Here is a 144,179-nt window from a genome sequence, read left to right as displayed (position 1 = left end):
AACTCAGTCTCAGCTGATGCGACACGGTCAGGATCATCATATAATAGTCCCAAAGCAGAAAAAAAACTATCCACTGATCTGAAGCATGTATCACTAGGTTGCAAAGAAAAGGCCCACTCCTGAGGCTCTTTGCGCAAAAGTGACATAATGAACCCTATGCGCTGGGATTCATCCCCAGAGGACTTGGGTCTCAAACGAAAATACAATAAGCAAGCATTTTTAAATGAAAAAAATTCTCGGTGTTCACCAAAAAATAAATCCGGCAAACATACCTTAGGCTCCAAGAAATGTGCTCCAGGACAGTTACTCACGTGCTGACAGAGCTCGGCCACCTCCAGAGAGAGTCCCTGCAGGCGATGAGCCAAATCCTGAACCGACACCATGATGGAACAGAAAAATCTTTCCTTAGAGAATTTGCAGGCTGGACTTACTGTTATGTTCTGCTACCAGAGCTAAGGAAAGAGAGGAGATCTGTCCCTACGATAGAACTCAGCTGAATCCCTACGATGTAACAGGGAACCTGATCCTGCGATCAGACCTGCTAAAGTCCTAAGCTAGTCTGTACGGAGACCTATAGATGTGGGGAAGGAATCCCTACAAGTACTAAGGACTGGGAGGAAAATGGGACACCTCCTAACAGAAATAGTAGCAGACAGACGAACAAACAAAATATATAGAACATAGAGGTCCGTAGACCAAGCAAACTAACAGAGTTAGATACAGAGCACAGGCTAGCTAGAAAGTAGTTATACAATGAAGTCCAGCAAAGCCAGAAGGGCGGAGCAGGATTAAATAGGCCAACAAGGTCATGTGAACAGCAAAGGAAAAAACCTAAGAGCAAGGTTCTAACAGCAGGGTGACCAATATGCCCCTGAGATGTGCATGACAGTCCCTGTCCCTGGCTGGAGTGGGGGGAGGGAACACTGAGGAAGGGGAACCCTGTAGTGCAGGAGCAGGGAGGAAGCAGTTCCTGGGTGCATTGAGAAGGGTATAAAAGGTGGGCACCATCTTAGTTCAGTGCAGAGAAGTCTGAGCAGAAGTGACAGGGAGCAGGGGCTTTGCATGAGCTCTGCTCCAGAGGCGGGCCTAGTAACAGAGGCCCAGGCCTGGAAGAGGGAGAAGGAAGGAAGAGGAGCGGAGTAGGCTCCAGGAACGAGGAACGAAGGGATCCCAGGGGTGCGGACGGGCGAGTCGCCACTGCACGCCCGAATCCACCTGCGTGGAGGGGTCAGGCCAAAGGGGGAGACCGGTCCCCGAAACTAGAGGAGGCAGGAAACGACCCTCAGCTAGAAACCGGAGGCTGTGACATTTTATGTGGCGCAGCCCCTCGCTACACCCGCTAGGAAGGCACCACATAGGGTCAGGGAAAATGGCACCAAGTTTACCAAGAGGAGGCCGGAGGCAGCCGGACAGAAGGGTTGGTAAGAAAGGCCAGACAAAGGACACACAAAGGGAGTCCTGTGAAGCGCTCCAAAGTTATCTGGGAGTTGTCTGAGCCCCTCACCTGGTGAGCACAGTACGACGTAGGCAGCCGTTACCTGCAGACGTGGTCTGGATAATAAGAACTGTGAGTAAAGGCCCTGGACTGCATCACTGACTCCGTGTCGTTACTGCTGCTGCCCTGCACCATCACCACCATCCTCCGCATACACTGCCCTGAGGCTATACTCCTCCCGTGGGGAGTTATGCTACGCTCTGCTGCACCCACAACAGCAGCCTCAGCGGTCTGCCCTTCAGTGGCGATTCACTCTGACCGCAATCCACGGGTGGCGTAGTCGGACATTTAAACATCAAAACCACATAAATAGTTCCGCCACTTGTTTGACCGCCCTGAGTCACGGAACCGGGTTGCCGCCACGGAGACTACAACCACCAGCATCCACCAAAAAGGGTCCGGCTCCAGGTGTCCCAAGGCCCAGGGGGTGCATCAGAACATTTTCATCACCTTTCACAATCACCAATGGGACAAGGCAGGGATGTCCTCTGTCCCCTCTCTTATACATCCTAGTGACGGAGCACCTGCTCTCATCAATTCGCCATAACCCCAATATTAGGTGGATTGAGGTGGGAGGCACCGAGTACAAGTGCTCTCTATTTGCTGATGATGTCCTAGTATATATCACTCAATCACATATATTCATCCATGCTGTTATGGTTGAAATAGATCACTTTGTTACATGGTCAAATTTTAAAATCAATGCAGCGAAGTCTGAGGCCCTCGATGTCTCCCTCCCCAAATCCATATAAGATTCCATCCAGTCCAACTTTCCCTTTGCCTGGCCCTCACAGGGTATCAAATACTTAGGAATTCCTATTCATAGAGACCTCTCCCATCTATGTTATCTTAATTTTGGGCCCTTTATTGAACAATTCCATACAGACCACGGTTGGCAAGTTAGAACTGTAAGATTCACTACGTGAACCACTGGTGTTTTGTGGAAAAGCACATGTACACTGTGTTCCAAATTATTATGCAAAAAGTGTTTAGGAGTGATAAGGGAAGAATTTGTTTGTTTGTCAGTTAAACTCATTGATGGTGATGTGCGTCAGGGCTTTTTATATCACTGTAAGCAATTGCAGACACCTGTGCTAATTAGTTTGGCAGGTGTGTCCAATGAAAGGCAAGACTACTTAAGAAGGCTGTCTCACATTATTAAGCAGCCTACATTTTCTGCCAAAATGGGAAAGAAAAAGGATGTGTCGGCTGCTGAGAAGCAACAAATTGTGGAGTGTTTAGCTCAAGGCATGACTACAATCAACATTGTGTGATGATCAGGATGAAGTGTCTTGGCAATCAAGAAGTATGTAGCTGATTCACAGTACACACGTGTGCGTGCTGATAAGGGCAAATTGAGGACTCTTTCCTACAGGCAATTACGTCAGGTTGAAAGAGCAGCGGCAAAAAAGCCTTGTCATAGCAGCAGAAAAGTTTTTGAAGCTGCTGGTGCCTCCAACGTCCCCCGAACAACAAGATGCAGGGTCCTTCAGAGGTTTGCAGCTGTGCATACGCCATCCTGTCGACCTCCTCTATCCACTTCACACAAGCAGAAACAGCTCCAGTGGGCCAAACATTACATGAAGACTGATTTCAAAACTGTTTTGTTCACGGATGAGTGCCGTGCAGCGCTCGATGGTCCAGATGGATGGAGTGGAGGATGGCTGGTTGATGGACACCCCACGCAAACACGGCTACAGCGCCAACAAGGAGGAGGTGGAGTAATGTTTTGGGCTGGAATCATGGGGGGAGAGATTGTCGGCCCCTTTAGGATCCCTGAAGGCGCTAAAGATGAACTCCATAATGTATGTGGATTTTCTCAAACAGCACTTCCTGCCATGGTTCAAGAAGAAGAACCGTGTATTTCACAGTAGGATCATTTTTTTGCATGATAATGCACCATCTCATGCTGCACATAAAACATCTGCATCTCTGGCTGATATGGGCATAAAAGGGGACAAACTTATGGTGTGACCCCCATGCTCCCCTGACCTCTACCCCATTCAGAACCTTTGGAGCATCATTAAAAGGAGTGTCTATGATGGCGGGAGGCAGTTCACATCTAAGCAACAGCTCTGGGAGGGTATTCTGTCCTCATGCAAAACAATTGAAGCAGAAACCATCCAAAACCTGACAAATTCAATGGACGAGAGAGTTCAGAAGCTCCTTTCGAACAAGGGGTCCTATGTGAAAATGTAACATCACCTAGAATAAAGTTTTGAGTTGAAAACTGTTTGATTTCAGTTTCTAACAACCTGCTAATGCTTATAATTTCAAAAATGACCATTTTTTTGGTCTTTATTAAAATGAAAAGGTTGATCGACAAGTTTGGGGGATCTAAGAGTGTGGCAACCCAGTAGTTATGATTACTTCGAATTCTGACAATATGAGGGTCATGCTGCAGGTAGTGCAGCAAGAAGGCACTTATGTGTCTTGCGCATCTCGGAGCCCCAAAATTATTTTCCTGGCTAGATGCAGCTAAAAATTATTATTAATTTTAAATCTAGTGAAGCTTTAGTATAGATGGCCTAATAGGATCAGTGCTGCACACTGCTACAAAGCCCAAATTATTTTCCAGTCAAGATACAGATAAACATGATTAGACATTTTAAATCTGGTGGAGCTTATTATAGATGGCCTAATAGAATCAGTGCTGCACACTGCTACAAAGCACAAATTATTTTCCAGCCAAGATACAGATAAACATGATTAGTAATTTGAAAGCTTAAAACGGTTGGTAGGGTGATTTTAACCAATCATCAAACTTTTACTCTCCCCAGTATGACACAGGGGTAGAAAAGTCATTTCGGATCCATGATTTGTTCATCTTTATGAACGTGAGTCTGTCTACATTATCAGTGGAGAGCCGCGTGCGCTTATATGTCAGCACACCACCAGCAGCGCTGAACACACGTTCAGACAGAACGCTTGATGCGGGGCATGACAAGATCTCCAAGGCGTAAGTGGCTAGCTCCGGCCATTTATCCAGATTGGAAGCCCAAAAAGATCAAGGGTCCAGTGACACAGTCATGGCTTCAATGTTTACTTGGAGATACTCCTGTACCATCGTCTCTAGGCGTTGACTATGTGTCAGACTTCTTGTCTCCTGTGGCCTTGCAAAGGATGGGCTAAAAAAGTGGTGAAATGATTCCGCAAAATTGATGTTACCAGCAGATACTGTGGTTCTGTTACGGTTTGAGTGCTGAACACTTGACGGTCCCACGGTTGGCAAGTTGGAACTGTGAGATTCACTACGTGCACCACTGGTATTTTGTGGAAAAGCACATGTAAGATTCTGCAACAGTCTCTGCTGATACTCTTGCATGCGTGCATCCCTTTCTATGGCAGGAATAATTTCTGCAAATTTACTTTTGTACCGGGGATCTAACAGTGTGGCAACCCAGTAGTCAGGATTATTTCTAATTCTCACAATTCGAGGGTCATGTTGCAGGTAGTGCAGCAAGAAGGCACTCATGTGTGTTGCGCATCCAGGAGCACCAAGTCCCTGTTGTGTTGGTGGCGAGGTAACAATCATGCTTCCTTCCTCTGTCCTCTCCCCCCAACCTCGCACAACAGAAATGTGATCAAGGTCTCCCTCATCTGATGAGTCTTCCATCAGTTCGTCCTCCACTTCTTCCTGGGCTCCTGCAACTTCCTCACTAGTTTGACTGCTACCATGCGCCCTGGTAAAACCATCTCCCCCACCCTCACATGCCTGCCGCCTTGGTGCTGCCGACCGTCTGGACCTTGCAGATGTTAGCCCTTCCGCATACAACTCCTCCTCCTCTACTTCCTCCACCTCCTCTTGTGCCACCACCTGACTCCGAATTCTGTTTAACATGTGCTCCAGCATGTAAATCACCGGAATAGTCATGCTGATAATGGCATTGTCAGCACTAAACATCTTCGTCGCCATTTCAAAACTGTGCAGAAGGGTGCATAGGTCCCTGATCTGAGACCACTCCTCCAGCGTGATTTGCCCCACCTCTGGATCTCGTTGGCCCAGGCTATACGTCAGAACACATTGCACCAGGGCTTGTCGGTGCTGCCACAGTCACTGCAACATGTGCAGAGTTGAATTCCACCGGGTAGGCACAACGCATTTTAGCCGGTGAAGTGGCAGGCCCAACGACTTCTGTAGAGATGTAAGTCGCTGACCTGCGGGATGCGAACGGCGGAAGTGAGCACACAGCGACCGTGCCCTCTGCAGAAGGCCATCTAGTCTGGGATAGTGGGCTAAAAATTGCTGGACAACCAGGTTCAACACGTGAGCCACACAAGGCACGTGTGTGACATTGCCCCGGCGAAGGGCCGCACCCAGGTTTGCAGCATTGTCGCACACGGCCTTCCCTGGTTTCAGGTCCAGTGGAGACAACCATTCATGAAATTGGTTCTCCAGAGCTGACCACAACTCCTCAGCTCTGTGACTCACATTTCCCAGACATTTCAATGTAAAAACTGCCTGATGAAATTGAGCCCTACTGCCAGCATAGTAAGGAGGTGTGCAGGATCCCTTCTGCGCAGTTAGAAAGCTTGTGGCATGACCAGACAGGCTTTGGGTGCAGGTGGAAGACCGAGAGGAGGTTGAGGAGGCAGAAGCAGTGGAGGAACTTTGACATAAAGAGGATTGACGCACAACTCGTGGGGACGGCAAGACTTGGACAGCAGCCCCTTGTCCTGCTGTCACCATAGTTACCCAGTGCCCAGTCAGCGACATGTAACGCCCCTGTCCATGCCTACTCGTCCAAGTGTCTGTGGTGAAATGCACCCTGTCACACACAGAGTTTCTCAAAGAAGCGGTGATGTTGTGAGCGACATGCTGGTGGAGCGCAGGCACACCTTTCTTTGAGAAGTAGTGCCGACTGGGAATCTGGTACTGGGGCACTGCGACGGACATAAGGTCTCGAAAATCCTCTGTGTCCACCAGGCGGAAAGGCAGCATTTCTGCAGCCAAGAGCTTGCAGATGGTGAAATTCAACCTCTTAGCTTTCTCATGGCTAGGAGGAAATGGTCTTTTACTTGTCCACATCTGAGGGACCGAGGGCTGGCTATTGTGCTTAGACGGGGTTGATAAGGGTGTCCCCGACAAACTGCCGGTCTGTGAGGAAGATGCAGGCGGACATGTTAGGTTGCCTTGATCCAAAGGTGGTGCTATCGATGTCGGACAGCGCTCAACACCAGCTGGTGTTACCACCTCCAAAGAAAATGATGACCTGCCAATCACGCTGGCTGTTGCGGGTAAAGAGGTGGCAGGTCTGCGCCCCAAAACAGGTGTGACTGCTGTCCCCCCAGTCACAGAGGATGAAGAGGCCGCGGATGCACAAGATATGGCAGACGGTGGTTGGCCCGGCCGGCTAGGCCGCATTGTAGCACACTGAGCTTCCCACTGCAACTTATGCTTCATGTCCATGTGCCGGTTCATGCATGAAGTACTCAAACTATGTATTTTTTGGCCTCTACTTAGCTTTTGCTGACAAATGTTACAGATAACACGAGTTGGGTCATCTTTATTGATCTGAAAAAATGCCCAGGCTATGCAAGGCTTAACACCCATGCGACCTGAAGAGCCACCACGACTTGTGGTGAGAGGCAGAGTGTGTTTGAGGATGCAGTTGTTGACGTGCTTCCAGTACTACGTCTCTGTCCAGGAAGGCGCAACCTGACCTCGTCGTCACTAGCATCTTCCTCCACCTTCCTCTGCTGACCTCATCTCTTGGCTGACTGTGGGTTGACAGTAAGTGGGATCTCCAACCTCATCATCATCACCCTGTGCGTTATCACACCCGTCGTCCTCAGAGCCAACCTGTTCCTGCCCTGACAAAAAACTAAAGTTGTCGCTCCAATCAGGTATTTGAGTCTTATCATCGTCTTCCTCATTGTCTCCACCAACAGGAGTTACAGTTTGGGAATGAGGGTCTGCATTATGGTCAGAACCTTCTGCGTCTGGTCCTGGATCCGACTCATAAAGATTCTGGGCATCAGTGCAGATCATTTCCTCGTCTGGATTCACAGAAGCGCTGGAGTCGACCTCTGATTCCCAGGCTATAGTATGAGTAAACAGCTCTGCAGACTCAACCATCTGTTCTACCTCATACTCAGACGGGCAGCTGGAGATTTGGGAGCTGTGAGGAAGCAAGTGCGATTGGGGTGACACCTTTGAGGACTGGAGTATTTGTGATGTTGAAGTTGATGTGGAGGAGAGCCCACTTAAAGGAGCACTTGATATCCGTTGAAGCACCTGCTGTTTTTGTGCCTCATCTGGAATTTGTAGCGATTGGCGTGGCCGTAAGAAAGGGATCTTATCACATTGTCCGCTAAAAGAAGTAGACATTTTAGTTTGGCTGGAAGATGGTCTTTCTTCTGCAGATGTTACTGTTGCTTTAACAATTACCCCACGGACACAACCTTTTTTCCCCTTCCCAACACGCCTATTCCCTTTTCCACCAGCAGCAGGCCTTTTTCCACTCATTTTGGTGGTTAACTAATTCACAATTCTGGAGTTGTTTGCGCAAAAAAACCATGGATGGGAACCGAGCAGAGCTGAGTGGCCAAACTGTGGTATTAGGCCAAAACTATTGGCTGGGTTAGATGCAGAAAAAAATTATATTCAATTTGCAATCTGATGGAGGTCAGTATAGATGGACTAATAGAACAAGTCCCACACACAGCTAGAAGCCCAAATATTTTTTCAGAGGTAGATGCAGAAAAATTTTTTATTCAGTTTGCAACCTGATGGAGGTCTGTATAGATGGATTAATAGAACAAGTCCCACACACAGCTACAAGCCCAATATTTTTTCAGAGGTAGATGCAGAAAAAAAATATATTCAGTTTGCAACCTGATGGAGGTCAGTATAGATGGACTAATAGAGAAAGTCCCACACACTGATAGAAGGCCAAATATTTTTTCAGAGCTAGATGCAGACAAAAATTATATTCAATTTGCAACCTGATGGAGGTCAGTATAGATGGACTAATAGAACAAGTCCCACACACAGCTAGAAGCCCAAATATTTTTTCAGAGGTACTGTAGATGCAGATAAAAATTATTTTTAATTTGCAACCTGATGGAGGTCAGTATAGATGGACTAATAGAGAAAGTCCCACACACTGCTAGAAGGCCAAATATTTTTTCAGAGCTAGATGCAGAAAAAAAATATATTCAGTTTGCAACCTGATGGAGGTCTGTATAGATGGATTAATAGAACAAGTCCCACACACAGCTAGAAGCCCAAATATTTTTTCAGAGGTAGATGCAGATAAAAATTATTTTTAATTTGCAACCTGATGGAGGTCAGTATAGATGGACTAATAGAGAAAGTCCCACACACTGCTAGAAGGCCAAATAATTTTTCAGAGCTAGATGCAGATAAAAATTATATTCAATTTGCAACCTGATGGAGGTCAGTATAGATGGACTAATAGAACAAGTCCCACACACAGCTAGAAGCCCAAATATTTTTTCAGAGGTACTGTAGATGCAGATAAAAATTATTTTTAATTTGCAACCTGATTGAGGTCAGTATATATGGACTAATAGAGAAAGTCCCACACACTGCTAGAAGGCCAAATATTTTTTCAGAGCTAGATGCAGATAAAAATTATATTCAATTTGCAACCTGATGGAGGTCAGTATAGATGGACTAATAGAACAAGTCCCACACACAGCAAGAAGCCCAAATATTTTTTCAGAGGTACTGTAGATGCAGATAAAAATTATTTTTAATTTGCAACCTGATGGAGGTCAGCATACATGGACTAATACAACAAGTCCCACACACAGCTAGAAGCCCAATATTTTTTCAGAGGTAGATGCAGAAAAAAATATATTCAGTTTGCAACCTGATGGAGGTCTGTATAGATGGATTAATAGAACAAGTCCCACACACAGCTAGAAGCCCAATATTTTTTCAGAGGTAGATGCAGAAAAAAATATATTCAGTTTGCAACCTGATGGAAGTCAGTATAGATGGACTAATACAACAAGTCCCACACACAGCTAGGAGCCCAATATTTTTTCAGAGGTAGATGCAGAAAAAAATATATTCAGTTTGCAACCTCATGGAGGTCTGTATAGATGGATTAATAGAACAAGTCCCACATACAGCTAGAAGCCCAATATTTTTTCAGAGGTAGATGCAGAAAAAAATATATTCAGTTTGCAACCTGATGGAGGTCAGTATACATGGACTAATACAACAAGTCCCACACACAGCTAGAAGCCCAATATTTTTTCAGAGGTAGATGCAGAAAAAAATATATTCAGTTTGCAACCTGATGGAGGTCTGTATAGATGGATTAATAGAACAAGTCCCACACACAGCTAGAAGCCCAATATTTTTTCAGAGGTAGATGCAGAAAAAAATATATTCAGTTTGCAACCTGATGGAGGTCTGTATAGATGGATTAATAGAACAAGTCCCACACACAGCTAGAAGCCCAATATTTTTTCAGAGGTAGATGCAGAAAAAAATATATTCACTTTGCAACCTGATGGAGGTCAGTATAGATGGACTAATACAACAAGTCCCACACACAGCTAGAAGCCCAATATTTTTTCAGAGGTAGATGCAGAAAAAAATATATTCAGTTTGCAACCTGATGGAGGTCTGTATAGATGGATTAATAGAACAAGTCCCACACACAGCTAGAAGCCCAAGATTTTTTCAGAGGTAGATGCAGAAAAAAATATATTCAGTTTGCAACCTGATGGAGGTCAGTATAGATGGACTAATACAACAAGTCCCACACACAGCTAGAAGCCCAATATTTTTTCAGAGGTAGATGCAGAAAAAAAATATATTCAGTTTGCAACCTGATGGAGGTCTGTATAGATGGATTAATAGAACAAGTCCCACACACAGCTAGAAGCCAAATATGTTTTCAGAGGTAGATGCAGAAAAAAATATATTCAGTTTGCAACCTGATGGAGATCAGTATAGATGGACTAATACAACAAGTCCCACACACAGCTAGAAGCCCAATATTTTTTCAGAGCTAGATGCAGAAAAAAATTATATTCAATTTGCAACCTGATGGAGGTCAGTATAGATGGACTAATAGAATGATGCTATGCCCAAAAGATTTTACTTCACTAGGTGCAGTAAAAAAATTGGTATTCTATACACAGGTGGTATATCTTGCAACACAGATAGGCTACTCCACTGACTAACACACTCTGCAATAGGCCAAAAAGGATTAGCTTTGCTAGATTCAGCCAAATGCTGTGAAAAAAACTTGCACAGCACTGGCACAGACCTGCCTGGCAAAAACTGATAGGAACTGATGTAACCTAGTCCTGAAAAGGACTCCAATTACAATTAGTCTTTACTCCCACAATCTATCTATTTAAGAGCACAGACCTGCCTGATAAAAGTCGTATGAAATGCTGTAACCTAGTCCTTAAAAGGACTGCAATCACAACTATTCCCTACTCCCCAGCTATCTGTAGATTTGTGCGAAAATTGGCTTGAAATTAACAAGGTATAGCGCACACAGCAACAGCGGTGCCGTCTAACACGCAGCTGCAGCAGTGAGAAAACGGTGGCGACGGGGAAAATGGCTTGGTCTTATAGGGCAAGGACATGTGACATACACTGTCAATGACACATGCCCTTGCTTGTGTGAAAAAAAGCACTTCGCTCCGTGTGTGCGCTGCTGATAGGCTGACAGATTGCACCTCCCCACTGTAAATGCGGGAAAGAGAAAAAAAAAATGGAGTCTTCATTGTTCCTGCAGAGATCCATCCCCTACCCCTCCCCCCACCCCGCTGTACACTCAAACTGCGTATTAACATTAATTTTCATCATTACTGAGAAAAAATCCAGTTATGATTTTGGTGCACGAACAGTTATCGAACATAACCTCGAACAGCCGAATTTTTCTCAAATTGTTCGTGTACGCCGAACGGCTCGAACACCGCCCAAAACAGCTCGAATTTGAGATTGGCTAACAGTTCGAGTAGAACAACGCTCATCTCTAAAGTAGTTAATGGATCTCTTGCAGTACAGAATCAATTGATTATTGTCATAAACCAACATACCCTTGTACTAGATTATTTAACAGCAGCACAAGGAGGGATGTGCCAGATAATAGGGCCCACATGCTGCCATTACATAGACAAGTCTAGTGTACTGACTAGAGATGAGCGTTGTTCGACTCGAACTGTTCGCCAATCTCAAATTCGAGCTGTTTTGGGCGGTGTTCGAGCCGTTCGGCGAACACGAACGATTTGAGAAAAATTCGGCTGTTCGAGGTTATGTTCGATAACTGTTCGTGCACCAAAATCATAACTGGATTTTTTCTCAGTAATGATGAAAATTAATGTTAATACACAGTTTGAGTGTACAGCGGGGTGGGGGGAGGGGCAGGGGATGGATCTCTGCAGGAATAATGAAGATCTCCATTTTTTTTTCTCTTTCCCGCATTTACAGTGGGGAGGTGCAATCTGTCAGCCTATTAGCAGCGCACACACGGAGCGAAGTGCTTTTTTTCACACAAGCAAGGGCATGTGTCATTGGCAGTGTATGTCACATGTCCTTGCCCTATAAGACCAAGCCATTTTCCCCGTCGCCACCATTTTCTCACTGCTGCAGCTGCGTGTTAGACGGCACCGCTGTTGCTGTGTGCGCTAAACCTTGTTAATTTCAAGCCAATTTTCGCACAAATCTACAGATAGCTTGGGAGTAGGGAATAGTTGTGATTGCAGTCCTTTTAAGGACTAGGTTACAGCATTTCCTACGACTTTTATCAGTCAGGTCTGTGCTCTTAAATAGATAGATTGAGGGATTAAAGACTAATTGTAATTGCAGTCCTTTTCAGGACTAGGTTACATCAGTTCCTATCAGTTTTTGCCAGGCAGGTCTGTGCCAGTGCTGTGTAAGTTTTTTTCACAGCATTTGGCAGAATCTAGCAAAGCTAATCCTTTTTGGCCTATTGCAGAGTGTGTTAGTCAGTGGAGTAGCCTATCTGTGTTGCAAGATATACCACCTGTGTATAGAATACCAATTTTTTTACTGCACCTAGTGAAGTAAAACCTTTTGGGCATAGCATCATTCTATTAGTCCATCTATACTAACCTCCAATAGGTTGCAAATTGAATATAATTTTTTTCTGCATCTAGCTCTGAAAAAATATTTGGAGTTCTAGCAGTGTGTGGGACTTGTTCTATTAGTCCATCTATACTGACCTCCATCAGGTTGCAAATTAAAAATAATTTTTTGTCTGCATCTAGCTCTGAAAAAATATTTGGCTTTCTAGCAGTGTGTGGGACTTTCTCTATTAGTCCATCTATACTGACCTCCATCAGGTTGCAAATTCAAAATAATTTTTTGTCTGCATCTAGCTCTGAAAAAATATCTGGCCTTCTAGCAGTGTGTGGGACTTTCTCTATTAGTCCGTCTATACTGACCTCCATCAGGTTGCAAATTAAAAATAATTTATATCTGCATCTAGCTCTGAAAAAATATTTGGCCTTCTAGCAGTGTGTGGGAGTTTCTCTATTAGTCCATCTATACTGACCTCCATCAGGTTGCAAATTAAAAATAATTTTTTGTCTGCATCTAGCTCTGAAAAAATATTTGGCCTTCTAGCAGTGTGTGGGACTTTCTCTATTAGTCCATCTATACTGACCTCCATCAGGTTGCAAACTGAATATATTTTTTTTCTCCATCTACCTATGAAAAAATATTGGGCTTCTAGCTGTGTGTGGGACTTGTTCTATTAATCCATCTATACAGACTTCCATCAGGTTGCAAACTGAATATAATTTTTTTCTGCATCTACCTCTGAAAAAATATTTGGGCTTCTAGCTGTGTGTGGGACTTGTTCTATTAGTCCATCTATACTGACCTCCATCAGGTTGCAAACTGAATATAATTTTTTTCTGCATCTAGCTCTGAAAAAATATTTGGCCTTCTAGCAGTGTGTGGGACTTTCTCTATTAGTCCATCTATACTGACCTCCATCAGGTTGCAAATTAAAAATAATTTATATCTGCATCTAGCTCTGAAAAAATATTTGGCCTTCTAGCAGTGTGTGGGACTTTCTCTATTAGTCCATCAATACTGACCTCCATCAGGTTGCAAATTAAAAATAATTTTTTGTCTGCATCTAGCTCTGAAAAAATATTTGGGCTTCTAGCTGTGTGTGGGACTTGTTCTATTAGTCCATCTATACTGACCTCCATCAGGTTGCAAACTGAATATAATTTTTTTCTGCATCTAGCTCTGAAAAAATATTTGGCCTTCTAGCAGTGTGTGGGACTTTCTCTATTAGTCCATCTATACTGACCTCCATCAGGTTGCAAATTAAAAATAATTTTTATCTGCATCTAGCTCTGAAAAAATATTTGGCCTTCTAGCAGTGTGTGGGACTTTCTCTATTAGTCCATCTATACTGACCTCCATCAGGTTTCAAACTGAATATATTTTTTTTCTGCATCTACCTCTTAAAAAATATTGGGCTTCTAGCAGTGTCTGGGACTTTCTCTATTAGTCCATCTATACTGACCTCCATCAGGTTGCAAATTAAAAATAATTTTTATCTGCATCTACCTCTGAAAAAATAATTGGGCTTCTAGCTGTGTGTGGGACTTGTTCTATTAGTCCATCTATCCTGACCTCCATCAGGTTGCAAACTGAATATAATTTTTTTCTGCATCTAGCTCTGAAAAAATATTTGGCCTTCTAGCAGTGTGTGGGACTTTCTCTATTAGTCCATCTATACTGACCTCCATCAGGTTGCAAATTAAAAAGAATTTTTTTCTGCATCTAGCTCTGAAAAAATATTTGACCTTCTAGCAGTGTGTGGGACTTTCTCTATTAGTCCATCTATACTGACCTCCATCAGGTTGCAAACTGAATATATATTTTTTCTGCATCTACCTCTGAAAAAATATTGGGCTTCTACCAGTGTGTGGGACTTTCTCTATTAGTCCATCTATACTGACCTCCATCACGCAATTCAAAATAATTTTTTGTCTGCATCTAGCTCTGAAAAAATATTTGGCCTTCTAGCAGTGTGTGGGACTTTCTCTATTAGTCCATCTATACTGACCTTCCTCAGGTTGCAAATTAAAAATAATTTTTATCTGCATCTAGCTCTGAAAAAATATTTGGCCTTCTAGCAGTGTGTGGGACTATCTCTATTAGTCCATCTATACTGACCTCCATCAGGTTGCAAATTAAAAATATTTTTTTGTCTGCATCTAGCTCAGAAAAAATATTTGGGCTTATAGCTGTGTGTAGGACTTGTTCTATTAGTCCATCTATACTGACCTCCATCAGGTTGCAAACTGAATACAATTTTTTTCTGCATCTACCTCTGAAAAAATATTTGGGCTTCTAGCTGTGTGTGGGACTTGTTCTATTAGTCCATCTATACTGACCCCCATCAGGTTGCAAACTGAATATAATTTTTTTCTGCATCTAGCTCTGAAAAAATATTTGGCCTTCTAGCAGTGTGTGGGACTTTCTCTATTAGTCCATCTATACTGACCTCCATCAGGTTGCAAATTAAAAATAATTTTTTGTCTGCATCTAGCTCTGAAAAAATATTTGGCCTTCTAGCAGTGTGTGGGACTTTCTCTATTAGTCCATCTATACTGACCTCCATCAGGTTGCAAACTGAATATATTTTTTTTCTGCATCTACCTCTGAAAAAATATTTGGGCTTCTAGCTGTGTGTAGGACTTGTTCTATTAGTCCATCTATACTGACCTCCATCAGGTTGCAAACTGAATACAATTTTTTTCTGCATCTACCTCTGAAAAAATATTTGGGCTTCTAGCTGTGTGTAGGACTTGTTCTATTAGTCCATCTATACTGACCTCCATCAGGTTGCAAATTGAATATAATTTTTTTCTGCATCTAACCCAGCAAATAGTTTTGGCCTAATACCACAGTTTGGCCACTCAGCTCTGCTCGGTTCCCATCCACTGTTTTTTTGTGCAAACAACTCCAGAGTTGTGAATTAGTTAACCACCAAAATGAGTGGAAAAAGGCCTGCTGCTAGTGCAGAGGGGAATAGGCGTGTTGGGAAGGGGAAAAAAGGTTGTGTCCGTGGGGTAGGTGTTAAAGCAACAATAACATCTGCAGAAGAAAGACCATCTTCCAGCCAAACTAAAATGTCTACTTCTTTTAGCGGACAATGTGATAAGATCCCTTTCTTACGGCCATGCCAATCACTACAAATTCCAGATGAGGCACAAAAACAGCAGGTGCTTCAACGGATATCAAGTGCTCCTTTAATTGGGCTCTCCTCCACATCAACTTCAACATCACAAATACTCCAGTCCTCAAAGGTGTCACCCCAATTGCACTTGCTTCCTCACAGCTCCCAAATCTCCAGCTGCCCGTCTGAGTATGAGGTAGAACAGATGGTTGAGTCTGCAGAGCTGTTTACTCATACTATAGCCTGGGAATCAGAGGTCGACTCCAGCACTTCTGTGAATCCAGACGAGGAAATAATCTGCACTGATGCCCAGAATCTTTATGAGTCGGATCCAGGACCAGACGCAGAAGGTTCTGACCATAATGTAGACCCTCATTCCCAAACTGTAACTCCTGTTGGTGGAGACAATGAGGAAGACGATGATGAGACTCAAATACCTGATTGGAGCGACAACTTTAGTTTTTTGTCAGGGCAGGAACAGGTTGGCTCTGAGGACGACGGGTGTGATAATGCACAGGGTGATGATGATGAGGTTGGAGACCCACTTACTGTCAACCCACAGTCAGCCAAGAGATGAGGTCAGCAGAGGAGGTGGAGGAAGATGCTAGTGACGACGAGGTCAGGTTGCGCCTTCCTGGACAGAGACGTAGTACTGGAAGCACGTCAACAACTGCATCCTCAAACACAACTCTGCCTCTCACCACAAGTCATGGTGGCTCTTCAGGTCACATGGGTGCTAAGCCTTGCATAGCCTGGGCATTTTTTCAGATCAATAAAGATGACCCAACTCGTGTTATCTGTAACATTTGTCAGCAAAAGCTAAGTAGAGGCCAAAAAATACATAGTTTGAGTACTTCATGCATGAACCGGCACATGGACATGAAGCATAAGTTGCAGTGGGAAGCTCAGTGTGCTACAATGCGGCCTAGCCGGCCGGGCCAACCACCGTCTGCCATATCTTGTGCATCCGCGGCCTCTTCATCCTCTGTGACTGGGGGGACAGCAGTCACACCTGTTTTGGGGCGCAGACCTGCCACCTCTTTACCCGCAACAGCCAGCGTGATTGGCAGGTCATCATTTTCTTTGGAGGTGGTAACACCAGCTGGTGTTGAGCGCAGTCCGACATCGATAGCACCACCTTTGGATCAAGGCAACCTAACATGTCCGCCTGCATCTTCCTCACAGACCGGCAGTTTGCCGGGGACACCCTTATCAACCCCGTCTAAGCACAATAGCCAGACCTCGGTCCCTCAGATGTGGACAAGTAAAAGACCATTTCCTCCTAGCCATGAGAAAGCTAAGAGGTTGAATTTCACCATCTGCAAGCTCTTGGCTACAGAAATGCTGCCTTTCCGCCTGGTGGACACAGAGGATTTTCGAGACCTTATGTCCGTCGCAGTGCCCCAGTACCAGATGCCCAGTCGGCACTACTTCTCAAAGAAAGGTGTGCCTGCGCTCCACCAGCATGTCGCACACAACATCACCGCTTCTTTGAGAAACTCTGTGTGTGACAGGGTGCATTTCACCACAGACACTTGGATGAGTAGGCATGGACAGGGGCGTTACATGTCGCTGATTGGGCACTGGGTAACTATGGTGACAGCAGGACAAGGGGCTGCTGTCCAAGTCTTGCCGTCCCCACGAGTTGTGCGTCAATCCTCTTTATGTCAAAGTTCCTCCACTGCTTCTGCCTCCTCAACCTCCTCTCGGTCTTCCACCTGCACCCAAAGCCTGTCTGGTCATGCCACAAGCTTTCTAACTGCGCAGAAGGGATCCTGCACAACTCCTTACTATGCTGGCAGTAGGGCTCAACGTCATCAGGCGGTTTTTACTTTGAAATGTCTGGGAAATGTGAGTCACACAGCTGAGGAGTTGTGGTCAGCTCTGGAGAACCAATTTCATGAATGGTTGTCTCCACTGGACCTGAAACCAGGGAAGGCCGTGTGCGACAATGCTGCAAACCTGGGTGCGGCCCTTCGCCCGGGCAATGTCACACACGTGCCTTGTATGGCTCACGTGTTGAACCTGGTTGTCCAGCAATTTTTAGCCCACTATCCCAGACTAGATGGCCTTCTGCAGAGGGCACGGTCGCTGTGTGCTCACTTCCGCCGTTCGCATCCCGCAGCTCAGCGACTTACATCTCTACAGAAGTCGTTGGGCCTGCCACTTCACCGGCTAAAATGCGATGTGCCTACCCGGTGGAATTCAACTCTGCACATGTTGCAGCGACTGTGGCAGCACCAACAAGCCCTGGTGCAATACGTTCTGACGTATAGCCTGGGCCAACGAGATCCAGAGGTGGGGCAAATCACGCTGGAGGAGTGGTCTCAGATCAGGGACCTATGCACCCTTCTGCACAGTTTTGAAATGGCGACGAAGATGTTTAGTGCTGACGATGCCATTATCAGCATGACTATTCCGGTGATTTACATGCTGGAGCACATGTTAAACAGAATTCGGAGTCAGGTGGTGGCACAAGAGGAGGTGGAGGAAGTAGAGGAGGAGTTGTATGCGGAAGGGCTAACATCTGCAAGGTCCAGACGGTCGGCAGCACCAAGGCGGCAGGCATGTGAGGGTGGGGGAGATGGTTTTACCAGGGCGCATGGTAGCAGCCAAACTAGTGAGGAAGGTGCAGGAGCCCAGGAAGAAGTGGAGGACGAACTGATGGAAGACTCATCAGATGAGGGAGACCTTGATCACATTTCTGTTGTGCGAGGTTGGGGGGAGAGGACAGAGGAAGGAAGCATGATTGTTACCTCGCCACCAACACAACAGGGACTTGGTGCTCCTGGATGCGCAACACACATGAGTGCCTTCTTGCTGCACTACCTGCAACATGACCCTCGAATTGTGAAAATTAGAAATAATCCTGACTACTGGGTTGCCACACTGTTAGATCCCCGGTACAAAAGTAAATTTGCAGAAATTATTCCTGCCATAGAAAGGGATGCACGCATGCAGGAGTATCAGCAGAGACTGTTGCAGAATCTTACATGTGCCTTTCCACAAAACACCAGTGGTGCACGTAGTGAATCTCACAGTTCCAACTTGCCAACCATGGGACCGTCAAGTGTTCAGCACTCAAACCGTAACAGAACCACAGTATCTGCTGGTAACATCAATTTTGCGGAATCATTTCACCACTTTTTTAGCCCATCCTTTGCAAGGTCACAGGAGACAAGAAGTCTGACACATAGTCAACGCCTAGAGACGATGGTACAGGAGTATCTCCAAGTAAACTTTGAAGCCATGACTGTGTCACTGGACCCTTGCTCTTTTTGGGCTTCCAATCTGGATAAATGGCCGGAGCTAGCCACTTACGCCTTGGAGATCTTGTCATGCCCCGCAGCCAGCGTTCTGTCTGAACGTGTGTTCAGCGCTGCTGGTGGTGTGCTGACAGATAAGCGCACGCGGCTCTCCACTGATAATGTAGACAGACTCACGTTCATAAAGATGAACAAATCATGGATCCGAAACGACTTTTCTACCCCTGTGTCATCCTGGGGAGAGTAAAAGCTTGATGATTGGTTAAAATCACCCTACCAACCGTTTTAAGCTTTCAAATTACTAATCATGTTTATCTGTATCTTGGCTGGAAAATAATTTGGGCTTTATAGCAGTGTGCAGCACTGATTCTATTAGGCCATCTCTAATAAGCTCCACTAGATTTAAAATTACTAATCATGTTTATCTGTATCTTGACTGGAAAATAATTTGGGCTTTGTAGCAGTGTGCAGCACTGATCCTATTAGGCCATCTATACTAAGCTCCACCAGATTTAAAATGAATAATAATTTTTAGCTGCATCTAGCCCGGAAAATAATTTTGGGGCTCTGAGATGCGCAAGACACATAAGTGCCTTCTTGCTGCACTACCTGCAACATGACCCTCATATTGTCAGAATTCGAAGTAATCATGACTACTGGGTTGCCACACTGTTAGATCCCCCAAACTTTTCGATCAACCTTTTCATTTTAATAAAGACCAAAAAAATGGTCATTTTTGAAATTATAAGCATTAGCAGGTTATTAGAAACTGAAATCAAACAGTTTTCAACTCAAAACTTTATTCTAGGTGATGTTACATTTTCACATAGGACCTCTTGTTCGAAAGGAGCTTCTCAACTCTCTCGTCCATTGAATTTGTCAGGTTTTGGATGGTTTCTGCTTCAATTGTTTTGCATGAGGACAGAATACCCTCCCAGAGCTGTTGCTTAGATGTGAACTGTCTCCCGCCATCATAGACACTCCTTTTGATGATGCTCCAGAGGTTCTGAATGGGGTAGAGGTCAGGGGAGCATGGGGGTCACACCATAAGTTTGACCCTTTTATGCCCATATCAGCCAGAGATGCAGATGTTTTATGTGCAGCATGAGATGGTGCATTATCATGCAAAAAAATGATCTTGCTGTGAAATACACGGTTCTTCTTCTTGAACCATGGCAGGAAGTGCTGTTTGAGAAAATCCACATACATTATGGAGTTCATCTTTAGCGCCTTCAGGGATCCTAAAGGGGCCGACAATCTCTCTCCCCATGATTCCAGCCCAAAACATTACTCCACCTCCTCCTTGTTGGCGCTGTAGCCGTGTTTGCGTGGGGTGTCCATCAACCAGCCATCCTCCACTCCATCCATCTGGACCATCGAGCGCTGCACGGCACTCATCCGTGAACAAAACAGTTTTGAAATCAGTCTTCATGTAATGTTTGGCCCACTGGAGCCGTTTCTGCTTGTGTGAAGTGGATAGAGGAGGTCGACAGGATGGCGTATGCACAGCTGCAAACCTCTGAAGGACCCTGTATCTTGTTGTTCGGGGGACGTTGGAGGCACCAGCAGCTTCAAAAACTTGTCTGCTGCTATGACAAGGCTTTTTTGCCGCTGCTCTTTTAACCTGACGTAATTGCCTGTAGGAAAGAGTCCTCAATTTGCCCTTATCAGCACGCACACGTGTGTACTGTGAATCAGCTACATACTTCTTGATTGCCAAGACACTTCATCCTGATCATCGCACAATGTTGATCGTAGTCATGCCTTGACCTAAACACTCCACAATTTGTTGCTTCTCAGCAGCCGACACATCGTTTTTCTTTCCCATTTTGCCAGAAAATGTAGGCTGCTTAATAATGTGAGACAGCCTTCTTAAGTAGTCTTGCCTTTCATTGGACACACCTGCCAAACTAATTAGCACAGGTGTCTGCAATTGCTTACAGTGATATAAAGAGCCCTGACACAAATCACCATCAATGAGTTTAACTGACAAACAAACAAATTCTTCCCTTATCACTCCTAAACACTTTTTGCATAATAATTTGGAACACAGTGTACATGTGCTTTTCCACAAAACACCAGTGGTTCACGTAGTGAATCTTACAGTTCTAACTTGCCAACCGTGGTCTGTATGGAGTTGTTCAATAAAGGGCCCAAAATTAAGATAACATAGATGGGAGAGGTCTCTATGAATAGGAATCCCTAAGTATTTGATACCCTGTGAGGGACAGGCAAAGGGAAAGTTGGACTGGATGGAATCCTATATGGATTTGGGGAGGGAGACATCGAGGGCCTCAGACTTCGCTGCATTGATTTTAAAATTTGACCATCTAACAAAGTGATCAATTTCAGCCATAACAGCATGGATGGATATATGTGATTGAGTGATATATACTAGTACATCATCAGCAAATAGAGAGCACTTGTACTCGGTGCCTCCCACCTCAATCCACCTAATATTGGGGTTATGGCGAATTGATGAGAGCAGGTGCTCCGTCACTAGGATGTATAAGAAAGGGGACAGAGGACATCCCTGCCTTGTCCCATTGGTGATTGTGAAAGGTGATGAAAATGTTATGATGCACCCCCTGGGCCTTGGGACACCCGGAGCCGGACCCTTTTTGGTGGATGCTGGTGGTTGTAGTCTTCGTGGCGGCGACCCGGTTCCGTGGCTCAGGGTGGTCAAACCAGTGGCGGAACTATTTATGTGGTTTTGATGTTTAAATGTCCGACTACGCCACCCGTGGATTGCGGTCAGAGTGAACTGCCGCTGCAGGGCAGACCGCTGAGGCTGGTGTTGTGGGTGCAGCAGAGCGTAGCATAACTCCCCACGGGAGGAGTATAGCCTCAGGGCAGTGTATGCGGAGGATGGGGGTGATGGTGCAGGGCAGCAGCAGTAATGACACGGAGTCAGTGATGCAGTCCAGGGCCTTTACTCACAGTTCTTATTATCCAGACCACGTCTGCAGGTAACGGCTGCCCACGTCGTACTGTGCTCACCAGGTGAGGGGCTCAGACAACTCCCAGATAACTTTGGAGCGCTTCACAGGACCCCCTTTGTGTGTCCTTTGTCTTGGCTTTCTTACCAACCCTTCTGTCCGGCTGCCTCGGGCCTCCTCTTGGTAAACTTGGCGCCAGTTTCCCTGATCCTATGTGGTGCCTTCCTAGCGGGTGTAGCGAGGGGCTGCGCCAAATAAAATGTCACAGCCTCTGGTTTCTAGCTGAGGGTCGTTTCCTGCATCCACTAGTTTTGGGGACCGGTCTCCCCCTTTGGCCTGAACCCTCCACGCAGGTGGATTCGGGCGTGCGGTGGCGACTCGCCCGTCCGCACCCCTGGGATCCCTTCATTCCTCGTTCCTGGAGCCTTCTCCGCTCCTCTTCCTTCCTTCTCCCTCTTCCAGGCCTGGGCCTCTGTTACTAGGCCCACCTCCGGAGCAGAGCTCATGCAGAGCCCCTGCTCCCTGCCACTTCTGCTCAGACTTCTCTGCACTGAACTAAGATGGTGCCCACCTTTTATACTCCCTTCTCAATGCACCCAGGAACTGCTTCCTCCCTGCTCCTGCACTACAGGGTTCCTATTCCTCAGTGTTCCCTCCCCCCACTGCAGCCAGGGACAGGGACTGTCGTGCCCATCTCAGAGGCATATTGGTCGCCCTGCCCCACGGCAATGTGGTGTAATGCATGCAGGTGTCGGGTCCTGATCCACACTCCATCCTTACCTGAGAGTGAGATATCACACCTCTGGGTCAGGTGCAATACCTCTGTAGCAACCGAGCCCTCAGGGTGCTACAGTTCCATTTATCTTCAGCCTAGGTGACGTATTGTGATACAGGGCCGTGATTTGGGCAATAAAAGGGTCCCCTAGACCCCTACCCCAAGCTTTTTAAGAGAATCATATATGGCGTGACAGGAGACTCTATGTAATGCTTTCTCAGCATCCAACGAGAGTATCTAATTACAAATTTTTAAATGCATCTAGCCTAGGAAATACTTTGTGCCTAGTAGCAGTGTCTGCTAGTCAGCGGATTATCCCGGCTGTTAAGCAAGCTACACCACCTGTAGTTTGGACAATTAATTTTTTCAAAGGAAATGCTTCGGGACCACGGGATACTCAGTGAAGAGCATCAGGAGGCACCCCAAGGCATAGGGGCTGGGACTGGCAGTAGGATGCCTTGCGGTGGACAGCCGAGCTCGATCCTTATAAAAGCTTTCTAACTGCAGCAGCTTTAGTGGACGCTACTGGAGCTGGAATTATGCGGCTGCTGGCATGAGACTTGCCCTCCAATAGATCCTTGTAAATGGATTTAAAGTGTATTCATTCAAATTAGAGAGACAATTTAAATTAAAAAGCTTAGAGCTGCCTCCACCACAGGGGGGCTCGCTCGACCCACCAGCGTACAGGCACCAGTATTGGGAGAGGGGGGCTGGCCGTCAGGGTTCACCGCGGCTCTGGCACAAACCCGGCGACACGGAGGTGGCACGGGCAGGAGCGGACTGAACTTTTCGGTTTCTCACTTTTTGGATTTTAGAAGGGCATGACATGCCTATATCTGTGTCTCCCCCTCCTTTTACTCCTCCACCTCTTTTCTTTTCACATGACTATATGTACTTGTCACTTTTCCATGTGTTAGTTGTGTCTTCTGAGCAGTTTGTCAGCTTTTGGACACCTTTGAAGGTGTTTTCTATGTGTTTCTATGTGTTTTTGTTTGCCTGCCATTGGTTTTAACGGTGTTCGAAGGTGTTCGACGAACAGTTCGACGAACAGGTCGGCGATCACACGGGTGTTCGACGAACCGAACTCGAACACTATGGGGGTGGCTCAACACTAGTATTGACGCTGAACCATAAGTTAGAAGACGTTGTAAAATTAAGGAATCTTTATGATGAGGCCAACCTCAAGAATCAGGATTCCTGGTGGGCAAACACCTTTTCCTTTCTAAATCCCGCAAATTGGTTTAAAGGTATCGGTGGGTGGTTGGCTGGTATAGTGCAAGCTATTTTTCAGGTTTTGCTAATGTGCCTTGCAGTTTATTTGGTTTTTACGCTTTTTCTAATGTGTATTCAGCGTTGTACTAAAAAAAAATATAGAGAATCATATTGATAAATGAAGGAACAAAAGGATAGAATGTTATAGCAGAAGATGAGGCCCCTCAAGTTCAAAGACCCCATCTATGCTATATAAGCCTGACAGTTACTTTAGGTCAAAATAACAGCAGCTGAATGTTCCTTCCTTGTATCAATAATGTGTCTTTGCTAGAAGATAACGTGGCCTTGCTAGCCAGATACGTCTAATTAAATGTTTCAAAGCAAACAGAAACTAGTTTTTTTGCTTGCGCAGCTAAATTGTATAATCGAACCATATACGGTAAATCCGTTTCCTGCCTTCAGGGTGTATATTAACCCTGTGTTTGTAATAAAGTTTAGAGCTTGTTGACACATACATCCTGTCCTGTGTCTCATTCTCTCCGATATCGTAATCCAAGGATAGAAGACCCAGAATGCAGTGACGACACCAGTAACTGCATTGTTGAGGGCATGGCTAATGTTGTGGGACACGTGCTCGTGTAATGTGGGAACTGCACACCGGGAGAAATAGTGGCGGCTGGTGACCGAGAGCCGAGGGACAGCCGCCACAATCAGGTTGCAGAAAACTTCCGTCTCCACTAGTGTTGAGCCACCCCCATAGTGTTCGAGTTCGGTTCGGTTCGTCGAACACCCGTGTGTTCGCCGAACTGTTCGTCGAACTGTTCGTCGAACACCTTCAAACACCGTTAAAACCAATGGCAGGCAAACAAAAACACATAGAAACACATAGAAAACACCTTCAAAGGTGTCCAAACGCTGACAAACTGCTCAGAAGACACAACTAACACATGGAAAAGTGACAAGTACATATAGTCATGCGAAAATAAAAGAGGTGGAGGAGTAAAAGGAGGGGGAGACACAGATATAGGCATGTCATGCCCTTCTAAAATCCAAAAAGTGAGAAGCCGACACGTTCAGTCCGCTCCTGCCCGTGCCACCTCCGTGTCGCCGGGTTTGTGCCAGAGCCGCGGTGAACCCTGACGGCCAGCCCACCTCTCCCAATACTGGTGCCTGTCCGCTGGTGGGTCGAGCGAGCCCCCCTGTGGTGGAGGCAGCTCTAAGCTTTTTAATTTAAATTGTCTCTCTAATTTGAATGAATACACTTTAAATCCATTTACAAGGATCTATTGGAGGGCAAGTCTCATGCCAGCAGCCGCGTAATTCCAGCTCCAGTAGCGTCCACTAAAGCTGCTGCAGTTAAAAAGCTTTTATAAGGATCGAGCTCGGCTGTCCACCGCAAGGCATCCTACTGCCAGTCCCAGCCCCTATGCCTTGGGGTGCCTCCTGATGCTCTTCACTGAGTATCCCGTGGTCCCGAAGCATTTCCTTTGAAAAAATTAAGTGTCCAAACTACAGGTGGTGTAGCTTGCTTAACAGCCGGGATAATCCGCTGACTAGCAGACACTGCTACTTGGCACAAAGTATTTCCTGGGCTAGATGCAGTTAAAAATTTGTAATTAGATATTCTCGTTGGATGCTGAGAAAGAATTCCATAGAGTCTCCTGGCACGCCATATATGAGTCTCTTAAAAAGCTTGGGGTAGGGGTCTAGGGGACCCTTTTATAGCCAAAATCACGGCCCTGTATCACAATACGTCACCTAGGCTGAAGATAAATGGAACTTAAGCACCCTGAGGGCTCGGTTGCTACAGAGGTATTGCACCTCACCCAGAGGTGTGATATCTCACTCTCAGGTAAGGATGGAGTGTGGATCAGGACCCGACACCTGCATGCATTACACCACATTGCCGTGGGGCAGGGCGACCAATATGCCTCTGAGTTGGGCACGACAGTCCCTGTCCCTGGCTGGAGTGGGGGGAGGGAACACTGAGGAAGGGGAACCCTGTAGTGCAGGAGCAGGGAGGAAGCAGTTCCTGGGTGCATTGAGAAGGGAGTATAAAAGGTGGGCACCATCTTAGTTCAGTGCAGAGAAGTCTGAGCAGAAGTGGCAGGGAGCAGGGGCTCTGCATGAGCTCTGCTCCGGAGGCGGGCCTAGTAACAGAGGCCCAGGCCTGGAAGAGGGAGAAGGAAGGAAGAGGAGCAGAGAAGGCTCAAGGAATGAGGAATGAAGGGATCCCAGGGGTGCGGACGGGCGAGTCGCCACCGCACGCCCGAATCCACCTGCGTGGAGGGGTCAGGCCAAAGGGGGAGACCGGTCCCCGAAACTAGTGGAGGCAGGAAACGACCCTCAGCTAGAAACAGGAGGCTGTGACATTTTATGTGGCGCAGCCCCTCGCTACACCCGCTAGGAAGGCACCACATAGGGTCAGGGAAACTGGCGCCAAGTTTACAAAGAGGAGGCCCGAGGCAGCCGGACAGAAGGGTTGGTAAGAAAGGCCAGACAAAGGACACACAAAGGGAGTCCTGTGAAGCGCTCCAAAGTTATATGGGAGTTGTCTGAGGCCCTCACCTGGTGAGCACAGTACGACGTGGGCAGCCGTTACCTGCAGACGTGGTCTGGATAATAAGAACTGTGAGTAAAGGCCCTGGACTGCATCACTGACTCCGTGTCGTTACTGCTGCTGCCCTGCACCATCACCCCCATCCTCCGCATACACTGCCCTGAGGCTATACTCCTCCCGTGGGGAGTTATGCTACGCTCTGCTGCACCCACAACACCAGCCTCAGCGGTCTGCCCTGCAGCGGCGGTTCACTCTGACCGCAATCCACGGGTGGCGTAGTCGGACATTTAAACATCAAAACCACATAAATAGTTCCGCCACTGGTTTGACCACCCTGAGCCACGGAACCGGGTCGCCGCCACGAAGACTACAACCACCAGCATCCACCAAAAAGGGTCCGGCTCCGGGTGTCCCAAGGCCCAGGGGGTGCATCAGAACATTTTCATCACCTTTCACAATCACCAATGGGACAAGGCAGGGATGTCCTCTGTCCCCTCTCTTATACATCCTAGTGACGGAGCACCTGCTCTCATCAATTTGCCATAACCCCAATATTAGGTGGATTGAGGTGGGAGGCACCGAGTACAAGTGCTCTCTATTTGCTGATGATGTCCTAGTATATATCACTCAATCTCATATATCCATCCATGCTGTTATGGCTGAAATAGATCACTTTGTTACATGGTCAAATTTTAAAATCAATGCAGCGAAGTCTGAGGCCCTCGATGTCTCCCTCCCCAAATCCATATAGGATTCCATCCAGTCCAACTTTCCCTTTGCCTGGCCCTCACAGGGTGTCAAATACTTAGGAATTCCTATTCATAGAGACCTCTCCCATCTATGTTATCTTAATTTTGGGCCCTTTATTGAACAACTCCATACAGACCACGGTTGGCAAGTTAGAACTGTAAGATTCAAAACGTGAACCACTGGTGTTTTGTGTACACTGTGTTCCAAATTATTATGCAAAAAGTGTTTAGGAGTGATAAGGGAAGAATTTGTTTGTTTGTCAGTTAAACTCATTGATGGTGATGTGTGTCAGGGCTCTTTATATCACTGTAAGCAATTGCAGACACCTGTGCTAATTAGTTTGGCAGGTGTGTCCAATGAAAGGCAAGACTACTTAAGAAGGCTGTCTCACATTATTAAGCAGCCTACATTTTCTGGCAAAATGGGAAAGAAAAAGGATGTGTCGGCTGCTGAGAAGCAACAAATTGTGGAGTGTTTAGGTCAAGGCATGACTACAATCAACATTGTGCGATGATCAGGATGAAGTGTCTTGGCAATTCAGAAGTATGTAGCTGATTCACAGTACACACGTGTGCGTGCTGATAAGGGCAAATTGAGGACTCTTTCCTACAGGCAATTACGTCAGGTTAAAAGAGCAGCGGCAAAAAAGCCTTGTCATAGCAGCAGACAAGTTTTTGAAGCTGCTGGTGCCTCCAACGTCCCCCGAACAACAAGATGCAGGGTCCTTCTGAGGTTTGCAGCTGTGCATACGCCATCCTGTCGACCTCCTCTATCCACTTCACACAAGCAGAAACGGCTCCAGTGGGCCAAACATTACATGAAGACTGATTTCAAAACTGTTTTGTTCACGGATGAGTGCCATGCAGCGCTCGATGGTCCAGATGGATGGAGTGGAGGATGGCTGGTTGATGGACACCCCACGCAAACACGGCTACAGCGCCAACAAGGAGGAGATGGAGTAATGTTTTGGGCTGGAATCATGGGGAGAGAGATTGTCGGCCCCTTTAGGATCCCTGAAGGCGCTAAAGATGAACTCCATAATGTATGTGGATTTTCTCAAACAGCACTTCCTGCCATGGTTCAAGAAGAAGAACCGTGTATTTCTCAGCAAGATCATTTTTTGCATGATAATGCACCATCTCATGCTGCACATAAAACATCTGCATCTCTGGCTGATATGGGCATAAAAGGGGACAAACTAATGGTGTGACCCCCATGCTCCCCTGACCTCTACCCCATTCAGAACCTCTGGAGCATCATCAAAAGGAGTGTCTATGATGGCGGGAGGCAGTTGACATCTAAGCAACAGCTCTGGGACGGTATTCTGTCCTCATGCAAAACAATTGAAGCAGAAACCATCCAAAACCTGACAAATTCAATGGACGAGAGAGTTCAGAAGCTCCTTTCGAACAAGGGGTCCTATGTGAAAATGTAACATCACCTAGAATAAAGTTTTGAGTTGAAAACTGTTTGATTTCAGTTTCTAATAACCTGCTAATGCTTATAATTTCAAAAATGACCATTTTTTTGGTCTTTATTAAAATGAAAAGGTTGATCGAAAAGTTTGGGGGATCTAAGAGTGTGGCAACCCAGTAGTCATGATTACTTCGAATTCTGACAATATGAGGGTCATGTTGCAGGTAGTGCAGCAAGAAGGCACTTATGTGTCTTGCGCATCTCGGAGCCCCAAAATTATTTTCCGGGCTAGATGCAGCTAAAAATTATTATTCATTTTAAATCTGGTGGAGCTTAGTATAGATGGCCTAATAGGATCAGTGCTGCACACTGCTACAAAGCCCAAATTATTTTCCAGTCACGATACAGAGAAACATGATTAGTAATTTTAAATCTGGTGGAGCTTATTATAGATGGCCTAATAGAATCAGTACTGCACACTGCTACAAAGCCCAAATTATTTTCCAGCCAAGATACAGATAAACATGATTAGTAATTTGAAAGCTTAAAACGGTTGGTAGGGTGATTTTAACCAATCATCAAGCTTTTACTCTCCCCAGGATGACACAGGGGTAGAAAAGTCGTTTCGGATACATGATTTGTTCATCTTTATGAACGTGAGTCTGTCTACATTATCAGTGGAGAGCCGCGTGCGCTTATCTGTCAGCACACCACCAGCAGCGCTGAACACACGTTCAGACAGAACGCTGGCTGCGGGGCATGACAAGATCTCCAAGGTGTAAGTGGCTAGCTCCGGCCATTTATCCAGATTGGAAGCCCAAAAAGAGCAAGGGTCCAGTGACACAGTCATGGCTTCAATGTTTACTTGGAGATACTCCTGTACCATCGTCGCCAGGCGTTGACTATGTGTCAGACTTCTTGTCTCCTGTGGCCTTGCAAAGGATGGGCTAAAAAAGTGGTGAAATGATTCCGCAAAATTGATGTTACCAGCAGATACTGTGGTTCTGTTACGGTTTGAGTGCTGAACACTTGACGGTCCCACGGTTGGCAAGTTGGAACTGTGAGATTCACTACGTGCACCACTGGTGTTTTGTGGAAAAGCACATGTAAGATTCTGCAACAGTCTCTGCTGATACTCCTGCATGCGTGCATCCTTTTCTATGGCAGGAATAATTTCTGCAAATTTACTTTTGTATCGGGGATCTAACAGTGTAGCAACCCAGTAGTCAGGATTATTTCTAATTCTCACAATTCGAGGGTCATGTTGCAGGTAGTGCAGCAAGAAGGCACTCATGTGTGTTGCGCATCCAGGAGCACCAAGTCCCTGTTGTGTTGGTGGCGAGGTAACAATCATGCTTCCTTCCTCTGTCCTCTCCCCCCAACCTCGCACAACAGAAATGTGATCAAGGTCTCCCTCATCTGATGAGTCTTCCATCAGTTCGTCCTCCACTTCTTCCTGGGCTCCTGCACCTTCCTCACTAGTTTGGCTGCTACCATGCGCCCTGGTAAAACCATCTCCCCCACCCTCACATGCCTGCCGCCTTGGTGCTGCCGACCGTCTGGACCTTGCAGATGTTAGCCCTTCCGCATACAACTCCTCCTCCTCTACTTCCTCCACCTCCTCTTGTGCCACCACCTGACTCCGAATTCTGTTTAACATGTGCTCCAGCATGTAAATCACCGGAATAGTCATGCTGATAATGGCATCGTCAGCACTAAACATCTTCGTCACCATTTCAAAACTGTGCAGAAGGGTGCATAGGTCCCTGATCTGAGACCACTCCTCCAGCGTGATTTGCCCCACCTCTGGATCTCGTTGGCCCAGGCTATACGTCAGAACGTATTGCACCAGGGCTTGTCGGTGCTGCCACAGTCGCTGCAACATGTGCAGAGTTGAATTCCACCGGGTAGGCACATCGCATTTTAGCCGGTGAAGTGGCAGGCCCAACGACTTCTGTAGAGATGTAAGTCGCTGAGCTGCGGGATGCGAACGGCGGAAGTGAGCACACAGCGACCGTGCCCTCTGCAGAAGGCCATCTAGTCTGGGATAGTGGGCTAAAAATTGCTGGACAACCAGGTTCAACACGTGAGCCATACAAGGCACGTGTGTGACATTGCCCTGGCGAAGGGCCGCACCCAGGTTTGCAGCATTGTCGCACACGGCCTTCCCTGGTTTCAGGTCCAGTGCAGACAACCATTCATGAAATTGGTTCTCCAGAGCTGACCACAACTCCTCAGCTGTGTGACTCACATTTCCCAGACATTTCAAAGTAAAAACCGCCTGATGACGTTGAGCCCTACTGCCAGCATAGTAAGGAGTTGTGCAGGATCCCTTCTGCGCAGTTAGAAAGCTTGTGGCATGACCAGACAGGCTTTGGGTGCAGGTGGAAGACCGAGAGGAGGTTGAGGAGGCAGAAGCAGTGGAGGAACTTTGACATAAAGAGGATTGACGCACAACTCGTGGGGACGGCAAGACTTGGACAGCAGCCGCTTGTCCTGCTGTCACCATAGTTACCCAGTGCCCAGTCAGCGACATGTAACGCCCCTGTCCATGCCTACTCGTCCAAGTGTCTGTGGTGAAATGCACCCTGTCACACACAGAGTTTCTCAAAGAAGCGGTGATGTTGTGTGCGACATGCTGGTGGAGCGCAGGCACACCTCTCTTTGAGAAGCAGTGCCGACTGGGCATCTGGTACTGGGGCACTGCGACGGACATAAGGTCTCGAAAATCCTCTGTGTCCACCAGGCGGAAAGGCAGCATTTCTGTAGCCAAGAGCTTGCAGATGGTGAAATTCAACCTCTTAGCTTTCTCATGGCTAGGAGGAAATGGTCTTTTACTTGTCCACATCTGAGGGACCGAGGTCTGGCTATTGTGCTTAGACGGGGTTGATAAGGGTGTCCCCGGCAAACTGCTGGTCTGTGAGGAAGATGCAGGCGGACATGTTAGGTTGCCTTGATCCAAAGGTGGTGCTATCGATGTCGGACAGCGCTCAACACCAGCTGGTGTTACCACCTCTAAAGAAAATGATGACCTGCCAATCACGCTGGCTGTTGCGGGTAAAGAGGTGGCAGGTCTGCGCCCCAAAACAGGTGTGACTGCTGTCCCCCCAGTCACAGAGGATGAAGAGGCCGCGGATGCACAAGATATGGCAGACGGTGGTTGGCCCGGCCGGCTAGGCCGCATTGTAGCACACTGAGCTTCCCACTGCAACTTATGCTTCATGTCCATGTGCCGGTTCATGCATGAAGTACTCAAACTATGTATTTTTTGGCCTCTACTTAGCTTTTGCTGACAAATATTACAGATAACACGAGTTGGGTCATCTTTATCGATCTGAAAAAATGCCCAGGCTATGCAAGGCTTAGCACCCATGCGACCTGAAGAGCCACCACGACTTGTGGTGAGAGGCAGAGTTGTGTTTGAGGATGCAGTTGTTGACGTGCTTCCAGTACTACGTCTCTGTCCAGGAAGGCGCAACCTGACCTCATCGTCACTAGCATCTTCCTCCACCTCCTCTGCTGACCTCATCTCTTGGCTGACTGTGGGTTGACAGTAAGTGGGATCTCCAACCTCATCATCATCACCCTGTGCGTTATCACACCCGTCGTCCTCAGAGCCAACCTGTTCCTGCCCTGACAAAAAACTAAAGTTGTCGCTCCAATCAGGTATTTGAGTCTCATCATCGTCTTCCTCATTGTCTCCACCAACAGGAGTTACAGTTTGGGAATGAGGGTCTACATTATGGTCAGAACCTTCTGCGTCTGGTCCTGGATCCGACTAATAAAGATTCTAGGCATCAGTGCAGATCATTTCCTCGTTTGGATTCACAGAAGCGCTGGAGTCGACCTCTGATTCCCAGGCTATAGTATGAGTAAACAGCTCTGCAGACTCAACCATCTGTTCTACCTCATACTCAGACGGGCAGCTGGAGATTTGGGAGCTGTGAGGAAGCAAGTGCGATTGGGGTGACACCTTTGAGGACTGGAGTATTTGTGATGTTGAAGTTGATGTGGAGGAGAGCCGACTTAAAGGAGCACTTGATATCCGTTGAAGCACCTGCTGTTTTTGTGCCTCATCTGGAATTTGTAGCGATTGGCGTGACCGTAAGAAAGGGATCTTATCACATTGTCCGCTAAAAGAAGTAGACATTTTAGTTTGGCTGGAAGATGGTCTTTCTTCTGCAGATGTTACTGTTGCTTTAACACCTACCCCACGGACACAACCTTTTTTCCCCTTCCCAACACGCCTATTCCCATTTCCACCAGCAGCAGGCCTTTTTCCACTCATTTTGGTGGTTAACTAATTCACAACTCTGGAGTTGTTTGCACAAAAAAACAATGGATGGGAACCGAGCAGAGCTGAGTGGCCAAACTGTGGTATTAGGCCAAAACTATTGGCTGGGTTAGATGCAGAAAAAAGTTATATTCAATTTGCAACCTGATGGAGGTCAGTATAGATGGACTAATAGAACAAGTCCCACACACAGCTAGAAGCCCAAATATTTTTTCAGAGGTAGATGCAGAAAAAAATTGTATTCAGTTTGCAACCTGATGGAGGTCAGTATAGATGGACTAATAGAACAAGTCCTACACACAGCTAGAAGCCCAAATATTTTTTCAGAGGTAGATGCAGAAAAAAAATATATTCAGTTTGCAACCTGATGGAGGTCAGTATAGATGGACTAATAGAGAAAGTCCCACACACTGCTAGAAGGCCAAATATTTTTTCAGAACTAGATGCAGAAAAAAATTATTTTTAATTTGCAACCTGATGGACGTCAGTATAGATGGACTAATAGAACAAGTCTCACACACAGCTAGAAGGCCAAATATTTTTTCAGAGGTAGATGCAGATAAAAATTATTTTTAATTTGCAGCCTGATGGAGGTCGGTATAGATGGACTAATAGAGAAAGTCCCACACACTGCTAGAAGGCCAAATATTTTTTCAGAGCTAGATGCAGACAAAAAATTATTTTGAATTTGCAACCTGATGGAGGTCAGTATAGATGGACTAATAGAGAAAGTCCCACACACTGCTAGAAGCCCAAATATTTTTTCAGAGGTAGATGCAGAAAAAAATTATATTTAGTTTGCAACCTGATGGAGGTCTGTATAGATGGATCAATAGAACAAGTCCCACACACAGCTAGAAGCCCAAATATTTTTTCAAAGGTAGATGCAGAAAAAAATTATATTCAGTTTGCAACCTGATGGAGGTCTGTATAGATGGATTAATAGAACAAGTCCCACACACAGCTAGAAGCCCAATATTTTTTCAGAGGTAGATGCAGAAAAAAAATATATTCAGTTTGCAACCTGATGGAGGTCAGTATAGATGGACTAATAGAGAAAGTCCCACACACTGCTAGAAGGCCAAATATTTTTTCAGAGCTAGATGCAGACAAAAAATTATTTTTAATTTGCAACCTGATGGAGGTCAGTATAGATGGACTAATAGAGAAAGTCCCACACACTGCTAGAAGGCCAAATATTTTTTCAGAGCTAAATGCAGATATAAATTATTTTTAACTTGCAACCTGATGGAGGTCAGTATAGATGGACTAATAGAGAAAGTCCCACACACTGCTAGAAGGCCAAATATTTTTTCAGAGCTAGATGCAGAAAAAAATTATATTCAGTTTGCAACCTGATGGAAGTCAGTATAGATGGACTAATAGAACAAGTCCCACACACTGCTAGAAGCCCAAATATTTTTTCAGAGCTAGATGCAGAAAAAAATTATATTCAATTTGCAACCTGATGGAGGTCAGTATAGATGGACTAATAGAATGATGCTATGCCCAAAAGATTTTGCTTCACTAGGTGCAGTAAAAAAATTGGTATTCTATACACAGGTGGTATATCTTGCAACACAGATAGGCTACTCCACTGACTAACACACTCTGCAATAGGCCAAAAAGGATTAGCTTTGCTAGATTCAGCCAAATGTTGTGAAAAAAACTTGCACAGCACTGGCACAGACCTGCCTGGCAAAAACTGATAGGAACTGATGTAACCTAGTCCTGAAAAGGACTGCAATTACAATTAGTCTTTACTCCCACAATCTATCTATTTAAGAGCACAGACCTGCCTGATAAAAGTCGTAGGAAATGCTGTAACCTAGTCCTTAAAAGGACTGCAATCACAACTATTCCCTACTCCCAAGCTATCTGTAGATTTGTGCGAAAATTGGCTTGAAATTAACAAGGTATAGCGCACACAGCAACAGCGGTGCCGTCTAACACGCAGCTGCAGCAGTGAGAAAATGGTGGCGACGGGGAAAATGGCTCGGTCTTATAGGGCAAGGACATGTGACATACACTGCCAATGACACATGCCCTTGCTTGTGTGAAAAAAAGCACTTCGCTCTGTGTGTGCGCTGCTGATAGGCTGACAGATTGCACCTCCCCACTGTAAATGCGGGAAAGAGAAAAAAAAATGGAGATCTTCATTATTCCTGCAGAGATCCATCCCCTGCCCCTCCCCCCACCCCGCTGTACACTCAAACTGCGTATTAACATTAATTTTCATCATTACTGAGAAAAAATCCAGTTATGATTTTGGTGCACGAACAGTTATCGAACATAACCTCGAACAGCCGAATTTTTCTCAAATCGTTCGTGTTCGCCGAACGGCACGAACACCGCCCAAAACAGCTCGAATTTGAGATTGGCGAACAGTTCGAGTCGAACAACGCTCATCTCTAGTCTCCACGAGCTTAAAAGGCAACATTTCGAGTGCAAGCAGTGGTGAAATGTGTGAATTTAATAGTGTGGCTTGTGGGGCATTGGCTGCCTATTTGCACTTGCGTTCCAAGGACTGGGGTAGGGATAACTGAATGCTACCCTGCAACAAGGACGTGGACGTGCTTGCTGATGGTATTAGTTGAGAGTGTGCAATGACACATGCATGGCGGGAGGCATCTTCGCATGTGCCATGGACAGACGATTGGCGTGCACGCACAACAGCAGAAGAAGCAGTGGTGACACTGTTTCTGGACCCTGGGGTTTGGCCCACTTAGTCGGTGCATTGCTGCCATGTGCCTGATCATACTGGTGGTGGTCAGGCTGCTAGTTTTGCTACTCCTGCTCATGCTGGACTGGCAGGTGGTGCAAATGGCCTTTTTGGGGTTATCTGCAGAGTCTTTAAAAAACAACCAGACTCGGGAAGACCTTACAATTGTACTGGCAACTTCTGTTGTGTTGGTGTTACGGGGATTGTTTTCCCACCTTGTGTCTGAGGCCACCACACTTCTTCATCCTACCTATTGTGGTGCTTAGCCTCCCTACCCCTGTGTGCTGCTGTCCTCGCTCTGCATGTCCCCAGCCAGGTTGGGTCAGTTACAATATCATCCACCACCTCATCTTCCACTTCCGCTCCCTGGTCCTCCTCCTGACTTTCGGATAATTGTGTCTCATCATCATAATCCACATCTTGCGACCGTAATTTCACTTTCCCACCGTTGCCTTCGAGTGACCGTGGCTGCTCAAATATTTGGGCATCGCTACACGCGTTCTCCTCTTGACTCGCTGGAAGCTGGCTGAGCGAGAGGCCTGAATCTACAAATGGAGAAGTGAACAGGTTTTCTGAGTGTCCCACTGTGGGATCAGTTGTCTCCGGGCACTCAGTATGGTGGGAGGAAGCAGGATCAGGGTGAGGAATATGCAATTCAGACTCACGGCTACTGAGACTTGACCGTGTGGAAGACAGGGTGGTAGTGGTGGTGGCAAAGTGACAGGAAGCATTATTTGCTATCCAACCAACAACCTTTTGACATTGCTATGGGTTCAATAGTGGTGTGCTGCAGTCCCTTAGCAATTGGGACAGGAATGTCGGGCGACAAGATGTGGATGTTTGTTGTGACAAAATTTCAGCCAGCCCACAGCCTCGGCCTCATCCTCTGCATGCACCATCACCATCACATCCACTTCCCCATCCCTTGCCATGCACCTTGACCATTTTAAATGTAGGACAATATTTTCCATGTTCATTAAAAATTGCTCATGCAGTGAATAGCTTGACCGACACACTGCAATGAAATTGAAGGCAGAAATGGCTGATTTTGGAATGCTGTTATATGTGATACGTCTGACAGAGAACCATGGTTTTAAATAGCAGGCCTGAAATTTACTAATACTATTCTTCACAGAGACTTAGTGTGAATAGCTTGACTGACACACCGCAACGAAATGAAAGGCAGAAATGGCTGACTTTGAAACACAGTTATATATGTGATACGTCTGACAGAGAACCACGATTTTAAATAGCAGGCCTTTAATTTACTAATACTATTCTTCACAGAGACTTAGTGTGAATAGCTTGACTGCCACACTGCAACGAAATGAAAGGCAGAAATGGCTGACTTTGAAACACAGTTATATATGTGATACGTCGGACAGAGAACCACGCGTTTTAAATAGCAGGTCTGTAATTTACTAATACTATTCTTCACAGAGACCTAGTGTGAATAACTTGACCGACACACTGCAACAAAATGAAAATGTAAGCCAATATTTTCCACGTTCATTTCAAATTTCTGAATTTTTATCGCTGTAATATGGAAAAGATCTGGTTGTATTCTGCAGTGCTAACAAGCAAACGGAGCAGAAAAATTATGTATTCTGGATTGATTTTTAAGCAAGTAATCAGGATTAAGATAAAAAAAAATGTCCTTGGCCCCTTATATATGGGACTATGTCTACAAATATCTGTAAGAACAGCAGCAGCAGGAACGCGCTATGGACTAGTGTTGAGCCACCCCCGTAGTGTTCGAGTTCGGTTCGGTTCGTCGAACACCCGTGTGTTCGCCGAACTGTTCGTCGAACTGTTCGTCGAACACCTTCGAACACCGTTAAAACCAATGGCAGGCAAACAAAAACACATAGAAACACATAGAAAACACCTTCAAAGGTGTCCAAAAGCTGACAAACTGCTCAGAAGACATAACTAACACATAGAAAAGTGACAAGTACATATAGTCATGCGAAAATAAAAGAGGTGGAGGAGTAAAAGGAGGGGGAGACACAGATATAGGCATGTCATGCCCTTCTAAAATCCAAAAAGTGAGAAGCCGACACGGCCAGTCCGCTCCTGCCCATGCCATCTCCGTGTCGCCGGGTTTGTGCCAGAGCCGCGGTGAACCCTGATGGCCAGCCCCCCTCTCCCAATACTGGTGCCTGTCCGCTGGTGGGTCGAGCGAGCCCCCCTGTGGTGGAGGCAGCTCTAAGCTTTTTAATTTAAATTGTCTCTCTAATTTGAATGAATACACTTTAAATCCATTTACAAGGATCTATTGGAGGGCAAGTCTCATGCCAGCAGCCGCATAATTCCAGCTCCAGTAGCGTCCACTAAAGCTGCTGCAGTTAAAAAGCTTTTATAAGGATCGAGCTCGGCTGTCCACCGCAAGGCATCCTACTGCCAGTCCCAGCCCCTATGCCTTGGGGTGCCTCCTGATGCTCTTCACTAAGTATCCCATGGTCCCGAAGCATTTCCTTTGAAAAAATTAAGTGTCTAAACTACAGGTGGTGTAGCTTGCTTAACAGACGGGATAATCCGCTGACTAGCAGACACTGCTACTAGGCACAAAGTATTTCCTGGGCTAGATGCAGTTAAAAATTTGTAATTAGATACTCTCGTTGGATGCTGAGAAAGCATTCCATAGAGTCTCCTGGCACGCCATATATGATTCTCTTAAAAAGCTTGGGGTAGGGGTCTAGGGGACCCTTTTATAGCCAAAATCACGGCCCTGTATCACAATACGTCACCTAGGCTGAAGATAAATGGAACTGTAGCACCCTGAGGCCTCGGTTGCTACAGACGTATTGCACCTCACCCAGAGGTGTGATATCTCACTCTCAGGTAAGGATGGAGTGTGGATCAGGACCCGACACCTGCATGCATTACACCACATTGCCGTGGGGCAGGGTGACCAATATGCCCCTGAGATGGGCACGACAGTCCCTGTCCCTGGCTGGAGTGGGGGGAGGGAACACTGAGGAAGGGGAACCCGGTAGTGCAGGAGCAGGGAGGAAGCAGTTCCTGGGTGCATTGAGAAGGGAGTATAAAAGGTGGGCACCATCTTAGTTCAGTGCAGAGAAGTCTGAGCAGAAGTGGCAGGGAGCAGGGGCTCTGCATGAGCTCTGCTCCGGAGGCGGGCCTAGTAACAGAGGCCCAGGCCTGGAAGAGGGAGAAGGAAGGAAGAGGAGCGGAGAAGGCTCCAGGAACGAGGAATGAAGGGATCCCAGGGGTGCGGACGGGCGAGTCGCCACCGCACGCCCGAATCCACCTGCGTGGAGGGGTCAGGCCAAAGGGGGAGAACGGTCCCCGAACGAGTGGAGGCAGGAAATGACCCTCAGCTAGAAACCGGAGGCTCTGACATTTTATGTGGCGCAGCCCCTCGCTACACCCGCTAGGAAGGCACCACATAGGGTCAGGGAAACTGGCGCCAAGTTTACCAAGAGGAGGCCCGAGGCAGCCGGACAGAAGGGTTGGTAAGAAAGGCCAGACAAAGGACACACAAAGGGGGTCCTGTGAAGCACTCCAAAGTTATCTGGGAGTTGTCTGAGCCCCTCACCTGGTGAACACAGTACGACGTGGGCAGCCGTTACCTGCAGACGTGGTCTGGATAATAAGAACTGTGAGTAAAGGCCCTGAACTGCATCACTGACTCCGTGTCATTACTGCTGCTGCCCTGCACCATCACCCCCATCCTCCACATACACTGCCCTGAGGCTATACTCCTCCCGTGGGGAGTTATGCTACGCTCTGCTGCACCCACAACACCAGCCTCAGCGGTCTGCCCTGTAGCGGCGGTTCACTCTGACCGCAATCCACGGGTGGCGTAGTCGTACATTTAAACATCAAAACCACATAAATAGTTCCGCCACTGGTTTGACCGCCCTGAGCCACGGAACCGGGTCGCCGCCACGAAGACTACAACCACCAGCATCCACCAAAAAGGGTCCGGCTCCGGGTGTCCCAAGGCCCAGGGGGTGCGTCAGAACATTTTCATCACCTTTCACAATCACCAATGGGACAAGGCAGGGATGTCCTCTGCCCCCTCTCTTATACATCCTAGTGACGGAGCACCTGCTCTCATCAATTCGCCATAACCCCAATATTAGGTGGATTGAGGTGGGAGGCACCGAGTACAAGTGCTCTCTATTTGCTGATGATGTCCTAGTATATATCACTCAATCACATATATCCATCCATGCTGTTATGGCTGAAATAGATCACTTTGTTACATGGTCAAATTTTAAAATCAATGCAGCGAAGTCTGAGGCCCTCGATGTCTCCCTCCCCAAATCCATATAGGATTCCATCCAGTCCAACTTTCCCTTTGCCTGTCCCTCACAGGGTATCAAATACTTAGGAATTCCTATTCATAGAGACCTCTCCCATCTATGTTATCTTAATTTTGGGCCCTTTATTGAACAACTCCATACAGACCACGGTTGGCAAGTTAGAACTGTAAGATTCACTACGTGAACCGCTGGTGTTTTGTGGAAAAGCACATGTACACTGCGTTCCAAATTATTATGCAAAAAGTGTTTAGGAGTGATAAGGGAAGAATTTGTTTGTTTGTCAGTTAAACTCATTGATGGTGATGTGTGTCAGGGCTCTTTATATCACTGTAAGCAATTGCAGACACCTGTGCTAATTAGTTTGGCAGGTGTGTCCAATGAAAGGCAAGACTACTTAAGAAGGCTCTCTCACATTATTAAGCAGCCTACATTTTCTGCCAAAATGGGAAAGAAAAAGGATGTGTCGGCTGCTGAGAAGCAACAAATTGTGGAGTGTTTAGGTCAAGGCATGACTACAATCAACATTGTGCGATGATCAGGATGAAGTGTCTTGGCAATCAAGAAGTATGTAGCTGATTCACAGTACACACGTGTGCGTGCTGATAAGAGCAAATTGAGGACTCTTTCCTACAGGCAATTACGTCAGGTTGAAAGAGCAGCGGCAAAAAAGCCTTGTCATAGCAGCAGACAAGTTTTTGAAGCTGCTTGTGCCTCCAAGTCCCCCGAACAACAAGATGCAGGGTCCTTCAGAGGTTTGCAGCTGTGCATACGCCATCCTGTCGACCTCCTCTATCCACTTCACACAAGCAGAAACGGCTCCAGTGGGCCAAACATTACATGAAGACTGATTTCAAAACTGTTTTGTTCACGGATGAGTGCCGTGCAGCGCTCGAAGGTCCAGATGGATGGAGTGGAGGATGGCTGGTTGATGGACACCCCACGCAAACACGGCTACAGCGCCAACAAGGAGGAGGTGGAGTAATGTTTTGGGCTGGAATCATGGGGAGAGAGATTGTCGGCCCCTTTAGGATCCCTGAAGGCGCTAAAGATGAACTCCATAATGTATGTGGATTTTCTCAAACAGCACTTCCTGCCATGGTTCAAGAAGAAGAACCGTGTATTTCACAGCAAGATCATTTTTCTGCATGATAATGCACCATCTCATGCTGCACATAAAACATCTGCATCTCTGGCTGATATGGGCATAAAAGGGGACAAACTTATGGTGTGACCCCCATGCTCCCCTGACCTCTACCCCATTCAGAACCTTTGGAGCATCATTAAAAGGAGTGTCTATGATGGCGGGAGGCAGTTCACATCTAAGCAACAGCTCTGGGAGGGTATTCTGTCCTCATGCAAAACAATTGAAGCAGAAACCATCCAAAACCTGACAAATTCAATGGACGAGAGAGTTCAGAAGCTCCTTTCGAACAAGGGGTCCTATGTGAAAATGTAACATCACCTAGAATAAAGTTTTGAGTTGAAAACTGTTTGATTTCAGTTTCTAACAACCTTATGTGTCTTGCGCATCTCGGAGCCCCAAAATTATTTTCCGGGCTAGATGCAGCTAAAAATTATTTTTAATTTTAAATCTGGTGAAGCTTTAGTATAGATGGCCTAATAGGATCAGTGCTGCACACTGCTACAAAGCCCAAATTATTTTCCAGTCAAGATACAGATAAACATGATTAGTAATTTGAAAGCTTAAAACGGTTGGTAGGGTGATTTTAACCAATCATCAAGCTTTTACTCTCCCCAGGATGACACAGGGGTAGAAAAGTCGTTTCGGATCCATGATTTGTTCAGCTTTATGAACGTGAGTCTGTCTACATTATCAGTGGAGAGCCGCGTGCGCTTATCTGTCAGCACACCACCAGCAGCGCTGAACACACGTTCAGACAGAACGCTGGCTGCGGGGCATGACAAGATCTCCAAGGCGTAAGTGGCTAGCTCCGGCCATTTATCCAGATTGGAAGCCCAAAAAGAGCAAGGGTCCAGTGACACAGTCGTGGCTTCAATGTTTACTTGGAGATACTCCTGTACCATCGTCTCTAGGCGTTGACTATGTGTCAGACTTCTTGTCTCCTGTGGCCTTGCAAAGGATGGGCTAAAAAAGTGGTGAAATGATTCCGCAAAATTGATGTTACCAGCAGATACTGTGGTTCTGTTACGGTTTGAGTGCTGAACACTTGACGGTCCCACGGTTGGCAAGTTGGAACTGTGAGATTCACTACGTGCACCACTGGTGTTTTGTGGAAAAGCACATGTAAGATTCTGCAACAGTCTCTGCTGATACTCCTGCATGCGTGCATCCTTTTCTATGGCAGGAATAATTTCTGCAAATTTACTTTTGTATCGGGGATCTAACAGTGTAGCAACCCAGTAGTCAGGATTATTTCTAATTCTCACAATTCGAGGGTCATGTTGCAGGTAGTGCAGCAAGAAGGCACTCATGTGTGTTGCGCATCCAGGAGCACCAAGTCCCTGTTGTGTTGGTGGCGAGGTAACAATCATGCTTCCTTCCTCTGTCCTCTCCCCCCAACCTCGCACAACAGAAATGTGATCAAGGTCTCCCTCATCTGATGAGTCTTCCATCAGTTCGTCCTCCACTTCTTCCTGGGCTCCTGCATCTTCCTCACTAGTTTGGCTGCTACCATGCGCCCTGGTAAAACCATCTCCCCCACCCTCACATGCCTGCCGCCTTGGTGCTGCCGACCGTCTGGACCTTGCAGATGTTAGCCCTTCCGCATACAACTCCTCCTCCTCTACTTCCTCCACCTCCTCTTGTGCCACCACCTGACTCCGAATTCTGTTTAACATGTGCTCCAGCATGTAAATCACCGGAATAGTCATGCTGATAATGGCATCGTCAGCACTAAACATCTTCGTCGCCATTTCAAAACTGTGCAGAAGGGTGCATAGGTCCCTGATCTGAGACCACTCCTCCAGCGTGATTTGCCCCACCTCTGAATCTCGTTGGCCCAGGCTATACGTCAGAACATATTGCACCAGGGCTTGTCGGTGCTGCCACAGTCGCTGCAACATGTGCAGAGTTGAATTCCACCGGGTAGGCACATCGCATTTTAGCCGGTGAAGTGGCAGGCCCAACGACTTCTGTAGAGATGTAAGTCGCTGAGCTGCGGGATGCGAACGGCGGAAGTGAGCACACAGCGACCGTGCCCTCTGCAGAAGGCCATCTAGTCTGGGATAGTGGGCTAAAAATTGCTGGACAACCAGGTTCAACACGTGAGCCATACAAGGCACGTGTGTGACATTGCCCCGGCGAAGGGCCGCACCCAGGTTTGGAGCATTGTCGCACACGGCCTTCCCTGGTTTCAGGTCCAGTGGAGACAACCATTCATGAAATTGGTTCTCCAGAGCTGACCACAACTCCTCAGCTGTGTGACTCACATTTCCCAGACATTTCAATGTAAAAACCGCCTGATGACGTTGAGCCCTACTGCCAGCATAGTAAGGAGGTGTGCAGGATCCCTTCTGCGCAGTTAGAAAGCTTGTGGCATGACCAGACAGGCTTTGGGTGCAGGTGGAAGACCGAGAGGAGGTTGAGGAGGCAGAAGCAGTGGAGGAACTTTGACATAAAGAGGATTGACGCACAACTCGTGGGGACGGCAAGACTTGGACAGCAGCCCCTTGTCCTGCTGTCACCATAGTTACCCAGTGCCCAGTCAGCGACATGTAACGCCCCTGTCCATGCCTACTCGTCCAAGTGTCTGTGGTGAAATGCACCCTGTCACACACAGAGTTTCTCAAAGAAGCGGTGATGTTGTGTGCGACATGCTGGTGGAGTGCAGGCACACCTTTCTTTGAGAAGTAGTGCCGACTGGGCATCTGGTACTGGGGCACTGCGACGGACATAAGGTCTCGAAAATCCTCTGTGTCCACCAGGCGGAAAGGCAGCATTTCTGTAGCCAAGAGCTTGCAGATGGTGAAATTCAACCTCTTAGCTTTCTCATGGCTAGGAGGAAATGGTCTTTTACTTGTCCACATCTGAGGGACCGAGGGCTGGCTATTGTGCTTAGACGGGGTTGATAAGGGTGTCCCCGGCAAACTGCTGGTCTGTGAGGAAGATGCAGGCGGACATGTTAGGTTGCCTTGATCCAAAGGTGGTGCTATCGATGTCGGACAGCGCTCAACACCAGCTGGTGTTCCCACCTCCAAAGAAAATGATGACCTGCCAATCACGCTGGCTGTTGCGGGTAAAGAGGTGGCAGGTCTGCGCCCCAAAACAGGTGTGACTGCTGTCCCCCCAGTCACAGAGGATGAAGAGGCCGCGGATGCACAAGATATGGCAGACGGTGGTTGGCCCGGCCGGCTAGGCCGCATTGTAGCACACTGAGCTTCCCACTGCAACTTATGCTTCATGTCCATGTGCCGGTTCATGCATGAAGTACTCAAACTATGTATTTTTTGGCCTCTACTTAGCTTTTGCTGACAAATGTTACAGATAACACGAGTTGGGTCATCTTTATCGATCTGAAAAAATGCCCAGGCTATGCAAGGCTTAGCACCCATGCGACCTGAAGAGCCACCATGACTTGTGGTGAGAGGCAGAGTTGTGTTTGAGGATGCAGTTGTTGACGTGCTTCCAGTACTACGTCTCTGTCCAGGAAGGCGCAACCTGACCTCGTCGTCACTAGCATCTTCCTCCACCTCCTCTGCTGACCTCATCTCTTGGCTGACTGTGGGTTGACAGTAAGTGGGATCTCCAACCTCATCATCATCACCCTGTGCATTATCACACCCGTCGTCCTCAGAGCCAACCTGTTCCTGCCCTGACAAAAAACTAAAGTTGTCGCTCCAATCAGGTATTTGAGTCTTATCATCGTCTTCCTCATTGTCTCCACCAACAGGAGTTACAGTTTGGGAATGAGGGTCTACATTATGGTCAGAACCTTCTGCGTCTGGTCCTGGATCCGACTCATAAAGATTCTGGGCATCAGTGCAGATCATTTCCTCGTCTGGATTCACAGAAGCGCTGGAGTCGACATCTGATTCCCAGGCTATAGTATGAGTAAACAGCTCTGCAGACTCAACCATCTGTTCTACCTCATACTCAGACGGGCAGCTGGAGATTTGGGAGCTGTGAGGAAGCAAGTGCGATTGGGGTGACACCTTTGAGGACTGGAGTATTTGTGATGTTGAAGTTGATGTGGAGGAGAGCCCACTTAAAGGAGCACTTGATATCCGTTGAAGCACCTGCTGTTTTTGTGCCTCATCTGGAATTTGTAGCGATTGGCGTGGCCGTAAGAAAGGGATCTTATCACATTGTCCGCTAAAAGAAGTAGACATTTTAGTTTGGCTGGAAGATGGTCTTTCTTCTGCAGATGTTACTGTTGCTTTAACACCTACCCCACGGACACAACCTTTTTTCCCCTTCCCAACACGCCTATTCCCCTTTCCACCAGCAGCAGGCCTTTTTCCACTCATTTTGGTGGTTAACTAATTCACAACTCTGGAGTTGTTTGCACAAAAAAACAATGGATGGTAACCGAGCAGAGCTGAATGGCCAAACTGTGGTATTAGGCCAAAACTATTGGCTGGGTTAGATGCAGAAAAAAATTATATTCAATTTGCATCCTGATGGAGGTCAGTATAGATGGACTAATACAACCAGTTCCACACACAGCTAGAAGCCCACTATTTTTTCAGAGGTAGATGCAGAAAAAAATATATTCAGTTTGCAACCTGATGGAGGTCAGTATAGGTGGACTAATAGAACAAGTCCCACACACTGCTAGAAGGCCAAATATTTTTTCAGAGCTAGATGCAGAAAAAAATTATATTCAGTTTGCAACCTGATGGAGGTCTGTATAGATGGATTATTAGAACAAGACCCACACACAGCTAGAAGCCCAATATTTTTTCAGAGGTAGATGCAGAAAAAAATATATTCAGTTTGCAACCTGATGGAGGTCAGTATAGATGGACTAATACAACAAGTCCCACACACAGCTAGAAGCACAAATATTTTTTCAGAGGTACTGTAGATGCAGATAAAAATTATTTTTAATTTGCAACCTGATGGAGGTCAGTATAGATGGACTAATAGAGAAAGTCCGACACACTACTAGAAGGCCAAATATTTTTTCAGAGCTAGATGCAGAAAAAAATTATATTCAGTTTGCAACCTGATGGAGGTCAGTATAGATGGATTAATAGAACAAGACCCACACACAGCTAGAAGCCCAATATTTTTTCAGAGGTAGATGCAGAAAAAAATATATTCAGTTTGCAACCTGATGAAGGTCAGTATAGATGGACTAACAGAGAAAGTCCCACACACTACTAGAAGGCCAAATATTTTTTCAGAGCTAGATGCAGAAAAAAATTATATTCAGTTTGCAACCTGATGGAGGTCTGTATAGATGGATTAATAGAACAAGACCCACACACAGCTAGAAGCCCAATATTTTTTCAGAGGTAGATGCAGAAAAAAATATATTCAGTTTGCAACCTGATGGAGGTCAGTATAGATGGACTAATAGAATGATGCTATGCCCAAAAGATTTTACTTCACTAGGTGCAGTAAAAAAATTGGTATTCTATACACAGGTGGTATATCTTGCAACACAGATAGGCTACTCCACTGACTAACACACTCTGCAATAGGCCAAAAAGGATTAGCTTTGCTAGATTCAGCCAAATGCTGTGAAAAAAACTTGCACAGCACTGGCACAGACCTGCCTGGCAAAAACTGATAGGAACTGATGTAACCTAGTCCTGAAAAGGACTCCAATTACAATTAGTCTTTACTCCCACAACCTATCTATTTAAGAGCACAGACCTGCCTGATAAAAGTCGTAGGAGATGCTGTAACCTAGTCCTTAAAAGGACTGCAATCACAACTATTCCCTACTCCCAAGCTATCTGTATATTTGTGCGAAAATTGGCTTGAAATTAACAAGGTATAGCGCACACAGCAACAGCGGTGCCGTCTAACACGCAGCTGCAGCAGTGAGAAAATGGTGGCGACGGGGAAAATGGCTTGGTCTTATAGGGCAAGGACATGTGACATACACTGCCAATGACACATGCCCTTGCTTGTGTGAAAAAAAGCACTTCGCTCCGTGTGTGCGCTGCTGATAGGCTGACAGATTGCACCTCCCCACTGTAAATGCGGGAAAGAGAAAAAAAAATGGAGATCTTCATTGTTCCTGCAGAGATCCATCCCCTGCCCCTCCCCCCACCCCGCTGTACACTCAAACTGCGTATTAACATTAATTTTCATCATTACTGAGAAAAAATCCAGTTATGATTTTGGTGCATGAACAGTTATCGAACATAACCTCGAACAGCCGAATTTTTCTCAAATTGTTCGAGTTCGCCGAACGGCTCGAACACCGCCCAAAACAGCTCGAATTTGAGATTGGCGAACAGTTCGAGTAGAACAACGCTCATCTCTACTATGGACCCTCTTGCAGTATATGCACTGCAGTCTGCCACATACACTGCCTGCCTGCCTAACTCCTGCTATCACCTTCACCACTGATTATATGCAGCTGGATTAGTCCTCAGAAGGACTGTTAGTTCAGTTGGATATATACTGTGTATATGTTGTGGAATACCTATACTAACTCTAAACAAGCAAATCTCTCCCTGACTCAGCAGCACCTCTCCCTACTCTGCCTGATTCCGGGGTAGACTGTGACGAGCATAGAGGCGCCAGGTCTTATATAGACCTGATGACACTATGCAGTCAGCCAATCACTGTAATGCCCTCAACCAACATGGCTACGGCATTACAGTGCATGGCAAGCAATCCCTGCATGTTCATTGGCCAAACATGCAGGGTGGGGACCCGGAAATACTCGCCGAGCTTGTCGAGCACCGTGATGCTCGGGCGAGTAGTCACTAGTCAGCACCATAAATATGGAATGTTTACATAAACTTATTGTATTTGTCAGTAAAAGTTTAAAAAGCATTGACATACTGATAATTGTTCTTCTGTTACCATAGAAACATTGAAGCAAAACTGTCCACAATTGTACTGTATACAATATATGTGCATTATATAAAGATACATCCAGTGACAAACCAGTGATGGTCTCTGTAATCAAAGTCATTCATTTCCCATGTTCGTGTCTATCTGACCCAAAACATGACGACAAATTGATATCATCCATATTTTTTTTCTGCAAGATGTAACACAGAGAAATTATTGGATCATCATTTTTATCCACCCATAAAGAAACTAACTTGTGCTCTACACAGTAGTATAGTAACTCCATTTCCCATTGGGATGTAAATTTATGGCCCCCCCAACTGACATTGCACCTTTTCTACCTCCACACAATTATAATGTCCCCTCTTTGCCTTCAAACAGTAGTTTGAAGACAAAGAGTCCCTTTTGCAGTGTCCTGCTTTGTGCCCCATATATGAATTAAGCCCCCCTGTTTGCTCCACATAATAGTTAGGTCACCCCTTTCTGCCAGCATACAATAATTATCTCTCACTTGTGCTCCCATAGAATAATTATGTCCATCTTTGGGTTCCCTTACAATAATTATGTCTCCCTTTTTTCTCCTTACAATAAGAATGTTCCCTATCTGCCTCTATACTAAAATCATGCCCTATTTGCAGCAAATACAATACTAATGTCACTAAAGATAAGCAGATCGATCCACGGGGGATCAAGTTTGAGTCAGATTTTCTGAAAATAGCTGTAATACAAAAATAGGGAAAGTGCTCCTTGTGTAAATCTGTGGATCTAGTTTCAATACCAGATTCTGCACTTCTCACCTGGGGAGGTTGTGCATAGCAGGCACAACATCAGAGAGGGCGTGAGTCCACTATAGACGGCTGCAGCTCCGACCGCTGGTTCCTAGGCATATATTGCTGGAACTGGAATGAACGCTTGAAAATCAGAAAAAACTTTCGGACGCTGCCAGTGGATGAAGGATGTCCAAAGTCCGGTAGATGAAAAGTTTTTATTGTATTACATATTTCGGAGTAGATCCAACTCCTTCCTCAGATACAAAAAACAGGATAAAACCTTTAAAAGGGTCAGTGATGACATTACAATTAGCATCACACATGATAATCAGAAATAAATGAATTTAACAGCAATTAGTTAATTTAAAACATCTATAAAATACTGATGGAGTAAAAATAAAATGAGTAAAAATAAATAACTTCCTTTTAAAAAACCCACAAAAAACTTTGTGTTTAAAAAAAAATCCTGTTTAAAATAAAAAAAGAAAGAAATAAACTTCCTATTTAAAAATAAAAAAACACAAAACAAAACAATAAAAAAAAGTTGAAAAGAGTTTTGTGGACTTCCCATTAGGAAAATTGAATCAATCATATTGTGTATTTTCGATGCTCTCATTCAGGCCTATAGGACTGAATATCTTGCAACGTCCCTCAATGCCTTGCTGCTCTGACATGTAGTGGATTATCATACCTTTTACAGTTCCTAGGCCATCAGATGTTAGTGTTTTCCAGCAAATCACAGTTTATATGGCCGAGTCGATATCTATCACCAGAGTCACTGGGTAAGTCTCTCTCTCCTGTAGAGTGTAATCTCTTATGACCAGTGGGTTCCTCTCTCTCTTCTCCTTGTGTGTATTTTCCGAGGAATTATAATCTTTTCAGTATTGAGATTCGTGCAAATTAATTCGCTGTAAAACAAATTTTTGGTGAACATTTAGCAAAGTCAGTAAATTTGAATTTCAAATGATATGTTCATCTTTAAATGTCAGTTTGTAATGAAATAATAATGATGCCGCATTTGCTCCCATACAATAATAACAATTTTCCCTTTTGCCCCCATACAAAAGAAATTTCTCCTTTTTGACTTCACCTACAAGTATGACATACTAATGATGGCCACCTTTGTGACCTCCAATGCACTGATTTTTAATTTAAAACAATAAGCAGCTCTTCCCATTTACTCATGCAGAGCCACTGAACATTTTGGCCACAGCGCTATCGACATGAGATTAAGGTTGCAGCGGCACAGACTCGGTGCTGTATCCGAGAACAGTGAGTAAAGAACATTTCTTTTTTTGGTTTTAAAAACAAACAACTCATGGTCATGGGGATAGTTTTTTTCTGAAACCAGATAATCCCTTTAAGCAGGCTAAAGCTATGAAAGTAGAAAAGCAGAGAGCCGAGTGACTTTGGCTTTGCCACAGTTTTAAACTGTATCTGCGTAATGAGAACATGAATATATTTAAAAGCGGCACCTCCCCGGGAGACCAGGTGAGCTCCGGTTGCCCTTGGGCCCATTTGTGGTTGCATCCCATGAGTCTTCGATCATTATGCTCCTGTTCACTGCTATTTAGATGAACAATTAAAATGTTACGTTTATGAAAAACTCATATCAATTGGATAATACATACTTTTTAGGTGGTATTGTGTAAATCCTGTTTCCTACACACAGGTTCCCCAGTGGGTCTTGTTGCAAAAAGAAAACAAAAGGAGAAAACAATCCAATTTTGATCAGTTTAATCTTTGAAAAAACATAATATTCTACAATGAAAATGACAAGTAACTCAAGCTAGCTCTTCTATTAAAACATGTTAACAACTTTGAAACCAGGAGATAGCATCTGTCTCATTTTATGTCATCTCCATTATCACATTCATGGTTGTGAAGCTATTAATGGTTCCTATGACAATGTGTACATTTACCTGATAATTCAAACCACTGATAGTTCCATCAATTTTTGACATGACCATGTAAATTTGGAGCTTAAATTCTAATTCATGACATTTCCTAGATGTTCTGCTCTCACAAATAGGCTAATATATGCTAATATTGTTTAAATTATCTGTGTATCAGGGTAAATGATCTATCAGCAAGTGTGTAAGACCCAAAATATTTAATAGCAGTAATTAAGATTAATGAGTGTCTATATAATTGACCTATTTTCCTATATACATATTACTACAAAAAGCTAATGACAAGTACACTGCTCAAAAAAATAAAGGGAACACTTAAACAACACAATGTAACTCCAAGTCAATAACACTTCAGTGAAATCTACCTGTGCAGTTAGGAAGCAACACTGATTGTGAATCAATTTTCCCTGCTGTTGTGCAAATGGAACAGACAACTGGTAGAAATGATAGGCAATTAGCAAGATACCCCGTATAAAGGAGCGGTTCTGCAGGTGGTGACCACAGACCATTTCTCTGTTCTCATCCTTTTTGGCTGTTGTCTTGGTCACTTTTTCATTTTGCCATTGCTCTCACCCCTAGAGGTACAGTAGCATGAGGCGGTATCTACAGTACAACCCACAGAAGTTGCTCAGGCAGTGCAGTTCATCCAGGATGGCACATTAGTGTGAGCTGTGGCAAGAAGGGTAGCTGTGTCTGTCAGCACACTGTCCAGAGCATGGAGCACATACCAGGAGATGTGGAGGGAGCAATAGGAGGGCAACAACCCAGCAGCAGGACCGCTACCTCCTCCTTAGTGCAAGGAGGAACAGGAGGAGGACTGCCAGAGCCCTGCAAAATGACCTCCAGCAGGCAACAAATGTACATGTGTCTGCACAAGCGGCTAGAAACCGACTCCGTGAGGGTGGTATGAGGGCCCGACGTCCACAGAAGGGGGTTGTGCTCACAGCCCAACACCGTGCAGGACGCTTGGCATTTGCCACAGAACACCAGGATTGGCAAAGTCGCAACTGGCGCCCTGTGTTCTTCACAGATGAAAGCAGATTCTGTTATGTTCTGCTACCAGAGCTAAGGAAAGAGAGGAGATCTGTCCCTACGATAGAACTCAGCTTTATCCCTACGATGTAACAGGGGACCTGATCCTGCGATCAGACCTGCTAAAGTCCTAAGCTAGTCTGTACGGAGACTAATAGATATGGGGAAGGAATCCCTACAAGTACTAAGGACTGGGAGGAAAATGGGACACCTCCTAACAGAAATAGTAGCAGACAGACAAACAAACAAAATATATAGAACACTGAGGTCCGTAGACCAAGCAAACCAACAGAGTTAGATACAGAGCACAGGCTAGCTAGAAAGTAGTTATACAATGAAGTCCAGCAAAGCCAGAAGGGCGGAGCAGGATTAAATAGGCCAACAAGGTCATGTGACCAGCAAAGGAAAAAACCTAAGAGCAAGGTTCTAACAGTACCCCCCCTTCTAAGAGGATCCTCCAGATCCCCTAGGACCAGGCTTATCAGGAAATCTCCTGTGAAACGCTCTGATAAGTCTGGACGCGGAAACATCATCCGACCTCACCCAAGAGTTATCCTCGGGTCCGAAACCTTTCCAGGCCACAAGATACTGCAAACTACCTCTATACCGTCTAGAGTTAAGGATGCGAGAAATTTCATATTCACCGTCCTCCACCACCGGAGGAACAGAGGCAGAGGCGTCACAATCCGATACAACCGCTTTTTTCAACAGAGAGACATGAATTACCGGATTAATTCTCCAGGAGGTAGGAACCTCCAACCTAACAGCAGATTGGTTTACAACCTGAAGCACCATAAAGGGCCCTACAAACTTGGGACCCAATTTCTTAGAAGGAATCCTCAACCGCAGATTCCTAGAGGACAACCAAACCATGTCACCAACAGCGAACAAAACCTCCTGTCGTTTCCTATCAAAGTAGTCTTTAGATTTTCTGTTGGCCTCCTGAAGATTACAACGCACATCCGTCCAAACTCGCTCTGAATCACCGGAAAAATTCTCCTCCTCAGGCACGGCAGATCCCAACTTGGAGAACGACCCAAACGACGGATGTCTCCCAGAACAACAAAAAAAAGGCGAACAACCAGCAGAAGAAGATGTATGGTTGTTAAGAGCAAATTCAGCAAGTGGCAGAAACTCAGACCACCCCTCTTGATTGTCTGCCACAAAACAACGCAAGAACTGCTCAACATCCTGGTTTTTCCTTTCTGTCTGGCCATTAGATTCAGGATGATATCCAGACGAGAACGACAAATGAACTCCCAACCTGTCACAAAAGGCACGCCAAAAACGAGCCACGAACTGAGGACCCCTATCAGAAACAATGTCAGTAGGAGCGCCATGAAGTCTGACAATTTCCTTGACAAAGGCCTTAGCGAGAGTTTTAGCGCAGGGCAGTTTGACGAAGGGAACCAAGTGACACATCTTGCTAAAACGGTCCACGACCACCCAGATGACAGTAAAACCCTCAGAGGGGGGAAGGTCAGTTATAAAGTCCATAGCCAAATGTGTCCAAGGAGCACTGGGAACCTCCAAAGGACAAAGCAACCCTGCAGCAGGAGTATGTGAGGACTTAGATCTAGCACATATAGTACATTGACGCACCCACTTAATGACTTCCTTCTGCCATCCAGGCCACCAAAAACTGCGACCCACCAGTCTCTTGGTCTCAGAGATTCCGGGATGACCTGCCAACTGAGATTCGTGACACTCAACAAACAAATCTCTCCTAAAGGTCCCAGGCACAAACAACCTCCCATGAGGAGTGTTAGATGAGGCATTCTCCTGTGCTTTAAGAATCTCATCTTCCAAAACGGAGTCCAAAGCAGCTATCACAACACCTTCTTGTAAAATGTTCTCCTTTTTCTCAGCACCGACTATGGGAGAAAAACTGCGAGACAAGGCATCCGCCTTAACATTCTTAGTACCAGGGATGTAAGTAACGGAGAAATTAAACCGCGAGAAAAACAGTGCCCACCTAGCCTGACGGGCGTTCAGGCGCTTGGCAGCATCAAGATATATCAGATTTTTATGATCCGTAAGAACCTGAACGGGAAATTCCGCACCTTCCAAGAAGTGGCGCCAGTGTTCAAATGCGAGTTTAATAGCCAATAATTCCCGATTACCAATATCGTAATTCAGTTCAGTCTCCGAAAAATTTTTTGAAAAAAAGGCACAGGGATGTAATCCATCCCCGTTATCCTGAGACAATACTGCACCAACCCCCACAGAGGAAGCATCAACCTCAACCAAAAACGGCTTAGTCACATCAGGCTGCATAAGGATGGGAGCAGAGGTGAACCTCTCCTTGAGATACACAAAAGCTTCAATGGCCTCAGAAGACCACTGAACCGCATCAGCACCTTTCCTGGTGAGATCGGTCAGAGGTTTGACAATACTAGAAAATTTTTTTATGAATTTTCTGTAATAATTGGCGAAACCTAAAAACCTCTGTATCGATTTCAAACCAATAGGCCTAGGCCATTCCTGTACAGCTTGAACTTTAACAGGGTCCATCTCAAAACCTTCGCTGGAGATAATGTAACCCAAAAAACTAATTCTCTGTACAGCGAACTCACATTTCTCCAGCTTAGCAAAAAGCGAATTGTCCATTAATAACTGTAATACCTCACGTACGCTCCGCCAATGAGACTCCAGATCCGGCGAATAAATCAAAATGTCATCCAAATACACAACCACATTTTTGCCGATCAAAGGTCTAAGGATGTCATTAATAAGATTCTGAAAAAATGCAGGAGCATTAGTAAGACCAAAAGGCATAACCAGATTTTCAAAATGACCAACAGGAGTGTTAAAAGCAGTCTTCCATTCGTCACCCTCCTTCATGCGCAACAGATTGTATGCCCCCTTAAGGTCAATTTTAGAGAACCACTTGGCCCCCATTAACTGGTTAAACAGATCAGGAATCAATGGCAGTGGGTAAGGATTTCGTACAGTAATTTTGTTAATCTCACGAAAATCCAGACAAGGACGTAAACCGCCGTCCTTTTTTTTTACAAAAAAAAAATCCAACCGCCACAGGAGACTTAGAGGGCCTAATGTGACCGGCGGCCAAACTTGTCTGTGTGTATTCCTCCAAAGCCTTCCTCTCAGGAATAGTAAGGTTAAATAAACGACTTTTAGGAAGAGTCGCTCCAGGGACAAATTCAATAGAACAATCATAGTCTCTATGGGGAGGCAAAACCTGCGATTCCTTCTCAGAAAAAACTCTCCAAAAATCCTGAATAGGAACAGGCAATTCTCCCCTATCCAAAGCTGCAATACGCCCGTTACAACACTTGTCATAACATTTATGGCTCCAGGATTTAATTTCACTGGTAGACCAATCCAGTACAGGATTGTGAAATTTTAACCAGGGCAATCCCAATATTACTGGAGAAGGCAAGTTATTCAAAACTACCAAATCCAATTTCTCATGGTGAACACCATTAATAGTGAGAGGAAATTCACAGACCTTGAGAGTAATATTCTTCAAAGGGGAACCATCCACAGAAACCACAGCAATGGGGGATGATAAAGGTTCGGGTTTTAAATTGAGTCTTTCCAAGAATCCCCCATCAATTACATTCAGAGTAGACCCACAATCAACAAACACCCGAAATTCCATTAATTTTTCCTGAGCAATCGTGGAAGCAGCTAAAAATATACCCTTGGAATTTAAACAGGCAATACGGGCATGACTGACCATTTTTTTTTCTTTCTTCATACGAAGCTCACAGCCTTTAATCAAATGACCAGATTTTCCGCAATAGAAACACAAGCCTTCAGAAAATCGACGGTCTTTTTCTTGAGAGCGAGGTGCCACCGATCCAATCTCCATCGGTTCACCACTGTTAGTACACACATTCTCATAACCAGAAACTGACATAGCAGAGGATTTGCTCTCATTAACCCTTGCACGCAGTCTCCTATCCACCCGTATAGCTAATTGCATAGCCTGTTGCAAATCTTCAGGTGTAGGATAAGCAATTAGCAGGTCTTTAACCCTTTCATTGAGCCCAGCAAGAAATAGACTTTTCAGAGCAGAATCGTTCCACCCTGTTTGAGTAGACCAACGACGGAAATGAGTACAATATTTTTCCACATTACCTGATCCCTGTCTCAAACGTCTTAACTCAGTCTCAGCTGATGCGACACGGTCAGGATCATCATATAATAGCCCCAAAGCAGAAAAAAAACTATCCACTGATCTGAAGCATGTATCACTAGGTTGCAAAGAAAAGGCCCACTCCTGAGGCTCTTTGCGCAAAAGTGACATTATGAACCCTATGCGCTGGGATTCATCCCCAGAAGACTTGGGTCTCAAACGAAAATACAATAAGCAAGCATTTTTAAATGAAAAAAATTCTCGGTGTTCACCAAAAAATAAATCCGGCAAACATACCTTAGGCTCCAAGAAATGTGCTCCAGGACAGTTACTCACGTGCTGACGGAGCTCGGCCACCTCCAGAGAGAGTCCCTGCAGGCAATGAGCCAAATCCCGAACCGACACCATGATGGAACAGAAAAATCTTTCCTTAGAGAATTTGCAGGCTGGACTTACTGTTATGTTCTGCTACCAGAGCTAAGGAAAGAGAGGAGATCTGTCCCTATGATAGAACTCAGCTTTATCCCTACGATGTAACAGGGGACCTGATCCTGCGATCAGACCTGCTAAAGTCCTAAGCTAGTCTGTACGGAGACCTATAGATGTGGGGAAGGAATCCCTACAAGTACTAAGGACTGGGAGGAAAATGGGACACCTCCTAACAGAAATAGTAGCAGACAGACAAACAAACAAAATATATAGAACACTGAGGTCCGTAGACCAAGCAAACTAACAGAGTTAGATACAGAGCACAGGCAAGCTAGAAAGTAGTTATACAATGAAGTCCAGCAAAGCCAGAAGGGCGGAGCAGGATTAAATAGGCCAACAAGGTCATGTGACCAGCAAAGGAAAAAACCTAAGAGCAAGGTTCTAACAGATTCACACTGAGCACATGTGACAGACATGACAGAGTCTGGAGATGCCGTGGAGAGCAATCTGCTGCCTGAACATCCTTCAGCATGACCGGTTTGGCAGTGGGTCAGTAATGGTGTAGGGTGGCATTCCTTTGGAGGGCCGCACAGCCCTCCATGTGCTCGCCAGAGGTAGCCTGACTGCCATTAGGTACCGAGATGAGATCCTCAGACCCCTTGTGAGACCATATGCTGGTGCGGTTGACCATGGGTTCCTCCTAATGCAGGACAATGCCAGACCTCATGTGGCTGGAGTGTGTCAGCAGTTCCTGCAAGATGAAGGCAATGAAGCTATTGACTGGCCCGCCCGTTCCCCAGACCTGAATCCGATTGAGCACATCTGGGACATCATGTCTCGCTCCATCCACCAACGTCACGTTGCACCACAGACTGTCCAGGATTTGGCAGACGCTTTAGTCCAGGTATGGGATGACATCCCACAGGAGACCATCCACAACCTCATCGGGAGCATGCCCAGGTGTTGTAGGGAGGTCATACAGGCACGTGGAGGACACACACAATACTGAGCCTCATTTTGACTTGTTTTAAGGACATTACATCAAAGTTGGATCAGCCTGTAGTGTGTTTTTCCACTTTAATTTTGGGGGTGACTCCAAGTCCAGGCCTCCATTGGTTAATAAATTTGATTTCCATTGATGATTTTTGTGTGATTTTGTTGTCAGCACATTCACCTTTGTACAGAACAAAGTATTCAATGAGAATATTTCATTCATTCAGATCCTGGGTGTGTTATTTGAGTGTCCCCTTTATTTTTTTGAGCAGTGCATAATGAGACACAATCAATGAGAATTCTTGCTTTGAAAACATCACTGTCTAGTGTGTACAATTTAATTACCATTAGCATTAAGCAACCAGGACATCCATCAGGCCAGTGGGCCCATGAATACCATCAGTGGCATGTCAAAACAAAATTTTAAAAAAGTGTTCTGCTGCAGCCACTGTTGTGACTACTGCTCATTTACAACATATGTCAGATCAAGGCAGCTTGAATTCTCGTAGTCTGTTTAGGGGCCAACAGTTAAAGTCAGGTGCAATGGCGCAAAGGAAATTACAGATGTTTCAATTAAAGAGTGAGTCTCAAACTAAAAAAGTGGGAGGAAAATAAGGGCAGCATGGTGACTTAGTGGTTAGCACTGTAGGCTTGCAGTGTTGGGTTCTTGGGTTCAAATCCCACAAAGGAAAATGTCTGGAAGGAATTTGTACGTTCTACCTGTGTTTGCATGGGCTTCCTCTGGAATCGTTGGTTTACTCCAAAGACATACTGATAGGGAATCTAGATTGTGAGCCCCAATGGAGACAGTGGTGAAAATGTCTGTAAAGCACAGAGGAATTAATGGTATATAAGTGAGAAAATTAAATAAATATAAATTGTTACCTGTTGTGTTATTTTTATTATGGCTCTTATTTCTGAAACCATTAAACCATAGATCTTTTGCTCAGAGTTCTGTTGCACTTTATTTCCATTCTTTCCCCTCAAAAGCCCCCTTAACAAATTCCGTTTTTCAGCCCCTTCCCTATAGAAGCCATACCATCCTGAAATTCGAGCCTAAAAGATCTAGCCATTTTATGGACTTCCTCCACAAAGATTCCCTGTTCTAACCTCCCGGCTTCTTTCTTTACAGAACTCCTATGGTTTGTGTTGGATTCCATCTCTTTTTCCTAAACATAGTTTCTGCTAACTTCAGGACGTTTACACACACACACACACACACACACACCTTCCCACACAGTGTTCCTGCTACCTTGAGGACCCTTACACACACACACACCTTCCCACACAGCGTTCCTGCTACCTTGAGGACCCTTACACACACACACATATCTTCCCACAAAGAGTTCCTGCTACCTTGAAGACCCTTACACACGCACACAGCATCAGCACATCCTAAATCATGTTTCCTTTCAATCCTGCTGCCAGTATTGGGTTGGACTGATGGTAGTCCTGAAAGTAACTGTGCCATCTATATACTGTGGTTTTCATCAGTTCTAATATGGAGGTTGTGATATATCCTTGAAAAAGGTGAACTGTTAAGGAATGGCCATGACATCTAAATGTAAATATTAAAGTCATTCAACAAGTTTATAATGTGTTATGTGAGCTTTTTCATTGCTTATTACTGAAAAGGGATGTGGTCATTTTATGAATGAAAATGTAACCATTATGTATGTTCAATCTTTTAGGTGCTTTATTAAAATGATGTGTGAACTAATGGAAGATGCCAGACAATTAAAATCCTTTGAGGGGACAACTCTTTATAAGACATCATTTTCAGTTGAAAAGTGCCTCAACGTAGAGTCATGCTAACTAAAATAATGAGTGGAAAAATGAAATCTCTTTTAAAATAATCATGCTATTAATTTCTTGTGGGATGTCCTAGGATGTGATAGTTTCATTTTTATGTTCTATAGCTGTAGCCTTCAACAACCTCTATGTAAAACATTTAAGGCCCCAATGGTTGCTACTTGCTAATGTTTTTATTTCCTCTTTTGTCAAAAAGGATGTTTGTCCTTTTCTAAAATACCATTCTACTATTCTGTTCGGTATTTTCTATACCTGAAACCCTATTTCTTTTCTTAGAATGATCAACTTTTAAGAACTAAATATTGAGATAAATGTGTCATAAATTCCTTCTAAACCGTAATTGTCAAAGTAAAAACCTATACTCTCTCATCAATCAGTTTCAATGTTTCACTCCCACGCCATAACAATGTGTGCTATATTATTAAATATAATTTTTCATGCTTTTTCTAACTAAATTGTTGTAAGAGCTATTAACATTGTTCCTCATTATATTATCAACAAGATTATGACATTTGTACAAATGACATCAATTAATATTTCAGAAATATTACAAACAGATTTATGTAAAATATACAAATACCTACCCATAGATATGATGATTGCCCTTTTAGTGTTACAAAAAAGCACTATTACTTGTGCTTTCCATTTCTGTTCCATTCACATTATTGTAATTTGACTTGTGCAATACCGCTGCTAAATATTTTTTTTCTTTTGTTGCAGTATTGCACAATTCAAATGACAATATTGATTGGTGGTTGTAGCTAGACGATTTATTTCATGATTTGCATGAGTGATTGGTTGTTGAACGGTACTAGGTTTTGAGTGGTTTGACGTGTGTGCCGCTTCTTGTATCTCTGTATTCATATTGATGCGCACATCATACAATTCAATACAGATAGTGCCATTCAATGTATTTGAAATGCTTTCCCTTTTCTGCTTAGAGCATGTGCTAAGTAAGTCACAAATGTGCATGAGTGGCAGGTAACACACACCTGTCATACTCTATAGAAACTTCTCTAAAGAATAGGACAGATATGACAAATGTGCGACACCTGCCACTCGCGCTCTTACCCGACAGATGTTTGTAGACTTGATTAGAGATGAGCGTTGTTCGACTCGAACTGTTCGCCAATCTCAAATTCGAGCTGTTTTGGGCGGTGTTCGAGCCGTTCGGCGAACACGAACGATTTGAGAAAAATTCGGCTGTTCGAGGTTATGTTCGATAACTGTTCGTGCACCAAAATCATAACTGGATTTTTTCTCAGTAATGATGAAAATTAATGTTAATACGCAGTTTGAGTGTACAGCGGGGTGGGGGGAGGGGCAGGGGATGGATCTCTGCAGGAATAATGAAGATCTCCATTTTTTTTTCTCTTTCCCGCATTTACAGTGGGGAGGTGCAATCTGTCAGCCTATCAGCAGCGCACACACGGAGCGAAGTGCTTTTTTTCACACAAGCAAGGGCATGTGTCATTGGCAGTGTATGTCACATGTCCTTGCCCTATAAGACCAAGCCATTTTCCCCGTCGCCACCATTTTCTCACTGCTGCAGCTGCGTGTTAGACGGCACCGCTGTTGCTGTGTGCGCTATACCTTGTTAATTTCAAGCCAATTTTCGCACAAATCTACAGATAGCTTGGGAGTAGGGAATAGTTGTGATTGCAGTCCTTTTAAGGACTAGGTTACAGCATTTCCTACGACTTTTATCAGGCAGGTCTGTGATCTTAAATAGATAGATTGTGGGAGTAAAGACTAATTGTAATTGCAGTCCTTTTCAGGACTAGGTTACATCAGTTCCTATCAGTTTTTGCCAGGCAGGTCTGTGCCAGTGCTGTGCAAGTTTTTTTCACAGCATTTGGCTGAATCTAGCAAAGCTAATCCTTTTTGGCCTATTGCAGAGGGTGTTAGTCAGTGGAGTAGCCTATCTGTGTTGCAAGATATACCACCTGTGTATAGAATACCAATTTTTTTACTGCACCTAGTGAAGTAAAATCTTTTGGGCATAGCATCATTCTATTAGTCCATCTATACTGACCTCCATCAGGTTGCAAATTGAATATAATTTTTTTCTGCATCTAGCTCTGAAAAAATATTTGGGCTTCTAGCAGTGTGTGGGACTAGTTCTATTAGTCCATCTATACTGACCTCCATCAGGTTGCAAACTGAATATAATTTTTTTCTGCATCTAGCTCTGAAAAAATATTTGGCCTTCTAGCAGTGTGTGGGACTTGTTCTATTAGTCCATCTATACTGACCTCCATCACGCTGCAAATTCAAAATAATTTTTTGTCTGCATCTAGCTCTGAAAAAATATTTGGCCTTCTAGCAGTGTGTGGGACTTTCTCTATTAGTCCATCTATACTGACCTCCATCAGGTTGCAAATTAAAAATAATTTTTATCTGCATCTACCTCTGAAAAAATATTTGGGCTTCTAGCTGTGTGTGGGACTTGTTCTATTAGTCCATCTATACTGACCTCCATCAGGTTGCAAACTGAATATAATTTTTTTCTGCATCTAGCTCTGAAAAAATATTTGGCCTTCTAGCAGTGTGTGGGACTTTCTCTATTAGTCCATCTATACTGACCTCCATCAGGTTGCAAATTAAAAATAATTTTTATCTGCATCTAGCTCTGAAAAAATATTTGGCCTTCTAGCAGTGTGTGGGACTTTCTCTATTAGTCCATCTATACTGACCTCCATCAGGTTGCAAATTAAAAATAATTTTTTGTCTGCATCTAGCTCTGAAAAAATATTTGGCCTTCTAGCAGTGTGTGGGACTTTCTCTATTAGTCCATCTATACTGACCTCCATCAGGTTGCAAATTAAAAATAATTTTTTGTCTGCATCTAGCTCTGAAAAAATATTTGGCCTTCTAGCAGTGTGTGGGACTTTCTCTATTAGTCCATCTATACTGACCTCCATCAGGCTGCAAATTAAAAATAATTTTTATCTGCATCTACCTCTGAAAAAATATTTGGCCTTCTAGCTGTGTGTGGGACTTTCTCTATTAGTCCATCTATACTGACCTCCATCAGGTTGCAAACTGAATATAATTTTTTTCTGCATCTAGCTCTGAAAAAATATTTGGCCTTCTAGCAGTGTGTGGGACTTTCTCTATTAGTCCATCTATACTGACCTCCATCAGGTTGCAAATTAAAAATAATTTATATCTGCATCTAGCTCTGAAAAAATATTTGGCCTTCTAGCAGTGTGTGGGACTTTCTCTATTAGTCCATCTATACTGACCTCCATCAGGTTGCAAATTAAAAATATTTTTTTGTCTGCATCTAGCTCTGAAAAAATATTTGGCCTTCTAGCAGTGTGTGGGACTTTCTCTATTAGTCCATCGATACTGACCTCCATCAGGTTGCAAACTGAATATATTTTTTTTCTGCATCTACCTCTGGAAAAATATTGGGCTTGTAGCTGTGTGTGGGACTTGTTCTATTAATCCATTTATACAGACCTCCATCAGGTTGCAAACTGAATATATTTTTTTCTGCATCTAGCTCTGAAAAAATATTTGGCCTTCTAGCAGTGTGTGGGACTTTCTCTATTAGTCCATCTATACTGACCTCCATCAGGTTGCAAATTGAATATAATTTTTTTCTGCATCTAACCCAGCCAATAGTTTTGGCCTAATACCACAGTTTGGCCACTCAGCTCTGCTCGGTTCCCATCCATTGTTTTTTTGTGCAAACAACTCCAGAGTTGTTAATTAGTTAACCACCAAAATGAGTGGAAAAAGGCCTGCTGCTGGTGGAAAGGGGAATAGGTGTGTTGGGAAGGGGAAAAAAGGTTGTGTCCGTGGGGTAGGTGTTAAAGCAACAGTAACATCTGCAGAAGAAAGACCATCTTCCAGCCAAACTAAAATGTCTACATCTTTTAGCGGACAATGTGATAAGATCCCTTTCTTACAGCCACGCCAATCGCTACAAATTCCAGATGAGGCACAAAAACAGCAGGTGCTTCAACGGATATCAAGTGCTCCTTTAAGTGGGCTCTCCTCCACATCAACTTCAACATCACAAATACTCCAGTCCTCAAAGGTGTCACCCCAATCGCACTTGCTTCCTCACAGCTCCCAAATCTCCAGCTGCCCGTCTGAGTATGAGGTAGAACAGATGGTTGAGTCTGCAGAGCTGTTTACTCATACTATAGCCTGGGAATCAGAGGTCGACTCCAGCGCTTCTGTGAATCCAGACGAGGAAATGATCTGCACTGATGCCCAGAATCTTTATGAGTCGGATCCAGGACCAGACGCAGAAGGTTCTGACCATAATGTAGACCCTCATTCCCAAACTGTAACTCCTGTTGGTGGAGACAATGAGGAAGACGATGATAAGACTCAAATACCTGATTGGAGCGACAACTTTAGTTTTTTGTCAGGGCAGGAACAGGTTGGCTCTGAGGACGACGGGTGTGATAACGCACAGGGTGATGATGATGAGGTTGGAGATCCCACTTACTGTCAACCCACAATCAGCCAAGAGATGAGGTCAGCAGAGGAGGTGGAGGAAGATGCTAGTGACGACGAGGTCAGGTTGCGCCTTCCTGGACAGAGACGTAGTACTGGAAGCACGTCAACAACTGCATCCTCAAACACAACTCTGCCTTTCACCACAAGTCGTGGTGGCTCTTCAGGGCGCATGGGTGCTAAGCCTTGCATAGCCTGGGCATTTTTTCAGATCGATAAAGATGACCCAACTCGTGTTATCTGTAACATTTGTCAGCAAAAGCTAAGTAGAGGCCAAAAAAATACATAGTTTGAGTACTTCATGCATGAACCGGCACATGGACATGAAGCATAAGTTGCAGTGGGAAGCTCAGTGTGCTACAATGCGGCCTAGCCGGCCGGGCCAACCACCGTCTGCCATATCTTGTGCATCCGCGGCCTCTTCATCCTCTGTGACTGGGGGGACAGCAGTCACACCTGTTTTGGGGCGCAGACCTGCCACCTCTTTACCCGCAACAGCCAGCGTGATTGGCAGGTCATCATTTTCTTTGGAGGTGGTAACACCAGCTGGTGTTGAGCGCTGTCCGACATCGATAGCACCACCTTTGGATCAAGGCAACCTAACATGTCCGCCTGCATCTTCCTCACAGACCGGCAGTTTGCCGGGGACACTCTTATCAACCCCGTCTAAGCACAATAGCCAGCCCTCGGTCCCTCAGATGTGGACAAGTAAAAGACAATTTCCTCCTAGCCATGAGAAAGCTAAGAGGTTGAATTTCACCATCTGCAAGTTCTTGGCTAAAGAAATGCTGCCTTTCCGCCTGGTGGACACAGAGGATTTTCGAGACCTTATGTCCGTCGCAGTGCCCCAGTACCAGATGCCCAGTCGGCACTACTTCTCAAAGAAAGGTGTGCCTGCGCTCCACCAGCATGTCGCACACAACATCACCGCTTCTTTGAGAAACTCTGTGTGTGACAGGGTGCATTTCACCACAGACACTTGGACGAGTAGGCATATACAGGGGCGTTACATGTCGCTGACTGGGCACAGGGTAACTATGGTGACAGCAGGACAAGGGGCTGCTGTCCAAGTCTTGCCGTCCCCACGAGTTGTGCGTCAATCCTCTTTATGTCAAAGTTCCTCCACTGCTTCTGCCTCCTCAACCTCCTCTCGGTCTTCCACCTGCACCCAAAGCCTGTCTGGTCATGCCACAAGCTTTCTAACTGCGCAGAAGGGATCCTGCAGACCTCCTTACTATGCTGGCAGTAGGGCTCAACGTCATCAGGCGGTTTTTACATTGAAATGTCTGGGAAATGTGAGTCACACGGCTGAGGAGTTGTGGTCAGCTCTGGAGAACCAATTTCATGAATGGTTGTCTCCACTGGACCTGAAACCAGGGAAGGCCGTGTGCGACAATGCTGCAAACCTGGGTGCGGCCCTTCGCCGGGGCAATGTCACACACGTGCCTTGTATGGCTCACGTGTTGAACCTGGTTGTCCAGCAATTTTTAGCCCACTATCCCAGACTAGATGGCCTTCTGCAGAGGGCACGGTCGCTGTGTGCTCACTTTCGCCGTTCGCATCCCGCAGCTCAGCGACTTACATCTCTACAGAAGTCGTTAGGCCTGCCACTTCACCGGCTAAAATGCGATGTGCCTACCCGGAGGAATTCAACTCTGCACATGTTGCAGCGACTGTGGCAGCACCGACAAGCCCTGGTGCAATACGTTCTGACGTATAGCCTGGGCCAACGAGATCCAGAGGTGGGGCAAATCACGCTGGAGGAGTGGTCTCAGATCAGGGACCTATGCACCCTTCTGCACAGTTTTGAAATGGCGACGAAGATGTTTAGTGCTGACGATGCCATTATCAGCATGACTATTCCGGTGATTTACATGCTGGAGCACATGTTAAACAGAATTCGGAGTCAGGTGGTGGCACAAGAGGAGGTGGAGGAAGTAGAGGAGGAGTAGTTGTATGCGGAAGGGCTAACATCTGCAAGGTCCAGACGGTCGGCAGCACCAAGGCGGCAGGCATGTGAGGGTGGGGGAGATGGTTTTACCAGGGCGCATGGTAGCAGCCAAACTAGTGAGGAAGGTGCAGGAGCCCAGGAAGAAGTGGAGGACGAACTGATGGAAGACTCATCAGATGAGGGAGACCTTGATCACATTTCTGTTGTGCGAGGTTGGGGGGAGAGGACAGAGGAAGGAAGCATGATTGTTACCTCGCCACCAACACAACAGGGACTTGGTGCTCCTGGATGCGCAACACACATGAGTGCCTTCTTGCTGCACTACCTGCAACATGACCCTCGAATTGTGAGAATTAGAAATAATCCTGACTACTGGGTTGCCACACTGTTAGATCCCCGGAACAAAAGTAAATTTGCAGAAATTATTCCTGCCATAGAAAGGGATGCACGCATGCAGGAGTATCAGCAGAGACTGTTGTAGAATCTTACATGTGCTTTTCCACAAAATACCAGTGGTGCACGTAGTGAATCTCACAGTTCCAACTTGCCAACCGTGGGACCGTCAAGTGTTCAGCACTCAAACCGTAACAGAACCACAGTATCTTCTGGTAACATCAATTTTGCGGAATCATTTCACCACGTTTTTAGCCCATCCTTTGCAAGGCCACAGGAGACAAGAAGTCTGACACATAGTCAACGCCTAGAGACGATGGTACAGGAGTATCTCCAAGTAAACATTGAAGCTACGACTGTGTCACTGGACCCTTGCTCTTTTTGAGCTTCCAATCTGGATAAATGGCCGGAGCTAGCCACTTACGCCTTGGAGATCTTGTCATGCCCCGCAGCCAGCGTTCTGTCTGAACGTGTGTTCAGCGCTGCTGGTGGTGTGCTGACAGATAAGCGCACGCGGCTCTCCACTGATAATGTAGACAGACTCACGTTCATAAAGATGAACAAATCATGGATCCGAAACGACTTTTCTACCCCTGTGTCATACTGGGGAGAGTAAAAGCTTGATGATTGGTTAAAATCACCCTACCAACCGTTTTAAGCTTTCAAATTACTAATCATGTTTATCTGTATCTTGGCTGGAAAATAATTTGGGCTTTGTAGCAGTGTGCAGCACTGATTCTATTAGGCCATCTATAATAAGCTCCACCAGATTTAAAATTACTAATCATGTTTATCTGTATCTTGACTGGAAAATAATTTGGGCTTTGTAGCAGTGTGCAGCACTGATCCTATTAGGCCATCTATACTAAAGCTTCACCAGATTTAAAATTAATAATAATTTTTAGCTGCATCTAGCCCGGAAAATAATTTTGGGGCTCCGAGATGCGCAAGACACATAAGTGCCTTCTTGCTGCACTACCTGCAGCATGACCCTCATATTGTCAGAATTCGAAGTAATCATGACTACTGTTTTGCCACACTCTTAGAACCCCCAAACTTTTCGATCAACCTTTTCATTTTAATAAAGACCAAAAAAATGGTCATTTTTGAAATTATAAGCATTAGCAGGTTGTTAGAAACTGAAATCAAACAGTTTTCAACTCAAAACTTTATTCTAGGTGATGTTACATTTTCACATAGGACCCCTTGTTCGATAGGAGCTTCTGAACTCTCTCGTCCATTGAATTTGTCAGGTTTTGGATGGTTTCTGTTTCAATTGTTTTGCATGAGGACAGAATACCCTCCCAGAGCTGTTGCTTAGATGTGAACTGCCTCCCGCCATCATAGACACTCCTTTTAATGATGCTCCAAAGGTTCTGAATGGGGTAGAGGTCAGGGGAGCATGGGGGTCACACCATAAGTTTGTCCCCTTTTATGCCCATATCAGCCAGAGATGCAGATGTTTTATGTGCAGCATGAGATGGTGCATTATCATGCAGAAAAATGATCTTGCTGTGAAATACACGGTTCTTCTTCTTGAACCATGGCAGGAAGTGCTGTTTGAGAAAATCCACATACATTATGGAGTTAATCTTTAGCGCCTTCAGGGATCCTAAAGGGGCCGACAATCTCTCTCCCCATGATTCCAGCCCAAAACATTACTCCACCTCCTCCTTGTTGGCGCTGTAGCCGTGTTTGCGTGGGGTGTCCATCAACCAGCCATCCTCCACTCCATCCATCTGGACCATCGAGCGCTGCACGGCACTCATCCGTGAACAAAACAGTTTTGAAATCAGTCTTCATGTAATGTTTGGCCCACTGGAGCCGTTTCTGCTTGTGTGAAGTGGATAGAGGAGGTCGACAGGATGGCGTATGCACAGCTCCAAACCTCTGAAGGACTCTGCATCTTGTTGTTCGGGGGACGTTGGAGGCACAAGCAGCTTCAAAAACTTGTCTGCTGCTATGACAAGGCTTTTTTCTGCTGCTCTTTCAACCTGACGTAATTGCCTGTAGGAAAGAGTCCTCAATTTGCCCTTATCAGCACGCACACGTGTGTACTGTGAATCAGCTACATACTTCTTGATTGCCAAGACACTTCATCCTGATAATCGCACAATGTTGATTGTAGTCATGCCTTGACCTAAACACTCCACAATTTGTTGCTTCTCAGCAGCCGACACATCCTTTTTCTTTCCCATTTTGGCAGAAAATGTAGGCTGCTTAATAATGTGAGACAGCCTTCTTAAGTAGTCTTGCCTTTCATTGGACACACCTGCCAAACTAATTAGCACAGGTGTCTGCAATTGCTTACAGTGATATAAAGAGCCCTGACACACATCACCATCAATGAGTTTAACTGACAAACAAACAAATTCTTCCCTTATCACTCCTAAACACTTTTTGCATAATAATTTGGAACACAGTGTACATGTGCTTTTCCACAAAACACCAGTGGTTCACGTAGTGAATCTTACAGTTCTAACTTGCCAACCGTGGTCTGTATGGAGTTGTTCAATAAAGGGCCCAAAATTAAGATAACATAGATGGGAGAGGTCTCTATGAATAGGAATTCCTAAGTATTTGATACCCTGTGAGGGCCAGGCAAAGGGAAAGTTAGACTGGATGGAATCCTATATGGATTTGGGGAGGGAGACATCGAGGGCCTCAGACTTCGCTGCATTGATTTTAAAATTTGACCATGTAACAAAGTGATCTATTTCAGCCATAACAGCATGGATGGATATATGTGATTGAGTGATATATACTAGGACATCATCAGCAAATAGAGAGCACTTGTACTCGGTGCCTCCCACCTCAATCCACCTAATATTGGGGTTATGGCGAATTGATGAGAGCAGGTGCTCCGTCACTAGGATGTATAATAGAGGGGACAGAGAACATCCCTGCCTTGTCCCATTGGTGATTGTGAAAGGTGATGAAAATGTTCTGACGCGCCCCCTGGGCCTTGGGACACCCGGAGCCGGACCCTTTTTGGTGGATGCTGGTGGTTGTAGTCTCCGTGGCGGCAACCCGGTTCCGTGGCTCGGGGCGGTCAAACCAGTGGCGGAACTATTTATGTGGTTTTGATGTTTAAATGTCCGACTACGCCACCCGTGGATTGCGGTCAGAGTGAACCGCCGCTCCAGGGCAGACCGCTGAGGCTGGTGTTGTGGGTGCAGCAGAGCGTAGCATAACTCCCCACGGGAGGAGTATAGCCTCAGGGCAGTGTATGTGGAGGATGGGGGTGATGGTGCAGGGCAGAAGCAGTAATGACACGGAGTCAGTGATGCAGTCCAGGGCCTTTACTCACAGTTCTTATTATCCAGACCACGTCTGCAGGTAACGGCTGCCCACGTCGTACTGTGCTCACCAGGTGAGGGGCTCAGACAACTCCCAGATAACTTTGGAGTGCTTCACAGGACCCCCTTTGTGTGTCCTTTGTCTGGCCTTTCTTACCAACCCTTCTGTCCGGCTGCCTCGGGCCTCCTCTTGGTAAACTTGGCGCCAGTTTCCCTGACCCTATGTGGTGCCTTCCTAGCGGGTGTAGCGAGGGGCTGCGCCACATAAAATGTCACAGCCTCCTGTTTCTAGCTGAGGGTCGTTTCCTGCCTCCACTAGTTTCGGGGACCGGTCTCCCCCTTTGGCCTGACCCCTCCACGCAGGTGGATTCGGGCGTGCGGTGGCGACTCACCCGTCCGCACCCCTGAGATCCCTTCGTTCCTCGTTCCTGGAGCCTTCTCTGCTCCTCTTCCTTCCTTCTCCCTCTTCCAGGCCTGGGCCTCTGTTACTAGGCCCGCCTCCGGAGCAGAGCTCATGCAGAGCCCCTGCTACCTGCCACTTCTGCTCAGACTTCTCTGCACTGAACTAAGATGGTGCCCACCTTTTATACTCCCTTCTCAATGCACCCAGGAACTGCTTCCTCCCTGCTCCTGCACTACAGGGTTCCCCTTCCTCAGTGTTCCCTCCCCCCACTCCAGCCAGGGACAGGGACTGTCGTGCCCATCTCAGGGGCATATTGGTCGCCCTGCCCCACGGCAATGTGGTGTAATGCATGCAGGTGTCGGGTCCTGATCCACACTACATCCTTACCTGAGAGTGAGATATCACACCTCTGGGTGAGGTGCAATAACTCTGTAGCAACTGAGCCCTCAGGGTGCTACAGTTCCATTTATCTTCAGCCTAGGTGACGTATTGCGATACAGGGCCGTGATTTTGGCTATAAAAGGATCCCCTAGACCCCTACCCCAAGCTTTTTAAGAGAATCATATATGGCGTGCCAGGAGACTCTATGGAATGCTTTCTCAGCATCCAACGAGAGTATCTAATTACAAATTTTTAACTGCATCTAGCCCAGGAAATACTTTGTGCCTAGTAGCAGGGTCTGCTATTCAGCGGATTATCCCGGCTGTTAAGCAAGCTACACCACCTGTAGTTTGGACACTTCATTTTTTCAAAGGAAATGCTTCGGGACCACGGGATACTCAGTGAAGAGCATCAGGAGGCACCCCAAGGCATAGGGGCTCGGACTGGCAGTAGGATGCCTTGCGGTGGACAGCCGAGCTCGATCCTTATAAAAGCTTTTTAACTGCAGCAGCTTTAGTGGACGCTACTGGAGCTGGAATTACGCGGCTGCTGGCATGAGACTTGCCCTCCAATAGATCCTTGTAAATGGATTTAAAGTGTATTTATTCAAATTAGAGAGACAATTTAAATTAAAAAGCTTAGAGCTGCCTCCACCACAGGGGGGTCGCTCGACCCACCAGCGGACAGGCACCAGTATTGGGAGAGGGGGGCTGGCCGTCAGGGTTCACCGCGGCTCTGGCACAAACCCGGCGACACGGAGGTGGCACGGGCAGGAGCGGACTGAACGTGTCGGCTTCTCACTTTTTGGATTTTAGAAGGGCATGACATGCCTATATCTGTGTCTCCCCCTCCTTTTACTCCTCCACCTCTTTTCTTTTCGCATGACTATATGTACTTGTCACTTTTCCATGTGTTAGTTGTGTCTTCTGAGCAGTTTGTCAGCTTTTGGACACTTTGAAGGTGTTTTCTATGTGTTTCTATGTGTTTTTGTTTGCCTGCCATTGGTTTTAACGGTGTTCGAAGGTGTTCGACGAACAGTTCGACGAACAGTTCGGCGAACACACGGGTGTTCGACGAACCGAACCGAACTCGAACACTACGGGGGTGGCTCAACACTACTCCAAAGGACAAAGCAACCCCGCAGCAGGAGTATGTGAGGACTTAGATCTAGCACATATAGTACATTGGCGCACCCACTTAATGACTTCCTTCTGCAATCCAGGCCACCAAAAACTGCGACCCACCAGTCTCTTGGTCTCAGAGATTCCGGGATGACCTGCCAACCGAGATTCGTGCCACTCAACAAACAAATCTCTCCTAAAGGTCCCAGGCACAAACAACCTCCCATGAGGAGTGTTAGATGGGGCATTTTCCTGTGCTTTAAGAATCTCATCTTCCAAAACGGAGTCCAAAGCAGCTATCACAACACCTTCTTGTAAAATGTTCTCCTCTTTCTCAGCACCGACTATGGGAGAAAAACTGCGAGACAAGGCATCCGCCTTAACATTCTTAGTACCAGGGATGTAAGTAATGGAGAAATTAAACCGCGAGAAAAACAGTGCCCACCTAGCCTGACGGGCATTCAGGCGCTTGGCAGCATCAAGATATATCAGATTTTTATGATCCGTAAGAACCTGAACGGGAAATTCCGCACCTTCCAAGAAGTGGCGCCAGTGTTCAAATGCGAGTTTAATAGCCAATAATTCCCGATTACCAGTATCGTAATTCAGTTCAGTCTCCGAAAAATTTTTTGAAAAAAAGGCACAGGGATGTAATCCATCCCCGTTATCCTGAGACAATACTGCGCCAACCCCCACAGAGGAAGCATCAACCTCAACCAAAAACGGCTTAGTCACATCAGGCTGCATAAGGATGGGAGCAGAGGTGAAACTCTCCTTGAGATACACAAAAGCTTCAATGGCCTCAGAAGACCACTGAACCGCATCAGCACCTTTCCTGGTGAGATCGGTCAGAGGTTTGACAATACTAGAAAAAATTTTTATGAATTTTCTGTAATAATTGGCGAAACCCAAAAACCTCTGTATCAATTTCAAACCAATAGTCCTAGGCCATTCCTGTACAGCTTGAACTTTAACCGGGTCCATCTCAAAACCTTCGCTGGAGATAATGTAGCCCAAAAACCTAATTCTCTGTACAGCGAACTCACATTTCTCCAGCTTAGCAAAAAGCGAATTGTCCATTAATAACTGTAATACCTCACGTACGCTCCGCCAATGAGACTCCAGATCCGGCGAATAAATCAAAATGTCATCCAAATACACAACCACATTTTTGCCGATCAAAGGTCTAAGGATGTCATTAATAAGATTCTGAAAAAATGCAGGAGCATTAGTAAGACCAAAAGGCATAACCAGATTCTCAAAATGACCCACAGGAGTGTTAAAAGCAGTCTTCCATTCGTCACCCTCCTTCATGCGCAACAGATTGTATGCCCCCTTAAGGTCGATTTTAGAGAACCACTTGGCCCCCATTAACTGGTTAAACAGATCAGGAATCAATGGCAGTGGGTAAGGATTGCGTACAGTAATTTTGTTAATCTCACGAAAATCCAGACAAGGACGTAAACCGCCGTCCTTTTTTTTTACAAAAAAAAATCCAACCGCCACAGGAGACTTAGAGGGCCTAATGTGACCGGCGGCCAAGCTTATCTGTATGTATTCCTCCAAAGCCTTTCTCTCAGGAATAGTAAGGTTAAATAAACAACTTTTAGGAAGAGTCGCTCCAGGGACAAATTCAATAGAACAATCATAGTCTCTATGGGGAGGCAAAACCTGCAATTCCTTCTCAGAAAAAACTCTCCAAAAATCCTGAATAGGAACAGGCAATTCTCCCCTATCCAAAGCTGCAATACGCCCGTTACAACACTTGTCATAACATTTATGGCTCCAGGATTTAATTTCACTGGTAGACCAATCCAGTACAGGATTGTGAAATTTTAACCAGGGCAATCCCAATATTACTGGAGAAGGCAAGTTATTCAACACTAAATCCAATTTCTCATGGTGAACACCATTAATAGTGAGAGGAAATTCACAGACCTTGAGAGTAATATTCTTCAAAGGGGAACCATCCACAGAAACCACAGCAATGGGGGATGATAAAGGTTCGGGTTTTAAATTGAGTCTTTCCAAGAATCCCCCATCAATAACATTCAGAGTAGACCCACAATCAACAAACACCCGAAATTCCATTAATTTTTCCTGAGCAATCGTGGAAGCAGCTAAAAATACACCCTTGGAATTTAAACCGGCAATACGGGCATGACTGACCATTTTTTTTTCTTTCTTGATACGAAGCTCACAGTCTTTAATTAAATGACCAGATTTTCCGCAATAGAAACACAAGCCTTTAGAAAATCTGCGATCTTTTTCTTGAGAGCGAGGTGCCATCACTCCAATCTCCATCGATTCACCACTGTTAGTACACACATTCTCATAACCAGAAACTGACAAAGCAGAGGATTTGCTCTCATTAACCCTTGCACGCAGTCTCCTATCCACCCGTATAGCTAATTGCATAGCCTGTTGCAAATCTTCAGGTGTAGGATAAGCAATTAGCAGGTCTTTAACCCTTTCACTGAGCCCAGCAAGAAATAGACTTTTCAGAGCAGAATCGTTCCACCCTGTTTGAGTAGACCATCGACGGAAATGAGTACAATATTTTTCCACATTACCTGATCCCTGTCTCAAACGTCTTAACTCAGTCTCAGCTGATGAGACACGGTCAGGATCATCATATAATAGTCCCAAAGCAGAAAAAAAACTATCCATTGAACTGAAGCATGTATCACTAGGTTGCAAAGAAAAGGCCCACTCCTGAGGCTCTTTGCGAAAAAGTGACATTATAAACCCTATGCGCTGGGAATCATCCCCAGAGGACTTGGGTCTCAAACGAAAATACAATAAGCAAGCATTTTTAAATGAAAAAAATTCTCGGTGTTCACCAAAAAAACAAATCCGGCAAACGTACCTTAGGCTCCAAGAAATGTGCTCCAGGACAGTTACTCACGTGTTGACGGAGCTCAGTCACCTCCAAAGAGAGTCCCTGCAGGTGTTTAGCCAAATCCAGAACCGACACCATGATGGAACAGAAAAAATCTTTCCTTAGAGCATTTGCTGGGCTGGACTTACTGTTATGTTGTGCTACCAGAGCTAAGGAAAGAGAGGAGATCTGTCCCTACGATAGAACTCAGCTTAATCCCTACGATGTAACAGGGGACCTGATCCTGCGATCAGACCTGCTAAAGTCCTAAGCTAGTCTGTACGGAGACCTATAGATGTGGGGAAGGAATCCCTACAAGTACTAAGGACTGGGAGGAAAATGGGACACCTCCTAATAGAAATAGTAGCAGACAGACGAACAAACAAAATATATAGAACATAGAGGTCCGTAGACCAAGCAAACTAACAGAGTTAGATACAGAGCACAGGCTAGCTAGAAAGTAGTTAAACAATGAAGTCCAGCAAAGCCAGAAGGGCGGAGCAGGATTAAATAGGCCAACAAGGTCATGTGACCAGCAAAGGAAAAAACCTAAGAACAAGGTTCTAACACAAAAAATACATAGTTTGAGTACTTCATGCATGAACCGGCACATGGACATGAAGCATAAGTTGCAGTGGGAAGCTCAGTGTGCTGCAATGCGGCCTAGCCGGCCGGGCCAACCACCGTCTGCCATATCTTGTGCATCCGCGGCCTCTTCATCCTCTGTGACTGGGGGAACAGCAGTCACACCTGTTTTGGGGCGCAGACCTGCCACCTCTTTACCCGCAACAGCCAGCGTGATTGGCAGGTCATCATTTTCTTTGGAGGTGGTAACACCAGCTGGTGTTGAGCGCTGTCCGACATCGATAGCACCACCTTTGGATCAAGGCAACCTAACATGTCCGCCTGCATCTTCCTCACAGACCGGCAGTTTGCCGGGGACACCCTTATCAACCCCGTCTAAGCTCAATAGCCAGCCCTCGGTCCCTCAGATGTGGACAAGTAAAAGACCATTTCCTCCTAGCCATGAGAAAGCTAAGAGGTTGAATTTCACCATCTGCAAGCTCTTGGCTACAGAAATGCTGCCTTTCCGCCTGGTGGACACAGAGGATTTTCGAGACCTTATGTCCGTTGCAGTGCCCCAGTACCAGATGCCCAGTCACCACTACTTCTCAAAGAAAGGTGTGCCTGCGCTCCACCAGCATGTCGCACACAACATCACCGCTTCTTTGAGAAACTCTGTGTGTGACAGGGTGCATTTCACCACAGACACTTGGATGAGTAGGCATGGACAGGGGCGTTACATGTCGCTGACTGGGCACTGGGTAACTATGGTGACAGCAGGACAAGGGGCTGCTGTCCAAGTCTTGCCGTCCCCACGAGTTGTGCGTCAATCCTCTTTATGTCAAAGTTCATCCACTGCTTCTGCCTCCTCAACCTCCTCTCGGTCCTCCACCTGCACCCAAAGCCTGTCTGGTCATGCCACATGCTTTCTAACTGTGCAGAAGGGATCCTGCACACCTCCTTACTATGCTGGCAGCAGGGCTCAACGTCATCAGGTGGTTTTTACTTTCAAATGTCTGGGAAATGTGAGTCACACAGCTGTGGAGTTGTGGTCAGCTCTGGAGAACCAGTTTCATGAATGGTTGTCTCCACTGGACCTGAAACCAGGGAAGGCCGTGTGCGACAATGCTGCAAACCTGGGTGCGGCCCTTCGCCGGGGCAATGTCACACACGTGCCTTGTATGGCTCACGTGTTGAACCTGCTTGTCCAGCAATTTTTAGCCCACTATCCCAGACTAGATGGCCTTCTGCAGAGGGCACGGTCGCTGTGTGCTCACTTCCGCAGTTCGCATCCCGCAGCTCAGCGACTTACATCTCTACAGAAGTCGTTGGGCCTGCCACTTCACCGGCTAAAATGCGATGTGCCTACCCGGAGGAATTCAACTCTGCACATGTTGCAGCGACTGTGGCAGCACCGACAAGCCCTGGTGCAATACGTTCTGACGTATAGCCTGGGCCAACGAGATCCAGAGGTGGGGCAAATCACGCTGGAGGAGTGGTCTCAGATCAGGGACCTATGCACCCTTCTGCACAGTTTTGAAATGGCGACGAAGATGTTTAGTGCTGACGATGCCATTATCAGCATGACTATTCCGGTGATTTACATGCTGGAGCACATGATAAACAGAATTCGGAGTCAGGTGGTGGCACAAGATGAGGTGGAGGAAGCAGAGGTGGAGGAGTTGTATGCGGAAGGGCTAACATCTGCAAGGTCCAGACGGTCGGCAGCACCAGGGCAGCAGGCATGTGAGGGTGGGGGAGATGGTTTTACCAGGGCGCATGGTAGCAGCCAAACTAGTGAGGAAGGTGCAGGAGCCCAGGTAGAAGTGGAGGACGAACTGATGGAAGACTCATCAGATGAGGGAGACCTTGATCACATTTCTGTTGTGCGAGGTTGGGGGGAGAGGACAGAGGAAGGAAGCATGATTGTTACCTCGCCACCAACACAACAGGGACTTGGTGCTCCTGGATGCGCAACACACATGAGTGCCTTCTTGCTGCACTACCTGCAACATGACCCTCGAATTGTGAGAATTAGAAATAATCCTGACTACTGGGTTGCCACACTGTTAGATCCCCGGTACAAAAGTAAATTTGCAGAAATTATTCCTGCCATAGAAAGGGATGCACGCATGCAGGAGTATCAGCAGAGACTGTTGCAGAATCTTACATGTGCTTTTCCACAAAGCACCAGTGGTGCATGTAGTGAATCTCACAGTTCCAACTTGCCAACCGTGGGACCGTCAAGTGTTCAGCACTCAAACCGTAACAGAACCACAGTATCTGCTGGTAACATCAATTTTGCGGAATCATTTCACCACTTTTTTAGCCCATCCTTTGCAAGGCCACAGGAGACAAGAAGTCTGACACATAGTCAACGCCTAGAGACGATGGTACAGGAGTATCTCCAAGTAAACATTGAAGCCATGACTGTGTCACTGGACCCTTGCTCTTTTTGGGCTTCCAATCTGGATAAATGGCCGGAGCTAGCCACTTACGCCTTGGAGATCTTGTCATGCCCCGCAGCCAGCGTTCTGTCTGAACGTGTGTTCAGCGCTGCTGGTGGTGTGCTGACAGATAAGCGCACGTGGCTCTCCACTGATAATGTAGACAGACTCACATTCATAAAGATGAACAAATCATGGATCCGAAACGACTTTTTTACCCCTGTGTCATCCTGGGGAGAGTAAAAGCTTGATGATTGGTTAAAATCACCCTACCAACCGTTTTAAGCTTTCAAATTACTAATCATGTTTACCTGTATCTTGGCTGGAAAATAATTTGGGCTTTGTAGCAGTGTGCAGCACTGATTCTTTTAGGCCATCTATAATAAGCTCCACCAGATTTAAAATTACTAATCATGTTTATCTGTATCTTGACTGGAAAATAATTTGGGCTTTGTAGCAGTGTGCAGCACTAATCCTATTAGGCCATCTATACTAAGCTCCACCAGATTTAAAATTAATAATAATTTTTAGCTGCATCTAGCCCGGAAAATAATTTTGGGGTTCCGAGATGCGCAAGACACATAAGTGCCTTCTTGCTGCACTACCTGCAGCATGACCCTCGAATTGTGAGAATTAGAAATAATCCTGACTACTGGGTTGCCACACTGTTAGATCCCCGGTACAAAAGTAAATTTGCAGAAATTATTCCTGCCATAGAAAGGGATGCACGCATGCAGGAGTATCAGCAGAGACTGTTGCAGAATCTTACATGTGCTTTTCCACAAAGCACCAGTGGTGCACGTAGTGAATCTCACAGTTCCAACTTGCCAACCGTGGGACCGTCAAGTGTTCAGCACTCAAACCGTAACAGAACCACAGTATCTGCTGGTAACATCAATTTTGTGGAATCATTTCACCACTTTTTTAGCCCATCCTTTGCAAGGCCACAGGAGACAAGAAGTCTGACACATAGTCAACGCCTAGAGACGATGGTACAGGAGTATCTCCAAGTAAACATTGAAGCCATGACTGTGTCACTGGACCCTTGCTCTTTTTGGGCTTCCAATCTGGATAAATGGCCGGAGCTAGCCACTTACGCCTTGGAGATCTTGTCATGCCCCGCAGCCAGCGTTCTGTCTGAACGTGTGTTCAGCGCTGCTGGGGGTGTGCTGACAGATAAGCGCACGTGGCTCTCCACTGATAATGTAGACAGACTCACATTCATAAAGATGAACAAATCATGGATCCGAAACGACTTTTTTACCCCTGTGTCATCCTGGGGAGAGTAAAAGCTTGATGATTGGTTAAAATCACCCTACCAACCGTTTTAAGCTTTCAAATTACTAATCATGTTTACCTGTATCTTGGCTGGAAAATAATTTGGGCTTTGTAGCAGTGTGCAGCACTGATTCTTTTAGGCCATCTATAATAAGCTCCACCAGATTTAAAATTACTAATCATGTTTATCTGTATCTTGACTGGAAAATAATTTGGGCTTTGTAGCAGTGTGCAGCACTAATCCTATTAGGCCATCTATACTAAGCTCCACCAGATTTAAAATTAATAATAATTTTTAGCTGCATCTAGCCCGGAAAATAATTTTGGGGTTCCGAGATGCGCAAGACACATAAGTGCCTTCTTGCTGCACTACCTGCAACATGACCCTCATATTGTCAGAATTCGAAGTAATCATGACTACTGGGTTGCCACACTCTTAGATCCCCCAAACTTTTCGATCAACCTTTTCATTATAATAAAGATCAAAAAAATGGTCATTTTTGAAATTATAAGCATTAGCAGGTTATTAGAAACTGAAATCAAACAGTTTTCAACTCAAAACTTTATTCTAGGTGATGTTACATTTTCACATAGGACCCCTTGTTCGAAAGGAGCTTCTGAACTCTCTCGTCCATTGAATTTGTCAGGTTTTGGATGGTTTCTGCTTCAATTGTTTTGCATGAGGACAGAATACCCTCCCAGAGCTGTTGCTTAGATGTGAACTGCCTCCCGCCATCATAGACACTCCTTTTGATGATGCTCCAGAGGTTCTGAATGGGGTAGAGGTCAGGGGAGCATGGGGGTCACACCATAAGTTTGTCCCCTTTTATGCCCATATCAGCCAGAGATGCAGATGTTTTATGTGCAGCATGAGATGGTGCATTATCATGCAAAAAAATGATCTTGCTGTGAAATACACGGTTCTTCTTCTTGAACCATGGCAGGAAGTGCTGTTTGAGAAAATCCACATACATTATGGAGTTCGTCTTTAGCGCCTTCAGGGATCCTAAAGGGGCCGACAATCTCTCTCCCCATGATTCCAGCCCAAAACATTACTCCACCTCCTCCTTGTTGGCGCTGTAGCCGTGTTTGCGTGGGGTGTCCATCAACCAGCCATCCTCCACTCCATCCATCTGGACCATCGAGCGCTGCACGGCACTCATCCGTGAACAAAACAGTTTTGAAATCAGTCTTCATGTAATGTTTGGCCCACTGGAGCCGTTTCTGCTTGTGTGAAGTGGATAGAGGAGGTCGACAGGATGGCGTATGCACAGCTGCAAACCTCTGAAGTACTCTGCATCTTGTTGTTCGGGGGACGTTGGAGGCACCAGCAGCTTCAAAAACTTGTCTGCTGCTATGACAAGGCTTTTTTGCCGCTGCTCTTTTAACCTGACATAATTGCCTGTAGGAAAGAGTCCTCAATTTGCCCTTATCAGCACGCACACGTGTGTACTGTGAATCAGCTACATACTTCTTGATTGCCAAGACACTTCATCCTGATCATCACACAATGTTGATTGTTATCATGCCTTGACCTAAACACTCCAAAATTTGTTGCTTCTCAGCAACCGACACATCCTTTTTCTTTCCCATTTTGGCAGAAAATGTAGGCTGCTTAATAATGTGAGACAGCCTTCGTAAGTAGTCTTGCCTTTCATTGGACACACCTGCCAAACTAATTAGCACAGGTGTCTGCAATTGCTTACACTGATATAAAGAGCCCTGACACACATCACCATGAATGAGTTTAACTGACAAACAAACAAATTCTTCCCTTATCACTCCTAAACACTTTTTGCATAATAATTTGGAACGCAGTGTACATGTGCTTTTCCACAAAACACCAGTGGTTCACGTAGTGAATCTTACAGTTCTAACTTGCCAACCATGGTCTGTATGGAGTTGTTCAATAAAGGGCCCAAAATTAAGATAACATAGATGGGAGAAGTCTGTATGAATAGGAATTCCTAAGTATTTGATACCCTGTGAGGGCCAGGCAAAGGGAAAGTTGGACTGGATGGAATCCTATATGGATTTGGGGAGGGAGACATCGAGGGCCTCAGACTTCGCTGCATTGATTTTAAAATTTGACCATGTAACAAAGTGATCTATTTCAGCCATAACAGCATGGATGGATATATGTGATTGAGTGATATATACTAGGACATCATCAGCAAATAGAGAGCACTTGTACTCGGTGCCTCCCACCTCAATCCACCTAATATTGGGGTTATGGCGAATTGATGAGAGCAGGTGCTCCGTCACTAGGATGTATAAGAGAGGGGACAGAGGACATCCCTGCCTTGTCCCATTGGTGATTGTGAAAGGTGATGAAAATGTTCTGATGCACCCCCTGGGCCTTGGGACACCCGGAGCCGGACCCTTTTTGGTGGATGCTGGTGGTTGTAGTCTTCGTGGCGGCGACCCGGTTCCGTGGCTCAGGGTGGTCAAACCAGTGGCGGAACTATTTATGTGGTTTTGATGTTTAAATGTCCGACTACGCCACCCGTGGATTGTGGTCAGAGTGAACCGCCGTTGCAGGGCAGACCGCTGAGGCTGGTGTTGTGGGTGCAGCAGAGCGTAGCATAAGTCCCCACGGGAGGAGTATAGCCTCAGGGCAGTGTATGCGGAGGATGGGGGTGATGGTGCAAGGCAGCAGCAGTAACGACACGGAGTCAGTGGTGCAGTCCAGGGCCTTTACTCACAGTTCTTATTATCCAGACCACGTCTGCAGGTAACGGCTGCCCACGTCGTACTGTGCTCACCAGGTGAGGGGCTCAGACAACTCCCAGATAACTTTGGAGCGCTTCACAGGACCCCCTTTGTGTGTCCTTTGTCTGGCCTTTCTTACCAACCCTTCTGTCCGGCTGCCTCGGGCCTCCTCTTGGTAAACTTGGCGCCAGTTTCCCTGACCCTATGTGGTGCCTTCCTAGCGGGTGTAGCGAGGGGCTGCGCCACATAAAATGTCACAGCCTCCAGTTTCTAGCTGAGGGACGTTTCCTGCCTCCACTAGTTTCGGGGACCGGTCTCCCCCTTTGGCCTGACCCCTCCACGCAGGTGGATTTGGGCGTGCGGTGGCGACTCGCCCGTCCGCACCCCTGGGATCCCTTCATTCCTCGTTCCTGGAGCCTTCTCCGCTCCTCTTCCTTCCTTCTCCCTCTTCCAGGCCTGGGCCTCTGTTACTAGGCCCGCCTCTGGAGCAGAGCTCATGCAGAGCCCCTGCTCCCTGCCACTTCTGCTCAGACTTCTCTGCACTGAACTACGATGGTGCCCACCTTTTATACTCCCTTCTCAATGCACCCAGGAACTGCTTCCTCCCTGCTCCTGCACTACAGGGTTCCCCTTCCTCAGTGTTCCCTCCCCCCACTCCAGCCAGGGACAGGGACTGTCGTGCCCATCTCAGAGGCATATTGGTCGCCCTGCCCCACGGCAATGTGGTGTAATGCATGCAGGTGTTGGGTCCTGATCCACACTCCATCCTTACCTGAGAGTGAGATATCACACCTCTGGGTGAGGTGCAATACCTCTGTAGCAACCGAGCCCTCAGGGTGCTACAGTTCCATTTATCTTCAGCCTAGGTGACGTATTGTGATACAGGGCCGTGATTTTGGCTATAAAAGGGTCCCCTAGACCCCTACCCCAAGCTTTTTAAGAAAATCATATATGGCGTGCCAGGAGACTCTATGGAATGCTTTCTCAGCATCCAACGAGAGTATCTAATTACAAATTTTTAACTGCATCTAGCCCAGGAAATACTTTGTGCCTAGTAGCAGTGTCCCGGCTGTTAAGCAAGCTACACCACCTGTAGTTTGGACACTTAATTTTTTCAAAGGAAATGCTTCGGGACCACGGGATACTCAGTGAAGAGCATCAGGAGGCACCCCAAGGCATAGGGGCTCGGACTGGCAGTAGGATGCCTTGCGGTGGACAGCCGAGCTCGATCCTTATAAAAGCTTTTTAACTGCAGCAGCTTTAGTGGACGCTACTGGAGCTGGAATTACGCGGCTGCTGGCATGAGACTTGCCCTCCAATAGATCCTTGTAAATGGATTTAAAGTGTATTCATTCAAATTAGAGAGACAATTTAAATTAAAAAGCTTAGAGCTGCCTCCACCACAGGGTGGCTTGCTCGACCCACCAGCGGACAGGCACCAGTATTGGGAGAGGGGGGCTGGCCGTCAGGGTTCACCGCGGCTCTGGCACAAACCTGGCGACACGGAGGTGGCACGGGCAGGAGCGGACTGAATGTGTCGGCTTCTCACTTTTTGGATTTTAGAAGGGCATGACATGCCTATATCTGTGTCTCCCCCTCCTTTTACTCCTCCACCTCTTTTCTTTTCGCATGACTATATGTACTTGTCACTTTTCCATGTGTTAGTTGTGTCTTCTGAGCAGTTTGTCAGCTTTTGGACACCTTTGAAGGTGTTTTCTATGTGTTTCTATGTGTTTTTGTTTGCCTGCCATTGGTTTTAACGGTGTTCGAAGGTGTTCGACGAACAGTTCGACGAACACTACGGGGGTGGCTCAACACTAGACTTGATGTCACTGGCTTAACTCACCAGCACACGTGAAAGTAAGCAGGTGTGAATTACTGTTTTAAGTTATATAATTGCCAATAATATACCATGCTTTTATTTAATAATCTAAGACATATGCACTATCTCTTATTTTATATGATGAATTAAGGTGTTTATAGTACATTAAACTTTTGGGTAACTACATTGCTTTTTGTTTCTCTTCACCCATGCGTCACCTCAATGCACACACTCTGGAAGTCAAGTCTATGTTTCGGTGTAAAAATTGGGGTCATAGTGACGTGAATGTCTTATAACCCATTTATACAAGCGTTATCCAATATCCATTCATCTAAACAGCTTGGAAATCACCAAGTGAATGAGCAAAAGATTCATTCTTTGAGTGTGATGAATTTTATGCATGTATAAAAATCATTATCCGCAGCACATTGTCCTGTGTAAACAGTTGATGTGCTGCCAAATACTAGCTATTCTAGGTACACCAAAAGATAGTATTAACTGTGAGCATAGAAAGTTTGTCGACCTGTATAATAAACAGGCTAGTAAAGGACTACCTATTGGATGTACAGTACTGTTCAAAATAATAGCAGTCCAATATGACTAACCAGATTAATCACTGTTTTTTGGTATAAATTATATTACCACATGTCAAACAATTTACTAGTTGGTGCAGTAGATTCTAAGAAAACCAACAGACTCGGCATTCATGATCTGCATGTTTTTGAGTCTATGTATTTGAATAATTAATTGAAAAGGGGTGTGGTCAAAATAATAGCAGTGTGGAGTTCAATTAGTGAGGTAAATCATTCTGTGAATAAACAGGTGTGAATCAGGTGGCCCTTATTTAAGGGTGAAGCCAGCACATGTTGTACTTGCATTTCTCCTTGACAGCCTGAGAAATATGGGTCGTTCGAGACATTGTTCAGAAGAACAGCGTACTTTGATTAAAAAGTTAATTGGAGAGGGTAAAACTTATAAAGAAGTGCAGACAATGATAGGCTGTTCAGGTAAAATGATCTCCAATGCTTTAAAATGGAAATAAAAAACAGATAGACGTGGAAGAAAGCGTAAGACTACCATTTGAATGGATCTAAGAATAGCCAGAATGGCAAAAGGCTCAGCCAATGATCAGCTCCAGGATGATCAAAGACAGTCTCAAGTTACCTGTGAGTACTGTGACAGTTAGAAGATGCCTGTGTAAAGCTAATCGCTTATCAAGAAGTCCCCCAAAGTCCCAGTGTTAAAAAAAAGACATGTACTGAAGCAGATACAATTTAGAAAAGAACACATCAACTGGTCTAAAGAGAAATGGAGGAACATTTTGTGGACTGATGAAAGTAAAATTGTTCTTTTTGGGTCTAAGGGCTGTAGACAGTTCGTCAGACGACCCCCAAACTCTGCATTCAAGCCACAGTACACTCTGAAGACAGTGAAGCATGGTGGTGCAAGCATCATGATATGGGCATGTTTCTCTTACTATGTTGCTGGACCTATTTACCGCATACCAGGGATAATGGACCAGTTTGCGTATATTAAAATACTTGAAAAGGTCATGTTGTCTTATGCTGAAGAGGATATGCCCTTGAAATGGGTGTTTCAATAAGACAACACCCTAAACACACCAGTAAACAAGCAAAATCTTGGTTCCAGTCCAACAAATTTAAGGTTATGGAGTGGCCAGCCTAATCCCCGGATCTTGATCCGATAGAACACTTGTGGGGTGACATAAAAAATGCCATTTCTGAGGCAAAGCCAACAAATGCCAAACAATTGTGGGATGTAGTCAAAGCATCCTGGGCTGGAGTTGACAGGTGCCAGAAGTTGGTTGACTTTATGCAACATAGATGTGAAGCAGGTCTAAAAAAAACTGTGAGTACACAACTAAATATTAGCTTAGTAATTGACAGGAATGCTAAATCCTCAAAAAAAGAGTACATATTGTGAGGTTGTAAAGAAAAATGAAGACACTGCTATTTTTTAACACAGCCCAATGTTAATTTTTTGTTATTTTCTGTAAAGTAGTTGAAAATTATATACATTTCTCTTCATGTTTTTAATTAGAAAATAGTGTGCAATGTTCCCAATGCATGGAAATAAAAGTTAGCATAAAGATTTTGTGCTTATGGCTATGTGCCCAAGATGCAGAAATGCTCTGGATTTTTCCTGAGCGTTTCTGAATCTCCCTGGCAGAAAAAACGCATGCGGATTGTACATGCGGATTGTACATGCATTTTTCCTGCTAGGGACAAGCGGAAGTGATGCCTTCTTCACATGCATTTCCGCATGCGGGTTGTCAAGCGCTTTCCAAGCGATTTTAGCATCACTTGGAAAGTGATTCACAACTTGGTCACACTATATATATAAATCCATGCAACTGGCATGGATTTATATAGTGTGACCGAAAGAATGGTAAAAAATAAAAAATAAATATATACTTACCTTCTGATGGCCCCCGATATCCTTGTCTCGGCTTGCTGGAAGCTCGCGGTAGACTAAAGGACCTGCCGACGTCAGCGGGCCCGTGACCCATCATGTGACTAAATGGCAGGTCCTTTTCAGACTATCGCGAGCTGCCGGCAAGCCGAGACGCATCGCTAAGGACATCGGGGTCCATCAGAAGGTAAGTATAAAGTATATTTTTTATTTTATTCTTTTTTTTACAGGTTCTATGGTACCCGGGTCCAGAGGAGAGTCTCCTCTTCTCCAAACCCCTGTACCATCCGCACACTGATGCAGTGATGCGGATTCCATGTGTTCCAATGCAAGTCAATGGCGGCAAAAACGCAGCGCTTCAGTAAAATAATTGGTAGTACTGCGGATTTTTCTTCCATTGATAATCCGCAGCAGAAATTTCCACAGCATGTGCACAGCACATGCGGATTATCATTGTGGAACATGGCAGACCTTCTACCAAGCGTTTTTTAAGCGTTTCTGCAGCGGAATTGCCGCAGTGTCTGATCAGTCATACGCACATTGGTGGTAAAACATGATTTTTTCCTAATGGACCAACTAATACTATATGATATAGCGACTATGTGGTTAGATTGGGTGGGGTGGAAACGTCCCACTTGATACTATGCAGGTGATTTATATTATGTTTATTACACACCTGATTACTTAGTATTAATATCAAATTAATTGTACCTCTCAAGAAACTGAGTTGTTCCTAGCAATACATGTGGGGATTTCCTTCCCTACTTACTGTCTTTTGGACATTGTTTTTTCATTAGGATTTGATATGTAACTACCTTGCATTTGTCCTCTTGATATCAGCATCTTACAACTAGATTAGTACAGTCTTTTTCATACCCGTATATCTTAATTATTCTAAATTGCTCAATTTTTTTCTTTTCCTTTTCAGAAAAATCTCAACCTAATGCTGGACTTAGAAAAGTGATCCTTCCAAAATCAGATATTCAAATAACATCATTACAGTTTTATTTCCCAACTAGTCACAATGAATCGTGGTTGTAAAAAGTCTACACACCCCTGTTTAAATTCCCGTTTTTTGTCATGTCAAAAAATCATTCCAAGAAGAATTGTTTCATAACTTTTTCCACCTTTAATATCACCCACCATTATCTGTTCAAATACATTGAGAAACAATCTGAAATCATTTTCAGGGTGTGCCGGGGGGCTAGCAAAATTGAAATAATGTGGTTGAAAAAGTTTGAACACCCTATTACAATTGGGGATGTAGTTGTGTTCAGAATTAGACAATCACAAATAAAGACATATTAAACAGCAGTCAGTACACAGCTGCCATCATTTACAGCGGGTCTGATGTAAAGTTTAGGTATTTTAGAAGGATTATCCTGACAAATTTTAGTTGTATTTTACAGCAAAAAAACATAGTCTGTAAAAACTTGCAACACAGCAAACGGATCCGATTATTGAAAGTTATCAACCAGGAGAAGGGTACAACATTTTCTCCAAGGTATACAATGGAACACTGTGAAGACATCAAGAATCTGCTTAAATTTGGCACAGCAGTGACCTAGAACTTGACATCCTTCAAAATTTGCTGAAAAAGACAAGTAGAAAATTGGTTCAGGATGCTGCCAAGATACCTAAAGCAACATTAAAGCTGCTGTAGGAATTTCTGGCAAGTACTGTTTGTGTACTGCCTGTGACAACAATCTCGCATGTTCTGCATATGACTTCCTTGTGTTGTAGGGTGGCAAAATGGAAGCCGTTTATTACAAAGAAAAACTTCCATGCCTGGCTATATTTTTCCAAAACCTACATCAAATCTACCAAAAGCATTTGGGAAAATAGGTTCTGATGAAACCAAGATTGAGCTTTTTGGAAAGAATTACAAAAGGTATGTTTGGCAAAAGCCAATACTGGGCATCATCGAAAGATCACCATACCCACAGTGAAGCATGACAGAGGCATCATTATGGTTTTGGGATCTTTTGGTTAGCTGGAAGTGAGACTTTAGACAAACTGGAAGGAGTTATGAGCAATTCTAAATATCAGTCAATTTTGCATCAAAACCTTCAGGCATATACTAAATAGTGAAAGATGAAAATAAATTTCACCTTTCAGAGAGACAAGGCATCCGTCCAAATGAACAAAATAATGGCTTTTGCTAGAAGAAGATGAAAGTTTTGGAATGGCACAGCATGAGGTCAGACCTGAATTTAATTGAAATTCTGTGGGTTGACCTGAAGATGACTGCATGCAGGAGATGCCCTCAAAATCTGACAGATTTGAAGAGCTACTGCAAGGAAAAGTGGGCAAAGATTGACAATTCTAGATGAGCCATGCTGGTAGACTCCTATCCAAAAAGACAGAATGCTGTCATAAATTAAAAACTTACTTTATTAAAATATTACTTAAAGGGTGTAAATATTTATGCAACTACATTATTTCAGTTTATTATTTTTTCACCTGAAAAGATTTCTATTAATTTTTCTTTTGAATTGTACAGGTTACAGGGGACATTAAAGGTGGAAAACCTTCTGAAATAATTCTTCCTTACATTTTAGTAAGGATGTGTAGACTTTGTTTATCCACTATATCTGTTTAAAATAACAGGAAAGAAAAGACATACTTACTTACCAATACCTCATCACAATATCAATATATTGTGCATTGGTTACAGACCTCCGTGAATTAAAAAAAAAGGAGGTAGAGTAGATGCAGAATACTGATGAACAATCACTCACACACCCTTCATTTAACATGAGGCAGGTGATTGCTTAGTATTATAAATGCACACATATAAAGCTTATATAAGAGGACATAAACGTGTAGTTCACCATGCCAGCTTACAGTGACACTCATGCTATTGGATCAGGCTGGCGGCCCAGCACTATGTAAGTAAACCAAGGATAGACATCTAAAAGGATAGAATTAGGCTGCCTGTCTTTGTGGGGTGCACTTATATAGTGCTGGACTGATTTAGCCTGATACATAGGCTGCCATATTTCATAGTATGGGCATCACAGGCACCTTATACAAGCCCTTTCAGTGTAAACAGGCTGCAGATCGCTCGATAAACAAGCAAAATGCTCGTTCATTTGTGCTGCAAAAAAGATCACTGTTCTCGCACATTGTCTTATGTAAATAAAACTCACATTATCAAAAATGATGGCAGCCTATAAACACTGAGCAATCTATTACAGATCATGCATCTTTTACTACAGTCTGGCTGTGTGATCATTTAGTGCCACCAGTCAGTCAATGTAAACTGTTTTTCAATGTTCAATATTTCTGATGTCATGCCTCTATTTCTCAAACACGACCCTACCAGCAAGTTGTTGATCTCTTTGATATTGTAGTCTTATTGATGATATACAAAGCCCAAGAAAAATAACAAAAAAACAAAAATTAGCATATACCCTATAGCAAATAAATAAGTAAATAGTAGTAGTACATGTAAATTGACGCGCCCCCTGGGAACTAGGCCTAGCTTGGTTACTGTCTCTCTCTCCCTTGCACCTGCTGACCTGGTGGTAGGGCTTTCTTCTGGAGATCACTCTCCCTGGATGCTGGGGCCTCCGTGACTCCTAGCCTTGGTACTGTTGTCAGCATTTGGCAAACCTGGGACCTGTAGTCCTCCAGGGGTTCCGGTGGTCCCTACTGGGTATAAAGGGTCCCCGTAGGCACAGACCCGGTGTCCGGTATATATCTCGGGGTGAGCCTGGTGCGCTTCTCTGCCCCCTCAACTCCTTCTTTCTCCTCTCGCCTTCGGCCACTCTCGGGGCCCTCACTAGGCTTCAGTGCGTGCTGTAGGCCCACCTTGCCCCACACAGCAGCCTGCGTGCTGCTCTTTCACTGAGCACACACACTACTCTAAGCTAGACTAGACTCAAACTGAGCTGCCTGGCTCCACCCTCCCTATATATATCCCTAACGGGCTCCCTCTGCTGGTCTGAGGTGGTAGGGTGGAGGTGTGTGAATGTGTGAGGGCCTCTTGTGGAGAAGTCCATCCATGCACCCTTCTGGGTTCTGTGGCACCAATGCGCAGCAGGCGCCACATCCCCCCCTAGTAAAACTCAGTACTACTGGACTGAAGCATTTTTCCAAAACAGGTGAAACAATAACATTTCTTCCCTTTATGGGAGGCACTTTTCTTGAACGTTACAGGTAACATTATAATACAATAATAACAATTATAAATAACATTTATTAAGTCACAGTAAGTCCCGTAACCTGGTGTCCATTTCACCGATGAAAGAACATGAGGGACCAACCTCAAAACCCTCAACGTAGGCCCTGGGCGTGGCTACAGGGCATAGGTGATCCAGGTGCTAGACCACGTCTTCGGCCACGCCAAACGGGTTTTTGTTCCGTGGTCACTTAAGGGGCACTCCAGGGAGTGCAACTATGTACATGATAGTTTTTGGGCTGCTCATAGTCCTCAGCCACCGAGTCCTTTATATATACCCTTATGGGTAACTAAATGCAATTAAAAGTGTCCGTGTCACATAAATTGTCCATTAGCAAGGCAAGATAAATAAATAAATAAATACTTGAAATTATTACAAGAACATACCCTACGGGGTAACTATTTATTCTGTCAGTGTTTCTCTTTTCACTCCCTATACCTGACAGGGGTCTGGCCTTTTGTGCTACGCGATGACCTACGTAGTACTGGGATGCGTGTAGTGTGGATGCTTGCACTATTTTCCACTCTATGTGTTGGTCGACTGCAAGACTGCCTTAAACGCTCTACGGGACTGGCAAGTACACTGGTTACTGGGCCTACTGGCTCTGCTTCTACCGGTGATCCTTCTTCCGGGGATTCTTCCCGAGCAGGCTCTTCCGGAGCACTTACAGGTCTTACTTGCAGTGGAGAGTCTTCTGGCTGTTGGTAGAAGTGTAGCACAGGTATTATTACCGCTCCATCCAGTTGAGGCCAATCTGCCGGGAAATCTCCTAAGACAGTTTGGAGTACTTTTTCTTTAGACTCCTCCGGTACGGTGAGAGGCACTTCCTCCTGGGGCTTCAGTGGACTTCGGCACAACTTCAGATGGTCTCTCGATACCGTTGCAGTTGTTCTTCCTTCGTCTTTGCTAATTAGACAGGTTTTCCTATTGTCGAATCTGGAATTCAACACAGTGTAAGGTTCCCTTTCCCACTGGTCGTCAAGCTTGAGGCTTCTTCTTTTTCATTTCAGCACAACTTCTCCAGGTGTCAAGGGTTCGGCTGGTGCACTCTTGTTGTACTGTGCTTCCTACTTATCTCTCACCCTACTTAGACTGTCCTCGACACAGGCCTGTACTCTCTTGTACTGCTCCTGTCGAGTCACATCCTAGTCTTCAGTGGACATATCTGCTTCTGGCTCTGCCACTCCAAGTTCCAGGTCCATGGGCAACTTTCCGGGTCTTGCTCTCATGAGGTACGCTGGAGTACAATTGGTGGAACTCACAGGTATGTGATTGTACAGATCTACCTGGTCAGGTAACTTGTCTGGCCACTGGTTTCTTTCCTCTAGAGGTAAGGTCTTCAACAGGTCAATGACTATGTTATTCATCTTGTCACATAACCATTTGGTCTGGGGGTGGTACGGTGTAGTCCGGATCTTCTTACACCCGTACAGATGGCAAAACTCTTTGAACAACTCGGCTTCAAAGGCAGGGCCTTGATCCGTCAGCACCTTATCGGGTTTCCATAGGGCCTGAAGAAGTAGGCTTGAAACGTCCTTGCTGCAGTTTCTGCCGTCAGATCCTTGATGGGGGCTACCACCAGGAAGTGGGAGTAGTGATCCACCATGGTCAGGGCATAAGAGTAGCCTGACCTGCTGGGTGACAGCTTGACGTGATCCAGAGCGACGATTTCCAGGGGCAGGGTTGTCTTGATGGACTGCAGGGGTGCCTTCTGGCTGCTGTAGTCTTTTCTTCGGAGGCTACAGGGTTCACAATCCCTGCACCACCTCTCTATGGAACTCCGCATTCCAACCCAATAAAACTGACTCTTCAGGAGAGTTACCAGCTTCTTCCAGCCAAAGAGCCCTGCTGGATCGTGGTAGGCCTCCAACACCATCTGGATGTCTGTTCTGGGCACTACGATCTGCCATACCATCTCATGGGTCCTGGGGTTAACATACCTTCGGCACAGCTTCCATCTATAGATGAACAGCCGGCTTCTCTTATTCCACAGTTGCTTGGCTTGGGGAGAAGCGTCCTTCTCCAGGGAGGAACCTTCCTGGGTTATCAGTTCTTTGATACGGCTGACAACCGGGTCGCTGTCCTGGGTCTCCTTCCAACTGTGGTGAGGTAAAGGGTTTAGTGTCTTACCACGATATCTCCTGGAGGTGAGCTGCTCGTGGACCATCCCATTTCCATGAAAGGCAGGTAGCTCAATCTCCTCCAGGTCATCCACTTATTCTTCAGTGTCCGACTGGTGAGGCATTCTGGATAGGGCATCGGCGTTGGCATTCTTGTGGCCTGCCCGGTACTTGATGGTGAACTGATAGTTTGACAGTCAGGCCATCCAACGCTGTTCCATGGCTCCCAACTTGGCTGTCTCTAGATGTGTCAGCGGGTTGTTGTCAATATAGGCCGTGAACTTTGTGGAGGCCAGGTAGTGCTTGAATCGTTCAGTGATGGCCCAGACCAAGGCCAGGAGCTCCAACTTGAAGGAGCTATAGTTTTCTGGATTCCTCTCGGTAGGACGGAGCTTCCTGCTGGCATAGGCAATCACCTTCTCTTTGCTATATTGCTTCTAGCTTAACACAGCTCCTAGTCCCTCGTTGCTGGCATCAGTGTACAGCAGGAATGGTTGGCTGTAGTCAGGGTAGGCCAGGATTTCTTCGCCAGTCAGGATCTCTTTCATCACTGCAAAGGACTCAGCTTGCTCTTTAACCCAGTGGAAGGGGGGGTTCTTGCCTCTGTTGGACTGTCCTACCAGGAGATCTTGCAAAGGTGCTCCCTTCTTGGTGTAGTCCTTTACAAACCTCCGGTAATACCCGACCAGTCCCAGGAACTGACGTACCTCCTTGAGATTCTTCTGTTCTGGCCATTTCTGGATGGCAGTGACCTTCTCCGGGTCTGGTGCTACTCCTTCTCGACTGACGATGTACCCCAGGTACTGAACCTTCCGTTTGAGCAGGTGGCACTTGGGAGGCTTCAATTTCATCCCATACCGGGACAGTGCTTCAAATACCTCCGCCAGGTGCTTCAAATGGTCCTCATACGTCTTGGAGTACACTATCACATCATCCAGGTATAGCAGCACGGTCTCAAAGTTACGGTGTCCCAAACACTCCATCAATCTCTGGAACGCTCAAGGGGCGTTGCAGAGTCCGAATGGCATACTGTTGAACTCGCAGAGTCCCATCGGGGTAGTGAAGGCCATCTTCTCCCGGTCTTCCTCAGCAACTGCTACTTGCCAGTACCCACTAGTAAGGTCAAGGGTATAGAAGTAATTTGCAGACTTTAATGCAGCCAGGGATTCCTCTATACAGGGCAAAGGGTATGCATCTTTATGTGTTATGCGATTTACCTGTCTGTAATGTACACACATCCTCATGCTTCCATCCTTTTTCCTGACCAGGACCAGGGGAGCTGCCCAGGGGCTACAGCTATCTCTTATTACCCCTGCTTTCTTCATGTTGTGCAACATTTCCTTTGCTTTCTGGTAGTGTGCTGGCGGGATTGGCCTGTAATGTTCTTTGATGGGTATATGGTGTTGTACCCCTTTAATCCTCCCAAAATCAAGTGGGTGTTTGCTGAATACCTGTTCGTATTCCTGGACCACCCTGCATACACCTTGTTTTTGATGGACAGGAGTGGTGTCAGTCCCATCATGGAGCTGTTGACACCAATCCTCCAACTGAGCTTTGGAGTCATTGTCTTCCACTGTATCTGGTGGGGTCAAGGATTCCACCGTGTGTATGGCATCATCATTCACGGTATACAACCTGGCAACAGTGGCGTATCTTGGTAATTTAACTTCATCCTCCCCACAATTTAGGAGACGTACGGGTACCCTCCCATAGAGTTTATAAACCACCCCTCTGGCAGTTAAGAGTGTAGGTCTGTGCCCTGAGCTAATGGGCTCCACTACCCCCTGGTAGCTCTGTCCTTTGAGACCTATTGCTGCCCTACACCTAATCAGCATTACACTCATCGGGGGAATCACAATGGGTATCTGGTCTGTCACCCGAACATTATCAATCTCACCACTTGTTAGCTTTACCTGTTGCTGGTACAGGAGGGCTCGTATCTCTCTCTGGAGCACCTTCCTCTGCCCTGGTTTGGCGGTGTCAGCAATCTGTTGGAGCAAAAACAACACTTCTCCCAAACAGGTACCAACAATATTTGTACCAAGTATCATGTACAAGTCTGTATCACTAGGGTTAGTTTCCACTACAATCAGTCCCTGGTCCTTTAGCTCCGCACTCCCCACCTTCACTGTCACATCCTTAACCCCTACTAGGTTAAGAGGAAGGCCGTTAGAGGCATACACGGAGAGGTTCGGGGCTGGCGGCCGGAGTTCATCTACGGACCAATACCTTTTGTAGAGGTATGATGGTTACCTGAGATCCAGTGCCCAGCAGGGCAGGTGTCGTGATGCCATCCAGCACAATGGACAGGAAAGGTCTTCCTCCCATGAATCGATGGTACCAGCTTGATGGGCCTTCTTGATTTACACCTGGGTGTCGGCCCTCGGCCCCAGGGCTTGCTCATTTAAAGGACAGTTCCGCGCTGTGTGGTCTGCCTTCTGGCAACGGTAGCAGATGAATTCTCTTGGAGGGCGACGTTGGTCATTGGTCCTCCCATGGGGTGGCGTTGTCCTCCTCTGGTGTGGCGTTGTCCTCCTACAGGGTGGCGTTGTCCTCCTTCTTCTTCTCATCCAGAGGACATCCTCAGGGCTGTCGGCGAGTAGTATCCTTCCTTCCGGCTTGGGCTCCTCCTGTAGCTGCAGGGTGATCAGGACAGTGGCCAGGGTTATACTTAAGTGGCGCACTTCAGAGCGTAGGCTGTCCAGCTCGCTAGGAGGCACTGTTTGCACCTTTGTTTTTGCCGTTAATGAAGGAGCAGTGGGTGCTGCAGGCACTAGGGTGGCCCCACCCTGGTAACACTGGATAGCAATATCTGATGTTTCCAGGGGCTGCAGACCCTTTATAGCCATGTCTTTAAGGGTGTCAAAGGTGGCATCTGGATGGTCTAAGGCCCACCACCGTACAGTCCTGCTCTCCTCCTGGGACCTCAACCCCCGGATGAACTGTTCCGTCAGCATTTTATTTTCACTTTGTATGCTGGCTGGACTAACCTGTTTCAGGGCCCGCAGGGCTTCCTGTAAGTGCCAGGCGTAGTCCCGGACACTGTCCTCAGGTTTCTGGACACAGTGGTAGAAACTCATCTGGAGATCTGTCTCAGTGCGGTTTTCAAACACAGTTTGCAGTCTCTTAAAGATGATGAAACTGATTCCTGGTCTGCGGCTGGCCAGGTTTCAACTTCCCGCTCTGCTGCACCAGTCAATTGTCCCAGCACAACAGCAGCTCTCTGTTTACCAGTCAGAGAATACATGTCTAGCACACCGCATATTTTTCTCTTGAATCCGGACAGGGTGTCAGGTTTGCCATTATACTGGGGAAGCCATTTCGCTCCAGGGATATACGGCAGGGCCATTGGTATCAACAGGGCCACGACCCCTCCTGGTGAAGCGGCCACTCAGGCCTGTGCAGTGCCAGGTGCAGGTTGGGCATCTGGAGCGTTAACCGGTGCTCCGGCGGCTTGCTGGTCGTCAGCCATTGTTGCACCCCCCTAGTGAACCGGAGCCTACCTTCTTCACTTCTTATCAGTTAGGCCGCAGATCCGCGGGCAGCGGTCTTCTTCCAGGACCTTGCGTTGCTCGCGTCTGACGTCAGAGCGTCCTCTGGACTCCTTCCAGGACCTGATGCTTCCTGGTTTGACGTCAGGGGCGGAGCGTGTCCTGGGCTTCGCGCGCTGCCAGCGGTTACGCCTCTCCGATTCCCGCGGTTACGCCCCTCTTCTTCCCGCGTGGCGACAGGAAGATGGCGGACAATGGTGGGAAATCTCGGGAATGGCAGGAAACCTTCACCAGAGTGACTATTGCAGTCTCTTAAGGCGCACAGTACCCGGTGGCAACGGGCAAGAAATCCTGTTCGTGACGCCACAGCTGACGCGCCCCCTGGGCCGTGGGGTACTCGGGAGCTGGAGCTCTATGGATGCCGGTGGGGGATATCACGGTCGCTGGCCCAGTCCGTGACCCAGGGCGGTCAGTAAAAAGGGGGATATTTATAGGGGATTTGGAAAGTTTGTGACGCCACCTGTGGAATGCGGCTAAAGGGAGCCGCCGCTGCTGAGCAGTCCTCTGGAGCTGGTGTTACGGCAGCAGGGATAGTGTGGCTCTCCACAGGTAGAGCTAGCTCCAGGGCAGTGTAGGGGTAGATGGTGTGGATGCTGGGGAGAGACGGCAGGACAGTCCCGGAAGAAAGACGGACACTCACACGGGGGTAAGCTTCAGTACTTTTACTGGTGATGATGCAGGCATCGTTGGGACGAAGGGACTAACTTAAGGGATAATTTTCTTACTGATGACTTTATACCAATCTGAGGGATTTTAAAAAATAGATGCCTGGAGTGTCGTTATATATCTGTGAAATTCTGGATTGTGGATCGACTTTGTTCAGCTACTAATTGAAGGGCCTTTAATGGACACCACTCAAGGCATCGCTTGAACCTCAGAGATAAGATAAGTCTATTGTTTTTTCTTGATAATCCTTGACCAGTATATACTTTTTTCCGTGTTTGTGGGTCATTTTATATTTGAGCCTTTTTTTGTGCAATTATATATATATTTTGTCCACCCACCACGGACATGGCTATTATTGTCATCCGATATGGAGCATGTCTATTATGACTAGTCCTTAGAACTGGATTTATTCATACATGTGTGTGAATATTGTGTCTGTTTAGGGATACGTAGGGAAAGGAGAGGGACAGCCGTCGTGGAGCGGGGGCACCAATCTGAACCCTAGGGTGAAAACACTCCGCTGTTAGGTAGGGAGAGTATCTGTATTAGGTGCTTTCTAGGGCAAGTGTGACTGTTTCTTACATTATTATGATTTATTACCATATTATCCCTCCCTGACATGGTATCTCTAATTTGATATGTGTAGTTCTGTTTTTCACTTGTACTATAGAGTACGCTTTTAAGGATAATTATTAAAAGTTAACTTTTAAGGGTATTTTTTCTTGTCTAAAGGATTTTTTTGGGTTCTGTGGCACCAATGCGCAGCAGGGCACCACATAAATAACATAGGGTATTTAATTAGCGCAATTTTTATCAAAAAGCCATGCCATCACAACAAGGTATACTCATTGGGACAGTACTAAACTGTCTTTAGTATTAAAATCTTACAATGTGTCAAATGACATCAATGTGAATAAGGCCAGTGCAGGACAGGGCCCAACTGAGACACCCATCCAGGGGAAGCTATGCAGATGAAATAATTAGCTCATAAAGGGGTGTCACTCCCCCTGTTTGCATAAAGTACAAGAGATTACAACAAAATCAAACAACTGTGCTGGATAATAAGCTTGTATACATGTAACGTGTAATAGCATGCTTATATTGTGGCCATTTCACAGACAAAGCCCAAGAAAAAAAACAAAAATGAGCATATACCCTACAGCAAGTAAATAAGTAAATACAAACAGGAATAGTGTATTTCAAACGCGCTGCTGATTCCAAGATCCGACGGCAAAATAATTAACATGGAAAGTGGTTTATTGCCAACGCGTTTCAAAGTCAATAACGACTCCTTCCTCAGGATAACCACATGTCGGAAGAAGTCATTATTGATTTTTAAACGCGTTGGCAATAAACCACTTTCCATGTTAATTACTTTGCCTTCGGATCTTGGAAACATCAAAACATTTAAAAACCACTGCTCCTGCTTGTATATTACGATTTGATCATCTGTGGATATTGCAGCAGCTGTCAGTCTCGTTATAATAGTGGAAGTGTCACACAAAACCCTATAAGATGAGCACATCATCCTTATCTCTTACCCTTTTATATTTAAATAAGACTCTATTGTGCGTTGCACATTTTTTACAGTTAATAAGTATATAGTAATAGTACATGTGAACAACAACAAAAAATGAACATACCCTACAGCAAGTAAATAAGTAGTGATAGTACATGTAAATAACTAGAGACAACTTAGGACCGTTCCAATGGTACTTACTCATTTAATTGCAGTAGGGTATCTGCTCATTTTTTTTTTGTTTTTTTCTTGGGATTTGACTGTGAAGTGGCCACAGTGTGAATGTGCTCTTATACTTTGCACATATACCAGCTTATTGTTCAGCTCGTTTTTTTTTGTTTTATCGATGACATGTAGAGTAATCCAAAGTCCAGTCATCAAATTGTATGTCCAGTGCTTGAGTGACACTGAGGAAAGTGACAAGGACTTTATTAGACTTTTTATGATTGACAACCCTTATGAGCATAAACCTGATTTGATCACTTTCACATATGCGTGCTATGTAAGAAGAACATACCATACACTTCTGTCATATAATTCACTGAAATAAAGCCTTAGGAGAAAACAATAGATGAACAAAATAAGGAATGTGCAATGCATTAAGTACTGTCATCATGAGCATAATATTACTTTTTGTTCCTAACTTTTTTAACAGTTTGGGTTGTGATTTTCATCTATCCCAAACTGTTTCCTTCTACTGCAACCTTCAAGGATGTTTTATTTAAATCTTTCAAGCGCAAAATGTTCAACTCTGCATATTATACTGAAGTGAAGAATGGCACCATAGGGGTCAATGAGCTGAACACAAGCCATTGATCTGATAAATAAATAATTTTAATTTTGCTTTCAGGATCAGAGACTACAGACCTCACCACCAGCACGAAGAATTTTACTCGTGTCGTGTGATATAAATGCAAGACATCATAACAGCATAATGAATGTGCAGCACCGTCATTTGATTTTGCATTTTGTATAAAAAGAGTTTCTTCATCTGTGCGCCAGCATGTAGCATTGGCTCGCCAGATATGAAAAAGTGGAGGTCAACAAGCATATTATAAAGAAAGAGTATCTGTGATTGAGAAATACAGACTCTATTAGTGCTCTGAGCTTAATGCTTTAAATTGTTTAAAGTGTAAAGGACAGCAAAAAAAAACTTAATGAGCATAATAATAAATTGAAAAAATAAATGCAAATGAGTTAAACAATAGAGATCTTGAATATTACCACTATTATGACTATAAGGTCATGTTCACACTATCAGTATTTGGTCAGTATTTTACTTCAGTATTTGTAAACCAAAACCAGGAGTGGGTGATGAATACAGAAGTGGTGACGTGTTTCTATTATACTTTTCCTCCTGATTTTCACTTGCACATACTGATGTGATATACTGAGCATGTGGACATGGCCTTAAGCAGGTATTCTACAATATCTACATTGATCACTTAATCCCACACAGAATTTTATACGTTTGCACTCTTTTGTGTATGTGTACATGTTGCATATAATACGTGCATTTCTGACGCATTTTTGTGTGTGTTTTTTTGCAGCATTTTTACTTGTGCTTTTCACTCAGTTATTTGTATAGATGAAAAGTGTAGCAAAATTGCTGAAATAATTTATGTTCTGCATCATGACAAAAGCACAGCAAGGCTCCACATATGGGAGGAAAAAAATCAGTATGTGTATGAGAATTCAGAAATCTCATTGAATATGCTGGTGCTGTAAAATGCTGCATATGTTATACGCTAAAATAACTAAAAACTGCAGCAAAAATGCTGCAATAACGCCATATGTGAACATACTCTTAAGCAATTGTGATGCTCTTTTTTGGTACATGTTGTCTCTATCATAATGGTCAATAGTAGATGACCTAATACTTGATCCAGAGCCTGACAATCTTTCATCTTCATCATAGCCTTCTGTTTGTTCTATTAATAATGAGTTTTCTGGCCAAGTGGTGAAATAAGTTGAACTGAAAATTCAGGACTGGTAGTGATGGACAATTTTATATCTCTACCTGGATTTTATGCACATTGATGATTGTAGTAGGTGGTATGGTACAGGAACTCTCAGATATTCTGTCCCAGGACATTATGCTTCTCATATTGTGGTGGTATTATTGTGTTCCTATCTCTACTGCTCCATAAAGCCCTGTTTAGAAATAAATAAAGCAAAATGCCATTTCCCTTACCAATCATCACAGCAAGTATATGACCTCATGAATTTTCTATAACTATCTCATTCTTCAAACTTTTTCTTGAAAACTTTGCCAAAGTTTGAAATCTATGTGCAATATATTGTTAAGCATTTCGTGGGAAAATAAATTCTTTAAAGACCCTCTGAGACCCATAGTAGGCCCATGACCCATGAGTTCTCGTAAAGGGAATCTGTCAGCAGGTTTTTGCTACCACATCTGAGAGTAGCCTGATGTAGGCAAATAGAAGCTGAATCCAACGATATATCACTTAGATTACTGGGTGCAGCCATTCTGACACAATCAGAGCTTTTAGATTTAGAATGAAGTAGAGTTGAGAAAGCTAACCCCGCCCACACCAGGCTATGTATATGCAATGTCCACAGACAGTGAGGTGCTTAGCTGCCAGACTAGTCTGGCAATGTTAATCTCTTAGTGATAAATCCTCCACAGTTAACAACAGCACACACTTTGACAAGTGACAAATCACTGAATTCTGTCTTTCAGTCTCTATCTCCTGATGTCTTTAGATTACATAGAAAAAATCTGCTGACAGATTCCCTTTAAGGACAAATGCATACATTTCTACTGATAGGAAGAACTATTTGCACATTTTACAGTCAATATGAATTCACAGCAAGTTCCTGTTATTGGTTGTGTCATTTACTCTTCAGAGTTCACAAATCCCCTTTCTCGGGTTTTCAGTGAGCATCTAAAAAGATCAGGAAATGTAAAACTTAGAAAGATCAGCCTCAAACATCATGTCTCAATATCAGATTTCGCCATTCATGATATCTTTGGTGTGCGAAATGACATATATTAAATACTTATCCTGCTTTACTACAGCTAATTCTAGACAAAGTCAGGTGGATAATTAAAGGGAGTTTGTCACCTCCAAAATGGCAATTAAAGTGCCTAAACATTTATGTAGAGGAAATAGCCCCTATTTAATCACACTAGGCATGTATAGTTTAACTTAATATGTAATTAAAATCAACTTCTATTTGATATGCAAATGAGGGTGCTAAGGGCCTTGGTGTACCGCCACACCTTTCTATTTGCATAATAAAGCCGGTACCTTATAGCAATTGACATGTCTACAAATCCAAGAGCAAGCCAACAGACATACAATGTTTGCTTTCGGATTTGGAAACATGTCAATCACTATAAAGTACTGGCTTTATTAGGCAAACAGGAGGAGGTGATGGTGCACCGAGGCATAGGCTCTGCCAAGGGTGCACCAAAATTACCTTATTTTGTATATCAAATAAAAGTTTTTTAATTAAACAGTGAATTAAACTATACATGCCTAGTATGATTTAATTAGGGGATATATCCCCTGTATAAATGCTTAGGCAGTTTAATTGCCATTTTGGGGTGACAGACTCCCTTTAAAAGAAACCTGTCAGTTAATTCATGCTGCTCAAACAACAGGCAGCATAAATCAGAACCTGGCTGGCTGCATGATTGCAGAAAGGTATGTTTTACTCTGAAACGCTCCAGCATTTCAGAGAAAACCTAGTTTAAAAGTCTGACCAGGGATCATATGGAGAGACAAGAGTAATCCAGTGCTGGCCCCTGCTGGATCCTTACCACCTCACTCCAGATGATTCATAGATCTCTCCTGATATACACACATGGGAGTGACTCCATCAATTAGAGCCATGCAAGGACAAGCCAACTGGTTTGAGCATCATGGATCAACTGAAAGGCTCGCTTTAAAAGCAAATATTGAACATGTATCTCCATCTACACCTTTGGCCTGGGACAGCTCATAGAGTCTCACGGCTTTCAGTATAACCACTATGTTGACGACACACAGATCTACCTCTCTGGACCCGATATCTCCTCCCTACTGACCAAAATCCCACAATGTCTGTCTGCTTTTTCATCCTTCTTCCCTGCTAGATTTCTAAAACTTAAAATGGATAAAACAAAATTCATCATCTTTCTACCATCTCATTCATCCCCCCACCTGACCTATCTATCAATGTCAATGGCTGTTCACTATCCCAAGTCCCGCAAGCTCGCTGCTTTGGGGTAACCCTGGACTCTGATCTCTCCTTCAAACCACATATCAAAACCCTTTCTACTTCCTGCCGACTCCAACTCAAAAATATATCCCAGATCCGCACATTCCTCAACCACGAATCTGCACAAACACTAGTGCACGCCCTCATCATCTCCCGCCTTGACTACTGCAATCTCCTGCTCTGTGGCCTTCCTTCCAACACTCTCGCACCCCCTCCAATTTATCTTATTCTCTGCTGCCTGACTAATCCAATTGTCCCCCTGCTATTCCCCGGCCTCTCCTCTCTGTCAGTCCCTTCACTGGTTCCCCATTGCCCAGAGACTCCAGTTCAAAACCCTAACCACGGCATACAAAGCCATCTACAACCTGTATCCTCCATATATCTGTGACCTAGTCTCCCGATACATACCTGCACGCAACCTCCGATCCTCACAAGATTTCCTTCTCTACACCCCTCTTATCTCCTCTTCCCACAATCGCATACAAGATTTCTCCCGTGCATCCCCACTACTCTGGAACTTTCTACCCCAACATATCAGACTCTCACCTACCATCGAAACCTTCAAAAGGAACCTGAAGACCCACCTCTTCTGACAAGCCTACAACCTGCAGAAACCATTGCTCCACCATACCGCTGCACGACTAGCTCTACCCCCACCTACTGTATTCTTACCCATTCCTTGTAGACTGTGAGCCCTCGCGGGCAGGGTCATTGCTCCTGCTATACCAGTCACCATCATGTTTTGTAATTGTTTTTATATGTATACCCCTTTTCATATGTAAAACACCATGGAATAAATGACACTATAATAAATGTTAGGAGGGCGGTTGCAGACAACTTTATTTTAATGGAACGCAACCGACCCCGGGGTCCGCAATGCAGCCTAATGGACTGCTGCCGAACACTTTCCGGGTGGAAAGGAAAGCGACAACTAAACTGATAACCCGTCCGTGTTAAACGCACACCGGACCGGGCAAGGCGATATGCTCTATCTCCGTTAACTGCACGGAGGAAGAGCGACCGGCGATGCACCTATCAACTATCTTAGCCCTTTGTGTTAATGCACACGGAAGGGTAAGACGGTTCGCACAATCTCCAAGAACCGCAGGGAGAAATGCGACCATGGGAGTAGCAGTAGCCCTGTCTTTGATACAGGCGCTACGCTATGGGGAATGGCGCTAAAGCGGTTCACACAATCTCCAAGAACCGCAGGGAGACGTGTGAAGCAGTAGCCCTGTCTTCGGTACAGGCGCTACGCTATAGGAGACGGCGCTAGTATGTGCGTGAGATACCCGCCGGGTATCCGTGCACTCAGCCGGTGTGCTACCGGACTGAGCAGACCCGCCGCTCTATATGGCTATGGCTCTTAGAGGAGCCCAAGAGTTTAAGCGTGCACACCACAAACAACCAGCTCAAATGATCTGAGCGTGTCGCCATGTTTGTGGGCAGGCCTTTTAAAAACTAAGCCCTGCCCACCAACGCGCCATTGGTGACGTTAACCGTGGACCAATCAGGCGGTGCCAGGTCACCGGGTCAGGTGGGTGCCAAACCACCAATCATGATCCGCCAGGTCACGGCCATGCTCAGTACGGCAAACTCTGGACTTAGACTCCACAAACACTGTCTCTCTCTGCAACCCCGGCTTAACATTGTTAGGCACAACTACCTGGGAGATAAACAGTGCTCGCGGACCAGCTAGGCTTTGGGGCTGATGACAATGCTGAGCATCATCAGCCCTGGCTGGACCAAAATTGGAGACCACAGAAGGTCCTGGACCCATTTCAAATCCAGCACCAGACCAACACCTAATAATAACATGTCTACGTACCTATGAATAATGCATTTCATTTTCTATGTGTTTTATAATAATTTACCACTTTTTGTACCATTTCATTTGATAGTAGTCAAACTTTCACACTCACAGTCATTGAAGGCCGTCGTGACAATTGCCACCATACAGACCTCTGTAGACATGTGTCTATTTCCTATTTACTGTACCAACTTGTCATTTGATTTAAAAAAGTTAGTGAAAGCTTATTATGATTATCATGTTTATTAATTTTAATGAAGCATTTGACCATAAAGGTGACCATGCAAATTACAGAAATCTCTGTTAAACCTCAAGATATCTATGAGATTGTCCACATATCTCAAATGTGAATAGAGGTCATCAAACTTTTCCTCCATGACAGATGTCAAGGTAAAGAAGAATCTAACATGTTGAATGTCATGCAAGAGATTAATCACTGCCAAAAGTATCTGTCAGCAATGTATTCACCTTCTCTATAAAGAAAAGCATACTTGCTTAAAGGGAACCTGTGACCAGTTTTTGAGTTACTCAACAAATGCCACCACCTTTATCTGCTCCTGTACTGTGCTCCAGAAATGTGTATATATTCTCCTGACTCCTCCAGTATTCCCCAAAAAATTCCATTTGAATTGCTTCCGCGCTGTTTAAATGAGGATGGTCCTTTCCAATGGGCATCATTGCTGTGACATCTGTGTCTCCTCTCTACTCCAAATCACCATCCTCCGACTCTGATTAATGTGGATAACGCATCCTTCCTACATCCAGTAAATAGTGCAACATAATCACGTGCCTGCACAATAGCATAGCAGGCCCAAGAAAGCACACTTTTATCGGAGCCGCAATAACGTTTATCAGCGGATGCACAGTGGTGTCATTTGCGCTGTTCACAGTAGAGCCGAGCAAAGTACACCTGCATGGGCCAGCAATGCAACTCTGCAGGCGTGAAATTTCTTCAGGCTATGTGGATGATGTCGTCATCCACATCAATCAGAGTTGGAGGACGGCGATTAGGAGCAGAGAGGAGGCACAGACATTACAGCGATGACGCCCATCAGACCGAACCATTCTCATTTAAATACAGCATGGGAGAAATTCAAATGGTATTTTTGGGTGTATATAGGGGGAGTCAGGAAACAATATACACATTTGTTGAATGTAGTTTAGGAGCAAATATAGGTGGTGGCATTTGCTGAGAGACTTAAAGGGGTTGTCCAGTCAAAAGTGATAAGTCAGCAGTCACTCTGTGTGACTGCAGAATTATCAATCCCCCCAGCTCACACACTGTACACTGCAGGGATTTGCCAGTTTCAGACCTGGGACCAGAGGGTATGTATGAGTTATACATAACCCCGGCCAGTGAGCGCAGCCTCGCTCTCCATACACTTGTATTGAGTCAGGCCGCGCCTTCTAGTCAGACGCGCCCACTGGCTGTCCACATCACTAGATGGGGTGGCCTTGCTGAATACAAATGTATGGAGCGATCCGGCGCCAACTGTCAGAGAGTGTGTTTAACTTATATATACCATCCGATCCCGGATCTGAAACCAGCAAATCCTTGCAGCGCACAGTGCGTGTCCTGGGGGTGATTCACATGTCTGCAGTCACACAGAATGACTGCAGACTTATCACTTTTGACTGGACAACTCCTTTAAATATTGGTGACAAGTTCCCTTGAAATATTTGTGCGGGAGTAGTTGTCAGGTGAGCAAGCATTCAGTCAACATCTGGTTTAAAGGAAATCCGTCAGCAGGTTTTTGCTGTGTAATCAGAAGACAGTAGGAGATAGAGGCTGAAACACAGAATTCAGGGATGTGTCACTTGTCAAAGTGCGCACTGTTGTTTAATAACTGTGAAGGATTTATCACTAAGAGATTTACATGGCTAGACTAGTCCAGCAACGCCCCCTTCCCCTGTGATAAGCAGCTCACTGTCTATGGACTTTGCACATGGAGAGTCGGGATTAGCTTTCTCAGCTCTGCTTCATTCTAAATCTAAAAGCTCTGATTGTGTCAGAATGGCTGCACCCAGTAAATACTGTACATAATTGGATTCAGCTTCTCTTTGCCTACATCTTGCTGCTCTCAGATGAGGTAGCAAAAACCTGCTGACAGATTCCCTTTAAGTGTATGTTTAACTTTTTTAAGAGCTTACTGCCTTTGCTTACTCTTTTCTTGCTCATTGGTACCCATAACACAGCCTATGAACCTGAAACACATTTCTGCAAAGAAAGCAGGCACCAATTAATAATGGTTAATAATAGTTAAAGTAATTAATTCCTGAACATGAAAATCCAAGAATAGCTACAGATTAAAAATATACAATTCCAGTTACCTTTTGAGTTAAACTCTAAAATCTGAGTCTATTTTGTACTGAAATAAAATCAGATGTGTTTGAACTCCCAAACCAAGATTTATGCTTACATTTTTGAAGACTATTGTGTTCTGTTATATTATTTGGACACAACCCGATCACATCTGTCATACTAAACTTCCCACTATAGTTTTACACATCACTGAATTGCGTGACTCACTATTTATTTCATTTTGTAAATCCATCGAGACCCTTAACATCTGTCATACTGGAGCTCTAAATTTGTGTGTGTCAACATGACACAGTTTTTTTGGTTACTTTCAGCAATGATAAATAGATTTGCTGACATTTTTTACAGACATAACTAGTTCTACTCTCATCTTAAGAAGCCAAAGATCTGATCATTGGACAGGTGAAATGGAGAAAATTAAAAGTTATGTTTTGTTAAGTTGTGGATACTAGTTACTGTTGAAATTTGTTCATTTTATGAAGAGCGAGGCTAAGTGCCAGAATTAGCGCATCCTATAGATGCGCCATTTCTGGGGCGGCTGACGGCTGGTGTTTCTAGCCTGGGAGGGAGCCAATATTCATGGCACCCTTCCTGGGCTATTAATATCAGCCCCCAGCTGTCTGCCTAGCCTTTGCTAGCTATTAAAATAGGGGGAACCCCACGTAATTTTTTTTTTTGAGTCCCCCATTTTAATAGCTAGTAAAGGCTAAGCATTCAGCTGGGGGCTGATAGTATTAGTCTGGGAAGCTCTATGGGTATTACCCCCTTCCCAGGCTTCAAACATCTGCCCCAGCCGTCTGCTTAACCTCCGCTAGAGACTAAAATTACGGAGAACCCCACGCCAATTTTTTTTTTAATAAATCCTTTATTTTAACACTAAATGACAAGTACAGTAACCAACACTGTCACTGTACTTATATATGTGACTGACATGTTTCTATCTATCTAATCTATGTGTGATGCTCTATTCTATTCTATTCTATTCTATTCTGAGCAGTTTGTCAGCTTTTAGGTGTTTTCTATGTGTTTCTATGTGTTTTTGTTTGCCTGCCATTGGTTTTAAAGGTGTTCGACGGTGTTCGACGGTGTTCAACGAACCGTTCGACGAACATGCCGGTGTTCGACGAACCGAACCAAACCCGAACACTACGGGGTTGGCTCAACACTAATTGCTATGGAGTGAAAGTGTTCTCATGGAAACATATTTATTAAGAAGAAAGGCATATTATGTCACATATAATAACTCAAATCTAAACCTGATATATACTTTTTATTTTTCAGCTTTCAGGCTGACGTAAATCCAGAAAATAACTAGAAGCTATGTGCCATTTAATACATTTGGTCAATTCACTTCAACTTTTATTTAAGACTAAAAACTCCAGTCTTAACAAATGCCCTTTCTTTTTACAGTATATTCCTTCAGATAAATTACGGTAAAATTCAACCAGAAACTAGTTTCTACTAACAGTAAAATTCTAACTGGCAAAATACAAGGTGATAAATTGAAGTGCAGATACAGCAAAGGTTTACCTGAAAAATATTGTGCTACATATAATTTTTCTTCAAAATTTGATTTGCGGGAAATTTTTTTGCGGTTAATCCAATGGAGTCCAAATGCTTTGGAATGGTTTGTAGAACTATTATGCTGTAAAATACCGTTATTAGAGATGATTGAACCTTGGGAAATTTGAATTTGTCAGCTTAGGCAAATTTTTCTCCAAAATTTTAATTGCGTAAATTTTTTTTGTGGTGAATCTTATGGAGTCCAAATGCTTTGGAATGGTTTGTAGAATATTTTGCCACCTGCCAATACTGGATCAAATCTGTTTTATTGAGAGAGATGAGATTAATCAGTTACACTGGCACTGCTGCTGTCACCAGCCTTATTTCTCTGACTATTAATGCACCTAAATGTTTTTCAAAACAAGTGACTTTTTCTGTTCCTATGTGGAATAAGCTGTGTGCTCTGACATCTACCCCTAGACTGTAAAATCCTCAAATGCCACTGCTTGGCCAGCCACCATTTTTAAAATTGACTGTGATAGCCCTCCTGATTGACTGTGCTATATCATGTGATGTGATAATTGTAGGGCATTATGTAGAATTGCGCATGGTCACCACTGTCTGTGACTCTTCTGCAATGTGCGAAATGGTGCCAGGTATTTTTTTTTTTTGCCAATCCAAATTAATTAAATCACAAACTATTCAAATTTGTGAATTTCAGAAAATTTGACTCAACTCTGATTAACTGCGGCTCAACCCGATCAACTCTAACCATTACGCTTTATACGTTAACTTGCATGCAATATAGGACAAGTCATTTAAAATATTTGTTGCATCAGGATATCATAGTAAGATAAAGTGAACCTATCACTAAATGTTTTATGATTTAATTTAAAACCAGAGGTAATAAAATTAACCATTTGACCAAAAAATTATAAACAAGCCATATATCAAGTGGGGGAAAAACTCTATTCCTTGGCACAAGCCTCTCATTCAACTGGCCCGACTTCAGCTGAAGTCGCCTCGAGGCAGGGGAATTCCCATTCTCTGCTCTGCTGACGTCACTCTCACATGATGCAGTGCATCAAGAAAAGTAAGCAGCAGTCTGGCTTTCAAGTTTTTAATAATTTCCCTGGATTTTGTGCTGGATAACTCTCTTTCCTGCCGTCAAATAAGAGGTATGCCTGACAAGATGGGTTTTATTTATTTTTAATATCTGTATATGGGCAGTGTATGCATTTGTGTGTGTATGATAGTGATGAGCGAGCGCTAAAATGCTCAGGTACTCGTTGTTCGAGTTGAGCAAATCGGAATGCTCAAGTGCTTGGTCTGAGTAACGAGCCTAAAGTCTATGGGAGACTCGAGCATTTTCCTGGCGGTCTGCAGAGGGCATAAGAATTGCCCAAATCAATGGGAACAGTGCTCAAGTAACATGGGAACAGCATGGGGAAGACCCCTGGAAGCATTTCTGACTCTCACGTCACTGCCTAATAGCATTTCTGACTCCCAGGTCACTGCTGTCAAGAATCTTGTCAGTGGTATTACGCCACTTTTAAGGACTCACAATAAAACATGCAAAAACGAACCCAAAATGGATTTTCCTGGGAATTCTGTTAAGGAACATCCTTTCCAGGGTAATGACTTGTATATAAGGCAAAATAAATATACAAAAACAAAACTGCTCCTCCACACATTCACACGTAGCATTTTTTAGGCCTTTTTGCACTTTTGCATTGCTTTCAATCAAGACAAATTCACCTGGAAATGGTATTTTAACATTTTACAACCTTATCTGGCCATGTGGTGTGTGAGACATGATCAGACACGTGCATACAGTGCTGAAAAGGCATGGGAACAGCATGGGGAAATCCTTGGGAAGCATCTCTGACTCTCACGTCACTGCCTAAAAGTGTGCCCATCAGAAGTGATCCTTGGCGCATGCAAAGATGCCTCCCGCCATGCACCTGTCATTGCAGACTTGCAACAATCACCATCCACGTCCTTGTCCCAGCACAGCTTTCATTTGTCCCTACCACATTCCTTGGAATGCAAGCGCAAGTATGCAGCCAGCGACCCACCCACAGGCCGCAATAGAAAAAATACCAGATTTCTGGGCAGCTGCTTGCATTTGAAATGTGGACTTTTAGGCTCGTGGAGGCGGAAGATGTCCACAACCTCATGGCGGCGGCGGCCGGGTGTCCATACTTGGTCCCCAGCCGCCATTATTTGTCCCGGTGTCGTCTCCGCCTTCCACAAGCACGGGTCCCACAACATTACCCGTGCCCTCCCCAGTGGACTTAAGTGGGAAAGACCACCTAACTACAAACACGTGGACAGGTGAATGTGGCCAGGGACGGTTCATCTCGCTGACGCATTCCACTGGGTTAATATTGTGAAAGCCAGGACCCATTGGGACCCTGGGACGGAACATGTCCTCCCGATGCAAAGGATTGAGGGTCCTGGGTCTATCAGTGTTGCCCCTACATTTTACAGCTCCTAAACCACCTCCTCCTTAGCCTCCATCTCCATCACTTGATTCATTTTTTCAGGAAAGCTTATTTACTTAAACTTCGTGTGTGCTGTAAGGTAGCGCTATTCATCACACTGGGGTACTCGCTTCACCGGGTCAATTAAAGCACACATGCAACGTTTTTCCGGTAATTCGCAGTTCAGCAGTTTATTACATCTCATAAACTGCTCATAACATAGTCCATCTCAGTGGCTCGCCGACATGTTACACATAATATTCCAGAGCCTTTCTAGTGACTGATATGCCCACCTGGCTCCAGATACAGCCTTCAGCAAGGTAATAATATCAATGTCCACAATAAGCAGCGTTTTTACCTTTGCCGGGTCGTAGCTGCTTCAGTCAGCTCAGTTCTGCCACAGCTGTGGCTTTAAGGCTTACCAGATGGGGCCTCCAGGCCACGTACTGTTATGATCTGCTACAAGAACTAAGGAAAGAAAGGGAATCTGTCCTTACAATAAGACTAAGCTGATTCGCTACGTTGCAGAGGGCGACCTGTTCCTTGTGAACAGACCCGCCTTCGTCCTCAGCTAGTCTGAACGAAGAAATATAGAATAAATGGAGAGGTCCCTAAAAGAACCTAGGACTGGGACAAAATTGGACACCTCCTAGCAGATGTTGTAGCGGAGCAAAAAGACAAACAGACAAAAAGTACTTAGAGGTCCAAAGGACCAAACGAACTAGAGAGATAGGTACAAAAGCACCTAGCTAGATAGAGAGTCAAATAACACTGAAGTCCAGCAAAGCCAGTAGGGCAGAGCTGGAATAAATAGGCAGCAGGTCACGTGACCAAATTAGAAAAAAAACTAACAGGAGAGTTCTAACAGTACCCACTCTTTTATGAGGATACTCCAGGCCCAGGCCTATCAGGAAACATCATGTGGAAGGCTCTGACAAGTCTAGGGGCAGAGACATCATCCGCCCCTACCCAGGAGTTATCCTCGGGTCCGAAACCTTTCCAAGCGACGAGATACTGCAATCTCCCTCTATGTTTTCTGGAATTCAGGATACAAGAAATTTCATATTCGCCGTCTTCCACCACCGGAGGAACTGTGACAGTAGAATCCCTATCCGATACATCAGCCTTTTTCAACAAGGAAACATGAAGCACAGGATTAATCTTCCAGGAGGTGGGGACCTCCAACCTAACAGCAGACTGATTAACCACCTGAAGCACATTAAATGGCCCCACAAACTTCGGACCCAATTTTTTAGAGGGAATCCTCAACCACAGATTCTTTGAAGACAACCAAACCATGTCACCCACCGTAAACAAAACGTCTTTACGTTTCCTGTTAAAATACATCTTGGACTTTTTGTTAGCCTCTTGAAGGTTACAACGTATGTCAGTCCAAACTCTCTCCAAATCACTGGAAAAATTCTCCTCCTCCGGCACAGCCGACACCAATTTGGAGAATGAACCAAACGATGGATGTCTCCCAGTACAACAAAAAAAAGGAGAACACCCAACAGAAGAGGATGTATGGTTGTTAAGAGCAAATTCAGCGAGTGGCAGAAACTCAGACCACCCCTCTTGATTGTCTGCCACAAAACAACGCAAAAACTGTTCAACATCCTGGTTCTTTCTGTCTGTCCATTAGACTCAGGATGATACCCAGATGAAAATGACAAATGGACTCCCAACCTGTCACAAAAAGCACGCCAAAAGCGAGCCACAAACTGAGGTCCCCTATCAGAAACAATGTTGGTGGGAATGCCGTGGAGTCTGACAATTTCCTTAACAAACGCCTTAGCGAGTGTCTTAGCGCAGTGTAGTTTAATGAAAGGAACCAAATTACACATCTTGCTAAAATGGTCCACGACCACCCAGATGACAGTGAAACCCTCGGACACAGGAAGGTCAGTAATAAAATCCATTGTCAGATGCGTCCAAGGAGCACTAGGAACCTCCAGAGGGCAAAGCAACCCCGCAGCAGGGGTATGCAAAGCCTTTGACCTAGCACACACCGTACATTGACGCACCCACTTGATGACTTCCTTCTGCCACCCAGGCCACCAAAAACTGCAACTTATAAGTCTCTTAGTCTCAGAAATTCCTGGATGACCTGCCAACCGAGACTCATGATATTCCACAAACAAATCTTTCCTAAAGGTTCTAGGCACAAACAACCTCCCATGGGGAGTGTTAGATGGGGCATCCTCCTGGGCTTTCAGAATCCCATCTTCCAAAACGGAGTCCAATGCTGCTACCACAACTCCTTCCTGTAAAATGCTCTCCTCCTCCTCGTTACCAACCATGGGAGAAAAACTGCGAGATAAAGCATCGGCTTTAACATTCTTGGTACCAGGGATGTAAGTAACAGAAAAATTAAACCGAGAAAAAAAAACTGCCCACCTAGCCTGACGGGCATTCAAGCACTTGGCAGCATCCAGATAAATCAAATTTTTATGATCAGTGAAAACCTGAACTGGAAATTTAGCACCTTCCAAGAAATGCCGCCAATGTTCAAACGTGAGTTTAATAGCCAGCAATTCCCGATTACCAACATCGTAATTAAGTTCGGTTTCTGAAAATTTTTTCGAAAAAAAAGCACAGGGATGTACTCCATCCTTGTTCTCCTGAGACAAAACTGCACCGACCCCCTCCGAAGAAGCATCAACCTCAACCAAAAAAGGCTTGGTCTCATCAGGCTGCATAAGGATAGGGGCAGAACTGAACCTCTCTTTGAGATACACAAAAGCTTCAATGGCCTCAGTAGTCCACTGGACAGTATTCGCACCTTTCCTGGTGAGATCGGTCAGCGGCTTAACAATTATAGAAAAATTCTTAATGAATTTTCTATAATAATTGGCGAAACCCAAAAATCTCTGTATCGATTTCAAACCAATAGGCCTAGGCCATTCCTGCACAGCCTGAACCTTCACTGGGTCCATCTCAAAGCCCTCGCTGGAGATAATATAGCCCAAAAAACTAATTCTCTGTACAGCGAACTCACATTTCTCCAGCTTAGCAAAAAGTGAATTGTCACTTAATAACTGCAATACCTCACGTACGCTCTGCCAATGAGACTCCAGATCTGGCGAATAAATCAAAATGTCATCCAAATACACAACCACATTCTTACCAATCAAAGGTCTCAGGATGTCATTAATAAGGTTCTGAAAAAACGCGGGTGCATTGGTAAGACCAAAAGGCATCACCAGATTCTCAAAATGACCTACCGGAGTGTTAAAAGCAGTTTTCCATTCATCACCCTCCTTTATTCGTAACAAATTGTATGCCCCCCGGAGATCAATTTTAGAGAACCACTTGGCCCCCATTAACTGGTTAAATAAGTCAGGAATTAACGGCAATGGGTAGGAATTGCGTACGGTAATTTTATTAATTTCGCGAAAGTCCAGACAAGGACGTAAACCGCCGTCCTTTTGTTTTACAAAAAAAAATCCAACAGCCACAGGTGACTTAGAAGGTCTAATGTGACCCGCAGCCAAGCTCGTCTGTATGTATTCCTCCAAGGCCTTTCTCTCAGGGATAGTCAGATTAAATAAGCGACTCTTGGGAAGAGTAGCTCCAGGAACAAACTCAATGGTGCAATCATAGTCCCTATGAGGAGGTAAAACTTGCGACTCCTCCTCTGAAAAAACCTTCCATAAATCCTGAATAGGTACAGGTAATTCCTCTTTTTCCACAGCTGCAATGTGACCGTTACAACACTTATCATAGCACTTAGGACTCCATGACTTAATCTCATTAGTAGACCAGTCCAGTAAAGGATTGTGCAGTTTTAACCAAGGCAAACCTAAAACTACTGGAGAAGGTAAATTATTTAATACCACCAAATCCAAATTTTCCTGGTGCATACCATTGATAGTGAGGGGAAATTCAGCAACCTTGTGAGTAATACATTTCAAAGGAGTGTTGTCAATAGCAATCACAGAAATAGGTGATGACAAAGGTTTGGATTCCAATTTAAGTTTTTCAAAAAAACCCTTATCAATCACATTAAGTGTTGAACCACAATCCACAAATACCTGAAATTCAATTAAATCTTCCTGCAATAAGGTACTCCCTGAAAGAAATACTCCCTTAGAATTCAAACAAGCAATACGGGCGTAACTGACCTTTTTTTTTTCTTTGCTTAAACGAAGCTCACAGTTCTTATTTAAATGGTCAGATTTAAAACAGTAAAAACACAATCCCTTGGAAAACCTGCGGTCTCTTTCCTGAGAGCGGAGTGACATCGCCCCAACCTCCATCGGTTCTCCGCCATCCGAGCAGACCCTCTGAGGACTAGGAGCTGCCATTGCAGGAATTTTCTCATCATTTACCCTGGCACGCAGTCTCCTGTCCACACGTATAGCTAATTGCATGGCCTCTTGCAATGTCACAGGTGCAGGAAATGCAATCAGCAGATCTTTAACCCTTTCACTTAGACCGGCAAGAAACGAACATTTTAATGCCGAATCATTCCATTTCACTTCTGAAGACCACCTTCTGAAGTGTGTACAATAATATTCAACATCACCTGACCCCTGCTTCAAACGTCTCAATTCTGTCTCAGCAGATGAGACTCGATCAGGATCGTCATACAATAACCCCATAGCAGAAAAAAAAATCCTCCACTGATCTAAAACACGGATCATTAGGTTGGAGAGAAAAGGCCCACCCCTGTGGTTCCTTGCACAAAAGTGACATGATAAACCCAATGCACTGTGATTCATTCCCAGAGGACCTGGGTCTCAAACGAAAATATAATAAACAAGCATTTTTAAAGGAAAAAAAATCTTGTTGTTTACCATCAAAAATATCAGGCAGTCCTACCTTTGTTTCCACAAAATGCGCTCCAGGACAGCTACTCACGTGTTGCTGGAGATTGGCTACCTCTAGAGACAATCCCTGCAGGCATTGAGCCAACTCTTGAACAGACACCATGCTGATCCCAGAATTTCTTACCTAGTTTAGTTTGGGCTGGACTTACTGTTATGATCTGCTACAAGAACTAAGGAAAGAAAGGGAATCTGTCCCTACAATAAGACTAAGCTGATACCCTACGTTGCAGCGGGCGACCTGTTCCTTGTGAACAGACCCGCCTTCGTCCTCAGCTGGTCTGAACGAAGACCTATAGAATAAAGCGAGGGGTCCCTAAAAGAACTAAGGACTGGGACAAAATTGGACATCTCCTAGCAGATGTTGTAGCGGAGCAAAAAGACAAATAGACAAAAAGTACTTAGAGGTCCAAAGGACCAAACGAACTAGAGAGATAGGTACAAAAGCATCTGGCTGGATAGAGAGTCAAATAACACTGAAGTCCAGCAAAGCCAGAAGGGTGGAGCTGGAATAAATAGGCAGCAGGTCACGTGACCAAAATAGAAAAATAACTAGCAGGAGAGTTCTAACACGTACCTTCCAAGTCTACTGGTATATCAAACACAGGGGGATCCAGCCTCTGCCTTCCAGGCTAGTGGAGTCCCACACAGGGACCAGGCCTTTCTCTCTAGGCCTCACCAGTCCAGTCTTCCTCTCCCTGTTTCAAAACTACCAGGGTTTATATATCCTTTTGTGCACACAGAACTAGTTATGATGTCACAGTCACGTGATCAGTCACCTGAGGAGGAGGTAAATGGTCAGCTAGAGCACACTCACTGGACATTCTTGCAATGCAGCAAGCCGCTCTATTACATATCCCCCCCTCTGTTCAAACTTGTGGAGTTGAACACATAATATACACAATCACATTATAACCCACGGTTCACACAGAGACCATGTACTTGACAATTGCGCTGCTCAGCCATTGGAACATTAGACATCAACATTAGCCCATTCCTTAGTGACCTACCTTCTGTCATTGTCACTAACTTCGCAAGTCACATTTACAAGTCGTAACCTTGTCAGACCTCCCCCGCTCCGAGCGGTCAGTCATAACCTTGTCAGACCACCCCCGCTCCCAGCGGTCAATACAGCAGTGTAACTTACTTTCCCTTGTATCTAAGGTCAGGTATGACTTCGTGCTGTCCCGTACTCTATTGGGTTGTTTGTATGGGCCTCTCAGACCTAAGTTACTGGAGGTCTCACTACCTCTAAACCCACGCCCACTATCCTCAGGACATCTTGAAAGGTCTCTAACTTCTACTGTAGCCGTCCTATTATTTGAAGGGCCCTTTCTCGGTCTGGTCTCACAATTTATAGACGGCTGCCATCTTCTGCTGCCCAGGCGATGCTGTCTTTCCATTCGCAGTCTGGCGAGATTCAACTGTTCTCCCTCCCACAGGTAGGTCACTCGGTACTCCATCAGCATGCGCATAAATGCAAGATTTCATTCTGTTCCTACAGCGGAGAATGCCACCATGCCGTCTTCATCTGGTATCCAGTCCTGACGATCACTTGGACTGCTTATTTTAATCACGCCATACTTCTTTACCATCATTTGCATGGCTTGGCCATTTCTCCCAATGAGCTTTCTTACCAGAGCATGAGGCACCCGGATGACTTCTTCCCGCTGACTTTGAGCTTTTCTCATAAGCTCCAGTTGTCTAATGGCTTGTTCCGTCTTCAACTGGACAAACCGCTTTGTGCGAATACATCGCCAGTGCATGTCACTTAGGTTAGCCACCCTCTTCACTGTGACTTCGGTTGTGGACAGGACCACCAGCTGTTTAGCTTCTGAGGTCGAGTACACCTTACAGGCTCCCACTGCTTTCTTAAACTCTTCATGCACTGACTCTCTGGTGCACTCTTCTCTCAAATCTTCGGGTACATCTATGAGGCACTTGTACCGAGAAGTTTCTGTCTCACCAGTGGTCTCCAAATGATCATCTGGCTCAGGTTTCAGGGACAACTGACTTTCAGCTTTTTCACCCTGCATGCTTCCCCTGAGCTGACTCACAGCTATGAACCGAAGAATTCTCGTCTTGACCACTTCCATTTAATACTTATCTTCTTTTATCACTCTCTCAGCTCTCCTCAGGTCCACCTTCTCATGGTTTAAAGGATTAAGCGCAATTTGTTTGCCCTTCTCCTTCTCCAAGGAGGCCTCGTTCACTGATTAGTACTTGGCCAGGCGACCATTGAGGTCGACAACTTCTTCCTCTAGCTCAGCTATGCGCCTCTCAGAAACCCCTCTCTGAAGCTCTTCCTGCTTCAACTGCTCCTTTATCAGCAGAATTCTCTCAGACCTCTCTGTCTCAAATGCGCCCACTCGGCTCTTGACAGCCAGTATCTCAAGCTTCTCTTGCTTAAAATGGGCTTGTAGCGACTCCTTGAGCTCCCTTATCTCGGCTCTTACATCCACTGAATCACCCCAGCTTGCATTATTCGAAGAGGCATTTACTTCATACCTCCCTTTCTCCGATAAACTCCTCCATCCTGCAGATTCTATCCTTAAGGCACGTCTCTGCCCTCTGCAGATCATTTGAACGTCTGCAGCTCCTTCACCTGAGCTTCCAGTCCGGGTATCTTTCTGCGAAAATCATCATTCTCATCCCGGGTGTCCTGTAGAGTGGTCTCAATCACTCGGCGCATGTGTTCTGCACCCACCTAATCATTCTCTAGTTTTTCCTTAACCTTGAGGAGATCCTCATAGTCTCTCTTAATTTGTTGCAGATCTTTACTGAGTTCACCATACTCCTTCTTGGATTCCCACATCTCCCGGTTGAACTGTTCGCACAGTCGTTCTAGGTATTGATAACGTCTAGAAACTTCATCCTGCAGTGCCTCTTTTAAGGCAGACAGCTCCCTATCCCTCTGGTGTAGACCCTTATCCAGCTTTTGCTTCACCTGCATCAGCTCTAACTGTAAGAGGGAGAGACGATCTTTCATCTCGCACAGCTCATCTTCCAACTCCGCTTTGTCAAGCTCCAACTGAAAAACCTCCTCTTTATTTTTCTGGAACTTTTCCTTCCAGTTGTTGTCTGATACTGTATCGGAAGTTACTACTGGCAATGTCTCCTCCTCTTCCCTCCTAATCTCTTTTGTTTCTAAAAGAGGATCCACACTCGGAATAAAGGCACACAACATTGCCTTTTCTTTATTTGCCCTTTCAGCAAAGGCTACAGGAGCAACTTTTTTGTGGCCCTTGCGCCGTCGACGGTGAGAGGGGGACTTTCTCACCTCGTCTAGCTCCTCCTGACTGAACTCTCTTTCTACTTTCGTAGTGTCACCGTCAGCTATGGGGTCTGTGTCACTCCCCCTGGTGTTGTGGACCAACAAGTCACCTCCCACTTTGACGTAAACCCCTTCTACTGGAGCTACCCCGTTATCAACTGTCAAATTGTCATTTTTAGGCGGTACCAAGCCACAACCAGTAACCAATTTTGGTTTTCTATACTCCAGTCTCTTTTGAAACTCCGGCCCCTTTTGAGACTCCGCCCCCTTTGGAAATCCACACCTGTAGGGGGATTTTTTTTAAAAAAACAGGCGATAGTCTTAGGACCCAGTTCACAACATCTCTTACCACTTCCCCAGGCACTCTGGGACAATACCGGCGCCCCAAGAGAACTCACAGAATGGTCCGCTGCCGCCATTCTATACGGTGCCAACAGCTCCTGCCGTTCCTGCACCATGTCCTGTTGCTGTAACTTTAACAGGTACCTTAACCGCTCAGCAGCTTCAGTCTCATCTGCTGCTCCCTACACAGCCATCTTTATCTGCTCCTGCATTTGTTCAGAAAACTATATTTTGCTGAAGAGCGTTTGCAGCCGGTCATCTAACCACTTCTCCATTCCATTTGGGGATACTGCTCCATTCATAGCCATCGCAGTACACTGTTCACACTAAACACTTCACAACGCTCTCCCCGGAAAATTTTAGTGGCCCCACCAAGCCACAGCAAACCAGGCTTGAGTGCAACGACACATGAGGAATTATATACTTAACAAAAATGTGTGAAACAACAGAAAATATGTCTTAAATTCTAGGTTCTTCAAAATAGCCAACGTTTGCTTTGATGACTGCTTTGCACACTCTTGGCATTCTCTTGATGAGCTTCAAGAGGAAGTCACTGGAAATGGTCTTCCAACAATCTTGAAGGAGATCCCAGAGATGCTTAGCACTTGTTGGCCCTTTTACCTTCACTCTGCGGTCCAGCTCACCCCAAACCATCTCGATTGGGTTCAGGTCTGGTGACTGTGGAGACCAGGTCATCTGGCGTAGCACCCTATCACTCTTCTTCTTGGTCAAATAGCCCCTACACAGCCTGGAGGTGTGTTTGGGGTCATTGTCCTGTTGAAAAATAAATGATGGTCCAATTAAACGCAAACCGGATGGAATAGCATGCCCCTGCAAGATGCTGTGGTAGCCATGCTGTTTCAGTATGCCTTCAATTTTGAATAAATCCCCAACAGTGTCACCAGCAAAGCACCCCCACACCATCACACCTCCTCCTCCATGCTTCACGGTGGGAACCAGGCATGTAGAGTCCATCCGTTCACCTTTTCTGCGTCAAACAAAGACACAGTGGTTGGAACCAAAGATTTCAAATTTGGACTCATCAGACAAAAGCACAGATTTCCACTGGTCTAATGTCCATTCCTTGTGTTCTTTAGCCCAAACAAGTTTTTTCTGCTTGTTGCCTGTCCTTAGCAGTGGTTTCCTAGCAGCTCTTTTACCATGAAGGCCTGCTGCTCAAAGTCTCCTCTTAACAGTTGTTGAAGATATGTGTCTGCTGCTAGAACTTTGTGTGACATTGACCGGGTCTCTAATCTGATCAGCTGTTAACCTGTGATTTCTGAGGCTGGTGACTCGGATAAACTTATCCTCAGAAGCAGAGGTGACTCTTGGTCTTCCTTTCCTGGAGCGGTCCTCATGTGAGCCAGTTTCTTTGTAGCGCTTGATGGTTTTTGCAACTGCACTTGGGGACACTTTCAAAGTTGTCCCAATTTTTCGGACTGACTGACCTTCATTTCTTAAAGTAATTATGGCCCTCGTTTTTCTTTACTTAGCTGCTTTTTACTTGCCATAATACAAATTCTAACAGTCTATTCAGTAGGACTATCAGCTGTGTATCCACCTGACTTCTGTACAACACAACTGATGTTCCCAACCCCATTTATAAGGCAAGAAATCCCACTTATTAAATCTGACAGGGCACACCTGTGAAGTGAAAACCATTTCCGGTGACTACCTCTTGAAGCTCATCACGAGAATGCCAAGAGTGTGCAAAGCAGTCATCAAAGCAAAAGGTGGCTACTTTGAAGTACCTAAAATATAAGACATATTTTCAATTGTTTCACACTTTTTTGTTAAGTATATAATTCCACATGTGTTATTTCATAGTTTTGATGCCTTCAGTGTGAATGTACAATTTTCATAGTCATGAAAATACAGAAAAATCTTTAAATGAGAAGGTGTGTCCAAACTTTTGGTCTGTACTTTATCCTAGAGCCTTTTCAGTGGCAGCAATGCCCGCTTGGCTTCAAATACAGACTTCCGCAAGGTACAACAACAATATTCACTTAAAGTGCCAATTTATTTTTGCCAGGTCTCAGCTGCTTCTATCAGCTCGGTTCTGCCACAGCTGTGGCTCTAAGGCTCCCAGACGTAGTCTCCAGGCCACGTGCTTTCCAAGGCTACTGGTATCTCAGACACAGGGATCCAGCCTCTGCCTTCCAGGTTAATGGTGTCCCAGACATAGGGACCAGGCTTCTTGCCTCACCAGGTCGCACCAGGCCTCTCTATCTCTAATTCAAAAGCCACCAGGATTTATATATCCTTTTGTGCACACAGGACCTGTGATGATGTTACAGTCATGTGATCAGTCACCTGAGGGGGGGGGGTAAATGGTCAGCCAGAACACACCCTCTGGACATTTTAGCAATGCAGCAAGCCGCTGCATTACACTATGCAGTGAACCAACTAGCACCATCAGCAAATGAAAGATCAACCAATATATAGGGTAGGTGCACCAATCAAAAGACCCCTATATAATGATTGATCTTTAATTTGCTCTCTAATCTACCTGAGGAAGATAGCTTTTGCTATTGAAATGCGTTGTGGCATTAGAGAGCGTATTAAACAATAAAAGGTTTGTGTGCTATAACCTTAATCCCCTGTCTAGTTGTTCTAGCGCTTCCCTAACGCCGCATAATTCTTTTTGTCTTGATTGCTAATCCTCCCTGTGGAGAGAGGTGGAAGCTGCTCTGTTTACAACTAGTTCACCACAGGTCCTGCCGTGATGTCAATGTGGACCGCCCACTTGGGTCACATGGTCCCGGTCATGTGACCGCTGAAGCAGGAAGAAACTCCTTACAACAGCCCCTGTTAAGCTGTTGTTATCATACAGACTCCCACCTGGAAACTTTTTCCCTTGTTGTGCGGGGCTTCTTGGCACAACAGGACCAGGTGAGTGGTCACAACAGTCTCCCCCTTTACACCCACCAAACCTCAGGCTCTTGACCATTGGCACTCCAACTGCTATTGTTTTTCTTGACCCTGTGGAAGACAGGGTGGTGGTTGCAAAGTGACTGGAAGCATTTTCTGCTGTCCAACCAACAAGCTTTTGACACTGCTCTGGGTTCAATAGTGGTGTGCTGCAGTCCCCTAGTAATTGGGACAGGAAGGTTCGGCGACAAGAGGAGGAGAGTGTTTTTTGTGGCACAATTTCAGCTTGCGCAAGGCCTCAACCTCGTCCTCTGCATGGACCATCGCCATCATGTCCACTTCCCCGTCCCTTGCCACGTGCCTTGCCCATTTTAAATGGAGGACAATATTTTCCACTTTCACTACAAATGGCTGGATTTGAAACGCAGTGATATGTGAAACGTATGACGGAAAGCCACGGTTTTAAATAGCTGACGTGTAAGTTACTATATTTCACAGTGATCTCGTGTCAATAATTTCACTGACACACTGCAAGAAAATTTAAATGAAGGCCAGAAATGGCTGAATTAGGAGCGCACTTATATGTGATATGTGTGACGGAAAGGCACAGTTTTAAATAGCTGCCATGTAGGTTACTATTTTTCACAGCAACCTCTTGTCAATAACTTCACTGACACACTGCAACAAAATTTCAATGGAGGCCAGAAATGGCTGAATTTGGCGCGCACTTATATGTGATTCGTGTGACAGAAAAACATAGTTTTAAATAGCTGACCTGTAGGTTACTATTTTTCACAGCGATCTCGTGTCAGTAACTGCACTGACACTGCAACTAAATTTAAATGTAGGCCAATATTTTCCACGTTAACTAAAAATTTCTGGATTTTTATCGCTGTAAAATTGTCACATGTAACATTTTTTCCTTTGAGTCCGTGTGTCAAATCCAAAACTACTCGTATACCTTGATTTTTTTCAGCTCTTTCTCCAGTGTTTTTTCCAATGTATACCTGAGCGTTTACAGCGTATGAACTTTTGCTGTCACACAGAGTCTATATTTTGATGCAGTACTTTGCAAGTTTTCTTGGAATATAATGTGTGAATGGGCACCTACCTCTGAATGACACCAGTTGTTCATCTACAGTCACATTTTCACCAGTATTATAAAATGTTGGTAGAATCTGTACCCATTTATTCCACAAATCTCTAATTGGGGCAAGTTTGTCTCTGGCTCTTCTTTCAATTCAATTGGTTTTATTATCAAACTGAAGTACTCTTGAAATCTCATGAAATATTTCTAGAGACATTGTGGTCATAAATATGTGGCGAACAGTTTTGGAATTCCATAAACTTCTGGTTGATTTATCACCATATGATCTGTACACTCCTGCTAACAGTAGTAAACATATGAAGCCATTTAGAGCTGTCAAATTGAAATTCTTCCATTTCTCGCCATAAACTTGTTGTCTCTCAATGTTTGTCATTTTGATTATGATGTTTTGTATGGTTATATTTCTGAACAATTTGAATGCAGATTGTATGTCATCAATTCTTGGTATAGCGTACCTAATAGGACCTGGAGTAACTTTTATGACATTTCAAGAAGACCTTCTACCAGCCTGAGCAGAAGGCTGCAAGTTCCAAACTACATCTTTGTTTTTCGAATGGATTTCTTGCATCCGACTAGTTGTCTGGGTTTCCTCATCAGATTCCACTTCAGAATCAGATTTCTCTGCATTGGTTTTCCCATCACTTACATGGTCCTCCTCTTCGGACACATCATCTGAAACGGAGACATTTACAAGCTCCTCTAATTCAGCTTCAATCAATATCCGTTTTCTCATCATGCAAAAAGGAAACATTGTGGAATGAAAAAAATAAAATATATACATAGACAATAATAATAAAATGAGAGAACAAACTATTACCAATTTCACAACAATACACACAATAAGGGCCCCGTCACACATTGAGACATCCACTGCAAATGCAATGCTGGAGCATCGCAAATGAGAACATCCATATAAGCGTGCACTCATTCTATCACAGAAGTGAGAATATATCCTCCTCATAAGCAGACATTGAGTTTACAGCCCTAATGCTCCCCCCACTTACATACCAAAGAATGGGTCATCAAAAGTACAAGTCTCATGCAAGATGAAATAAGTGCTGGGCCTTATTTCAACAAGCAGGCAGTGAGCATTGTTTTACATCTTGACACAATAATCAACCAATGGCTGAGCAAAATTAAAAAAAATTGCTGCTTTACACTATACAATCTAATCAAAATAATTTAATAATTTGAGAATAAAAGAATAGTTTATCTGCTACATACCTGTAAAGATGAGTTTTCAGAGCTCTGACGTCTATACATGTGCTCTCTCTGTGTTCTCTCTAGCTGTACTAAAAGTGAAATAACTGTATAGACTAGTATGGTAATTGTCTACTGATAAGATCAGAGAAAACTCCACCCTTTAGCTTAAGATAGCCCACAGTAAAACAAACACATTTGTCAAACAGAATTTATTAGTGCTCTTTTCAGGTCAGCATTAGGCTGTGTGCCCACGATGCGTTTTTTAAGCGTTTCCGCAGCGGCAAAAATGCTGCAGAATCACTTTTTTTTTTGACAACTATGAGAGACAATTACCGTTCACAACTGATTCAGGACCCAACAAGAAGGGGGGGACTGCTAGACCTAATATTAACCAATAGGCCAGACCGCATATCAAATATACGAGTTGGGGGTCACTTGGGTAATAGTGATCACAAAATAATATGTTTTCATGTAACCTTTAATAAGATGTGTAGTAGAGGGGTTACAAGGACACTAAACTTCAGGAAGGCAAATTTCCAACAGTTGAGAGATGATCTTAGTGCAATAAACTGGGACGATATCCTGAGACAAAAAGCTACACAAAGCAAATGGGAGACATTTATTAGCATCCTGAATAGGACCTGTGCACAATATACACCCTTTGGGAATAAACATGCTAGAAATAGGAGGAAACCACTATGGCTAAATAGAGCTGTAAGGGGCGCAATAAGTGACAAAAAGAAAGCATTTAGAGAACTAAAGCAAGTAGGTAGTGATGAGGCATTAAATAAATATAGATAATTAAATAAATTATGTAAAAAACAAATCAAGGCAGCAAAGATTGAGGCAGAGAGAATCATTGCCAGAGAAAGTAAAAATAACCCCAAAATATTCTTTAACTACATAAATAGTAAAAAACTAAAAAATGATAGTGCTGGCCCTCTTAAAAATAGTCTGGGTGAAATGGTGGATGAGGAAGAGGAAAAAGGCAATATGCTAAATGATATTTTTTCAACCGTATTTACACAAGAAAATCGCATGACAGAAAACATGATTAGTGATAACAAAAATTCTCCATTAAATATCACTTGCTTAACCCAGCAGGAAGTACGGCGGCGTCTAAAAACCACTAAAGTTGACAAATCCCCGGGCCCGGATGGGATACACCCGCGAGTACTGCAGGAATTAAATAACGTCATAGATAGACCATTATTTTTAATCTTTGAAGATTCCATAATAACAGGGTCTGTACCACAGGACTGGCGTATAGCAAATGTGGTGCCAATATTCAAAAAGGGGACAAAAACTGAACTTGGAAATTATAGGCCAGTAAGCTTAACCTCTACTGTGGGTAAAATCCTGGAGGGTTTCCTAAGAGATGCTATTATAGAGTATCTGAAGAAGAATAACCTCATGACCCAATATCAACATGGGTTTACGAGGGACCGTTCCTGTCAAACTAATCTGATCAGTTTTTATGAGGAGGCAAGTTCTGGACTGGACCAATGAAATGCAGTGGATGTTGTGTATATGGACTTTTCAAAAGCTTTTTATACGGTTCCACACAAAAGGTTGATACATAAAATGAGAACAATGGGGATAGGGGAAAATATAGGTATGTGGGTTAAGAATTGGCTCAGTGATAGGAAACAAAGGGTGGTTATTAATGGAAAACACTCAGACTGGGTCTCAGTTAACAGTGGGGTACTACAGGGGTCAGTATTGGGCCCCCTTCTTTTTAACATATTTATTAATGACCTTGTAGGGGGCATGCAGAGTAATATTTCAATATTTGCAGATGACACTAAACCCTGCAGGGTAATCAATACAGAGGAAGACAATTTTATATTACAGGAGGATCTATGTAAACTAGAAGCTTGGGCTGATAAATGGCAAATGAGCTTTAATGGGGATAAATGTAAGGTAATGCACTTGGGCAGAGGAAATAAAATGTATAATTATATGCTTAATTGTAAAACACTGGGCAAAACTGTAACTGAAAAAGACCTGGGTGTATTGGTGGACGACAAGCTCACGTTTAGTGGCCAGTGTCAGGCAGCTGCTGCAAAGGCAAATAAAATAATGGGATGCATTAAAAGAGGCATAGATACTCATGAGGAGAACATAATTTTACCTCTATTCAAGTCATTAGTGCAGCCACACTTAGAATACTGTGTACAGTTTTGGTCTCCGGTGTATAAGAAAGACATAGCTGAACTAGAGAGGGTGCAGAGAAGAGCGACCAAGGTTATTAGAGGAGGACTGGGGGGTCTGCAATACCAAGACAGGTTATTACACTTGGGGTTATTTAGTGTGGAAAAAAGAAGGCTTAGAGGTGATCTTATTACTATGTACAAGTATATGAGGGGACAGTACAAAGACCTTTCTACTGATCTTTTTACTCTCAGGCCAGAGACGGGGACAAGGGGGCATCTTCTACGTCTGGAGGAAAGAAGGTTTAATCATAATGATAATCACAAACGGGGATTCTTTACTGTAAGAGCAGTGAGACTATGGAACTCTCTGCCGCATGATGTTGTAATGAGTGATTCACTATTAAAATTTAAGAAGGGCATGGATGCCTTTCTTGAAAAGTATAATATTACAGGTTATACATACTAGATTCTTTGATAGGGCGTTGATCCAGGGAGCTAGTCTTATTGTCGTATGGAGTCGGGAAGGAATTTTTTTCCCCAATGTGGAGCTTAGTGTTTGCCACATGGGTTTTTTTTGCCTTCCTCTGGATCAACATGTTAAGCTATGGGTTGAACTACATGGACTTAGTCTTCCTTCAACCTTAAAAACTATGTTAAAAAATGCATGGTAGAAGGCCCGCTGCGGATTATCATTGCAGAAAAAAACGCAGCACTACCAATTATTTTGCGAAAGCGCTGCGTTTTTGCCGCCATTGACTTGCATTAGAATGCATGTATTTCGCTTCACTAGATAAGCACATGCGGAATACATGCGTTCAATGTGCGGATGGTACCCAGGTGTGGAGGTGAGGAGACTCTCCTCCGGACCCGGGTACCATAGAAAACTGTAAAAAAAAGAATAAAATAAAAAATAAATGTTATATTTACCTTTTGATGGCCCCCGGTGCGCTCGTCTTCACTTGCCGGCAGATCGCGATGGACTGGAGGACCTGCGCTGACGGCATAGTCATGTGACGGGTCACGAGACGCTGACGTCGGCAGGTCCTTCAGTGTACCGCGATCTACCGACAAGAGAGAACGGAGCGAAGCAAGACACCGGGGGCCATCAGAAGGTAAGTATAGATTTTTTTTTTATTTTTAAACATTCTTTTGGTCACACTATATAAATCCATGCCGTTTGCATGGATTTATATAGTGTGACCAAGTTGTCAAGCGCTTTCCAAGTGATGCTAAAATTGCTTGGAAAGCGCTTGTCAACCCGCATGCAGAAATGCATGTGAAGAACGCTTCACTTCCGCATGTCCCTGGCTGGAAAACGCATGTACAATCCACATGCATTTTCTTCTGCCAGGGAAATCCAGAAACGCTCAGGAAAAATCCGGAGCATTTCTGCATTGTGGGCACATAGCCTTACACAGTAAAAGAACCAGCTGATTCAAGGAAAATAAGAAAATCTTTAAATGTGAAATATTGAAAACTGCATTGAACTATTTCTATATGAACAGCAGGGTAAATAGGATAAAACAAAAAAAAAAAACTTTACTGGAAGCTAATCCATCTGCTGTATCGTAATTTGAAAATATATGTACAGTACAGACCAAAAGTTTGGACACACCTTCTCATTTAAAGATTTTTCTGTATTTTCATGACTATGGAAATTGTACAATCACACTGAAGGCATCAAAACTATGAATTAACACATGTGGAATTATATACTTAACAAAAAAGTGTGAAACAACTGAAAATATGTCTTATATTCTAGGTTCTTCAAAGTAGCCACCTTTTGCTTTGATGACCATTTCCGGTGACTACCTCTTGACGCTCATCAAAAGAATGCCAAGAGTGTGCAAAGCAGTCATCAAAGGAAAAGGTGGCTACTTTGAAGATGAGGGGTCTTCTCTTCTCCAGTGACAAGGTTGTATCGCCTCCTTTTTGCCCCCTGTCCCTGTCTCACCTGTTAGCTTTGTGCATTTTTCTCTGGCATTCTATTCCTTATGCTACTGACACTTGTCTTCATTGTTTGCTGCTATTGTTAGGATTGGTTACTGAGAACTAGCATAGAGCATTATTTTGGACTTTGGACAACTTGGAGTTTATTTATCTTTTGGACTCATTTCAGCCTCACCTTAGAACCTTTGCTCTGTCATATGTTAACCCATTCACACTTTAGATTAATTGCATTATTCCACTGGGTTTAATGAATATTATATGGGGATATATGTGGATATATTTTTTATATATTCTTTGTAATTTATTCATTTCTTATTTATATGTACTAAACACTAGTCACTTTTGAGTCTAATTTATGAGCTACACATGAATTATGGCTTTATGATGTCCATTTATTTATATATTATATACTCATTGTCACTGTGAGTTTCTTCATTTTTTCTTCTCCTTTATGTAATTTTATCTGAACCTTTCTTTTAATATATATTTGAATAAAATTGTTTTTTATCTGCATATATACTTCTCTACCTTGATTGGATTCTGTTGTAAATGAAGTATTGCATTTGATAGGCCTCTCCCTTTTCTGAATTAGAGTGTTCATTCTGATTGCATAAATGTCTTCCACAGTCCATAACTTTATTTATTTTTATTTCTTTGGCCTTATATTTAAGACATTACCTTGTAAAGAATGTTTCTTAACATTTTTTCCATTTTAGCTTGTTTTTTGTATGTTTTTTTTTAATCACTCTGCAAAAGTGGCGTAATACTCTGACAACATTGTTCACAGATATGCTATTTGTCAGCGGCCAACTGAGAATAGATTTGAACCCTCAGCTGCAATACTTTAAATGGAGTGTAATATTTGACACGCTCACAATAATTGCTGAATTATTAGGGCAGTCAAATGGGATAATGTCTGATAGCCACAGTTTTATAGTATGGTATTTGCCAGTGACCAAGTGTCAATTGCCTCAACAAAACACAGGTGGCTGACTTTAAAAGGAGTGGAATATTTGGCATGCTCCACAAAATTTCTGTATTATTACAGCAGTCATATGAATCACATGCGTCTGATCAGTGAAAAAAGTTCCTCTGCTTCCACAATACAGTAATATGAATAAAACTAAAAAAAATCTGGCTGTATTCTGCAAACAAGCAAATGGAGCTGTAAAATGGTGTACACTGACACACTACTACAATCTATAAATGGAGGAAAATATTTTCCACGTTCACTACAAATGGCTGGATTTGAAACCACTTATATGTGATATGTCTGACAGAGAACCACGGTTTTAAATAGCAGGCCTGTAATTTACTAATATTATTCTACACAGAAAACTAGTGTGAATAGCTTGACCAACACACTGCAACAGAATGGAAATTAAATAAATGTCTGATTTTGAAACAGTCTTGTAGGTGATATGTCTGACAGAGAACCACGGTTTTAAATAGCAGGCCTGTAATTTACTAATATTATACTACACAGAGAACTAGTGTGAATAGCTTGACCGACACCCTGCAACAGAAGGAAATGGTAGAAATGTCTGATTTTGGAACAGTCTTATAGGTGATATGTCTGGCAGAGAACCACAGTTTTAAATAGCAGGCCTGTAATTTGCTAATATTATTCTTCACAGGCACCTAGTGTGAATAGCTTGACCGACACACTGCAACAGAATGGAAATGGACGAAATGTCTGATTTTGGAACAGTCTTATAGGTGATATGTCTGTCAGAGAACCATGGTTTTAAACAGCAGGCCTGTAATTTACTAATACTATTCTTCACAGACACCTAGTGTGAATAGCTTGACCGACACACTGCAACAGAATGGAAATGGAAGTAATGTCTGATTTTGGAACAGTCTTATAGGTGATATGTCTGACAGAGAACCACGGTTTTAAATAGCAGGCCTGTAATTTACTAATATTATTCTACACAGAAAACTAGTGTGAATAGCTTGACCAACACACTGAAACAGAATGAAAATTAAATAAATGTCTGATTTTGAAACAGTCTTGTAGGTGATATGTCTGACAGAGAACCACGGTTTTAAATAGCAGGCCTGTAATTTACTAATATTATACTACACAGAGACCTAGTGTGAATAGCTTGACCGACACACTGCAACAGAATGGAAATGGTAGAAATGTTAGATTTTGGAACAGTCTTATAGGTGATATGTCTGACAGAGAACCACGCTTTTAAATAGCAGGCCTGTAATTTGCTAACATTATTCTTCACAGGCACCTAGTGTGAATAGCTTGACCGACACACTGCAACAGAATGGAAGTGGAAGAAATGTCTGATTTTGGAACAGTCTTATAGGTGATATGTCTGACAGAGAACCACGGTTTTAAATAGCGGGCTATAATTTACTAATACTATTCAACACAGAAACCTAGTGTGAATAGCTTGACCGACACACTGCAATGAAATGAAAATAGAAGAAATGACTGATTTTGGAACAGTCTTATAGGTGATATGTCTGACAGAGAGCCATGGTTTTAAATAGCATGCCTGTAATTTACTAATACTATTCTAAACTGAAACCTAGTTTGAATAGCTTGACCGACACACTGCAACAGAATGGAAATGGAAGTAATGTCTGATTTTTGAACAGTCTTACAGGTGATATGTCGGACAGAGAACCACGGTTTTAAATAGCAGGCCTGTAATTTACTAATACTATTCTACACAGAAACCTAGTATGAATAGCTTGACCGACACACTGCAACAAAATGAAAATGGAAGAAATGTCTGATTTTGGAACACTCTTATAGGGTGTTATGTCTGACAGAGAACCACAGTATTAAATAGCAGCCTGTAATTTGCTAATACTATTCTTAACAGACACCTAGTGTGAATAGCTTGACAGACACACTGCAACAGAATGGAAAAGGAGGCCAATAATTTCCACATTCAGTTTAAATTTCTGGCTTTTTATTGTTGAAATATGGAACAGATCTGGCTTTATTCTGCAGTGAGAACAAGCAAATGGAGCAGAAAAATGGTGCACTCTGGATTTCTGTCTTGTAATTATAGTCATTATTCCTATAAAGGTAATTTTATTTTATGTTTATTTATATCTACAAACCCCTTACTGTAATATACCATAATATGTGTGGAGGTGATAGGTCCTCTTTAAGCATCAAGTTGATAATTGGTACAATTGGTAGTAGGTACAAATAGAGTTTCTGCATCTTAACTGTCATGGTACCGTTTGTCAAATATTTTAGGGTTTCGACAGTAAGAATAATGTTTGGCAAATAGTTTCCTAGTTTTTGTATTCTAGTCATGTCATCTAATTGAATACAGCAGACTTTCAAATCAGCTCTTCGCAGACAAAAAATGATATGATGATCATTTTTTATGTTGTCTATTAAAACTGCTAGGATTGTAGTCTATTAGTTTAAGAAGTAAATTTTGCTCTGGGTAATTTTCTCATTTGCTCTTTGCCCGTTGTTTCTTGCTAACATTCTTTCAGTATATTGGATAAATACAGTCTGTAATTCAGGTACTAAAAGAAGAAAATTGAATAATAGATCTAATATTGCCATATCCTGACTAACATGTTACTGGTCATTGCATGTTTCCGCTACAGTATATGCATCAAAAACCTTGCATGAATCACTCACTCTCACTTCTCCATATTATCTTCCCAGTTCAATGATGTTGTGCTTAGGATACAATTCTAAATATTAGCAGCAATTTGTATTTTGATTACCTTGTCATTTCTATTCAAGAACAGACATTTATCTAGTTACTGTGGATGCCAATTCAATACTTGTGCAATGCATAACACAAATGTCAAATCAGAGATTATAAAAGATATTGGTCAGCAGGCACTCGTGGCTCTAATAAAGTCAGATCCAGACTTATTCTTGCTAAGTACGATATTGATTATTTCATTCCTGCAGCTTCATTGAACACAGTATTCAAGTGAGGGACTGTTCATTGTGCTATAACTTGCTGTGAAAATATCACAAATGTTTAAGGCATTTCAAATTCACGCGCATTGACTGGGAACAACAAAGGCGTCGTGCGTTACCATTAACATCTGATGTGTGAAATTAGTTTCTAAATTATTGTCATGTAAGCATCTTATCCAGTTTACAAAGCTATAATGGACCAGAACAAATGGATGTGTGTCATTCGCTCTGTTTGATGATAAACACATCAAGGTTTGCTGATCTTATTTCTTTTCTGGTAACATTAAATTTAAATATTTAAAAAGTTAGACTTAGTTCACACAGTTAGATTGTCAAAAGCAGGATGTCTGCTGGAGGAAAAACATTTTCAAATATGATGAACAGTGTGCAATTTGTAGATTGTGAGCCCTCGCGGGCAGGGTTATCTCTCCTCCTGTACCAGTCGCTGACTTATCTTGTTCATGATTATTTTAAGTGTTTTTGCTATGTATACCCCTTTTTCACATGTAAAGCGCCATGGAATAAATGGCGCTATAATAATAATTATATTTAAAGTTTATGGTACTTAAGCCATTACAATGTGATTGGAGTGAGAGGAGGACATCTAAGGCTTACAAGGGGAAGACTGAAAAACATGGTAGATGTTATGAGAAGAAAATCACTACGACACTGATCTATCATTACTTGCGTACCGCATAATTGAGCTATGCCAGTCTTATTGGAATAGAAGAGGCGCCAAATTCTTTAAGAGGCATATGACATTTAAAGAGTTTGTCCACTACTTTAGATTACCCCCTCAAAGTATCCCCACGGGGCCCCTAAGACTTTTTGTAGTTACCTTACGTTGCAGATAATGCCTGTGAACGGCGCTATCACTGGACGCTCACAGGCATCATTTGACCCCCGGCTGCAGCTGGCTATCACATCCGCTGATGTCACAACAAGTGCTGGCAGGAGCCGGGGGTCTTTTTCTTCCTTGTTCCACGGTGGATGCCAGGCTGTGGGCGGGGTTACCCCCCCGCGTCACACCCGGCATCCACCACGTGCTCTGCCTCTCTCCATTCATCGGGAGAGCGCGCTGTGGATGCTGGGTGTGATGCGGGGGGTAACCCCACCCACAACCCAGCAGCCACCCCAGGGACCCCAGCGCTGAGTCACGCCTCACTTGTCAGCGCGGGGTCAAGTGATGACTGTGAGCAACCACCGATAGCGCCGCTCACAGGCATTATCTGCAATGGAAGGTATTTACAAAAAGTCTTATGGGCCCCGGGGGAATACATTGTGGGGGGTAATCTAAAGTAGTGCACAACTTCTTTAATGAATTCGGCACTTCTTCCAACTGGAGTGTATCTTTGTGTGCTAGTCCAGACATGCTATTCCAGTCATAGTAGAACTTTTCATGACTCAGACAGTTGGACATGACAAGGTCCTGTTCCACCATGGCTCCTCCCATGCTCCAAACATTTTTATTTTGTGGCATAAAAGATTCGATGAATTGGCCCATATAATTTTTGCAAGAGTGGGCAAGTATTTTAATTCCATACATGACTTTTGAAGTAGCCTATTTGATATGTGTAGTCTAATGCCCTAGGTAGTTGGTACCTTCACTCTTCTGAAATGTAGGTACAGGTGGTTATACAGTTTTCTGACAAAAGTGTAGAAAATATATGTATCATTAAAGTGCACCTGTAAGCAGGATTGCGCTCAGTAAACTACAGGCAGTGTCAGGTGGGCGACATTACACTGATTAAAATGATACCTTGGTTGATGAAATCCGTCCTGTGGTTCTTGTGTATGTAGTTTACTGAGCACAATCCTGCTGACGGGTGCGCTTTAAAGAAGCATTACCACTAACTGTGTGTATACAGTTGTGTGAAAAAGTGCCGAGGCCGTGGGTAGCAGAAATTGTGCTACAACAAACACCCATATCTTCTTCCTCGACCTTCCTGTCCCAATTAATAGGGGACCACAGAACACTATTAATGAACACAGAGCAGTGTGAAAAGGTTATTGGTTGGATAGCAGATAATGCTTCCAGTCACTTAGCCACCACCACCACCCTTTCTTTCACATGGTCAAGTCTCAGTAGCCTTGAGTCTGGACGGCATGTTCCTCACCCTGATTTTCCTTCCTCCCACCATGAAAAGTACCCGGAGACAACTGATCCCACACTTGGAGAGCTGTTCACTTTTCCATTTATAGATTCGGGCCTCTTGCCTGGTTCACTTGAAGTGGGGCAAGAGAAGATCGCAGGTAGCGATGCCCAAATATTTGAGCAGCCACGGTCACACGAATGCGACGGTGGGAAAGTGTCACAAGAGATGGATGATGATGAGACACAATTGCCAGAAAGTCAGGAGGAGGACCAGGGTGCGGAAGTGGAAGACGAGGTGGTGGATGAAATAGTAACTGACTCAACCTGGCAGTGGGACATACAGAGCAAGGACAGCAGCACACAGGGGGAAGGAGGTGTAGCACCACAACAGGCAGGAAGAAGCAGTTTGGTGGCGGCAGACAGAAGGCGGGCAACCATTCCCCGTAACATCAACACAACGGAAGTTGCCATTACAACTGTTAGGTCTTCCCGAGTCTGGTTGTTTTTTAAAGACCCTGCCGATAACCCCAAAAGGTAATTTGTACCATCTGCCACGCCAGCATCAGCAGGGGTAGCAAAACTACCAGCCTGACCACCACCAGCATGATCAGGCACATGGCAGCAAAGCACCTGACTTTGTGGGCCGAACCACAGGGTCCAGGAACAGTGTCTGCAGGTGGCACCACTGCTTCTTCCACTGTTGTGCATGTAAGCCAATCCTTTGTCCATGGCACATGCCAAGATGCCTCCTGCCCTGCACCTGTCATTGTATACTCTAAACTAGCACCATCAACAAACATGTCCACGTCCTTGTCCCAGCGCAGCGCTCTGTTGTCCCTACCGCAGTCCTTTGAACGTAAGTGCAAATACGCAGGCCCGCGCCCCATAGACCACACAACTAAATTCACACATTTCGCGACTGCTTGCGCTCGAAATGTTGCCTTTTAGGCTCGTGGAGACAGAAGCCATTCCCACATTACACGAGCACGTGTCCCACAACATTAGCCGTGCCCTCAACAGAGCAGTTACTGGAAAAGTCCACCTAACCACGGACGCATGGACAAATGCTTGTGGGCAGGGACAGTACATCTCGCTGACGGCACACTGGGTAAACATGGTGGAAGCCGGGACCCAGTCGGACCTTGGGACGGAACACGCCCTCCTGACGCTGAGGATTGCGGGCCCTGGGTGAATCAGGGTTGACACTCCAGATCCTGCACCTCCTCTTCTTCTTCAGCATCCATCTCCGAAATGACCACATCAGTCGCAAGTTGGAAGCACTGCAGCACTGCCTCGGCCAAGCGGCAACAGGCTGTGCTGAAGCTAATGTGTTTAGGTGAAAAACCACACAATGCTGAAGAGTTGTGGACAGCTCTGAAAGAGCAGGCAGATCTGTGGCTCACAACGCTGACCCTACAGCCAGGCATGGTCGTGTGTGACAATGGCCGGAACCTGGTGGCGGCTCTGACGCGAGGCAAGCTAACACACGTACCATGCCTGACCCATGTGCTTAACCTCATGTTTCAGCGGTTTCTAAAAGCCTACCAGGAGCTTCCTGATCTACTTCTCAAAGTACGATGCGTGTGTGCCCATTTTAGAAAGTCAGCTACAGTTTCGGCCTCCCTTGCCGTGCTTCAGCTGCGTTTGTAGCTTCCAGCTCACCGACTGGTGTGCGATGTCCCCACGTGTTGGAACTCAACTTTGCAGATGTTGGGAAGGATTTGTGAGCAGCAGAGGGTAGTTGCTGACTACCAGCATCAACACTGCAATCGGTATTCAGGTCAGCCTCCACATATAAGACCTCAGTAGTGGGCATGCATGTCAGACATCTGTGCCATCCTCCAAAACTTTAATGACTCCACCAAGGTGGTAAGCGATAATGACGCCATAATTAGCATCACCATCCCCCATCTCTGTGTTCTGAAACGCTCACTGCTCACAATTAAAGAGGAGGCAGTGCAGGCGGAGCACAATGAGATAGAGCAAAGAACAATACAGGGTGATTCCATACAGCCCTGTCTCATCTCATTGCAACGTGGATTGGGTGACAATGAGGAAGAGGAAGAGGAGGAGGAAGAACAGGAACTAGCTTCCTGCGCTATAGACGGTACTACCAGCACAACTGTCATACCGTCTATTCAGCGAGATGGCCTGAGGAGAGGAAGGAGGAGGATGAGGAGGAGAGCATGGTCAGTCGTCCATTTGTTGAGGACATGGCAGTCTTGCCTGTTAGCAGTCTGGAACGCTTTGCTGAGGGCTGAGTTTATGATACGCTGCCTTTCCCGTGACCCTCGTGTTCTACAAATTTTGGGTGACAGTCATTACTGTGACACTTTTAGACCCACGCTACAAGGAGAACTTTATATCTCCTATTCCCGTGGCGGACAGGTCAGCTTAAATGGGGCAGTACCAGAAGGCCCTTGTTGCTAAATTATTTAAAAAATTGCCATCTGATAACGCTGGCGGCAGAGGTCAAAGTTCGTTGGACAACTAAGGAGTACTGACAAGAGAGACACAAATACAATGCAGCAGAGGCAGGGGAACACTGTGAAAGTTATGGGACAGTTTTCTCAGACCCTACAATCGCACAAGTCCTGATACGCGGGGTAGTCTCACAAGGAGGGAATAGTTTTGGAAAATGCAGAAGGAGTACCTTTCCAACTGTACCAACGTCCTCCATAATTTCTCTGTGTCTTATAATTATTGGATCTCAGAGCTGGACACATGGCATGAACTGGCTCTCTACGAGTTGGAGGTCCTGGCCAGCCCTGCTGCTAGCATTTTGTCAGAGGGGGTTTTCAGTACCGCCAGGGGAATTATAACTGATAGGCACAACCGTCTGTCAACTAAAGATGCTGACAGGCTGACTCTTATAAAAATGAACCAGGATTGGATTAGGACAGACTACTCAACACCGCCAAATAATAGCAGCGTAAAATAAACTTAAATACAATGTCTTTTTTTTTGGAGAGGTCTAACTATATTCCCATGCACCTCTGTCTTACACCCAGGCATGGGTATATGCTTCTGGATTTTACTATTTGCTCTTGTCCTCCTCCTTCTCCTCATCCTCATCCTCCACCACCATATCTACCATATCACCATATCTATGTCTCTTGCAAGGGGTATTGGAGTACCTCCAAATTTTTGGCAGCCGTTGCATTCACTGCGTAGGCAAACAGTATGGCAGACCCACTTCCTAATAATGAGAGCATTTTTTTCAGGAGGCCCTCCGACATCTACATCTCTTTCAAGGGGCATTGGAGTTCCTCCAAATTTTTGGCAGCCGTTGCAGTCACTGCATAACCTATAACTGTAAAGCAGAACAGCTGCTTTCTAGGAACACGTCTTTACCGAGGCCCACCTCTATGTGTCTTTAAATTAGTATTGGGGTTTTTCCCAAATTTTGGCAGCCATTGTACTCACTGTATACACTATAATTTTGTGGCAGAACCGCTCCTTTCTAGAAATATGTCGCTACTGAGGCCCCCCTCTATGTGTCTGTAAATTGGTGTTGGGGTTTTTCCTATATTTTGGCAGCCATTGTACTCTTTGTTACCCTATAACTGTATACCATAACCGCTCCTTTCTAGGAACATGTCGTTACTGAGGCCCACCTCTATGTGTCTTTAAATTGGTATTGGGGTTTTTCCAAAATTTTGTAAGCTTTTGCACTCATAGCATAATCTATAACTGTATAGCAGAACCGCTCCTTTCTAGGAACATGTCTTTACTGAGGCCCACCTCTATGTGTCTTTAAATTGGTATTGGGGTTTTTCCTAAATTTTGTAAGCCTTTGTACTCATTTCATATCCTATAACTGTATAGCAGAACAGCTCCTGTCTAGGAACATGTCTTTACTGAGACCCACCTCTAAGTGTCTTTAAATTGGTATTGGGGTTTTTCATAAATTTTGGCAGCCGTTATTCTCACTGCATACCCTATAGCTCTATAGCAGAACCATTCCTTTCTAGGAACATGTCGTTACTGAGGCCCAACTCTATGTGTCTTTAAATTGGTATTGGGGTTTTTCCTAAATTTTGTAAGCCATTGTACTCACAGAATACCTTATAACCGTAAAGCAGAACCGCTCCTTTCTAGGAACATGTCGTTACTGTGGCCCACCTCTATGTGTCTTTAAATTGGTATTGGGGTTTTTCCCAAACTTGTGGCAGCTGTTGTACTCACTGCATACCCTATAACTGTCTAGCAGAACAGCGCCTTTCTAATGGAAAATGTCGCTACTGAGGCCCACCTCTATGTGTCTTTAAATTGGTATTGGGGTTTTTCCCAAATTTTGGCAGCCGTTGTACTCACTGCATACCCTATACCTGTATTGCAGAACCGCTCCTTTCTAGGAACATGTCATTACTGAGGCCCAACTCTGTATGTCTTTAAATTGGTATTGAGGTTTTTCCCAACTTTTGACAGCCCTTGCAGTCACTGCATGGGCATTACCACTATAGGAGTCCCACTCCTTTATAGTGGGAACATTTTTTTACTGAGTCCCTCCTCTATGTCTCTTCAAAGGGGTATTGGGGTACCTCCAAATTTTTGGCAGCCCTTGCAGTCACTACATCCGCAATAACGGGATAGAAGAACCCCTCCTTTCTAATGGGAACATGTTGTTACTGAGGCCCACTTCAATGTGTCTTTAAATGAATATTGGGGTTTTTCTCAAATTTTGGCAGCCATTGTACTCACTGCATACCCTATAACTGTATAACAGAACTCCTCCTTTCTAATGGGAACATGTTGTTACTGAGGCCCACTTCAATGTGTCTTTAAATTGGTATTGTTTTTTTTTTCAAATTTTGGCAGTCATTGTACTCACTGCATTCCCTATAACTGTATAGCAGAAATCCTCCTTTCTAATGGGAACATGTTGTTACTGAGGCCCACTTCACTGTGTCTTTAAATTGGTATTGGGGTCTTTCCTAAATTTTATCAACCGTTGTACTCACTGCATACCTTATAACTGTGTGGCAGAACGGCTCCTTTCTAGGAACATGTCGTTACTGAGGCCCACCTCTATGCTTCTGTAAATTGGTTTTGGGTTTCTTTCATAAATTTTGTCAGCCGTTGTAATCACTGCATACCCTATAACTGTAGAGCAGAACCGCTCCTTTCTAGGAACATGTCGTTACTGAGGCCCAACTTTATGTGTCTTTAAATTGGTATTGGGGTTTTTCCTAAATTTTGTAAGCCGTTGTACTCACAGCATACATTATAGCTGTATGAAAGAACCCCTCCTTTCTTGGAACATTTTGTTACTGAGACCCACCTCTATGTGTATTTAAATTGATATTGGGGTTATTCCTAAACTTTTACAGCCGTTGTACTCACTGAATACCCTATAACTGTATAGCAGAACCGCTCCTTTCTAGGAACATGTCGTTACTGTAGCCCACCTCTATGTGTCTTTAAATTGGTATTGGGGTTTTTCCCAAATTTTTGGCAGCTGTTGTACTCACTGCATACCCTATAACTGTCTAGCACAACAGCTCCTTTCTAATGGGAACATGTAGTTACTGAGGCCCACCTCTATGTGTCTTAAATTGGTATTGGGGTTTTTCCCAAATTTTGGCAGCCATTGTACTCACTGCATACCCTATACCTGTATAGCAGAACCGCTCCTTTCTAGGATTCTAGGAACATGTCATTACTGAGGCCCACCTCTTTGTGTCTTTAAATTGGTATTGATTTTTTTTCCAAATTTTGGCAGCCGTTATAATCATTGCATACCCTATAACTCTATAGCAGAACCCCTCCTTACTGAGGCCCAACTCTGTGTGTCTTTAAATTGGTCTTGGGGTTTTTCCCAAATTTTGGCAGCCCTTGCAGTCACTGCATGGGCATTACCACTATCGGAGTCCCGCTCCTTTATAATGGGAACATTTTTTTACTGAGTCCCTCCTCTATGTCTCTTCAAAGGGGTATTGGGGTGCCTCCAAATTTTTGGCAGCCCTTGCCGTCACTGCATACGCAATAACAGTATAGGAGACCCACTCACTAATAATGGGAACAACAAAGCATAGCCAGCTGATGGCTATCTAACAAAAAAGAGGGCCGACTGCTGGCCCTTTAAGAATAGTAAGGGCCGCCTGAAGGCCCTATAAAAATAGGCTTTGTAACTTTCAAAGTCCCTCCTTCATAAATGAAACAGGGTGTGTCTGATCATGTCTCACACACCACATGGCCAGATAAGGTAGTAAAATGTTAAAGTGATATTTACCAATGAATGTACTTTTCACCATTGAAATCAATGCAAAAGAGTAAAAACGCATCAAAAAACGCTACGTGTGACATAGCCCAAGGTGTAGAGGAGCAGCTTTGTTTTTGGTTATTTATTTTGCCTTACATACAAGTCATTACCCTGGAAAGGATGTTCCTTAACATTTTTCCAAGGAAAATCTATTTTGGTTTCGTTTTTGTATGTTCTATTGTGAGTTCGTAAAAGTGGCGTAATACTCTGACAGGGTCGTCCCCTTGCTGTTCCCATGTCATTTCAGCACTATTCTCATCCATTTAGGCAATTTTTAGGCCCTCTACAGACCACCGGGGTGGGGGGCGCCGGAAAAATGCTTTCCCATAGACTTACATTAAGTTCATTGCTCGGACCAAGCACTCGATCATTCCAATTTGCTCGACTCGAACGACGAGTACCTGAGCATTTTAGTGCTCACCCGTCACTACTTGTGATGAGTCGATTTGTTGACTCCAATATTTTGCCTGAAAGTCCACCTCTTTGCTTTTGGATGGATGGATGGACTTCATTTTGTATTCTTCCAACTGTCATTGCACTCAGATGATACAGTTTGGAAATTTTCATGGTTGAGAGACCTCTATCGATGAGCTGGATGATGCTGTTTCTTTTTTCCTGGGAAATCTTCATGGCTTTTACTTTATATGAATCAGTGACCTTTCATATGAAAATCAACTTAATGACACACTGAGCTATTTGGGAATGTGAGAACAGGTTGTATATTGTAGTATACAAGAAGGAAAAGATTTTTTCATCACTCGGTGCAAAACAGTAACAATGTAGTGATATGATAATAATTTGCATAATGCATATACTAAATAGTTGCAAGTCAAATTTATGTATGAGATAGCCAACATGATTGTCTATAAAATGATGGTAGTCTCACGTTCAAAGCAGTGGTGGATGGTGAGATATGGTGCCTGAAAGTCAAAAGTTTAAAACACTGTTACCCTTTTGCTCATCACTGTGTGTGTATATATACAGTGTATATATATATATATATATACATATAAATATATATATACATATATATACAGTACAGACCAAAAGTTTGGACACACCTTCTCATTTAAAGATTTTTCTGTATTTTCATGACTATGAAAATTGTACAGTCACACTGAAGGCATCAAAACTATGAATTAACACATGTGGAATTATATACTTATCAAAAAAGTGTGACACAACTGAAAATATGTCTTATATTCTAGGTTCTTCAAAGTAGCCACCTTTTGCTTTCATGACTGCTTTGCACACTCTTGGCATTCTCTTGATGAGCTTCAAGACGTAGTCACCGGAAATGGTTTTCGCTTCACAGGTGTGCCCTGTCAGGTTTAATAAGTGGGATTTCTTGCCTTATAAATGGGGTTGGGACCATCAGTTGTGTTGTGCAGAAGTCTGGTGGATACACAGCTGATAGTCTTACTGAATAGACTGTTAGAATTTGTATTATGGCAAGAAAACAGCAGCTAAGTAAAGATAAACGAGTGGCCACCATTACTTTAAGAAATGAAGGTCAGTCAGTCCGAAAAATTGGGAAAGCTTTGAAAGTGTCCCCAAGTGCAGTTGCAAAAACCATCAAGCACTACAAAGAAACTGGTTCACATGAGGACCGCCCCAGGAAAGGAAGACAAAGAGTCACCTCTGCTTCTGAGGATAAGTTAACAGCAGCTCAGATTAGAGACCAGGTCAATTCCACACAGAGTTCTAGCAGCAGGCACATCTCTTCAACAACTGTTAAGAGGAGACTTTGTGCAGCAGGCCTTTATGGTAAAATAGCTGCTTGGAAACCACTGCTAAGGACAGGCAACAAGCAGAAGAGACTTGTTTGGGCTAAAGAACAAAAGGAATGAACATTAGAACAGTGGAAATCTGTGCTTTGGTCTGATGAGTCCAAATTTGAGATCTTTGGTTCCAACCACCGCGTCTTTGTGCGACGCAGAAAAGGTGAACGGATGGACTCTACATGCCTGGTTCCCACCGTGAAGCATGGAGGAGTAGGTGTGATGGTGTGGGGGTGCTTTGCTGGTGACACTGTTGGGGATTTATTCAAAATTGAAGGCATACTGAACCAGCATGGCTACCACAGCATCTAGCAGCGGCATGCTGTTCCATCCGGATTGCGATTAGTTGGACCATCATTTATTTTTCAACAGGATAATGACCCCAAACAGACCTCCAGGCTGTGTAAGGGCTATTTGACCAAGAAGGAGAGTGATGGGGTGCTACGCCAGATGACCTGGCCTCCACAGTCACCAGACCTGAACCCAATCGAGATAGTGTGGGGTGAGCTGGACCGCAGAATGAAGGCAAAAGGGCCAACAAGTGCTAAGCATCTCTGGGAACTCCTTCAAGATTGTTGGAAGACCATTTCCGGTGACTACCTCTTGAAGCTCATCAAGAGAATGTCAAGAGTGTGCAAAGTAGTCATCAAAGCAAAAGGTAGCTACTTTGAAGAACCTAGAATATAAGACATATTTTCAGTTGTTTCACACTTTTTTGCTAAGTATATGATTCCACATGTGTTAATTCATAGTTTTGATGCCTTCAGTGTGAATGTACGATTTTCATAGTGATGAAAATACAGAAAAATCTTTAAATGAGAAGGTGTGTCCAAACTTTTGGTCTGTACTGTATATATATATATATATATATATATATATATATATATATATATACATATTGTAATGCAGCAGCTTGCGGCATTACTGTAATGGTCCAGGGTGTGTTTTGGCTGACCATATACCTCCCCCTCAGGTGACTGATCACATGACTGTGACATCAGCACAGGGACAGTGACATCAGCACAGGTCCTGTGCACAGAAGATCTGATCACATGACTGTGACATCAGCACAGGTCCTGTGTGCACTGGAAGATATATAAACCCTGGTAGTTTTGAGACAGGGGTGTGCAAGGCATGAGGCCTGTTCCCTGTGTGGGACACCGTTAGCGTGTGAGGCCTAGTGAAGCCTGGTGAAGCCTGAAAGGCTGATGCTGGATCCTTATGTGTAAGTGATGCCAGTAGCCTTGGAAGGCAATAGGCTTGGAAGACACGAGTCCTGGAAGGCAGAGGCTGGATGTTAGGTATGTAAACATACCAGTAGCCTTTGAAGGTACGAGGGCTGGAGACCCCCATCTGGGAAGCCGTAAAGCCACAGCGGTGTCAGAACAAATCTGAGTGAAGCAGCTACGACCCGGCAAAGGTAAAAACACTACTTGATGTGGACATTTATATTGTTACATTGCTGAAGGTTGTATATGGAGCCAAGTGGACATATCTTTCACTGGAAGGGCTCTTGGGCATTATATGTGTAATATGTCGGCGAGCAACTGAGTTGGACTCGGTTATAAGCAGTTATGAAGTGTAATAAACTGCTGGATTGTGAAATACTGGAAAACGTAGCTGGTGTGCTTTAATTGACCCAGTGTAGCGAGTGTCCCCCAACATGATGACTAGCGCTGCCTTACAATAAATATATATATATATATATATATATATATATATATATATATATATACTGTATATATGGACTAATTGTCAAAAAGAGAGACACGGTGTCAAGTACATGAACACTCAGGTGGCATGCCTCGCCCTGAGTCTGCCTCCATGGCCTAGAATTGTGACCACAGAATCAAAACATATTCCTTTCTGCCTCAATGACTACAGAGTCTATTCTGCTTACACAGTAGTTGTTAAATGGGTTGCATCATCTTTGTTGTTCAGGAGTGCATAACTTACCATCGAATTGACATTTATTTATTTATTTTACTCACTTATATAGCACTATTAATTCCACAGCAATTTACAGACATCATTATCACTGTTTCCTTTGGGGCTAACAATCTTCATTCTCTATCAGTATGTCTTTAGAATGTAGGAGAAAATCCATGCAAACATGGGGAGATCATACAAACTCCTTGCATATGTTGTCCTTGGTGGGATTTCAACCCAGGACCTTAGCTCTGTAAAGCAACAGTGCTAACTACTGAGTCACCATGCATCCTACTACTTGAGCTGCTGGACGAGTATGCGCACTCTCTGATGCTGCAAACACAGGCGGCTTTGCCTTTACGGCATAAGAGGATTGCAAGGGCACTGAAGTTGGCTGGATCTAGTGATCTGGCTAGATTCCAAGCAGCACTTACAATCTCTATTACAAAGAGCTCGGAAGTGCAGCACAATGGCTACCCCCAAGGTTATGATCATATACTGTAACAAAAATATGCAAATATAATATGCAGCATATTGGGGGGCATGACATTGGGGTGGAACAATTACCCTTGAAAACATGACATGAGAGTCTAGGTCCCACAAGATGGGAGTTTAGGTCCTAAATCACCTCACTATAATGATCACACGTTTACATACAAGCCTAGAAGAGAACATGTCAAACAGGCTTAACATTTAAAGCAGCTATACAAAAAAGTTCTAATTTATTGTAAGATGGCTTCAGAATAACATCATATTTCTTTTCTGTTGATTACACCAATGTAAAGCATTTTTTTTGTCAAGCATCCTTGAATTGTCACACCTTCCTGATCCTGCATCTACTCTGTTTAATTGATCAACATATTAATTGTTTGAAACAAAAAAGAAAAAAAAAATGTATCTATATGTACAGTCAACTTAGTAAGTAATAAGAGCTGCCATATGGTGTGTGGACAAAAAAAAATAGTAATGACATTATGCAG

The 144,179-nt window shown here is 44.5% G+C and overlaps 1 long non-coding RNA gene across 1 annotated transcript; it reads right to left on the bottom strand.

The window, feature by feature from the left end:
* Positions 1-49,359: 49,359 nt before the first annotated feature.
* LOC141271122 (uncharacterized) lies at positions 49,360-127,305 on the bottom strand. The gene is made up of 4 exons (XR_012321837.1): positions 127,203-127,305; positions 57,818-57,919; positions 50,257-50,311; positions 49,360-49,533 (listed from the first exon to the last, which is right to left on the bottom strand). It is a non-coding gene; the product is annotated as an uncharacterized lncRNA (long non-coding RNA).
* Between the last annotated feature and the right edge of the window lie 16,874 nt (positions 127,306-144,179).

The sequence above is a fragment of the Phyllobates terribilis genome, unplaced genomic scaffold (assembly GCF_046119375.1).
Source record: "Phyllobates terribilis strain yellow unplaced genomic scaffold, ASM4611937v1 Scaffold_5__5_contigs__length_657084704, whole genome shotgun sequence".
NCBI classification, from domain to species: Eukaryota; Metazoa; Chordata; class Amphibia; order Anura; family Dendrobatidae; genus Phyllobates; species Phyllobates terribilis.
Note: the sequence above shows the minus strand (reverse complement) of the source record. Positions and strands in the feature narration are given on the sequence as shown.